This window comes from Rattus norvegicus, chromosome 9 (genome assembly GCF_021556685.1).
Source record: "Rattus norvegicus strain SHRSP/BbbUtx chromosome 9, alternate assembly SHRSP_T2T, whole genome shotgun sequence".
NCBI lineage: Eukaryota > Metazoa > Chordata > Mammalia > Rodentia > Muridae > Rattus > Rattus norvegicus.
The window spans coordinates 35,420,081-35,564,259 of record NC_141542.1 but is presented as its reverse complement, the minus strand read 5'-3'; the positions used below and the strand labels follow the sequence as shown (position 1 = coordinate 35,564,259).

At 38.4% G+C, this 144,179-nt stretch overlaps 1 long non-coding RNA gene and 1 pseudogene across 2 annotated transcripts; both read left to right on the top strand.

Moving 5' to 3' along the window:
- Nucleotides 1-30,200: 30,200 nt before the first annotated feature.
- Nucleotides 30,201-30,575, top strand: Uqcrb-ps2 (ubiquinol-cytochrome c reductase binding protein, pseudogene 2; annotated as a pseudogene).
- A 22,112-nt stretch (nucleotides 30,576-52,687) lies between these two features.
- LOC148003650 (uncharacterized) lies at nucleotides 52,688-89,128 on the top strand. 2 transcript variants are annotated; one of them, XR_015629046.1, is made up of 4 exons: nucleotides 52,688-52,798; nucleotides 60,551-60,609; nucleotides 70,580-70,650; nucleotides 86,619-89,128. It is a non-coding gene; the product is annotated as an uncharacterized LOC148003650 (long non-coding RNA). The 2 variants fall into 2 exon arrangements; XR_015629047.1 differs by lacking the exon at nucleotides 70,580-70,650.
- The last annotated feature ends 55,051 nt before the right edge of the window (nucleotides 89,129-144,179 follow it).

The following is a 144,179-nucleotide window of genomic DNA, read 5'->3' as shown; positions in this document are numbered from 1 at the left end:
ATATATTACCAATTCAATAAGAATTCAGTAGGATACTAAATTAAGAATAGTTCTACCCCCAAGGACCCTTCAGTCTCCATCTGTGCCCAGAACTGGAAATGTCCCATAGCCCTCAAACGCAGAACCTGCCCTCAGAGAGATGGTCTGCCAGTAGCACTCTCCCTTCTGAGCCCACAGGTAGAACCCCAGATTCTCTCTAATGACTATCCAAAAAGAAACCCTCTGGGAGTACACAAGACACGGGAGCTGCAGGATAGCTTAGAAAGGGACGCTTTAGGTCTCCATCTGAACCAAGAGCTGGGGCTGTCCCACAACCTGCCCCAGAAAGGGCTGGTCACCCAGGAACACTCTCATTCCTAAAAACACAGGCTCACAGGCTCACAGACTCACAATAGGCAAAAGCTCCAGAAAGAGACAGCAAGATAAATTAACATCAGAGATAACAAGATGACAAAATACAAGTCCAAGAACCTAAGCAAAAGAGTCCAAGACTACTTGGCATCATTAGAAGTAGTTCTCCCACCACACCAAATACTGGATAATCCACCACAGTTGAAAAAGCAGGATTTGGATTTAAAATCATGTCTCATGGTTATGATAGATGATTTCAAGGACATAAATAACTCCCTTAAAGAAACACAGAAGAACACAGGTAAGCAAGTAGAACCCTTAAAGAGGAAATACAAAAATCCCTTAAAGGGTTAAAGGAAAACAGAACCAAACAGGTGAAGGAATTGAACAAAACCATCTAGGATTTAAAATGGAAATTAAAAAAAGAAAGAAAGAAATCACAAAGGGAGACAACCATGGAGATAGAAAACCAAGGAAAGAGATAAGGAGTCATAGACAGAAGCATCACCAACAGAATATAAGAGATAGAAGGGAGATTCTCAGATACCATAGTTCACATTGAAACAATACTCAAAGAAAATGTAAAAAGCAAAAAGCTCATAACCCAAAACATCCAGGAAATCCAGGACACAATTGAGAAGACCAAAGGTAAAGATAATAGATATAGAAGAGAACAAAGATTTGCAACTTAAAGACCAGTAAATATCTTCAACCAAATTATAGAAGAAAATGTCCCTAACCTAAAGAAAGAGATGCCCATAAGCATACAAGAAGTTTACAGAACTCCAAACAGATAGGACCAGAAAAGAAATCCCTCCCATCACATAATACTCAAAACACCAACTACAAAAAACAGAGAAAGGATATTAAAATCTGTAGAGGAAAAAGATCAAGTAACCTATAAAGGTAGACCTATCAGAATTACACCAGACTTATCAACCGGGACTATGAAGGCTAGAGGGCCCTTGACAGATGTCATATAAACTCAAAGAGAACACAGTGCAGACCTAGATTACCATATTCATCAAAACTCTCAATTACCATAGATGGAGAAAACATTATATTCCATGACAAAATCAAATTATCATAATATCTTTCAACAAATCCAGCACTACAAAGGATAACTCCAACAAAGGAAGGAAATTATAACCTAGAAAAAGCAAGAAAGAAATCTTGCAACAGACTCAAAAGAAGGTAGCCACCCAAACATAATTCCACATTTAACAACAAAAATAACAGAAATCAATCACTATTACTTAATATCTCTTAACATCAATGGACTCAATTCCTAAATAAAAAGGTACAGACTAACAGCCTTGATACATTAACAGGGCACAACATTTTTCTGCATATAGGAAACACACCTCAGTGACAAACTACTTAAGAGTAAAAATAACTTTCCAAGAAAATAGTCCCAAGAAAGAAGCTAGAGTAGTGATTCTAATATCAAATAAAACTGACTTTCAACCAAAAGTTATTAAAAAGGTAAGGAAGTACATTTCATACTCATCAAAGGAAAAATCTACAAGATGAACTCTCAATTCTGAACATCTATGCTCCAAATGCAAGGGCACACACATTTATAAAAGAAACTTTACTAAAGCATACATTGCACCTAACACAATAATACTGGGAGACTTCAGTACACCATTCTCATCAATATACAGATCATGGAAACAAAAACTAAATAGAGGCACCATGAAACTAACAGAAGTTATGAATCAAATGGATTTAACGGCTATCTATAGAACATTTCATCCCAAAATAAAATATACCTTCTTATCAGTACCTCATGATACCTTCTCCAAAATTTACCACATAATTGATCACAGAACAGGACTCAATAGATACAAGAAGATTGAAATAATCCCATGCATACTATCAGATCACCATCTACTAAGGCTGGTCTTCAATAACAACAAAAATAAGAAAAACTCGTATACACATGGAAGCTGAACAACACTCAACTAAATGATATCTTGGTCAAGGAAATAAAGAAATGAAAGACATTTTAGAATTTATTGAAAATGAAGGCACAGCATACCCAAACCTCTGGGACACAATGAAATCAGTGCTAAGAGGAAAATTCATAGTTCTGAGAGGCTCCAAAAAGAAACTGGAGAAAGCGTACAGTAGCAGGTCGAGAGCACACCTGAAAGCTCTAGAAAAAAAAGAAACAAATTCACACAAGAAGAGTAGGTGGCAGGAAATAATCAAACTCAGAGCTGAAATCAACCAAGTAGAAACAAATCAATGAAACTAGGAGCTGGTCCTTTGAGAAAATAAGCAAGATACATAAACCCTTAACCAGACTAACCAAAAGGCATAGAGTCAGTATCCGTATTAACAAAATCAGAAATGAAAAAGGAGAAATAACAGAAACTGAAGAAATTAAAAATAAAAAAATCAGAACCTACTACAAAAGCCTATACTCAATGAAACAGAAAGTGGGGAATAGCTTTGAATACAAGGGCACTGGGGAAATTTTCCTCAACAGAACACTAATGGCTTATGCTCTAAAATAAAAAAATGGACAAATGGGAATCTCATAAAATTGCAAAGCTTCTGTAAGGCAAAGGACAATGTCAATAGGACAAAATGGCAACCAACAGATTGGGAAAAGATCTTTACCAATCCTATTTACCGACAGAGGGCTAATATCTACTATGTACAAAAACCTCAAAATGTCAGATTCCAGAGAATCGTATAATCCTATTAAAAAATGGGGTACAGAGCTAAGCAAAGAATTCTCAGCCGAGGAATACCAAATGCCTGAGAAGTACCTAAAGAAATGTTCAACGTCCTTAGTCATCAGGGAAATGCAATCAAAACAACTCTGAGATTCCACCTCACACCAGTCAGAATATCTAAGATCAAAACTCAGGTGACACTAGATGCTGGTGAGGATGTGGAGAAATAGGAAAACTCCTCCAGTGTGGGTGGGATTGCAGACTGGTACAACCACTCTGAATATCACTTTGGTTGCTCCTCAGAAAATTGGACATAGTACTACCTGAGTATCCAGATATACCACCCCTAGGCATATACTCCAACAGATAACAAGAACACATGCTCCACTATGTTCATAGCAGCCTTATTTACAACAGCCAGAAGCTAGAAAGAACCCAGATGTCCTTCAACAGAGGAATGTAAATGTGATTCATTTACACAGTGAAGTAATACTCAGCTATTGAAAACAATGAATACATGAAATTCATGGACAAATGGATAGAACTGGAAAATATCAACCTGAGTAAGTCACAAAAGAAAACCACACATGGTATGCACTCAGTGATAAGTGGATATTAGCCCAAATGCTTGTGATCCCTAAAAAATAATTCACAGATCATATGAAGCTCAAGAAGAAGGATGACCAAAATGTGGATGCTTCAGAAGGGAGAACAAAATACAGGAGAAAATATATGGACAAAGAGTGGAGCAAGGACTGAAGAAAAGGTCATCCAGAGACTGCCCCACCTGTGGATCCATCCCATATACAGCCACCAAAACCAGCTCTGCACTTTAGAATGCTTGTAAGAGGCTCAACATTGACAGTAGGAATTATAAAAAACACATATTGCTGGAGAGGTGGCTCAGAGATTAAGAGCACTGTCTGCTCTTCTAGAGTTCCTGAGTTCAATTCCCAGCAACCACATTGTGGCTAATCAGCATCTGTAATTAGATCTGTGGCCCTCTTCTGGCCTGCAGGCATACAGCCAGGCAGAAAAGTGTATGACATATACATAATTATTAAATAAATAAATATTTTTAAAATACCTATAGCCGATAATCACATGAATAATTAATATAAAACTAGAAACAAAAATAGAAAAATTAATGTTATTGAGTGATATATTACATGTGCTTTATGCTACAGTATAACAAAACCATTGACTATGTTTATTAATATTGTTGAGTTAAATGTTACAAAATAAAATAACTCCAAAGCCAGAATATGTTTGAATGGATGATCAATACTAACAAAATGAAGCATTTGTCAACATTATTATGTGTGATGAAACATGACCAAAGCAACTTGGGAAGGAAGTCATTTATTTAGCTCACAATTCAATATAACAGTTTGTTATCAAGATCAGTAAGGGAAGGAATTCAAGCATGTTTGGAACCTGAAGGCAGGAGCTGGTGCAGAGACCATAGAGGAGTACCACTTGCTCTTTCCTTCCCATGGCTTGCCCAGACTGCTTTCTCATAAAACCCAGAACCAGTGATAGTCCCACTCAAAATGGAATGTAAACTCTCCCATCAATCACTAATTAAGAAAATGTCTTCTGGGAGAAGCACTTGGTCCTGCCAAGGCTGCCCTCCCCCTAGTGTAGGGGAATGTCCGGGGGTGGAATGGGGGGTAGTTGGAGAGGGGAACACTCTTATAGATAAATGGGAGGGGGATGGGATAAGGGGCTTATGTCCAGGAAACCAGGAAGGGGAATAACATTTGAAATGTAAATTTAAAAATCCAATAAAAATAAAATAAAACAGAAAGAAAGAAAGAAAGAAAGAAAGAAAGAAAGAAAGAAAGAAAGAAAGAAAGAAAGAAAGGAAGGAAGGAAGAAAGAAAGAGGAAATGTCTACTGAATGACCAATCAATAACGGACCCAACCTGAAACCCATACCATAGACAAGCAGCAATTCCCGACACTATTAATGATACCTCCTTATGCTTGCAGATAGGAGCCTAGCATAACTCTCCTCTGAGAGGCTCTACCCAGCAGATAACTGAAATACATGCAGATATACACAAACAGTAGATGGAGGTTGGGGAGCATGTTGGAAGAGTTGGGGGAAGGATTGAAAACCCTAATGAGGATAGGAACTCCACAAGAAGATCAACAGTGTCAACTAACCTGGGTCCCTGGGGCTTTCAAAGACTGAGTCACCAAATAAAGAGCATATATGGGCTGGACCAAGGCCCACTACACATATATAACATAGAGCTGTCTTAGCTGGAGAGGACATATATAATCCTACAAAGACTTGATGTGCAGAGGTGAGGGGATACCCAGTGGCCCCCACCCTCCCCTATGCTAAGAGGAGGGTTATGGAGAAAGGACTCTATGAGGAGAGTACAGGAAGGGGACAGCATTTGAGATGTAAATAAATAAAGGGATAGATAGATAGATAGATAGATAGATAGATAGATAGATAGATAGATAGATAGATAGATAGATAGGAAATGCTTCCTAGCTTCCTTCCAACCCAGACATATGGAGGCATTTTAATAAGAGCAGATCCTTCCTTTCTGTAAATCCAGCTTGTGCCAAATTGACAAAAAAAACTAGCCAGTATAGATGAACTATCTTCTGTCTTAACATTCTAGAGTAAATTTAATACCTACCAGAAGCAAATGATATAAGAAATTTTGTATTCATGATCAACAGACTGGTGATGACCAGAGCTTGAATCCAAGAAGAGGAAGGAGGAAAAGAAGGAAGGGAAGAAGAAGAAGGAGGAGGAGGAGGAGGAGGAGGAGGAGGAGAAGGAGGAGGAGGAGGAGGAAGAGGAGGAGGAGGAAGGGGGAAGGGAGGAGGAGGAGGAGGAAGGGGGAAGGGAGGAGGAGGGAAGGAAGAAGGAAGAAGAAGCTTTTAACCGTGTAATCCTTCTCCCCTTTTACCAGTTACTAGCACATGAACAAGTTTTGTTGAGCTCCTCATAAAGCTAATCGGAAACAACATTATACACTGTGAATCCCGGTCAAGTTATAATCTCTTTCTGGCTGCACAGCAGCACTCAGCATTTAACTAGACCTGTATGAATTGAGGAAAATGCTTTCTTATATGTTATAATAATATAAATATTGAAAAACCTAGGAAATCAACATCGATGGCCTCAGAGAATTTTTATCTTATCAAAGTTATGCTCATAATCAAGGCTGCTATCCAGTCCTTTTTATTGTAACTCACAGCTTTGGTGTGGATTCATTGACAGTGCTTAACAGTTAATTTTTTCAATATTTGTCATATACCACATTGTAATTAAATATTTTCTAATGCCATGTTTGATCACTAGAAACAAATTCATCACTAGTATTTATTTTATTTTACTGCAGTATACAACTTTTCTCATTTAGTTAAACATAATTGCAGATCATAAATAAAGACAATAAGCAATAAAAATATATATCTTCTTATAAGAGTATGCCGAACAGTTTTCCATTGTATATGCAAATGACATTTTCACAATCAATTCATCTGCATAAAGACATTTAGGTTGTTTCTTTTTCTTAGATGTTGCAAATACAGTGAAAATGAATATGGCTTTGGACATAAGCCAAATCTAATGACTGACAAAAAATGCACAGAGATTCTTATTGGAGAGTATCAACAGGGATTTAAAAGCTTCTGATTCCTTCCAGAGACAATAGGAAAAAGGAAAAAAAGTAGCATTGGAGCATATAAGTACAAGGCTGTAATCAGAAAGAGAATGGTTTATAACTGATTAAAAACTCATGCTATGTAAGAGTGGATCCCATAAAGACAAATGGAACCAACAGCATAATGACATGAGCCCAACTCAAATTCTCCAAAAAATATGTGTGTATCAAAGTACTGACATGCAAAGAACTCCTGAATTCCCCCCATGCTTTTCAATTTAGTTTGTTATCATTATCTATTGAGACCCATTACTTGAATTAAAGCATATCTTCACAAACATACCTCTATTCGGAAAAGTCCTACCACTCACCTCTAATGCAGCTGATGTGTATCTTATCTCTGAAGCTTGCCTAAACCATGAGGAGGCCAGGATCAAGACTTATAGAATTGTGAATTGACTCTGCAATTGAACAACTATTCAACCAGATACCTTAATATCTTAATAAAATGCTGAGATGAACACTCTTTTGGCATTTATATCACCAATCAGATTCACAGACATTAGCCTCTTCAAACACCATGATATCTGGTAAAGCCTCTTTAACTCTCTTTTACCTATTCCGTAACCCACATACAGACACACACATATGTAAATATAGAGAATATGTGATCCGCAAACCTTGTTAGGAATGACATTTGGAATAAAAGAACTTTGTTTACCAATGGCAAACTATCAAGTGAAACTGGGACTACTTGGCAAAATGTGGCCAATGAAACTGTTAATTTATGAATTCATTGTTACTCAATAAAGCTGGCAATATATAGTTTCAGGAAAAATGTACTCAACCTAACTGCATCTGTGTTTATGTATGGGCATGCGGACATGTCTATCTATTCAGGGTGAGTCCCTGAGTAAACTCTAACTCTTTTTCCTCAGAAGCTATTAATTTACCTCATCTTGCCAGGTATAGGTGAGACGTCACAAGCAACTGATTTTTACTGACTTAGTCTATATAAAACTATATAGTTTTAGTGGCATTTTACTCACAGATAAAGATAATAAGCACAGTTTGAAGTGTTTTTTAACTATTTGTTAAGAGAATGACTACATGAGCATTTTGATTAAAAAGAAACTGAAAACTCATTAGCACAACAGACCAACCAAAGTAATAACTATACGCTTAAAGAGAAGAACACATTACAGGGTAAAATCATTGGTCCTACCTACCTACCATCTAAATACCTGGTACATACAGTAGAATACCAAGAGGCAAATAACTTACCACTATAAGAAGACTTCTACTCAGTTTGTTAACAACCACTAACATTAAATAGTAATTATGTTGCTATTTCCTCAAGCATTCCGTAATATGCACAAAGCCTAACCTCCTTTAGTATGGCTGGATGGTCCTATGCTATATTCCTTCAGTTGATGCAAAAAGGGTTCAGATTTAGCCTTTAATGTTGTGACTGGTTCTTCAGTGTAGTAGGTGAATTAACATAATACCTTATCTAAATATCACCAAGATATATTTTGGCATCTGTCTAAGATATCACACTCAATGGCGTAATCGCCTTTGAGCTTCTTGAACTCTTTAATCCTCTTGTGGCCACTGTGTAGTCTGCATATGTAACACTAGTATACATAAGAGAGAGAAAGAAGGAATTAGTATCTCATTTGTAGACTTCTATGGAAGCCAGATTAGTAATTAAAATAGTTATAAAAGATTTGTGTTTGCCTGTGGCCACCTGTCATTCTACTTGAGATTGCTATTCATTGGTATCAATGAATCAATACATTCTGATACTGTAGAAATAGAAGCATGTGTCTACCTGCTTTTCTGGAGTAATATACACATAAAAGTAGGTGTTTCTTCCTTAAAGTCTAGAAGTAAGTTCTTCCAAGGAAATCTAAAATAGATACACACAATTGTGTGCTTTACAGAAATCCTAGATGTGCTTTAGTGAATTTATAGTTCTAATTAATATTATTCATGATACAAATGGTTCTTTATAAAGAACCATAATATAAAGTTGATGATTACTGGAAAGGGGAAATAACGGAAATGTAAGATAAAGCTGAATCAAAAGATTATGGAGTAGCAATAAATAAAATAACTTCTATGGGCTGTAGAGATGGCTCAGTGGTTAAGAGCACTGGCTACTCTTCCAGAGGTCCTGAGTTCAATTCCAGCAACCACAGGGTGGCTCACAACCATCTATAATGGGATCTGATGCTCTCTTCTGGTTTGTCTGAAGAGAGTGACACTGTACCTATATGTAATAAATAAATAAAAGTAGCTTCTATGCCCATGTGTTTGAGGCTCTTCCCCCTTTCTCTTCTATTCATTTTAGTGTCAACCAGTCAGACACCCCAGAGCTCCCAGGGATTAAACCACCAACCAAAGTGTACACATGGAGCAACCCATGGCTCTAGCCACATATGTAGCAGAGGATGCCTTTGTCTATCATCAATGGGAGGAGAGGCTCTTCGTTCTGTGAAGGTTTGTTGCCCCAGTGTAAGGAAATGCCAGGGCGGGGAGGCAAGAAGGAGTGTGTGGGTGGGTGGAGGAGCACCCTCATGGAGGCAGGGTGTGTGGAGATGGGATAGGGGTTTTCTGGAGGGGAAACCAGGAAGGGGGATAACATTTGAAATGTAGATAAAGAAGATATCCAATTAAAAACGAAAAAAAAGAGTACAATATTGTAGAGAGATTTTTCCATTAAGTTTAAGTCCAGGATGGCAATCTAAATTGCCAAGTTATATCTCAAAAGTCTTGCAAATTCTAGATGCTAGTGTCCTTATAATTTCTGCTCTTTATTCAGACACATCTCACTTGACTTTTTATTCATTTTAACTGTACAAAGGATCTTATTTCAGGAATATTTGTATTTTTATTAAATAGTGCCACATACCCCAACTCTCAGAATGTTTTGTGACCTGTATATACCAAAAAATCTATAAATATTACCATACACTGAATCGTTCAGATTTGCTTTAAAATATTAAATAAAATATAAAAAATCTTTTCAGAAAAAAAACTTCTTTTAAATGTATTCTTCTCTTATAACATAAAACTGAAACATGGCCTCCCCCTTCCTCTATTCCTCCCAGTCTCTCACTCCTACCTCTCCCCTCTCCCAGATCCACTGGTCTTCTATTTCCCTTCACAAAAGGGCAGGTCTCCCAGGGAAATCAATTTAACATGACCTAACAATAAGACTAGGCACAACCCTCATATCAAGGCTGGAGAAGGCAACCCAGTAGGAAGAAAATTATCCCAAGGACAGGCAAAAGATTAGAGACATCTCCATGTCTACTGTTAAGACTCCAACAAAAACCCAAGCTAAACAGCCACAATTTATATAAAGAGGACATAGTGTCGACCAATATAGACTCTATGATTGCTGCTTCAGTCTCTATGAACCACTATGGTATTCTCAACCCCTATCTCCAGTGATCCTTCCTCTACCTCTTCCATGGCTCTGCTAAAGCTCCCCCTAATTTTTAGACATAGTTCTCTCCATCTATTCTCATCAGCTGCTGGAAGAAACCTCTCTGATGACCACTGAACTAAACACTTATTTATCAGTATCACAGAATATAATTAGAAATTATTTCATTCACTTATTTTTCCACCCTTGGCTAGTTATGTTTGATCCTACCTTAGGTCTCTGGTTTCTCTAGCTTCCCGTTCCTAGGTAACCAATAAATATTGGTCATGGGCTTGTTTTAAGAGTGTGGGCCTCAAGTGAAACTAGTCATTGGTTGGTTATTCTCACAAGCTCTGAGTCACCATTATCCCAACATATCTTGCAGACTTGTATATAAAAAGGATTTGTTGATGGATTGTTGTCCCAGTTCTACTACTGGAAGCCTTGCCTGGTTACAGAAGATGGCTGGTTCAGGCCCAGTTCCCACCAGTTTTAGAAGCCCATACTAAGGTCACCATAACAAATTCCAAGAATTGTCCAACTCCACTAGATTTGGACATCATCTCCCCATAAGCTCCCCAATTCTAGTTTTCTCTTCTGAACTCTTTCCCTCTATCTATCCTTCCCATACCTGATTCCTCCTGTTCCCATTCCCACTTGACCCTAATACACACTCAAAACCTATTCTATTTATGCTTCCAAGGAAGATCCAGGCATCATCCCTTGAGACCTTTTTGTTATTTAGGCTGTCTGAGTCTGTGTACTGTAGTATGATTATCCATTGCTTAATAGCTATTGTCTACTTATAAGTCCATACATACCATGGTTGTCTTTCCGGGTATAAGGTTGCCTCATACAGGATGATTTTTTTTCTAGTCCATCCATTTGACAGCAAATTTCATGATATCATTTTTAACATCTGAATAACATGCCACTAATTCCAAATTACAAATCTTATTACAAATAAAGTTGCTATGAACATAGTTGAGCAAGTGTCTCTGTGATATGATAGAGCATATATGCAACAGTGGTATAGCTTGGTCTTAAGGTAGATTAATTCAAAATTTTCTGAGGAAACACCATAGCTACTTCCGTAGTTGCTGTATAGGTTGATGCTCCTACCAGATATGGAGGAATGTTCCCCCTTGCCCTACTTCCTCATGAGCCTGAGCTGTCATTTCTATTTTTTGGTCTTAGCCATTATGACAGATATAGGATGGTATTTCAAAGTCATTGGCATTTGCATTTCCCTGATGGCTAAGGATGATGAAATTTCCATTAAGTATGTTTTAGTCAATTGAAATTCCTCTACTGAGAATTCTCAATTTACACCTGAACCCAATTCTTTTTTTTCCTTTGTTTCTTAAATTTATCAAATTTATATCCCAATATCAGTACCCCATCTCCTCCTAATATTCCCTCAGACAGATCCTCTCCCCATTCCCCCTCTCTTCCTCTTATGAGAAAGAAGAGATCCCCCAGGTATCATCCTACCACTACCACCCTGCACATCAAGTCCTCTCAGGACTAGGTACATCCTCTCCTACGGAGGCCAAACAACGTGGCCCAGTTTGGGGAACAGGATTCTCAGGCAGGCAACTGATTCAAGGACAGTCCCAGCTCTAGTTGTTGGGAGACCCACATGAAGATTAAGCTGCACACATGCTACACATGTGTGTGAGGCCTAAGTCTAGCCCATCTTGGATCTTTGGTTGGTGGTTCAATCTCTAGGAACCTCCAAGAGTCCAGATTATTTAACTCTGTTGGTCTTCCTGTGCAGGTTCTGTTTTCTTTGTAACCCTCAATTCTTCTGTTAACACTTTTACAAGACTCCCTGAACTACTTATCTAATGTTGGACTGTAGATCTCTGCACCTGTTTCCATGAACTGCTGGGTAGACCCTCTCAGAGGACAGTTATGCTGGGTTTCTGTCTGCAAGCATATCAGAGTAAGATTAACAGTGTAAGAATTTGGTTCTTGCCCATGAGATGGGTTTCAATTTAGGTCAGATAGTATTTGGCCCTTTCCTCCATCTCTGCTCTATATTTTTCCCTGTACATCTTGTAGGCAAGACACATTTTGGCTTGAAAGTTTTGTGGATGGGTTGCTAATCCTTTCACTGGGAGTATTGCCCATCTTCAGGAAGTGGTCACTTCAGGATTCATAACCCCTAATGGTAGTCTCAGTGAGAATCGCCCATAGACACCCTGCCCCTGATCCCAACCCCATCGCAGGTCTCTGGCAAATCCTGATGCTTCACCAGACCATGCAGGTTTCTGTTCTCTCTCCCTGTTCTTCTTACATCTGATGTCCCCCACCCTGGGCTGTTCCTCCTTCCCCATCTCACCCAGTACCTTTTCTTCATCCACCTCCAATATCTATTTTATTTCTCCTTCTGAAAAACATTCCAACATCCTCCCTCAGACCCTTGTTATTTGGATTCTTTAGATCAGTGAATTGTAGCATGGATATCTCATACTTTGTGGAGAATATCCACTTATAAGCGAGTACATTACTCTGCCTGTCCTTTTGCATATGACTTAACTCACTCAGGATTGTATTTTCTAGTTCCATACATTTGCCTCCAAAATTCATTATGTCTTTGTTTTTAATAGCTGAGTAGCATTTCATTGTGTAACTGAACCACATTTTTTTATCTTTTCTTTAGTTGAGGGACATCTTGGTTGTTTCCAGTTTCTGACCACTATGAATAAAGCTACTGTGAACAGAGTTGAGGAAGAGTCCTTCTATAATGGTGGAGCATCTTTGGGGTATGTGCCCAGTAGTGGTATACCTGGGTCTTGAGGTACAACTATTCACAATTTTCTGACAACCTACCAAATTAATTTCCAGAGGGGTTTTACAAGTTTGTACTCCCAACCAGCAATGTAAGATTGAACATTTCTTTAAATGTAGCTTAGCCATTTGATATTGATAATTTACTATTTAGATATGGGCTGATTTCTTAATGCAATTTTTGGATTCTTAATGTCTAGCTTCTTGAGTTCTTTATATAGTTTGGATATTAGCCATTTATCTGCTATGTAGCCGAGGGAAATAATTTCCCATTCTGTATGATGGGATTGTGTCTTACTGGTGCTATTCTTTGCATTGCAGCAGCTTTCCAATTTCATGAGCTCCCATTTACTAATTGCTGATCTTAGTACCTACACTTTCAGAGTATTCTTTTGGAAAACATTTTCTGTGCCAATGTATTCAAGGTTGTTCCGTGATTTCTTTTCTTTCAGCTTCAGTGTATCTGGTTTAAGGTTGAGGCCTTTGATTTACTTGGACTTCAGTTTTGTCCAAAGTGATAAACATAGGTCTATTTGCATTCTTTTACATAGAAATAGCCAATTATGCCTGTACTATTTGATGATAATTCTTTCTCTTTTAATTGTGTATTTTTAGGTTCTTTATCAAAAATTAAGTGTCTATAGGCATGTGAATTTTTGTTTGTGACTTTAATTTGACTCCTATGATCTACTTGTTGTTCATTTTTATACCAATATAATGTGGATTTTATTTGTATAGCTCTGTAGTACAGCTTGAATTCAGGGAAGGTGATATCTCTAGATGTTCTTATATTGCTGCAGATTATTTTAGCTATCCTGAGATTTTTTGTTTTTCTATATGCATTGTCATATTGCCTTTTCAAGGTCCGTGAATTTTGAGGGGATTGTATTGAAACTGTAGTCTTCTTTTGGGTGGCCATTTTTACTATATTAATTCTGTTATATAAATTCTATCAAGCTATGAGCACAAAAGATATTTAAATCTTCTGATATCTTCTTCAGTTGTTTCTTCAAAAACTTGGAGTTTCTGTCATATAAGCCATTCCCTTGTTTGGTTAAGGTTACCCTAATATATTTTGTATTATTTGAAGCCATTTTGTAAGGTTGCTTTCCATTTACACTCTCATCTCTTTTGTCATTTTTATATAGGAGGGCTCTTGATTTTTTTTAGTTAATCTTGTATCCAATCACTATGCTGAGGTGTTAATGAGCTGTAAAGATCCCAGGTAGTATTTTTGGGTTGATTTTTGGGTTGCTTTTTTATAGTCATAGCATCTGCAAACTAGGATACTTTGACTTTTTTCTTTCTAATTTGTATCCACTTTAGCTCTTTCGGTTATTTTTGGTTCTAGCAAATACTTCAAGTGCTATATATGTATATATATATATATATATATATATATATATATATATGTGTGTGTGTGTGTGTGTGTGTGTGTGTGTGCACATTATGATTACAAGTAATCATATATGATATAGAAAAATTGTTTTCTTGTTCCTCATTTTGGTGGGGTTATTTAAGTTTCTGTCCATTTAGTTTGACATTGGCCATAACCTTCCTATAAATTGCCTTTATTATATTTAAGTATTTCCCTTGTATTTTAACTTCTCCAGATCTTTTATCATGAAGGGGTGTTAGATTTTATCAAAGGCTTGCTTTTTTTGACATCTAATGAGATGAATATGTGGTTTTTTTCCCAAGCTGGTTTATATGGTAAATTACAGTAATTGACTTTTTTTTTTGTATGGTGAACCATACCCGCATCTCTGGGATGAAACCTACTTGATCATAGCAAATTATTCTTTTAATATGTTCTGCAGTTAACTTTCTGAGTTTTTTGTTGAGTGTTTTGCATCTCTGCTCATAAAGGTAATTGGCTTGTAATTTTATTTATTCATTGAATATTTGTTTGGTTAGATTATTAGAGTAACTGTGGCCATATAAGATGATTTTGGCAATGCTTCCTGTTTCCATTGTGCTTATTGCTCTACTGAAATTGATTATCAGATCTTGATTTAACTTTGTTATGTGGTATCTTTTGAGAAAAGTCTTCATTTCATTTAGATTTTCCAATTTTGTACAGCAAAGATTTTTGAAGCAAGATCTAAAGATTCTTTGGAGTTACTTGGTGCCTGTTTTTATGTTCCCCTTTGCTTTTCTGATTTTGTTACTTTTTATATTCCCTCTCTGTATTTTAGTAGTTTGGCTAAGGGTTTGTCTATTTTGTTGATTTTCTCAAAGAACAAACTTTCCATTTCACTACTTTTTGTATTGTTCTCTATTTTATAGATTTCAGCCCTGAGTTTGATTGCCTACTTCTTTTGCTTCTACAGTTTTCATGTACCCTGTTAAGTTGTTAGTCTGAGATCTTTTGAGTTTACTTATATAGGTATTCAGTAGCATGAATTTCCCTCTTCGTATTACTTTCATGGTGTCCCATAAGTTAAGGTAGGTTGTTAATTCATTTTCTTTTAATTCCACAAACTTATTCATTTCTCTTTGTACATCTGTCTTACTCCCACTGAAAAACGCAGTGGAAAGAATTGGATGCCCTCAGAGTCAAATGATTTATCTAAATCAAAGTAAGTCATTTCTCATGTCACCCGTATCCTTTCCAAAGAGAAAAAGCCCTGCGTTTTCATTGATTGAAAGCCAGACTGATTCTGCCCAAGTTGCCATGAAGACCACAGAGACCACAGGGTAGTGGTCTATTATTTTTACACAACATGACTGCTATGTTATAATCTATTTCCCAGATTTCTGACTACATTGACAGCTAAGGTAACTGTACCTTAACAACTAAAAATCAGACATCTAAACTCAGTTTCTAGCAACTTTTTCAGATGTAAGCTTTCATGGGTTTAATAGATTACTTTACCTAAACTCAGTTTTCATTGATTAAATGCTTCATATTACCTCTTCTTGCTATATCACTGTCCTAACATTAGAATTCTTATAAATTTCCCTAACTCTAATAAAACATTCTACTGTAAGATCCAACTACGTAATCACAAGTTCTTGTTCCTTCTACTCCAGAAAAAAGCTCATCTTAAAGAATGTGCATGTGGTTAGCTCATGTTATTATCTCTTTTGTGAATTTATAAGCTACAGGAAACCCACTCAAATCTACCTCTCATGGACAAAATACACCCCACCCAGATAAGTACATCTGCCTAAAGTTGCACTTACTGCCTGACCCAGAGGGTGGGTTTCAAATGTACATCTAAGAAAAATATTTTCTTTATCTGAAATGCACTTAACCTTATTCTCTACCTATAATAAATGTATATGTGTGTTTCAGCATCTTCTCAAGTCCAGAAACTTTCTACATCTAGGGCAGCTGCAAAGAAGCAACCTCCAGATGCCCCAACATTTTCTCACAGACACCTATGCTTCTATTGGACCTGCTCTGTCTGCCCTAGCCTCAGATGGTTCCAAAAACTCTGGACAGAAAGGAAGCAGCCAATTCTTAGACTGGACAAACATCATCCCCATACCTATTCTAGGTTTCCTAGAGACACGTTGACCAAAGGCTAGCAAGAAATAGCTAGAGATCATGACAACCCGATTCTTGCTTCATCATTACCTCTTTCTAATTGTTTTCCTTTTTAATTAAAACAAAACATTTTATCTAAGCTCTGCCCCACAGCTTCCTGGCAACAGCCAGGTATGCTTGACTCATAATAAAAGGGGCTGCTTGCCCCCTTTTCACTCTCTTGCTCTCTTGCCTTTGCCTTCCTGTCCCTGTTCTGTCCTCCCATTCCCCGTCCCCCTTCTCCATGTGCTCATGGCCAGCCTCTACTTCTCAAATCTCTCTCTCTCTCTCTCTCTCTCTCTCTCTCTCTCTCTCTCTCCCTTTCTCCCTCTCTCCTCTCTCTCTTTCTGCCTTTCTCTGTCTCTACCACCCTCTTGAACCCCCTCCCATGCTCTGAATAAACTCTATTCTATACTATACCGTTGTGTGGCTGGTCTCTCACAGGGAAGGGATGCCTCAACATGCTCCGGCTGAGGCACCCTCTTGCCCCATACCTGATCACACCTCCATAGAACATGTCTCCACTCTCTTCATCTTTTTATAAACACATCACCATATCATTAAGTAGACACTGGTTCAGTATCTGTGAGTTTGTAGGCTTCCTATTGTTTCTGTTGTTGAAATCCATGCTAGTCTAACAAAATACAGGAGGTTATATCAATTTCTTGTGTCTGTTGAGGTTCATCTTGGAACTGAGAATGTGATCAGCTTTGAAGAATGTTCTATGAGATTTTAAGAAAAAGGTGAATTTTTTGAGTGGCTCTGTGTGTTAGGTCAAATATTTTGTAGATATCTGTTGAGTCCCTTTGGTTCATATCTCTGTTATCTCCAGTATTTCTCTATTTAGTGTTTGTCTGGGACACCTGTCTATTAGTGATTATTCAGTATTGAAGTCTTACACATTCAATATGTAAGAGTTGATGTGCGATGTACGCTTTAATAATGTATCTTTTAAAAACATGGTGCCCTTGCGTTCAGGCTACAGATGTTGAGAACTGAGAAGTCGTCTTGGTGGGTTAGTCTTTTAATGAGTATTACTTGTCCTCCGACTCTTGACTAATTTTTGTTTGACTTCTATTTTATTGGATATTAGAATAGGTACAAAGCATGCTTCTTAGGTCCATTTGCTGGAAATCATTTTCCAAACATTTACTTTGAGGCAATGTCCCAATTTGATGTTGAAGTGTATTTATTGTATGTAGCAGAAGGCTGAATTTTGATTTTGCATCCATTCTATTAGTCTGTATCCCTTTTTTTGGAAAATGAAGTTCACTGATGTGAAAGACCTGAAAATTAATTCCTGTTATTTTGTTATGGGTGATGGTATGTGAGTATGTTAGTAGATATCTCTCTCTCTCTCTCTCTCTCTCTCTCTCTCTCTCTCTCTCTCTCTCTCTCTCTTTGTGTGTGTGTGTGTGTGTGTGTGTGTGTGTGTGTATTTGCTTCCCTTATTTTTTATGAGTATGAGATTATTTCCTCTATTTTCACGGGTATAGTTAACCTTGTTGGTTTGTAGTTTTATTTCTAGTACCTTTAGGTCTGGAAATCAGGATAGATAATTTTAAAATTTTGATTTTATTACAGAATAACTTGTTTTCTCCTTCTACAGTGATTGAAAGTTTTACTCTGTATAGTAATCTGGGCTGGCATCTGTAGTCTCTTAGAGTCTTCAGGCCATCTATCCAAGCCTTTCAATCTGAGGATTTAGAATCTCAGTTGAGAAGTCATGTGTAGTTCTAAGAGGTCTGCCTTTGTGTGTTACACATCATTTTTTTCCTTTTAATATTCTTTTCTTCTGTATGTTTAGTGTCTTGATCATTATCTTGTGAGGAGTATAGTGAGTTGTCCTGATGTTTGAATTTTGATGTTAATTCTGCTTCCTCAAGAGGAGTTGCCCCTGACAAAAAGTCAATCATATATTCACGTGATCTCATGTAAAACTTTTCCGCATTTTAACTGGTCAATAAAGGCTAGAGCCTGTCTTTAGGCAGTGGAGGGGAAAGGTGTGACAGGAAGCTTCGAGAATGAGTGGGGGCAGGTAGAGAGGAGAATGAGAAGGAAATGAAGGAGGATGGAAGAAGAGAAGGAAAAATACAAGATGGGGCAGAACCATATGGTCAGAAGAAACTACAAATAACAGAGTCTCATAGCTAGAAAATTAGTTTATATAGTGCTAGATCTGCCCAGACTAAGCATATAGCTTGTAAATATAAAACTATATTGTATATGTTTTTATATAAGCTTATTAGGGTTAGAAATTTCTGCAACAAGGAGACTTTCTTTTCTGTTCCAATCTATTTGTTGGTCTATAATCTTTTGCCTTTATAGGTGTGTCATCCCTTAGGTTTGAGAATTTTTCTTCTTGTGTGATTTTGTTGAAAATATTTTCTGGACATTTGAGCTGAGATTTTTCTTCTTCTTCTATTCCAATTATTTTTGGGCTTTGTCTTTGTAGAGTATGCCAGAATTCCTGGATATTTTATGTGAGGAATTTTTATGTTGGTATTCTATAGTATCTTCAATGCCAAAGTTTATCTTTTTCATCTCTTATAGTCTGTTACTGATATTTGTGTTTATACTTCCTATTCACATACTTAGTTCTTGTATTTCTAGGATTCTTTCAGTTTTTGTTTTTATTATTGCCACTATTTTTATTTTCAAGTTCTTAAACAGCTTTATTCATTTCCTTCAACTGATTGATTTTTTCTGAGCTTTCATAAGGGATGTAATTTATTCAATATTTTGCTTGTGTATTCATTGATTTCCTAAAGAGATTTATTCATTTTCTCTTTAACGACTTCTATCATCTTCATAAAGTGGGTTTTAAGATCATTTTTCGTATACTTCAGCTGTGTGGGCCTATTCAGCACTTGCTAATGTTGGATACCTGAATTCTGTTGGCAACATACTGCCTTGGCTATTGTTGATTTTGTTCTTACACTGGCATCTAGGCATCTGCTTTGGGGTGATTGTAGGGCTAGGTGTCAATTTCTGAGTTTGGTTTTTTGTTTGTTTGGTTGGTTGGTTGGTTGGTTGGCTGGCTGGCTGGCTGGCTAGTTTGATTCGGTTTACTTTGGTTGGGTTTTCTTTTATTTATTTATTTTTGATTCCCCTCATCCACCCAATTTTCTGTTTTTTCTCTGGTCTTTTGTCAGAGTGGCCTGTGTTTGAGCAGGGTTTATTTAATGGAGCTATTTAATGGAGTTCTTGTGGCTAGGGTGGTTCAGCAGGAGTGTATCACCCTAGTTGAGGATTTGAACATGGTGATGATGAGGAGAAGGGACATTGGGGATAGGGTACTGGAGAACGAAGGATGTGAGCATGGTCCCAGAGAATTCATTTATCTGGAGTTCGGTAGGCCAGTGTGGCAGGTGGACTGGGACATGACAATAAGGAAGGGATGCACCATTGAGGGTCCATTGGGCAGGCACTGAGAAAGCAAAGGTAGTCTTTAGATGGTCGGTATGCCTTTGGTCAAGGAGGCAACCTACACAATATTTATCTACAGGTTTCCATGACAAGAAACAGAGATATTGTTAGTGATAGGGTGAATAGAAATTGAGAGCAGGCAATCTGTTGGCAAGCAATCTACCTCAAGTTCTGGCAACAGCCTGGTCTTTAATTCAGAAGGTTACCTTTGCTGGAGTTGGAAGTTCTGGACTTCAGGGCCTCTGATCCAGCAGGCTGCCTCTGTTGGAATTGGGAGCCAATATATGGAGACGAGAAAAGGAAGGGCATTTGGGAGTATGGCGAGTGGGCACTGAGAGAGCAGGCAACCTACCTGAAGTTCTGTAGTATGTTAGTATCTTGTCCAGAAGAGTAACTACACTGTGGTTGGGAGATCAAATTTTATGAATAGTGTGAGAAGGATAGTTGTGAGAAGGTTGGGTGGATATATTCATGTAAGATGTGCTGTAGCACTATAAATTAAAAGCATAGAAGACTTATTTAGTGGAAAAATAAGATTTTCTCATTCTTGCAAAAGACTTAGACATCTAAGTAGACACTTGAACTCCCAGCGACTACAACTGATAAAGTATCATCCATGCTGCAAGATAGTTAAAATTCCAAGAGAACTGAAGAAACAAACAATATTGAAAGGTATAAAATACATACCTTAACTTATAATGCAAAGCAATCTGAATGACAGTAGATAGCTCCATAGGAACAGAAAGAGGCCGAAGCTGATTGGATGAAGCAATTAAACACAGTTGCCATAACCAGGAAGGCTACCTTTCTGAATTAAAAGAAAATGAAGACTTATTAAGCTAAAAACAAATTCAATAAAATCAGGATCAGTTATACAGCACTCAAAATAAAATTTATGGAATTCTCAGAAAAAGAGAAGATAACAACAAGCCCTAGGTCATAGAAGTAAACTAAAAGTGGGAAATACTTTGACTGGGAAACATCAAAATGGATCCAGGCACGGTAGAACACATCTATGATTTCTGTACTTGGAAGATATAGGCTAGTAAATGAAAAATTCAAAGTTTGCCTTAGCTGTGGCCGAAGTGAGTTGAAAGCTGTGTTGACTGACAAGAAATCCTGATTTATTCACTGCCTATAAGAAATACTGAAATTTTTAAATACAAACAAAAAATAAAGACGTTATAATCTAAGCAAGTGTAAAAGAAGCAGATAATCAGCATAGTAAATTCAAAGTCCATTATATATTGACAGAAAGAACAATAATGAGAAAAATGAGAGCAAATAGGTATGCAATGAAGGTTGGTGCAAATTATACCACAGAGCAAACAGTATTAGACATTAATATCACCATCCAATTATAATTAATCATATAAATACCTTATTCACACCAAAACATTAACAAATATATTACAAAATAATACATTGTAAATTAAATGGTCTTGCTGAGTAGGTATAAAGCTGATTTCACCAAGAAACAGCAGAATAAATCTATCAGAAACTCATAACGTTCTATTAAATGAAATATGTTCTAGATGGCAATCCAAATACAAAAAGGAGAAAGAATGACACTAGAAATTAAATTGTAGAATGTATAGACTATATAGAATCATGTAGAAATAAAGCTGCCTTTAAAATGATTTATAGTTCACTGAAGGCATCAAGGATCATTAGGTAAAATATATACATGCAATGGAATTCTACTCAGATGCAAAGGCTATTGAAATCATGAATTTTGCTGTAAATGGATGAAACTGGAAAATATTATAATGAGTGAGATTAATTATGGCCCAGAAAGGCAAATGTTAACATATTCCCTCATATATAGATACTACTTCCAAAACTTTAATTTTCAGTGTATAACTTGAAATAACAAGAAGTTAGGAAAGTAGAAGGGAACATAAAGACAAATAGGACAAGAAGCATAGAATGATGCAGGTACTATAAAAATGTTGGTAGAAATCTTTGGGTACTTTAACAGGAAGAGGAGAGAAGAGTAATGCAGCAGGAGAGGAAGATGGACAGACAAATAACACCCTTACTCTTTATTCTTATATTACATCCTGACAGGCTAAGTAAGACAATCTAGTGGGAGAAAATGGTCCCAGGAGCAGGCAAAAGAGTTAGAGGCACCCCCATTTCCACTGTTAAGGGTCCCATAAGAACACCAAACTACCCAACCAAGATGCAGAGGACCTAACTCAGACTCGTACATGCTCTGTGATTCTCACTTTGGTTTCTATGAGCCCTATTCAATTGATTCTGTGAACAGTGTTCTTGTGGTGTCCTCTGTACCTCTGGATCCTACAGTCCTTCCTCTTTTGCTGGGTTCCCCCAACTTCAGCTCTGCCTAATGTCTGTCTGTGTGGCTCTGCATCTGCTTTTAGCAATGCTGAATGTAGCTATGAGTATGAGTCTATGAGTATAAACAAATATAATTAGGATGTTTGCCTGACTATTTTGTTCTAATGTTCTGAACTATTATGTTCTGTTCTGTTCATTCTGCTCTGTGCTGTGCTGTGCTGTGCTGTGCTGTGCTGTGCTGTGCTGTACTGCGCTGTGCTGTTTTGCCCTTTGTTTGTTTTGCCAACTCTTGGTTGTATCTAAGATATATAGGATATACAGCTACCGGTTACTGGCCCTCCAGGCAGTGTCAGTCATAGGCTTCTCCTCATAGTGTAACTCTCAAATTTGACCAGTCAGTGTTTCCCAATCTCACAAGATCTTCACCACCATTACACCAGTGGATCTTGCATGCACAACAAACTCTAGCTCAAAGGGTTTGTGCCAGGGTCAATGTTCCAGTCCCACAACTAGAAGTCTTGCATGGTTACAGATGTTTGGTGAACATCTGTAACCCTTACTTGGAATCTTCTCATAGTCACCTCCATAAATTCCAGGATGTTTCCCTTGCACCATTTCCACACCGGACCCTTCCAAATGTTCTTCAATTCCATTGGTCTCTTCAAGTACTCTCTCCCATCATATTTCTTGCCTGATCTTGTTACCATTCTCACCTGCCCCCAGTCAACACGCAAAATCTACTCTATTTCTTCTTCCCAGGTAGATCCATGCATCCTCCCTTGAGCACTCTTTGTTATTGCCTCTCTCGATTGTGTCACGATAATCCATACACGATGCTCTATCCTACCACAAGCATCAATGTGCCTAGCAGTGGTTCATTATATTTGGAAACAAAACAATCTAGATGTCCCTTAATCAAAGAATGGATAAAGAAAATGAGGCCCATTTACACAATGGAGTACTACACAATCATTTTTTTAAAAAATAACATCATAAAATATGTATGGATGAAACTGGAAAACTATCATCCTGAGTTGAGGTAGCCCAGAAAAAAAATGGCATGTATTCACTTACAATATATATATATATTCACTACACCCTATCTTAGTGGCAAAATGCTACCATCAAGGCAACTTACACAAAAGCTGTTTATTAGGACTTGCAAACCAAAAGACACAAGAGTCCATGATGGCAAAGCAGAGGCAAGAGGCATGGAGGATGAACTTAAGCAAGTGACAGATAAAGAACACTGGAATGATACCAGTCTTTGCTACATCAAATCCTGACTCCTGTGACTTTTTTTTCTATAAATATCACATTTTTCCTCCCCAGTCAGTACTACCAACTGGGAACTAAGAGTTCATAATCCAGAGGGTGTGTAGAAAACAATTATTTAAACCACCACAGGATGTAGACAAATAATACATATAACATATATATCTATATAGTTATATATGCACAAAAAGATTTAATAGAGTTATATTTAAATGAGGTTATGGTGTGTCTAACAACAGCCATGGATTATCTAAGGAAAATGTCAATCTCAGTCATGGAAAACCTTCTCTCAGGTACTTGGAGGAATACAGTTGTCTCTCAAAACAATATAGGCTATTGTCATTGCATGGGTGACTTTCAGATATTAAAAGGGATTGGTATTTCCAAAGACATCATGTTCTTTGTACACGGAACTTGAAGGAATTGATCTGTAACTAAACCTGGTAGTCTTTGCTCTGCGTACTTTCTCTCATGGCACAGGAAAGTGTTGTGTAAGCTGCAAAATGTGGAAAACAAATGAGTTGTCCTACTCAGCTACACAGCTGATAAACCACAATAATTACTGTATAGGCAAGATATGATGCCCAATAATCCAATACTGACAATTTTATATTGGGATTAACCAACAGCTGTCTAATGGGTCATAAGGCAGCACTGATGGGGAAAATTCATATCTAGTAGTATACCCTAGACAGTGCGTCATGGTTCTAGAGGTCAGTCTCTAGAGGGAAACATTGAATTAGCATTTCCCTATGATATATATATATATATATATGTATATATATATAACTTCATGTTGAATAATTATTTTACACTCAATGATATTTTATAATACCATCCCTGATTAAAGCTACATGTTGCTGCAATGAATAATAAGACTATTACAGAGATCCAAAACTGGTCAGAATCCAGCAGGTGCCTAACCCTAATTGATGCATTTTTAATATGACCACTACATAAATGTAAGACTTCAGCAAAATTAAAGAAAGAGGAAAGAAAAGTTTTAAGAACCAGAGGACCAAAATTCTCTTCCCTTTGTATATGACAGAAGTACTCTGGCGACAAAAATCTCAGCAATCTGAATATCTGAACAGGACCCCCACAACGGTACACAGGTTGACCTGATGACACAGATTTGGAAACATGCTTGACATGTTTACACCATCAGTGCTAAATGGCCTCAGTAAGTCATATATTCATTAAAAACAGGAAAAGTTATGAATTTTGGAAGGGGGAAGTAAATACAAGGAAAGTTGAAAGGGCAGTAATGACAGATACAGTACTCATATATGAGACTCTCAAAAAGTATTTTAAAGCAACACCAGGAGACACCGTTCCAATGCATTTGACAAACACAGCAAGATTTTTCTGGTCCAGAATGTTTATAAACCAAATTCAACAACAGATCTTTCAAAAATGAACACTGTGATCCAGTTGCTTTCATTCCAAAGAAGCAAGAATGTTTCAACATGTTCAGAATTAATGGATGTAATAAAGAGCAGTGTTAATCATCAACATGACAGAATCTAGAATCACTCAGGTGATGGGCCTCTGGACATGACCATGTATAATAATTTTAGCTACATTAATTGGTGTAGGAAGACTCAGACAGATTATTAGTAGGATCATTTCATAAGCATGGGATCACAGAGTGTATAAGGTGGAGAAAGCAAACTGATCACAAACATGCATGTTTGCCTTTTTACAACCCCAGTTTCCACTTCGTAGATGTTTTTTATGCAGTATTTTGAATGCTTTTCCTCCTTAAGAAGATATGCTTTAAAATAATTTTTAAAAAATATAATCAGGGCCAGGGAGATGGCTCAGCAGTTAAGAGCACTCACTGCTCTTCCAGAGGTCCTGAGTTCAATTCCCAGCAACCACATGGTGGCTCAAAACCATCTGTAATAGAGGTCTGATGCCTCTTATGGTGTGTCTGAAGACAGTGACAGTGTAATCACATACATGAAATAAATAAATAAATCTTTAAAATCTTTACATATATATAAAAATCAGGAAACCATGTGAAATTCAATGACTCATGCTGGGACAGGCTCTTCTTGGCAAGGAAGCTTGTGCTGCAGTGGTATTGATGACTCCACTCTCAACTGAGAAGGAGAAACATTGAAGGCTTCTGCAACAATCTCTTCCTCTCACCCTGAGAAAAGAGATATAATCTCAACAGGAAGCCATTGAAACCATAGATTGTATGACAGTAGAAATAAATTCTAAGAGCATAAGGACTTTAGATGACAGTAAGTAAGGAGAGACTCATTGATTATACCAATTTTAGAGTCAGGTAAAGGATATTGATGATGACATGGGAGCATGTTTCAGTGAGTAGAAACTTATGGGGATGATTATATCATGAATTTTTATATGCAATTAAAACAGTCTAATAATAAAATATATTAAAACAGTATCAAGAAAGAACACAGGTGGAAATGCTGGGATAGACATCAAAGGTTCTCCTCTGATTTCTATACACATGACATGGGACATAGACTTTGCACCCAAACACAGGACCATGTACACACACACAGAGAGAGAGAAAGAGAGGAATTGAGAGAGAGAGAGAGACAGAGAGACAGAGAGAGAGACAGAGACAGAGAGAGACAGAGAGACAGAGAGAACAGAGAGACAGAGAGAGACGTTGTGAAAATAATAGCTCTGTACAAATATTTGAAACTATGAAAAATTAAAAGCCAAATGAAAATGTTTATCAGTAAAATGTGTCACAAAATTGTTGTCAAAAACTTAAAAACCCTTAAAATTTTTAGTCATATTTAATAAAGAATTACAGGGACTAGGTAAAATCTTACCTAAAAACTACCAAAAAGATGGCTGAAACTTGTGAATTATTATCAGGCAGAGAAGGAATACACATGAGACTACACTTGCCCTTTTGGCTTCACAAGGAAAATTTTCTATTTCATGAAGAAGAAAAGTCCAATTCAATGGACTTCCTGGGCTCCTAAGAGAGGGCATGCCAATCCAAATATTTTCTGCTCATAACAAATTAAAAATTATTCCAATTTGTCATATTCTCAGAACTCAGCTTTCACACTTTATCATATATATCGAACTCCTGAACCCCTAGTTTTGAACTCATATTGGTTTCAAGATTTCTCTGAACCACCAAGTAATCTGGAATGTTCCTTACATTGCAGGAAAAGAAATTACTCAAAAGAAAATTCAATAAGTCAATGGAAAGAGAGAGGCTGCATTTTTCATCCCTCTTCATTTAATAATATTGCACAAAGAATTATTTTAATTTATAATTTGTTTTAAGTGCATAGAAAGTAAATGAACAGTCATATTTAAAGAGATGTAAAAACAGTTCATTGCAAGGAATGCACAACCACTCCACATACTGAAACTAAGGCTGCCATCTTGTGGCTACATTTTAACTGCAACTTTAAAATCTGTTCCTTTAACTGATTAAAAAAAAAATCTAAACATCTTAAATGTATATAATTATAATGTGTAATTTAAAACTAAGTACAATTATGCAAACCATTATACATAAATATACACATAATCATATCAAATGATATTAATATACTTACAAATTTTTTTCCTAAAAATGCTTTGAATTCTGGTTTGTTTAGTATTTTTCAATTACATGGGGGGAGAGGTTTGAACACATTTATAATTCAGACTACTGTTTGTGTCCTGTTTTGGTTGGTTGGTCGGTTAGTTGGTTGGTTGGTTGGTTGGTTGGTTGGTTGGCTGGTTGGTTTGTTAGTTGGTTGTTGGTTGGTTGGTTGGTTGGTTGGTTTAGATGGAGTCCTTTTATGTAGGTCAGGGTGGTCTTGGACTCCTATTTAAGCTTACTGAGTGATAAGACTAAAGGTCTATGCTTTAATCCTTGGCTCAAAGCCCTCATTATTCTAAAGGGTCATTAATTATTTTAATTACTCCTTCTTACAATATTTAATACTTAATAGAAATCCCTTACATTGTTTCTTTCATGTTTTATGTCACACTAGTTTAGAGATTACAGTGCTGTCACCTTACTGTATTTTCGCTTCTTTCATACTAACACCCACACTGATGGTGGCTTGTTCTGTAAATTTTTTCCATTGATAAATACTATAAATCCAAGGCAGAAGTATCTTTTCCATGTATCTTCAAATTTATATAATTTTTAAAGATTCATAATTTAAAGGCATTCTGGTTGTGATCATTCTCATGGCAACTGCTTTATCTAGGCCTATGACTTCCACCAAAATAAAAATCAATACAGAACATACATACATTTAATCTTAGATACATGTAATCTTATTCCTCAACTAGATGAAAGGCAGGTCGGCAACATTAATGGATATTACCATTCATTATTTTTCTTAAAGAAGAATTATCTAGACTGTTCTCTCTCCATCCACTTGGCTAGACGATGCCCAAACTTGATACATATTTCCTTTCTAGTAATGAATACCCAGTGCAGATGATGGTTAGTTAGGGTGAATCTTCCTATCATCTTCGAATGTGCCTTTGCGCAAATGTTACAGAATAAAAATGATCTATTTTCTTGGGAAATCAAATTTCAACCACATTTATTACTATGATTGAGTCACTATCAAACTTCTACACAATTTAGACTGGGCAATTATTTACTCCTAGAGGCTGTATTGTGTTATAGAGTTCTGAGTACTACCCTTACATACTGATGCTGCATGTCTGTACCAATAAATTAATGGGATAAATAAAATCTTGATAAACACTCATGAGGGATCAATCTATCCTTGCTTGAGAACCACTAGTTCATGTAATAGTGTTGTGGCAATCACCCTACTCCATTTATAATGCTTAATAATGCACTAACAGTGTACAGTACGACCTTTCTCTAAGTATCTAGAAGATAGTAACCATAGCAACACAGAAAGATTAAAAGTTGATATCACTCATCTTCCTGATGTGGACTTACTAAAGCCTGTGGTGCTGTAATTACCCAAATCTGTTACTGAAGCAGTAAGGCAAGTGCTTAAAATAAAAACACAATTTCAATTTGTGCTGACAATTTTCAAAAACTAAGATGAGCACAGACTGGAAAATCTAAATGACTGGGCTAGGGTTATATATATTACAATGATATACTTATATATCTAATTGTGGAATCATCCTAATTCTGATGATGACCTACAATGTAATTCTCAGAGTTGAAAACAACAACTAAGGTAAAACATAGAGTGCACATTGATGAACATGTACACACATGCATACACACACACACACACACACACACACACACACACACACACCATAAGAAAGAGCTTTTTCATTTTTCTAAAAGATCTAGGGAGTGAGATACGGTGAAATTTGGAAGCCAATGGGGAAGATACTGCTCAAGATGTGGCCTTCTTATTGCTTGGCTAGCTGATTTCTATGCATATGAAGGATACATTGATATTTAGATTACCAGAGTGAGAGGTGGACAGAAGCTTCATTTCCCTCAGACATTTATTACTCATGAAACACATTTTGGTAACAGAATCTCTTTATTTTATTGTGTATATGTTACCTGGATAGAAAGAGTACATTTTTATTTAATTTTATCTATTTCTTACTTATTCACTTTACATCTACTCACTGCCCTCGTCCCTATCAACCCCTCCCAAAATTCTTTTCCCGTCCCCCACTTGCCTTCTTCTCTGAGTGGGTGGCCTTCATGGTTATCCCCCAACTCTGGTTCTTAAAGTCTAAACAGCACCTTTTCAAATTTCCCATGTTAAATAGGGACAACCTCCCTCCTGACAACAATGAAAATAATTCTGCAACCAACCTGTGTTTCACCTGCCTCCTGGCTAAGATTGATAATCTTGTAGCAAAATATGAGAGGTGTCTTCTTGGTCTTAACTATGAACTGTACAGCATCAAACTGACAGCCAAGATGTGTCCATCTGTGTAATAATAGTATACTCATCAAGGGTGTATGTACATGCTCTCTGGTAGCAATTGCTGCCCACATCTTGAGGATTAATTCATGCCTATGACTGTAAATTCAGTCAAAAAAAAACTATGCATGAGGAAGTCTTAAGCACTGGTTGGGAGCATAATGTTGCTGTATAAGTTGACATGGTCCCAGTACCTTCTAACTATTTACTTTCTTGACACAGTCAAATATGTCAGTACACGCTCTTCCCATCAGAATGCTCCCTTTGTAACAAACACAATAAGAGTTTAAGACTTATAATTGTTTAGTGCTGATCATAAATGATGGCTAAATGTGCAGCTCTAAAATAGATATTTACACTGTCTCCGCCAAGTCTCAGCCCTATAATAAATATTTGTACCATCTCCTCCAAGTGTCAGTGAGCACTGTAAAAGAGCAGAAAGGAAAAAAAGTCTTTGTAAAACCATAAATCAAAAGTACGGTAAAACATTATCTTCTGATCATGCACAGTCATTGCAATGGTGACCCAAAGCAGTTGATATCGCTTTCAATAGACCTGGACAAGAATGAGCTGGTCACTGGTCATTTTGTATCGAAGATGGGTCATAGTACCCTCTGTTCAACTTTGCTAAACTATGATTTACCAGTGTATTTTGGGGAAACCAATTATTATAAGACCCATACATGAACCAAACAGGGTTAAATGGCCAGATCCAAACCTGCAGTCACACCGACCATGTAGTTCAAAAGAGGGTGTGACAAAAGACAAAGATATGAGTGCACAAAAAGTGGTTATAGGGGAGGTGAAAAGGTGTCAAAGGGGATTAAAAAGTAAATAAACGCAGAAGGCAGCGCTCCACTCTTAGGTCAAAATGGCGGGCCGACCTGCAGTTGCAGCATCAAGCAAGTGGGTGGATGGTTTCCAGAAGCGGTATTATAACGCAGCGGCTTCAATAAACTGGGGTTAATGCGAGATGACACAATGCATGAAACTGAAGATGTAAAAGAATCCATAAGAAGACTGCCTGAGAACCTTTATAATGACAGAATGTTTCGAATTAAGAGAGCCCTAGACCTGTCTATGAGGCATCAGATCTTGCCTAAGGATCAGTGGACAAAATATGAGGAGGACAAATTCTACCTTGAACCCTGTCTGAAAGAGGTTATTCGGGAAAGAAAGGAGAGAGAAGAGTGGGCGAAGAAGTGATCTTGTAGTTAAGATCTGTGGGCGTGCCTAGTCTCACACTATTTTATGATGTTGTTTCAACCTGAATCACAACTTAAGAATCATTTGCTCTACATATGCCTCACTTTAAATAAATGTCTATTATAACCGTTAAAAAAAGTAAATAAACAAGTATAATGGGTATGAGGGTAATTAGAATGCACCACATAGGTATAGGAATTTCTCAAAGAACACATGTTATATAAATAAAGTCAAAATAAAGGAAATTGGAACAGCAGAACATTTATTATCAGAAAAAAATAGACCAAAACAGAGGGAAACTATACCAAATAATGTGCCTGAATTTTCTAATTGTGAAATAAAATAAAATTTAATAATTTAAATCAAAACCAACATATTGAAATTGTACAAGCCAAGCCAACAGAAAAATAAAAGAGCACCAAGAAAGGTAGAAGAATCAGAAACCCAATCAGTTATACATTCAGGAGTCTTGTAAGAGTGATTTACTGAGGGCTATAGTATATACACAGAGGTCCTGAGTGGAAAGATGTAGAGCCTGTGGTTGCTGCTTCAGTCTCTGAGTTCATATGAGCTTTGCTCCATTGTTGTAGAAGACTTTGTTCTCATAATGTACCCCATCCAGTCTGTCTCCCAACTCCATCTCTCTCCTCTGCTATTGGGATTCCTATATCTGAGGGGAGCGAATTAATGGAGACATCCAATGTTGAGATGTTTGTTCCATGATTTCTCTCTATGTGTAATATCTGGCTGTGGATTCTGTATTTGTTCCCATCAACCCTAAGGGTGGCTGAATCAGACATCAATCTTTGAGTGCAACATTATCAATAGATTATGTTACTTTACAATAACTACAGGGTTTTTTTATACCATAGTATGTGGATTGTCTGTATATCTCAGTGCTCTCGAGACATTGGTTCTTGATCACCCAAGCATTACCAAGTATAGATTCCAACTCGAGGAGCAGGCTTTAATAAATATCAGTTGATTACTCTAAAATTGGTGCCAACATTGCCCTAATTTCAGGTTGTAGATCTAAAATTTGATGGTTGGGTTAGTATTTACTATTATCTTTATGTAGCCTGCATAGACATATATATTTCCATGTCATAGATAGTAGAACATGAGGGTGAAGTTTCTATATAGGCCCCATGTTCCTTAAGTTGTGTGGATGTTGTCTTCCTCAAAGAACCTTGCTACACATTGCTTGTAGAGAGCTACCCATTGTCTTGTCAATACACTGAGGTGTTTGGGGATTGCTATGGGAGGATTGAGCAAACAACTGAATTGGTTAACACATAGCACGAGCACTAGAATCTTCTTTGGTGACAGCATGGCCACTTCATTAGGATTGTCTTCATTATTATAGGAAGTTTATAATTATGGTAATTTGCCACTATTTTAAATTCAAATATAGTCTCTCACATGCCTTTCAATACTAGCTGTCTCTCCCCTCATTAGCTCCCTCAATTCCATTTCCCCTATTTCTTTCCACTTCATCTCCCCATTCTAGATCCCCTTTATGGTTCCTAGTCCACAGGTCTTTGTAAATGATTATTATATTAACATAGATTCATAAAATTAGAATGGTGGTAATTAATTCTTAACCCACTATTAACCCCAATAATCACACAGAGAGAGTAAGATTTGTGAAAATTGCCTTGAACCAAATGCTGATCGACTATTACTTCATTCTAAACCTCCAAGCTAGCCGGGCTTCCTCCTAGGCAATATTGCATTTCTTCATCTTTTCATGATCCAGCTCTCTTTTCCGGATGATTTGTCAAACATATCTCATGGATTCCTCTTTCACTTCCCCACTCTCTTAAAATCGGAGTGTCATCTTATTGTCTCTAAAGCTCAGTATTGGCTCATTGGCTTTTATTGGAAAGGCAGAGAATGAGTAAGGAGCAATGTTTATACAAACTTGAGATAGAAGCATCTAAGACTAAACATAACAAAGCCATTCCCTGACTGAAGCAAGATATAGAGGACAAAGAAATAATGATTTAAATAACATAAGTATTACCTTTACATAGTGCACAAAAACATTATGCCTACAGACCTTAGCAACATATGCCTGTGTGCTAATCATGGAACTACAAAACTGATGATTTTCTATCCAGGTTTGCTCTCTCTTTGATGTGATTCCTTCATGCTATTTTATTATGTCCTCTTTTTGGAATAAGAATATTTTGTAAATGGTGTTTTATTAAAGAAGTACGTGATAATTATAGGACAATTGCAGTTTTTAAAAGGTACATTACTGTGAGCTTTCCTTGTGTCATAAAAGAGAATTGGGTTCTCTACTATTGCGGAGGAATACTTAAACTTAATGACAAATGAGTTGATTTCCAAATATGGCTAACGAGAAGGCTTCTGGTCTCATATCTCCTGTGCCTCTTACTAGGCTTCCTTTTAAGTACTACATTCTATATATTTAACCACTCAAATACAAGGAGAATGTGGTATTCAAATAAATACAATAAACTAGTCCCTCCTGCCTCCAGTTAAATATGAAAATTGGCCAGAGGGAACAAAAAATGGTTCTGACCCAGCTGTGCAAGGATTAAGCAATTAGCATCACTTTAGAACTAATAGCCTAACCTTACTTTCTTTAAATGTACATGTTATTTTAAAGCAACATTTCCAACAAATTTATCTTGGACTACTCAGTCTTCTTCACTATTGTCTGATCAAATGTGAATGGGAAAGTTTTATCCTATGAGCTATGAAACTTTGTAGTTATAAAACTATTAAGTAACATTGTTATTTCCCCCTATAATTTCTGTTTTAGAATTTCATACAAGTATATGATACATTTTGGTCTCACTCACATCTCACACTCTCGGAATTCCCTAAATTATAAGTCTTTCTCCCAAACAGTTGCTCTCTTGTTTCATGTCTTTCTGGTTTGTTGTTTAACCATAGATGCACACATGAGTATGTGTATATATCACCTCACATGATGAAGTGATCACTGGAGCAAAGGCAAATTGTCAATGGCTAAACCACTAAAGATACCAACTTCCCCTTCTTCAGCAGCTCTCCACTGCAGATGCTGCCCTAGAGATAAAGAGCCTTTGTCTCATCATTTATGGCTGGAGGTCGTGTGCAGGACCTCTTCATCCGTTTTCTCCTTATAAAAAAGAAGAAGACTGAGTAGGGTACTTATATTCAGTCAATCATTTATAATCCTACAAACCTCAGATGAGGGCTGAGAAAGCACATGTTCTTAGAAACAGGACTTTATAAATAGAAGAGCTTTCTCATTGAGATTTCAAATGGCTGCTCTTCCGCCAGGAACAACCTCTGCTGGAGCCACAGTAGAATGATGCTCCCCCTAAAACTTCACTGGGCATATATGTTAAAGAACTTGATTGTCAGCACTGAAAGTGTGAGGGTCTCCTCAGTGAATGACTCTCCTTGATGTTTTAATCACAGAAAGTCCACAAAGCATGTTTAGTATTCATAGTCTACTTCTGCTTCTCTTAAATCTTTTGATGGTTATTTGAATTTGTTATTCTTTGGATCTTGTGCCCCATTCATAGACAAAAATTGGCCATGTCACTTTGACCACTTAAATTGATTAATATTTTTTACTAGACTAAGATGAGTATTATGGATCAAGCTTGATTCTACAGGAGCATACTGTGAACTCTGATTTAATTGTCTACTTTAAATTGTAACTTCAGAGGCATTTTCAAATTCTTAACATTGATATTCAAATATTGTGTTATAACAAGAAATAAATTGGGAAAATAAAAAATTAAAGATTTTATATCTACTAACTGTAGTTTTCTTCCAATAAATTTTAAGCAATACACATTTTATTAATAAGATATTATTATATAGATCATATTTCTCATTCTAAAACATAGCTCACATTCTGTTCAGGATGCAAAAATCTCTGCCTTTATATAAACTCAGCCTCACTAGCTTCTAGAGAAATAAGAACAGGCTAATCTGAAGCACCATTTTTATTTAAACTCTGTAATTTTCCTGTCTTCTCTCACAGTATGAACTACATAAATTTTCTCCCATGAAAAGTAGGTATTATCGGCTCCACGTAGATTCTGTGTTGCTTAAACTAAATTCCATTTTTTGCTAAAATTCTGAGCCAATGCAACTATTTGTGATTGTTGGGTTATTGGTTTCCATGTTTCATTCTTTTTGATTGCTAATAAAAGACTATCTGACATATTTTATTCTCACCAGAACAAATGCCCAAAAGCAGTTTAGAGAAAAAAAATTCACCTTTATTTGAGCTCAATGTTTCAGAATCTTCAGACCAGTTGTGTTCTTCTAGCCCACATTAGTCCCTACAACTGACATGATCTAGGAGAGAGGTCAATCATGCACCACATGAAAAACTAAAAGATAGTCAGTGGCTGCTGAGGGAGAATCAGTGTCCTCCAGTGTAGAAACCCTGCAGAGGTTATTCACTTTCATGTGGTCAGCCCTGGACACATGTTCATAGAAACAAGGCTAAATGGACTAAATAAGTTATATATTCATTAATAGATGGAGAGGATATGAATATGCAAGGAAAAAGGAGGATACGGGTAATCTGAATTAGTAGGGCAGATGTAGATGCAGTGCTCATGTGTGAAGCTATCAAAATATTTTGAAGCAACGACAACAAATGAAACAGTCCAGTGCCATGACAAATAGTAGAATTTTCTCAAGCAAACTACTTGCAAACCTAATTCAAGAATGCATTTAAAATTACACAGCATGATCCAGTTAGTTTCATTCCAAAGAAGCAAGAACATTTTAACATGTCAGAAGTAACAGATGTGATAAAGCTATGGTATTCACTGTTAATTGACTACTTGACACTGTGGACACTCTGAGCATGCCTGTGTGGGATTATTTTAACATACAAATGTTAAAAGACTCATTTTGATTATAAGTAGGACTCTCCATTACCATGGAATCCTGGACTGCATGAAATGGACAAGGCACACTATACAGAATGTATACATATATATACATTGCCAAAATATACACAGAAACACACTATGCCTTTGTCCTTGTCCCTTTCCTCTGAGTGTTGTACCCTATGTTTTAAAGAGTATGTGCTACTTAAAAACACATGTTTTTAAAAAGAAATTTTAAAACTAAAACTTATCACAATAAAGATTTTAAAGAGTTGAATGATAAAATGAAATATTCAGGCTTGCATCTTTCTTGTTCTCTACATTGGGGTAAGAAAACACAAGACACCAAAAGTCACATAAACTTTTTTACCAAGACATATGAGTATACATACATAACACATACACACACACACACAGAGAGAGAGAGAGAGAGAGAGAGAGAGAGAGAGAGAGAGAGAGAGAGAGAAGGGGGAAGTTGAGAGAGAGGGAAGGAGAGGGAGGGAGAGGGAGAAACACACACACAACAGAACAACACACACACAGAACTTGCCAAAATATACACAGACACACAAACAAACAGAAACACAAATAATTGCATAAAACACAAAACATTTTAAAAGATATTTAAGGACAGGACAGCATATTCCCTAAAAACAATCTATAAATTTTAGTTCTTTTACTTACAAATAAGAGTAGTCTTCCAAAGAGTACACATGTACAGACCCATGATTCCAGCTGCATATGTAGCAGAGGATGGACTTGTTGGGCATCAATGGAGGAGAAGCCCCTGGTCTTGCCAAAGCTTGATGCCCCAGTGTAGGAGAATGTCAGGGCGGGGAGGCGGGAAGGGCTGGGTGGGTGGGTGGGGTAATACTCTCATAGAAGCAGGGGGGTTATGGATGGGGAACTGGGAAAGGGGATAACATTTGAAATGTAAATAAAATATCCAATAAAATTATAGAGTAGTCTTTATACAATATTATAAAACGTAGTCATTTTTGGATACATTTGGCAAACTTTAGGAAGACTTACCAATGTATTCTTAACATATGATCCAGAAAGCACTCCTCTTGGAAGATACCAAAGGAATTTTAATATTATATCCATTCTAAGGCCGCTATATGGATATTTGTAATATCTTGGATCATAACTGACAAAACGTAGAAGCAGTGTGGATATCTTTCAAAAGCACAATGGTTTAATTAGTTATGGTTTCTATAAGCAATTAAACGTTATTCAGTGCTACACCAAATATAGTGCTCATTTTATGAAAATGCAAAGATTATTACATGAGCATTATTAAGTGAAATATTCCAGTTTGCAGACATGACATACTACATTGCATTCTACTTTGGAAAGAATTGTGGAAATGGGGGAAAGATTTGTGCTAGTAAAATGGAAATAAAACTAAGGGAAAACTGATTGGAAAGACAATGAAAACATGTTTTCTGATACTTGACTGGTGGAAACAATTAGCACACATATCAAAAGCCATAGACCTGAAATTGAATTCTATTGTGAAAAATAAGGGCTTTAGAAGACAGGTGAATACAGACTCATTGATTACACCAACTTTAGAATTTGGTGAAAAGTACTCATGGGGAAGGAGGACCATTTATTGGTGGAAAGGAACAAATAGGAATGTTTGCATTAAAAATTTTATATGCAACTAAAATACTCATATAAAAATATAATTAATCCCAGTTTTAAAAAACAAGTAGATGGATAGAAGTTCAAAGATTGTCCTCTGATTTTCATGCATATGGAACATGGCATTGCACTCAGATAAAGGAAAAAAGGTACATGCTAACTCTCTCTCTCTCTCTCTCTCTCTCTCTCTCTCTCTCTCTCTGACATACACACACACACACACACACACACACACACACGTGCATATATGCATAAACACACACGCCAAACCATACCACATCCTACATCACCACAAACACACACACAGAAACACAGTTACCACATACATACATACATACACACATACATACATACATACATATATGCATAACACAGTATGAATAATATACACATACAGATAGACAGAGTCATTAAATATTATGGTTCTGCATGAATACTTGAAAGAATAATAAGTTAAAAACCAGATGAAGACATCGAATCACTTTAATATGCCTCAGAAAGAATACTAATCTCAAAATTGTAAATCATTTTGAATTCTCACTTGCTATTAACAAGGAATTGAAGGGAATAGATAGAATCTGTCCTAAATAAAATGAAAAGATGGCTGAATCTTGTGAATCATTATCAGACACAGAGAAAATAAGGATGAGATTACACTTGCCCTTTCAGAATCCTAGAGAAAACTTTCCAGTTCTCAGGGAAGAAGGGCAACTTCCTGGGCTCCTAGGAGAGGACATGCCAATCTAAATATTTTCTGCTCATATAAAAGTAATGAGTCCTTCCAATCTGTCATCTTTTCACATTCACCTTTCAATTTTTATCATATATTTCAGTGTTCCTGCGTTCTTGTTTTTCACATGACTTCATATTGGTTTGAGAATTTCAGCTGGGCCTCCACATTACCTTGAATATTCTTTGAGAAAATAGGAAAATACTCAAATGCAAAATTAATTCAAAGACAGAGCCTGATTTTACTTCATCTACCTTCATTTTCTAATGTCACACTAATAATTATTTAATACAGATAATTTGTTTCTAAAGTGTAGAAAAATTAACAAATATGTTCAAAAATAAATTCAAACTGTATTGGTAGATTACCGCACAAAATCATTCCATAAGGTGAAAGCAATATTTCTATCTGTGACTACATGTTAATTGTAACTCTTAAATTCTTTCCTTTAACTGAAATGTATTCAAATATAACCTGGAACCTAACAATAGTATAACTAGGAAAGATGTTGTGTATCAATTTATACATTATGTACCAGATGGCATTAATATATCACAAATATCTTTCCTAAATGAGCATTGTATTCTAGTCTGTTTCGCGTTGTTTTTTAATGCTGCGAAGTGTTTTTTAAACAGATATTATGGTTTTGTACATCTATTATGATCCAGGTTACTGACTCTTGTTTTATATTAGATGTTATCTTTTTTATGTAGCAGATGCTAAACTTGAGCTCTAAGCAATTATCCATTTTCAGCTCTTGGAGTGATAAGATTATCTGGGAATGCTCTCATACCTGGTTCAAAGCCAACATTCTTTCATCACATCATTACATATGTATTCATTTACTTCATCTAACATTTAATATTTTGTAATAGAAAACCCTGATGTTGATTTTTAAATGTTTTGTGTCAGTTTATGCTGCATATCCTGTTTATGTTACAAGTCATATTACTGTAATCTTACTTCTTTTTAGCTTCTCACCCAAGGACATGAATATAAGAAAGGTCATGGTAGGGAAAGTGGGAGAATATCCACAAGATAAGAGGAAATAGATGAGGGTGGGAAGTTTGATACTAACTAGAATGCATCATATGCATACATGAAATTCTCTAATGACACATGTAACAAAATTAAAATAAAGTAAATAAAAGAGCAGTACCATTGTAATATCAGGAAATAACACAAAATATAAAAGGAGTAAAAAATAATGGTAAAATATGATGGAACACATTTTTGAATTTTGTAATAGTTTATTAATTATTTAATAATTTAAAATATTATGTCTTTGTACTTTAACAAAGTAACATATAAGAAGATAAAAAGAGAACTATCACATTGAAGTTCAAAAATTCAATCCAACAGAATAATAAAAGAGCCATAAAGAGAAGACACAAGAATGAAAGATATAATCATTTATATATTCAGAAATATTGTAAAAGTACTTTGCAGAATGCTATAGTCTATGCAGAGGACCTGCTGCAGAGAAGTTTAGCTACTGGGACTTCTGCTTCAGTCTCTATAAGTTCATCTGAGCCTTGTGTAATTATTATAAAGGACTTTTTTTCCTGATGTTCTCTGTCCCCTGTCTCCATCACTCACTCCTTCTTTTCCTCCATGGGGTTCGCTGAGCTCCAAGGAGAGGATTTGATGGAGACATCACGTTTTGGGCTATGTCTTCCAAGGAATCTCTCACTCTGCATAATATCTAGCTATGGTCTCTGTATTTATTCCCATTTGATACAAGAGGATGCCTCTCTGGTGATGGCAAAATAAGAGTCAAATCTGAAAGGAGTAAGTTTAGTATTGGATGTATTTGTTTGTTTGGTTGGCTGGTTGGTTGGTTGGTGAGTTTTGCTTTTTTGTTTTTGTTTTTGTTTTTGTTTTTTAGACAGGAGGATGAGGTCTCTCTGCCATGTATACTCTGGTTCCAGGTTCCCCAAGCAATTCCAGTTATAGATATCATGGAGTGGTTGTCAAGTCAAATCAGGCATCAGTTACTTACTCCTATAGGTTCAGGGCCACCCTTGTGCCTGCATAATTTGCAGCCTCACAGATGTTAAAACTAGGATTTTGTCCTTAGGTTGGTAGTTACTATTTTCTTTTGGTATCCTGCGTGTGTATGTGTGTAAATATAAATATATATAATCTGCATAATCACAACCCTGGCACCCTGATTTACAATCAGTATAGATGAAAGTTATAAACAGGGAATAGCAAAAAAAAGAAAAAAGAAAAAAAGAAGAAGACATTGAATCTTTTTCCCCTACAGTCTCCTTTTGAAGACAGGGGAATAGACCCGTGCAGAAAAAAAGACTAGGAATTCTCTACTAGCCTTTGCAGGTAAACATCAGGGACATTAGTCGGTCCTTTAGCTTAGTATTCTACCAAATAGAGGCAGGATGGGCACAATGAAATGATAGCAACCTCTACTTGAATGAATTATTAATAAGATATGAGTTGATTTCCAGATATGTTTAACTGCTGGTGTCCTACCTTCCGTGCCTCTTATTGTCTCTCTTTCAAGTCCCAAGTCCTATAACCTCTGCAGTTAACCACTCAAATTAAAGGAGAGTGGAGACAGTGAATAAACACAATAAACTGTCCTCCTCCAGTTATATACTAAAAATGGCAACAGGCTTAGCAAATGAAGGATTGAGAACCAGGTGCGGAAGGAGAAGGCAGGTAGAAATTAATGTCCCTTCAAAACTAATGGCCTAATCTTTCTTTCTTCAAATGCACATATTATTTATTGGCAAGATTGACAATACATTCATCATGGGCCGCTCATACTTCCTCACTGTAGTCTGATAAATGTGAATGGAAGTGTTTTATGTTTCTAACTATGAAGCTTTGTAGTTATGAAATATTAAGTGTCATGTTTTTTACCGTGTAACTTTTTTGAGAATTTTATAGAACTATATGATATATTTTCCTGTCTCATCTCAGAATCTCCTATTTCCCTCCTTCTCTCCTGAACTATAACTCTTCCCAATAAGTCACTCTCCTATCTTGTCTTTTTTCATTATTGAGTGTAGCTTTAAATGATGAAGCCTTCCCATTTGTAAGTGCCATTGTCTCTATCTTGGATCCCATTCTTAGACAGTAATTTTCCATGATGTGTTGAAGATCAGCAGTGTTGATTAGCCTGGGCCATTGGGGACTCACAGAAACTGAACCATCAACCAACCAGGGAACACGCATGAGCTGGACCTTGGCCCTCTGCACATACAATGCTGATGTACAGCTCGGTCTTCATGCAGGTCCCCCAACAACTAGAACCAAGCTTTCCCTGACTCTGTAGGCTGCCTGTAGATCATGTTTCCCTAACTGGGCTTCTTTGTCTGACCTCAGTGGATGAGGATATGCCTAGCCTTGCAATGACTTGATGTCTCAGAGTGAATTGGTACACACTGGGAAGCTTGGTGGACAGAAAAGATTGAGACCCAGAAACTCGGTAGAGTGGGCAAACGCCTAAGAGTTAGGTGACATCCTGCTCCCTGTCAGATTCCTGGCCTAGATCATGTGCTACATTCCCCACATAACGACACATGACCTGTGCTCCTGTAGACCCAGACCAGAGTTCTCCATGCTAATAAGGTACCTAGAGGCCCTGAGGGCTTAGCCAATAAAGCTTCCCTTCCCAGATATTCCTCCCTGCAAAAGGTAGTTAGCCTCCAGTCCACACTGAGATACTGGTATAGCATGGTATGATATGCATCTATTTTCCACCATGAAGTATCTAAACAATCTAGAAGCATGGATGGTCTCTTTCATCTATCACTGACATGGGGAACATGTAGGTCTTCGCTTACAGAGGTGAAGCTTAATTCTTCTGTAGAAGGCCTCTCTGTGCTTCCAGACCCCCTCCACTAAGCTAAGGACAATCACATCTGAGCTAAGGTCTAGATCCCATTTCTCCATCCTGTAGCCCCAACTCCATTCTCTGTTCTTTCCAAACTCTTACAGATGCCTGAATGTCCAAGAGTCTGAGAACCCCAAGGCCCCAGCCTCATGACAGGCCCGGGGACTCTCTAACCATCTGTGGCTTCCCACATCTCAAACTGTCCTTTCCCACCCCGGAGCGGTGTCTCAGTGTTTCCCTACAGCCCAGCACCTGCCCACTGCCAGTGTGGGATAAACACAGTCAAACTCCCAGGTTTTGCCTCATGAGCAGCCATGTACTGAGGCGGGCAGAACAGGGACCTACAGGTATCCCCCAAAATTATAGGTTTGTAAATGCCCAGCCTGACTGAATTCTGCATTAAAACAATCTGGCTTTGGGTTTTATTTTTGGTTTTGTTGTTCTTTTGGTGTTTGGTTTTTGTTTATTTGTTTGTTTGTTTTTGTTTTGTGGGTACTTAGGGAAGACTTAGAAACTGCTCCTTTTTCCTCTGAGGTTAGAGTCCATTTTTTTATTTCTTTTTTATTTTTATATATTCTCTTATTATTGCATGCTGACCACAATTTCCCCTTCCTCCTCTTCTCCAAGTTCCTTTCCCCCTGCCACCTCCCCACTCCATATCTACTCTGTGTTTCTCTTCAGAAAACTGCAGTCTTTCCAGAGATATCAAACAAAACATGGCATAACAAGTTAATATAAAACTAGGCACATTCTCTCATATTAAAGCTGGACAAGGCAACCCAGTGGGAGGAAAGGGTCCCAGAACTCTGAATCAGAGATAGCCCCAGCTCCCATTATTAGAAGTCTTACAAGAACATCAAGCTACACCATGACAACGTACATGCAGGGGATCTAGATCAGACCTATACAAGCTCCATGATTGTGACTTTGGTCTCTGTGAGCTCCTATGAGCACGATTTCATTGATTTTATTTCACTATTTCACTGGGTAGTATTTTCGAGGTACCCTTGACCCCTCCCTCTGATATCTATAATCATTCCTCCACTCTTCCACAAGATTTCCCTAGCTTCACTGCAAATTTGGCTAGAGATTGCTGCATCTGCTCCAATCAATTGCTGGTCAAACCCTCTATGATAATAATTACTCAAGATCCACTTCTGTGAGCATCAGACATTATATTAGGAATCATTGCAGTAATGTATTTTTCTTTGAGATATTAATTTTGTTTGTTTGTTTGTTTGTTTGTTTGTTTCCAACCTTGTTTGGTTTTATGCTAGGTCTCAGAGCTATCCATCCTCTGGATGGATCCTGGACCTACAAGCAGTGTAAGACATGGGCTCCCTCTTGTGGCATAGATCTGAAGTTTGACCACTCTCACAAGTTTTGTGCCACATTTATACCAGCACATGTTGCAGGCAGGACAAATTGAAGGCCAAAGGTTTGTGGCTAGTTTAGTGTTTCAGTCCCTCCACTGGAAATTTTGCCTGATTATAGAACATGTCTACTTCAGGCTTCATGTCCCCCATTACAAGAAAACTCGACTGGGTTCACTCTCAGAGACTGCTGAGAGTTTCTATTGTACTGGGTTTCTACATTGTCCTTGATATGACCCCAAAGTACAGTCATCTATCTCTCTCAGATCTCTCTCCCTCCAAGCTCCCACCTGATCACTCATGTTCCCATCCTCATCTGACTAAAGCACACCTACAAAATCTATGCAATTTCCCCTTCCTGGGAAGAATCATGCTTCTCCTTGTGAGTTCTCGTTGTTGCTTAGACTCTCTGGGTCTGCAGATTGTAACATGTCTATCCTTTTCCTTACAACTAATATCTTCTATAAGTGAATGTATACTACGTTTCTCTTTCTAGGTCTGGGTTACATTATTTAGGATGATATTGTCTAGTTCTATCCACTTGCCTGAATTTTTCATGATGTTATTTTTTTCTACACCTGAATAGATCTCCATTATGGAATAGACCAAATATCATTACACATTCCTCAGTTGACAAACATCTAGGATGTTTCTAGTTTCTGTGTATTACTAATAAAACTGTGATCATAGTTGAACAAGTGTCCTTGTGGTATGGTGGAGCATCCTTAGAGAACAGCACAGGAGTGGTATAGTTGAATCTTGAGGTGGATGTAATCCCAATTTTCTCAAAAATGATATTAATTTCCATAATGACTACATGAGTTGACACTCCCATCAGCAAAGGAGTGTTTTCCTTGGTCCACATTTACCAACCTGAGTTGTCACCTGTGGTTTTGATCTTAGTCATTCTGACAGATATAAGAAGATATGAGATGGAATCTCAAAGTCATTTTGATTTGCATTTTCCTCATAGAAAAAGATATTGAACATTCCTTTAAGTGTTTCTCCAACATTTGAGATGCCTTTTTTTGATAATTCTGTTTTTTTTAATTGGATTATTTGGTTTGTTGGTGTCTGGTTTCTTATGTTCTTTATATATTTTAGATACTAGCCTTCTGTCAAATGTGGAGTTAGAAAAAATATTTTCCGACACCCGCGGATCCCAGCCCGCAGCAGCTCTCTCAGTTGCTCCCAAACCCCGTGGGAGAGAGACCTCACCGCCTGGTCAGGTGGGCACTCCTGAGGCTGCAGAACAGAAGAGACCACCAACACTGCCCACCCCTGCCCACCTCCCTAGCCCAAGAGGAAACTGTATAAGGCCTCTGGGTTCCCGTGGGGGAGGGCCCAGGTGCGGCAAGACCCCTGCGCCTGAGACACCGCCGGAACCTGAAGGAACAGACCGGATAAACAGTTCTCTGCACCCAAATCCCATGGGAGGGAGAGCTAAACCTACAGAGAGGCAAACACGCCTGGGAAACCAGAAGAGACTGTACTCTGCCCACATTACTGATTCCAGAGGAAAACACCAAACGCCATCTGGAACCCTGGTGCACGGAGGCTCCCGGAAAGAGTGGCGCAGATCTTCCCAGTTGCTGCCGCCTCGGAGAGGACTTAGGCAGCACCCCACGAGCAAACTTGAGCCTCGGAACCACAGGTAAGACCAACTTTTCTGCTGCAAGAAACCTGCCTGGTGAACTCAGGACACACAGAGGCAAAATTCCTCTAGGACTGGGCACTTCCTGTGTTTACCGGAAGTCCCACACCCGCGGATCCCGGCCCGCAGCATCTCTCTGCTCCCAAACCCCGTGGGAGAGAGACCTCACTGCCTGGTCAGGTGGGCACTCCTGAGGCTGCAGAGCGGAAGAGACCACCAACACTGCCCATCCCTGCCCACATCCCTGGCCCAAGAGGAAACTGTATAAGGCCTCTGGGTTCCCGTAGGGGAGGGCCCAGGAGCGGCAGGACCCCTGCGCCTGAGACACTGCCGGAATCTGGAGGGACAGACTGGATAAACAGTTCTCTGCACCCAAATCCCGTGGGAGGGAGAGCTAAACCTACAGAGAGGCAGACACGCCTGGGAAACCAGAAGAGAGTGCACTCTGCACACACATCTCAGACGCCAGAGGAAAACACCAAACGCCATCTGGAACACTGGTGCACTGAAGCTCCCGGAAATGGCGGCACAGATCTTCCTGGTTGCTGCTGCCGCGGAGAGCTCGTGGGCAGCACCCCTCGAGCAAACTTGAGCCTCGGGACCACAGGTAAGACCAACCTTTCTACTGCAAGTGACCTGCCTGGTGAACAGCAGACTTAGGCCCACAGGAACAGCTGAAGACCTGTAGATAGGAAAAACTACACGCCTGAAAGCAGAACACTCTGTCCTTATAACTGGCTGAAAGAAAACAGGAAAACAGGTCTACAGCACTCCTGACACACAGGCTTATAGGACAGTCTAGCCACTGTCAGAAATAGCAGAACAAAGTAACACTAGAGATAATCTGATGGCGAGAGGCAAGCGCAGGAATCCAAGCAACAGAAACCAAGACTACCTGGCATCATCGGAGCCCAATTCTCCCAACAAAGCAAACACGGAATATCCAAACACACCAGAAAAGCAAGATCTAGTTTCAAAATCATATTTGATCATGATGCTGGAGGACTTCAAGAAAGACGTGAAGAACACCCTTAGAGAACAAGTAGAAGCCTACAGAGAGGAATCGCAAAATTCCCTGAAAGAATTCCAGGAAATCATAATTAAACAAGTAGAAGCCCATAGAGAGGAGTCACAAAAATCCCTGAAAGAATTCCAGGAAAACACAATCAAACAGTTGAAGGAATTAAAAATGGAAATAGAAGCAATCAAGAAAGAACACATGGAAACAACCTTGGTTATAGAAAACCAAAAGAAGAGACAAGGAGCTGCAGATACGAGCTTCACCAACAGAATACAAGAGATGGAAGAGAGAATCTCAGGAGCAGAAGATTCCATAGAAATCATTGACTCAACTGTCAAAGATAATGTAAAGTGGGAAAAACTACTGGTCCAAAACATACAGGAAATCCAGGACTCAGTGAGAAGATCAAACCTAAGGATAATAGGTATAGAAGAGAGTGAAGACTCCCAGCTCAAAGGACCAGTAAATATCTTCAACAAAATCATAGAAGAAAACATCCCTAACCTAAAAAAAGAGATACCCATAAGCATACAAGAAGACTACAGAACTCCAAATAGAATGGACCAGAAAAGAAACACCTCCCGTCACAGAATAGTCAAAACACCAAACGCACAAAATAAAGAAAGAATATTAAAAGCAGTAAGGGAAAAAGGTCAAGTAACATATAAAGGCAGACCTATCAGAATCACACCAGACTTTTCGCCAGAAACTATGAAGGCCAGAAGATCCTGGACAGATGTCATACAGACCCTAAGAGAACACAAATGCCAGCCCAGGTTACTATATCCTGCAAAACTCTCATTTAACATAGATGGAGAATCCAAGATATTCCATGACAAAACCAAATTTACACAATATCTTTCTACAAATCCAGCACTACGAAGGATAATAAATGGTAAAGCCCAACATAAGGAGGCAAGCTATGCCCTGGAAGAAACAAGAAACTAATCGTCTTGGCAACAAAACAAAGAGAAGAAAAGCACACAAACATAACCTCACATCCAAATATGAATATAACAGGAAGCAATAATCACTATTCCTTAATATCTCTCAACATCAATGGCCTCAACTCCCCAATAAAAAGACATAGATTAACAAACTGGATATGCAAGGAGGACCCTGCATTCTGCTGCCTACAGGAAACACACCTCAGAGACAAAGACAGACACTACCTCAGAGTGAAAGGCTGGAAAACAACTTTCCAAGCAAATGGTCAGAAGAAGCTTCCAGGGACTAAGCCACTACCTAAAGACTATACATGGAGTGACCCTGGACTCTGACCTCATAGGTAGCAATGAATATCCTAGTAAGATCACCAGTGGAAGGGGAAGCCCTGGGTCCTGCTAAGACTGAACCCCCAGTGAACTAGATTGTTGGGGGGAGGGCGGCAAGAGGGGGAGGATGGGGAGGGGAATACCCATAAAGAAGGGGGGGAGGGGGATGCTTGCCTGGAACCCGGGAAAGGGAATAACACTCGAAATGTATATAAGAAATACTCAAGTTAATTAAAAAAAAGAAAGAAAAAATATTTTCCAACCTATAGCCTTGTGTTTCTCAAGTTTTAGTCCATTGATAGCATCCTTTGCCTTAAAGAAACTTTTCAGTTTCATAAGGTCTTATTGAATAATGGTTGATTTTAATGACTATGCTATTTGTGTTCTATTCAGAAAGTTTTCTCCTGTGCCAGTGCTTTCAAGGCCATTTTCTACTTTCTTTTCTATCAGGCTCAGGGCATCTGGCTTTGTGCTAATGTGCTTGATCAAGGTGTACTTGAGTTTTTGGAATGGTGATATATATGTGTCTATTTGCATTCTTCTACATGCTAACTTTCAGTTAAACCAGCACCATTTATTGAAGATGCTTTCATTTTTTTCCTTGTCTATTTCTGTCTTTTTTATCAAAAATCAGGTGTCTATAGGTGTATAGATTTATCTATGAGTCTTTAATTTGATTCCATTGATAAACCTGTCTCTTTTGATGAAATTCAAAGCAGGTATTATCACTATAGCTCTGTAGTAATTGCTTGATATTAGGGATAATGACAGCTCTGGAAGACCTTCTATTGCTCATGATTGTTTTAGCTCTCATTGTTGACTTGGTTCGTTTTTCCATATAAAGGTGAAAATTGTTCTTTCAACTTCTGGAGGAATTGTGTTGGCATTTTGAAGGGGAATGTTTTGAATCTGTCAATGAAGCTATGGTCACCCTGATACATAAAAACAGAAATACTCAACAAAGAAAGAGAATTTTTAAGTGAATTTTGTTTATCAACATTGACACAAAAAATATTTAATGAAATTTCCACAAACCAAATCCAGGAACACATCAAAAACATCATTCACCAAAATGAAATGTACTTCATTACTTGAATATAGGGATAGTTCAATATATGAAAACCTATTAATTTAATCCACTATGAAGACAAACAAAAAGAAAAAATCACATGATCATCTCATTAGATGATGAAAATGCCTTCCACAAAATTCAACACCCTATTCTGTTAAAACTCTTGGAGAGATCAGACATCCAAGGCACATACCTAAACATAATAAAAGCAGTACACAGGGAGCCAATTGCCAAAATCAATTTAAATAGAGAAAAACTTGAAGCAATGCAGCTAAAACCAGGGACAAGACAAGGCTGCCTACCCTCTTCAAATCTGTTAAATATGCTACTTGAAGTTCTAGCTAGAGCAATAAAACAACAAAGAGAGATCAAGAGGATACAAATTGGAAAGAAGAAAATAAGATATCACTATTCACAGATGATATGATAGTATACATAAATGATCCCCAAAATTCTGCCAAAGTATTTCTACAGCTGATAAACAAACTAGATGAAATTAAACCAAAGAAATCAGTAGCCCTCCTTTATACAAATGATTAATTGGCAGAGAATAAGATAGGGAAACAATTCCCATTCCAATAGCCACAAATAATATAAAATATCTTTGTGTTACTCTAGCCAAGCAAGTGAAAGGTCTATATGACAAGGTCTTCAATTTTCTGAAGAAAGAAGGAAGAGCTCATAAGATGGAAAGATCTTCCATGCTTACGGATCAGTGGGATAAACATACTAAAAAGAGCTGTCTTGACAAAATCTGCAATCTACAGATTCAATACAATGCTTATCAAAATTTCAACACAATTTTAACAGACCTTGAAAGAACAATTTTCAAATTCAAATCCTAGATGCCTAGAACAAATGAAACTCAAGACGGATGATCAAAATGTGAATGCTTCACTCCTTCTTTAAAAGGGGAACAAGAATACCCTTGGCAGGGAATAGAGAGGCAAAGATTAAAACAGAGACTGAAAGAACACCCCATTCAGAGCCTGCCCCACATGTGGCCCATACATATACAGCCATCCAATTAGACAAGATGGATGAAGCAAAGAAGTGCAGGCTGACAGGAGCCGGAAGTAGATCTCTCCCGAGAGACACAGCCAGAATACAGCAAACACAGAGGCGAATGCCAGCAGCAAACCACTGATTTGAGAATAGGACCCCCGTTGAAGGAATCAGAGAAAGAACTGGAAGAGCTTGAAGGGGCTCGAGACCCCATATGTACAACAATGCCAAGCAACCAGAGCTTCCAGGGACTAAGCCACTACCTAAAGACTATACATGGACTGACCCTGGACTCTGACCTCATAGGTAGCAATGAACATCCTAGTAAGATCACCAGTAGAAGGGGAAGCCCTGGGTCCTGCTAAGACTGAACCCCTGGTGAACTAGATTGTTGGGGGAGGGCGGTAATGGGGGGAGGATGGGGAGAGGAACACCCATAAAGAAGGGGAGGGGGGAGGGGATGTTTGCCCAGAAACTGGGAAAGGGAATAACACTCGAAATGTATATAAGAAATACTCAAGTTAATAAGAAAAAAAAAAAAAAAAACTACAGGAGGAATCACCATTCCCTACCTCAAGCTGTACTACAGAGCAATAGTGACAATAACTACATGGTATGCTACAGAAACAGACTAGTTGATCAATGAAATAAAATTGAAGAGCCAGAAATAAAACACACACCTGTGGATACTTGTTTTTGTTTTTGTTTTTTTTTTTTTTTACAAAGAAGGCAAAATCATGCAATGGGGATAAAATCATGTTCCATAAATGGTGCTGCTCTAAGTAGATGTCTACATGTAGATAGAAAATAGATTCATATTTATCACCCTGCATAAAACTCAAGTCCAAGTAGATCTAGGATCTCAACATAAAACCAGATATTCTCTATCTGATTTCACTTAATCTTGATTAGCATGTTTTTACCTTGTTGATTTTTCTAAAAGCACTACTTCTTTGTTTCATCAATTATTTGTGTTTTTCTCTGTGTTTCTATTCTATTGGTTTCAGCCCTCGAGCTGATTATTTGCTACTCTCTCCCATTACAGGGTATTCTTGCTTCGTTTGCTCTAGAGCTCTCAGGTGTGCTGTTAAGTTGCTAGTATACATCCCTGCAATTTCTTTATGAATTCACTTACAGCTATGAATTTCAATCTTAGCACAACTTTCATTCTGTCCAATACCTTTGGATATATTTTTAATTCATTTTCATAACACTCTAAGGAGCCTTATTTATTTATTTCTGCCTTGACCCAGTAGTCACTCAATAGAGATGTGTTCATTTTCCAATACTTTGTAGGCTTTCTATTGTTTCTGTTTTTGAAATAAAGCTTTATTTTGTAGTGGACATATAGAAAACTGGGGTTACCTTAAATTTTCTTGTACCTGTTGATACATGCTTTATGACTAAATAAGTGGTCAATTTTGCAGAAGCTGCCATGAAGTTCTGAGAAAAAGATATTTTGTTGTTGTTTTGGTAAAATGTTCTGTAAATATTTGTTAGGTCCATTTGGTTCACACTGTATGTTAGATTCAGTACTGAGTTGTTTAATTTTTTTCTAGATAACTTTCTATTGGTGAGAGTGTGATAATGAAGTCTCCCACTATCAATGTATGGGTTTTAATGAGTGATTTAAGATGTAGTAGTGTTTCTTTTACAAACAATTGTGCCCCTGTGCAGGGGAATATGGGAGGGGGCAGTAAGGAGGATATATAGGGGGAATACCCATATCAGGAGGGGGAGGGGAGGGAATGTGGGATTATGGACAGAAAACCGGGAAGGGGAGTAACATTTCAAATGTAAGTAAAGAAATATTTCTAATAAAAAATTTAAAAAAAAAAAAGAATTGAAACATCTTGTCAGTTTATCTTTCTATGAGGAGTAAAGATTTCTTTATCATCTCTTTTGATTAACTTTGGTTTAAAGAGTCCTTGGTGAGATATTAGAATATAGCTACCCTAGCTTGTTTCTAAGGTTTATTTTCTTGGAAAACCTTTTCTGTCCCTTCATTCTTTGGTGATGTCTAGCTTTGATTTTGAGGTGTGTTTCTTGTGTACTCAAGGAGGAGGGATTCTGATTTTGCACCCATTTTTCAACTTGTGTCATTTTATAAGTAAGTTGAGTCTATGATATTCTGAAATATTAATGATCAGTTATTGTTAATTCCTGTAATTTTGTTGTTCTTTGTCATAGTAGGTTTACTCTCTCTATTTCTCTGTCACTCTCTCTCTGTCTCTTTCTTTGTGTGTGTGGGGGGGGGGAGGGAGGGAGGGGCTTGTTTCCCTGTTCAGGGTTTTGATAATGTAAGATTACTTACTTGTATTTTCATGGTGTAGCTAATCTACTTGGGTTGGAGATTTCATTTTTGTATTTTCTGTAGGTCTGGATGTGTGCATAGACATTGTTTATATGTGACTGTATCATGAAATATATTGCCATTTCTGTTTATGATAATTGAAAGTTTTGCTGGGTATAGTAGTTTGGACTGACATCTATGATCACATATATTGTTCAAGATCTTTCTTGCTTATAGAATTCATTAAGAAATCAGGTCTAATACTTATAAGTCTGCCATTGTATGTTACTTAGCCTTCTTCCTTTGCATTTAATATTATTCTTTGTTCTCTATGTATAGTGTTATGATTACTATGTAACAAAGGAATTTCTTCTCTGAATCTAGTGTTCTTAACCTGGTACTTTTATAGACATATCTTTCACTGGGTTAGAGATATTTTCGTCTCTGATTTTGTTAAAAATATTTTCTGAGTGTTTGAGTTGGGATTATTTTCTGATATTCCTAAAATTCATCAGTTGGGCTTTTCATGGTATCACAGATTTCCTGTAAGTTTAGTGTTAAGGATATCTTAGATTTAACATTTTCTTTGACAGTTGTACTTATTTATTTTGTAGTTTCTTCAATACCCAAGATTCCCTCTTCTATTTCATGTACTCTGTGGGTGATATTTGAGTCTGTAGTTCCTGTTCACTTACCTAGATTTTTTTCTACTTGCAGAATTCTCACAGTTTCTGTTCTCTTTATTGTTTCTAGTTTTGTTTTTTGTGCCTTGAAAAGTTTTATTTATTTTTTTGAAGTATTTGTGTTTTCTTGGCTCTCTTGGATTTCTTTAAGAGATTTGTAGATTTCCTCTAATTTTGTTTTTTTTCTTTAATTCTTTGAAAAATTAATTCATTTCCTGCTTAAAGATTTACATCATCTTTATAAAGTCGGGTTTGAGGTCATTTTCTTGTGATTTAGTGGAGTTGGAATATTTAATGCTTAATGTAGTGGGATGGCTATGCTCTGGTGGTGATACATTATCTGGGTGTTTTTGATTGTGTTCTTATACTGGAATCTGAGTTTGGAGTAATTATAAGCCTAGGTGTTGATTTTGATGAATGGTTTTTTTCTTTCATTTCTATTTTTTCCTCTGGTCTACCAGCTGGAGAGTGTTGTGGTTGAGTGGAGGATCGTGGGCCAACCTGGGTGCTAGATGGCTGGCTTAGACTCTGGTAGAGCAGGAAGTTTCTACACAAGATAATGAATGGAGTTCTGACAAACTTCCTGGCTGCTGGTCTAACTGGAGATCTTCCAGGATTCTGGGTGCTGCTGTGACCTCTGGGTTTTCGGTGCTGGCTTGGCTCTGGAGACTTAGATGCTAGTAAGACTTCTGGGCGAGTAGAGGTGTGAGCCATGATAAAGTCCTGAAAAGAGAAGAGTGGCTGGTGAGTTAGGCTGGGAAGATTCTGGGTTACTGTTAAGAATCCATAGCAGGGGCTTACCAGGGTATCTATGTGCTAGTGTAGCATCTGTTGGAGCATGTGTCTCCAATCAGATTAGTAAACCAAAATAGCATAACCAAGAGAGGGTTAGTGGTCTATTTAAATTGTTGATCATATTTTGATTTAACTTTCCTAAGTGGTACTTATCAGCAAAATTATTCATTTCTTTTACATTTCCCCATAAATTACCAAGTACAGGTTTTCAAAATATGAACAATATTCCACATATATTTACGGTGTCTATTTTTATGTTCCCTTTTTTATCTCTAGTTTTATTAATTTATACATTCTTTCTTAATCTTTTAGTTACTTTAAATAAGTGTTTGTCTATTTTGTTGATTTTCACAGACAACTCTATTTCATTTATTCTTTGTATTTTTCTCTTTACTTCTGTTGTGTTGATTTTAGCCCTCAAATTGATTACATTCTGTAATCTCCTCTTTAGTGTGTTTGCTGCTTTATTTTTTTACAGAGACTTCAGATGTACTGCTAAGTATCTAGAATGAGATTTTTCCATTTTTTCATGAAGGCACCCAGTAAATGTTCCTCATAGCACCACTTCCATTGTGTTCTATCAGTTTGAGTATGTTGTGCATTCATTTTGTTGAAAAGTTTTAATATCTTTATTTCTTCATTTCTATCTTGATACATTATATAATTCAATAGAGATTGATTCCATTTCCATGAGATTGTAAGACTTGTGTTGTTTCTATTGTTGAAATCCAGCTTTGACCTGTGTTGATCTGATAAAATGTTGGGGGATATTTTAATTTTCATGCGCCCATTGAAACTTGCTTTGTGACAGAATACATAGTCAGTTTTGGAGAAGGTTCCATGATATGCTGAGAGAAAGGTATAATCTTTTGTGTTTGGCTAGAATGTACAATTGATATGTTTTTGATTTTAACATGCTAACTCCAATATTTTTCTATTCAGCTTTTGTCTCTACCTGTTTCCCAGTGAGAGTGGGATACTGAAATCTCCTAATATCTCTGTGTGATTTTCTATGTAATTTAAGTTTTATTAATGTTTCTTTAACAGCAGCAGGTACCCTTGCATTCCATGTATCTATGTTTAGAATTAAGAAGCCGTCATGGTAGAATTTTTTCCCTTTGGTGACTAAGAAATGTCCTAATCCTTCTCTGTCAAATAATTGTGGTTAGAAGTCTATTTTGTTAGTGAATAGAATAGGTTCATCACTTGCTTAGAAAATCATTTCCCAACTCTTTATTTAATCTGAGGTAATGCCTAACATAGGTATCAAAGTGTATTTCTTATATGTAGCAGGATATTGGAACTTGTTTTTGTAGCCATTTTGTTACTCTTTCTTTATTGGTGATTATATCCCTTGATATTGAGAGATATCAATGAAAAATTGTTAAGTGTTATAATTTTGTTGTTAGTGGTGGTAGTGATTTTGGAGGTGGTGATGGTGGTGGTAGTGTGTGTGTGTGTGTGTGTGTGTGTGTGTGTGTGTGTGTGTGTTTTCTTCCCTTTGTTGGATTTTGTTGGTATAAGATTATTTATTTCCTGTGTTTGTATTGATGTAGTTAACTTCCTTGGTTGGAATTTTCCTTCAAGTGTTGGCTATGGGGCTGGATTTGTGAATAGGTAATTTTAAAGATTGTTTCTTCATGGAATATCTTATTTTCTCTATCTATGGTGATTGAAACTTTGCTGGATATAATAGTCTGGGTTGGCCTGGGTGGAGTCTTATGGTCTGGAAGACATTTGTTCGGACCCTTCTGTCTTTTAAAGTATGGGTTGAATGACCAAGTATAATACTAATAGATCTGCCTTTATATGTTTCTCTGTCTTTTTCTCCTGAAGTATTACTATTCTTTCTCTGTTCTATATTTCAGTGTTTTTATTATTATATGGCAAGGGGACATTTTTACTGGTCCAATCAGTTTCTTCTTCAGAATATTTCTTACATTTTACATGAATTTCCTTCTTTAGCTTAGAAACTTTTTTATTGTTTTGTTAAAAATTATTTCTGGGACAATGAAATGGAATTCTTCTCATTCTTCTATTCATCTTGTTCTTGGGCTTGGGCTTTCATACTGTCCCAGATTTCATGAATGTTTATTTTCTTTTGCTTTTTGGTTCTTTCAAGGGACTTATTTATTTTCTCCAATTTTTACTTCTCTTTTCCTTGATTTCTTTGAGAGATTTATTCATTTTCTCTTTAAGTGGTCCTATCATCGTCACTAAGTAGGTTTTAAGGTCATTGTCTTGTGTTTCAGCTTTTGAAAAAATTCAGAGCTTGCTCTACTAGCATAGCTGGGCTCTAGTGGTGACTGATTCTGACTAGCTGCCTTAGACTTTGTTAACTCTGTTCTTTTTTTTAATTTTTTATTAGATATATTTCTTTACTTACATTTCAAATGTGATTCCCCTTCCAAGGTTCCTGTCCATAAGCCCCATTCCCTCCCTTCACTTTCTGCCATACGAGTATTCACCCTATACATCCTCCCATTGCCCTCCCATATTCCCCTGAGTGGGGAGTCCAACATTGGTAGGGCCAAGGGCTTCCACTTCGACTGATACCCCAACAAGGCTATTCTCTGCTACATATGTAGTTGGGAGTCCTGGGTCAGTCCATGTATAGTCTTTCGGTAGTGCTTTAGTCCCTGGAAGCTCTGATTGGTTGGCATTGTTGTTCTTATGGTGTTGCAAGCTCCTCCGCCTCTTTCAATACTTCCTCTAATTCTCCCCAAGGGGGTCCTGTTCTCAGTTCAGTGGTTTGCTGCTAACATTGACCTCTGTATTAGACATGCTCTGGATGTGTCTCTCAGGAGAGATCTATATCCGGTCCCTTTCAGCATGCATTTTTTAGCTTCATCAATCTTATCTAGTTTTGGTGGCTGTATATAGGGGCCACATGTGGGTCAGGCTCTGAATGGCCATTTCTTGAGTCGCTGTTCTAAACTTTGCATCCATATCCCCTACTATGGATACTTTTCCCCTTTTAAGAAGGAACGGGAATGGTATCTTGGGATCAAGTCTTGGGATAATTGAACGACTAGGTGCTGAATTCTGAGTTTGGTTTGGTTTGGTTTGGTTTGGTTTGGTTGCTTGTTTGTTTGCTTGTTTTGGGTTTGGGGGAAATTTTGTTCATTTATTTGTGACAGAGACCATAAACAATATGAAGAACTGGAGGATAAAAGTATTAAAGTGTGTAAAAAAAGATAATAGGAAAATGGGACAATTTAAAAGCACACCTGCTAATCCTTCCTTGTCAGTACCTCCAACTGGGGACCAAGAATTCAGAAGACAGAGCCTGTGGAGGAAACTATTATTCAAGTCACCAAATGATGTAGACAAATGATACCTATAACATATATACAGTTATGTATGTGCATATATGTTTAATAGAGTTACATTACATGAAGTTATGATGCTCCCAACAAGAGCCATGAACTATCTAAGGAAAACATCAGTGTCAGTCATGAAAAACTTTTCTTTAGTTTCTTAATTGGAGCAATACAGTTGTCTCACAAAACAATATAGGCCTTTATCATTGCATAGGTGAATTTTAGATATTGAAAATGTCTGATATTTTTGAAGACATCAGTTCTTTGTACAGAGAACTTAGAAGAAGAGATCTGACACTTCTCTGATGACTCTAGTATAGGAAAGTGTTGTGCAATTTAAAGAAAACTAATCAGTTGCACTATCCAGCTGCATAGCTGATAAACCCCAATAATAATTGGTTCAGGAAGATATACCCAACATTCCAATACTGACATTTTTATATTGAGATTAACCAGCATCATTATTTAATTATGGCTGCCTAAATGACCATAAGATACAGTCAATGGGAGTCCATTAACATCTAGTAGTGTAACTTAGCCAACCCATCATGGTTCTAGAGGTCATAGACCCTAGATGGGAACCTAGAACTACCATTATTCCTCTAACATAAAATAATTGTATTCTAAAAATTATCTTCATATTCACTGATAAGTATAGTATCACCCCTGATCAAAGCTAAAAATTGTTGCAAAAGATGGTGAGACAATTACAGAGACCCCAAACTGGTGAAAATGCAGAGAACTATCCATTAGGTGCCTAACCTTAATTGATACATTTTAAAATAGAATGTCTAATTAAATGTAAGGCTCATGCAAAATCCCAGAAAGTAGAGAGAAAGACTGTAAGAACCAGAGGACAGAACATCTCTTGCTCTGGAGATGACAGAAGAACTCTAGCCACAAAATCTCACCATATGATTGCCAGAAAAAGACTTCCACAAAGGTACCACAAAATGTCATGCTGGCACAGATTGGAGACATGGCTGTTGAGGGACAATCAATGTCCTCTAATGTGGAGAACCCACACACATTGTTGACTTTCAAGTGGTCAGCCCTGGACACATGTTCATAGCATCAATGCTAAGTGGACACAATAAGTTGCATATGCATTAAGAAAAGGAAATGTTTGGGGGGAGCGGGTGGGAACAAGGAAAGTTGGTGGTGCAGGAATGATGTAGATGCAGTGCTTATGTGTGAAGTTCCAAAAAAGATAGGGTAAAGCAACAGCAAACAAACAACTTCAATCCAATGCACTCGACAAATACAGCAGAACAAGCCCATCTAAAATGCTGAAAATTAAAATCAAGAACACATTTTAAAAATTAAACATGTGTCTATGATCCAGTTGCTTTCATTTCATAAAAGCAAGGATGTTTCAGTATGTCAGAGGTAATGGATGTAAGAAAGTTGTGATAGTTAATGTTACTTCTCAGCTTGACAGACTCTATGCTCATCCAGGTGATGGGCCTCTTGTAGGATTATATCAGCTATGTTAGTTGATGTGGGAAATACATTTTGATTATGAATGGGCAGAACTGATCCATGGGCATGGTATACTGGCCTGAATAAAGTGAAAGAAAGCTGAGCAGAAGCCTACATTTGTTGACCCATTTCCACTCAGTAGATGTATTATATCCAGTATTTTGAAATTTTACCTTAATAAGGTATGTTTTTTAAAAGAATTTTTAAAATATCGAACCAGAAAACCATATGCAATTCAATGACTCATGTTGTCATAGGCTGCTATGGCAAGGAAACTTCTGCTGAAGTGGTATCGATGACTCCAGAATGAGACACATTAAAGGCTTCTTCAGCAACCTCTTCCCCTCACCCCAAGAAAAGTAACAGTCTAGAAAAACATTGAAGAGAGCCCTTAAGAATGGCTATAAAGATGCTAAAATGTAGGTTTCACAATTGATGCCCCTTTTGGCAAGGAATTTAAAATATCTCAGTTATCTTTAAGTGGCTGACCATGAAGAGGTATGACTATGCCCTAAAATGTACCTGTAGGGATAGGACAGCACTAATGTACTGGCTACATAGTTCTTTAATTTGAGGGAGAAAAGAGACAAAAGAGTGGGGATGTGGACCAGCAAGGAAGGAAAATGAGTCCTACCAGGGTACATTGTGTTAAATTCCTGAATAAACTATAAAAACATCACATGGTTAAAAATAGAACTGGACACATTTCAGGTTTCAAAGAATTAGTGTAGTCTGATGAAACGAAATAACCAGTTTCATTATCTTCTATTTCTCTCATTGGGAAAGGAGAACTAAAACACATGATAGGAGATTGCCATGTGCTAGTCTATACTTCCAAAAAAAAAAAGTTAATAAAACCAAAGCAAAGAGCCCACAGGGAAAAGCTCAATAATGACAACTGGTACCTAAGTAAAAGAATAAAAGCCATTATTATAATGGGTAGAGTCTTCTCAACAAATGATACTGAATAAGTGAGTATCTATAAATCTAGACTTAGATGTTACATTTGTCACAAAAAATAAATTCAAAACAAATCATAAGTATATACTAAAGCAGTAGTAAAAGAACTTTGATAAGTATGTGCAGAACTCAGGAAGATCTTAATTATTTGATACACACTACAAGTACCTTCTAGGAAAAACATACTTGATCAACAGGTCTTCACCAGACAAAATCTCTCATATAAGAGACTACTTGAAAAGGATGGGAGGATACACAGTACATTATAAGAAAAAAATATGTAAAACACATTTTAATAAATGACTGATATTTTGAACACATAGCCCTTCATAACTCTGTGGAAATTAAGGCAAATAAATAGCACAGTAGGTAAAAGTGTTTGTTTATGTAACTGTGATGACCTGCTTTAAATGCCCACAACTCACATAGAGGTAGATTCAGCATCATTAGCATCTATAACCACAGTTTGTCCCTCCTGGGTGACAGGTGCAATAATATAAAGACATTCAAAGACAGGACAACATAAACCCTAACAGCAATCTTTAAACATTGGTGCTTACACCTACATATAAGAATAATCTTCACCCTTCATCAAGAATGCTTCTCTTTGTACACAGTCTACTACAAAAACCACAACCAACCAAAATGCAGTTTTGTACTCTCAGAAAATATTACACAGAGAAAATGCTATAGGGAATTAAAAATCAAAAGAATGAAATGAAATTGCATCCACGCTTGCATGTACAAATTCCAAATACTTCACCATTCAATGCATGAAAAAATTATTTCAACATTAAACCTAATTGATTAATGATGGTATTGAAAGACACATAACCATTAGGGATACCTTTTGGCAATCTCCAATAAAACCTAGAAATGTAATCTTAACATATGATACAGTAAGCACGTCCCTTTGAATATACCAAGGAATTTTATTATCATCTCCTCACAAAAGCCTCTGTATGGATATCTGTAATATCTTGGTTCATACCTGAAAAACACTTGACTTAAATTGTCAGAATAGGAATATTAATCCAACAAGTGTGAAAGTCCTTGATACTAACGAGAAATTGCAGGAACTAGGTAAAACCTTTACTAAAAAAACATGAAAAGATAGCTGAAGTGGGTGAAATATTATCAGTGAGAGAATAAAGATGAGATTACACATGAGGTTTTGGCTTCCTGGAAAAAATTTTTCCAGTTATGGGGAAGAATGGGCTACCTCACTGAACTTCCTGCGCTCCTATGAGAGTGCATGCCAGTCCAAATATCTTCTGCTCATATCAACGTAATGAGTCCTTCCAATTTGTCATTTCTGCACTGAGAAGCTTTTACTCTTTTCATGTACATTCATGTTCCTGCATCCCTAGCTTTAACATGAGCTCATATTAGTTTGAGAATTTGTAGCTGGACTACCACATTATTTGGCATATTCTTTGCAAAGATACAAAACTACTCAAAAGATAATGGAAAGACAGGGCATGCATTTAATTTTTCACACATCTTCATTGTATAATAGTGTACCAAAAAATGTATATATCGTTTTGTTTTATGTGTAGAAAATAAATAAGCAAGCAATCATACTCAAAGAGAAGTACAAGCTGTATGAATTGCTATCAGGACAAAACATAGCGAAAGTAAGGTTGCCATCTTGTGGCTACATGTTCTCTGCAACATTTACATTATTTCTTGAACTTTTTAAAATAAATACTTTAAATATATACTATTATTACATTTGGTTAAAAATTAGTATATCTATGCAAACCATTATACATAAGTCTACCCATAATCATATCAGACAATATTAACATGCTCACAAATATTTTTCTTAAACAAGTATTGAATTCTGGTTTGTTCAGTATGTCTTTAACTGTGGTGGGGGTGTACAAATATCATAATTCAAGCTACTCATTTTGTTTTGTTTGTTTTCTTTTAGATGGAGTCTTTTTATGTAGTTCAGGGTGACCTTGAACTCCTATTTCAGCTTATTGAATGGTAAGAATAAAGGTATATACTATGCCTTAGCCATTAAAGGCTAGGCTCACAACCAGAAATATTTCTTATAGAATACATTTTGGGAATAGAATCTTTATTCTATTCTGAATAAGTTATCTAGCTAGAGAAAATATATTTTCAAGCTTCCCCTGTTAAACGGGGACTATTGTTAACTGACAACCACTAAAATTAATTAAAAAATTATTCTACAACTATTGAGGTCAATATGAAATTGTGTTTCACCTGCCTCATGATTAAAGTTGGTAATCCTTTAGAAAATATGAGAGCTACCTCTTTGGTCTTCACCAGCTGGAGACTGCATACTGCCAATCTGCCAGCCAAGATGTGCCCACTTGTGTACTAATCATGTGATTGTTATGGGTGTGCTAACTGCTCTCTGATGGGGTTTGAGCCCCATACCTTGGGACATAATCCATGTCTTACTGTAAATTCAGTCAAAAACTTATGCTTGAAGAGGTCTTAAGTCCTTGTAGGGAGTATGTTGTTGTTATGTAAGTCAGATGACATGATCCCAAATGCCTTCTAAATACTCACATTCTTATTAGTCAAATGTGTGAGCATATGCTCTTTCCATCACAGAACCTTCCATTTGCAATACACACCAGAATATGATTATATTTGTTTATTGCTGATAATAAATGATGACTGATTGCATAGCCCCAAATAAGAGTTTTATACCATCTTCTCCAAGGTTCAGAGAGCACTGTGGAAGACCAAGAATGTAAAATCCAGATATTAGAAGAACTTTAAATGCTGTCTTCTGTATATGCACAGCCATTGCAATTGTGACTCAGAGCACATGAAGTTACCTTCAGTGAGCCTGTAAAAGAATGTGTGGATGATTGATTAGTCATGTATCAAAGATTGGTTCTAGTACCCTCTGTGCCACCTTGCTAAAGTATTGCCTACTGGTATATTCTGTGGGAGAAGTAGTTGTTGTGTTAAATAGATGACCTATATATAAACCCAACAGGATATGATAGACAGTTCCAAATGAGCAGTCTCACAGATGCACTAGTTAAAGCCACTGTGTGATAAAATATAAAAGCGTGAATGTAAGAAAGCTGGTTGTAGGGAAGGTGGGATCTAGATAAAGGCTTAAAATGGAAAAAAAACAAGGGTAGTAGGTATAAGACTAAGTAGAATGTATCATATACATGTATGAAGTTGTCAAAAAACATATGTAAGAAAAATAAAACTAAAGAAATGGGAATGACCAAAACTTCTAATTTCAAATATTAAGCAAAATATAAAATGGATTAAAATACAGGTAAAATATAGCACACAATATTTCTTAGTTTCTTAATTTTTTAACAAAATATAATATACAAAGTTAAAATGAAAGCCAACATATTGATGTTGGAAAAGTCAAGCCAACCAAAAAATAAAAGAGGCCCTAAAGAGGAACAAGAATCATGTCATACATTCAGTTATCTTGTAAAAAAATCTTAACTAAAAGCTATAGTATATATGTAGGCAGAAATCTTGGTGCAGACAGATGTAGGCTCTATGATTACTGCTTCATTCTCTGTGAGTTTGTATTACCCTTGGTCCTTTGTACTAGAAGACTTTGTTCTCATATACTCCATCCCCTTTCTCCTGGCCTAGCTAGGGTTTTCCTGCTGCGAAGAAACACCATGACCAAGGCAACTCTTATAAAGGACAGCATTTAATTAAGGCAAGCTTACAGGTCCAGAAAGATTCAGGCAGATATGGGGCTGGAGGAGCTGAGAGTTTTATATCTTAATCCAAAGGTAGATAAGAGAGCAGATAGAACAGGTGTCTTAAAGCCCATGGCCACAATGACTTTCTCCAACACTTCCTCCAACAAAGCCACACCTACACTAATAAGACCACACCTCCATATATTGATATTCCCTGGGCCAATGCAATTCACATAACAGTCTCCCAAACTCTTTCTCCCTCTCCTACCGAAAAATTACTATGTACTGAGTGGGGAATTTGGTGGAGACATATCATTTTGAGCCATACATTCCAAGGTTTCTATCTATGTGTAGTATCTGGCTGAGGGTGCTCTATTTGTTCCCATTCTGCAACAGGAGGAAGCCTCTCTGATGATGACTAGATAAGACATGAAACTATGAGCATACAAAATTACCAATAAAATCATTTTACAATATCTTAGATTTATCCTAGGTCCCTGTATACCTGGACTTTGGTTCTTAGTCACCCAATCAGTGTCAAATATGGATTCCAACTGATCACATGGGTCGTAAGTCACATTAGACATCAGTTAGTTACACCACCCAAATTGGAACCATCATTTCCAAGCAGAATTTTCAAGCAGGACAAATTGTAGATCTAAGTTTATGTGGTTGGGTTAATATTTACTGTTTGCTTTCAGTAGCCTGCAGAGTACATTTTCATGTCATAGACAATATAATATGATAGTGGAGAGTCCATATTGGTATCAGCTTGCCCTCTTTATGTTCAATAAGTTGTGTTGGTGTTGTCTTTCAAAAATAGCCTTGCTCTTAGTTTCTGGAGAGCTACCCATTATCCTGGTAACACACAGAGTCGTTTCAGTATTGCTATGGGATTCTTGAGTATACAACTCAACTGATTAAAACCCAGCCTCAGCACTAGAAGTTTCTTTGGTGAAAAAAATGGTCCCTAGGGATGTGAGAAAATGATTACAATTTTATCAATGTTTCACAACTGTGGAGTGTTCCTTTTGCCTTAAAAGAGACTTGGACATTTGAATAATGCTGCAACTATTGAAATCCTGGTGATTCTTGAATATGGAAAAAGTCTTATTCTTTTTCTGGGAAAATAACTTAATATGAGTTTGGTTGGCCACGAACAGAATAACATAAAAGGAGAGATGCTCACGTAATCAAAGTGAACTGGAGTTTGACACTATTCTTATGTTCCAGTCCACAGCAATGTGGACAGTGAAAAAGTGAGAACAATCTTGCTAAGTAGGGTAAGATGAAAGGTATAAATGCTGAAACATCAACAATCTATGTGCAAAGTCTGCATGCACATGTGAACCATAATCTGAAGAAGGTGAGGCATTTGAGAAGTTTAGATGAGTAGAAAATAGTAAAATCCATTGATGTATTTATTAAATAAATATTGCAAATCTGTTCTTATCCTCTGTCCTTGTTCCCTGACCACTGTGAGAGAACTGATTTGCTGTACAATGTCTCACCAAAATAACTGTTTTCCCCATTATTTTGGTAGTTATACATGGACAACATCTGTATGTCAAGTTACAGGTAATGCTTTGAAACATTTGGTTTATATATCCCTTATACTTAGCCAAGTTTTCAAGTACTTAATTCTAATCTATTCTTCCAATGCTTTTGCTTTGGCTTGTTTATACTGTGGCACTTCGAATTGGTCTCATCACTTCACTGTATGTCAGTATCGACAATACATTAACAATTAAAAAAAATGACTTGAAGCCCATATAAAAGATAGTAAAGAAACCTACATTAATTAATCTTTTGTAAATTTATTCATTATACAATTCTAGGTACTTGAGCGCCTGAGGTAATATGGTTCTAATCATGAGCTAAAACCATCAGTCATCCTCAAATTCTGGGATTTTCCTTTTAATGCTACTTAACTGCATGAGTTCTGAAAAAAGAAAAAAACATTAACTCGTGAAAAATAAAGATACTGAGAAACAATTCCAAGCAACTAGAGTTAAGATGTGACAATGAAATATAACATGGTATCTTGAATCAGATTACAGAAGGAAAAAGGTAGTTGCTAAAACTGATGAAATAAAAATGAAATGGAAAATATTTTGAGTTCTAATGTCAAGTCCTTATTAACAAACATACGAGTTAAAGTGAGATAACATAATTATGCTAATAATAAGTGAGAAGTATTTAGAATTTGGATGTAATATCTGGTAAATATCCTTTAAATCCTAGAAAACTCTAAAATAATAATAATATTTTCAAATGAAACAATACTAGTCATTATTTTTCTTAGTTCAATGAGAACATTTTACTTATTATTGGCAAAATATTTTAATTATTTATCACAGTTTTCTAAAACTCTAATTCCCTCAACTGAAATGCTGTTATATTCTCTTTTATTTTCTCATGGACTGTTTATATTATGACAATGATTTGTCAAATTTGAATCATGTGTCCATGAAGTATCCAGATTCACTACTAATGACAGAGATAAGTAATTCTTTTGTCAAGATTTATTTGTGATAAAGATGATGGTAAAATAGAGGCAAGCAATACTCTATTAAATTATTACAAATCAGAAAAGAAAAAAGGAAACAAAAAATCCAAGTAATGAAAAACATGAGCAGCATTGCACAGCAAAGGTACATTGTAGTAAGAAGCAGAATAAGAAAATCTAGGTAAAATACACACGGATTGCTTAATACAGATACAATGGGAAATGCAAATTGTGACCAGAAGTGCTAGACCAAAAGGGTGGACAACAGGAGAATTCTCTCCACAGATCGTGCTTTAAAGGGGGGTAAAGGAAAATCTCCTGGAGAAAAACACAACAAAATTAAGTAGTAGATTACTGACCCACCAAGCAGATGCTAGGAAATTACTCATATTCCATATCACTATTCCATATCACTCTTAAATATTCTGGTGAGAATGAAGCAGAACTCAAAGGAAACTCTGCATTCAAAAAGCTCTGCTGGGAACAATAGCTAATGAAGCAGAACCACTTCTGGCCTCAGAACATTACAAGCCCTGCCTCTATCCAATGAAACCAGGAGACTCTGAGAAGCTCAGAGAAAGGCATGGCAGCCTGCAGCGGGAGCAACCTGATATGAATATGTATGGGATTAGTTATTTTTTGAAAAGATTTTTTTATATTCATATAAGTATATTGTAGCTATCTTCAGACAATTCTTAGCCAAATGGATAGAAGCAGAAAATATCATCCTGAGTGAGGTAACCCAGTCACAAAAGCACAAACGAACACGAATGGTATGCACTTGCTGATGAGAGGATATTAGCCCCCCACCAAAAAAAAAAAGCTCGGGTTACCCAAGATACAATTCACAGACATATGAAGCTCAAAAGGAAGAAAGTGAATGTGTTAGTCCTTCTTAAAAGAGGGAACAGAATACTCACAGAAGGAAATACAGGGACAAAAAAGTAGAGCAGGGCCTGCCCCACCTGGGGAGTCCATTCCATATGTAAACACCAAAACCAGTCACTCTTGCTGATGAGAGAAGTGCTTGCTGAGAGCCTGACATGGATGTCTCCTGAGAGGCTCTGCCAGAGCCTTATTGATACAGATGTGGGTGCTTGCAGCAACCCTCAGACTGAACCCAGGAGCACCAATGGAGGAGTTAGAGAAAGGATTAAAGGAGATGAAGGGGTTTGCAACCCCATAAGAACAACAATACAAACCAACCAGAGCACCCAGGGACTAAACCAACATCCAAAGAGTACACATGGACAGACTCATAGCTCCAGCTATATATGTAGTAGAGGATGACCTTGTTGGGTATCAGTGGAAAGAGAATCCCTTGGTCCTGCCAAGGCTGGACACCCTAATGTAAGGGAATGCCAGGGTGGGAAGGCAGGAAGAGATGGGTTGGGGAACACCCTCATAGAAGCATGAAGAAGGGGAGATGGGAGAGAAGAGAGGGGGAAAGGGGATAACTTTTGAAATGTAAATATATAAAATATCCAATAAATTTAAAAAAAATAAAGGCCATAGACTCACTTGTTTAAAATCTAGTATCTTAGAGAACGTTTAATTTACATGATCACGATTCTCTAGTCTAAAAAACTCATTTTTTTCTTTTTTTTTTATTATTAACTTGAGTATTTCTTATATACATTTCGAGTGTTATTCCCTTTCCCAGTTTCCGGGCAAACATCCCCCTCCCCCCTCCCCTTTCTTATCGGTGTTCCCCTCCCCACCCTCCCCCCATTGTCCCCCTCCCCCCAACAGTCTAGTTCACTGGGGGTTCAGTCTTAGCAGGACCCAGGGCTTCCCCTTCCACTGGTGCTCTTACTAGGATATTCATTGCTACCTATGAGGTCAGAGTCCAGGGTCAGTCCATGTATAGTCTTTAGGTAGTGGCTTAGTCCCTGGAAGCTCTGGTTGCTTGGCATTGTTGTACATATGGGGTCTCGAGCCCCTTCAAGCTCTTCCAGCTCTTTCTCTGATTCCTTCAACGGGGGTCCTATTCTCAGTTCAGTGGTTTGCTGCTGGTATTCGCCTCTGTATTTGCTGTATTCTGGCTGTGTCTCTCAGGAGCGATCTACATCCGGCTCCTGTCGGTCTGCACTTCTTTGCTTCATCCATCTTGTCTAATTGGATGGCTGTATATGCATGGGCCACATGTGGGGCAGACTCTGAATGGGTGTTCCTTCAGGCTCTGTTTTAATCTTTGCCTCTCTCTTCCCTGCCAAGGGTATTCTTGTTCCCCTTTTAAAGAAGGAGTGAAGCATTCACATTTTGATCATCCGTCTTGAGTTTCATTTGTTCTAGGCATCTAGGGTAATTCAAGCATTTGGGCTAATAGCCACTTATCAATGAGTGCATACCATGTATGTCTTTCTGTGATTGGGTTAGCTCACTCAGGATGATATTTTCCAGTTCCAGCCATTTGCCTACGAATTTCATAAAGTCGTTGTTTTTGATAGCTGAGTAATATTCCATTGTGTAGATGTACCACATTTTCTGTATCCATTCCTCTGTTGAAGGGCATCTGGGTTCTTTCCAGCTTCTAGCTATTATAAATAAGGCTGCAATGAACATAGTGGAGCACGTGTCTTTTTTATATGTTGGGGCATCTTTTGGGTATATGCCCAAGAGAGGTATAGCTGGATCCTCAGGCAGTTCAATGTCCAATTTTCTGAGGAACCTCCAGACTGATTTCCAGAATGGTTGTACCAGTCTGCAATCCCACCAACAATGGAGGAGTGTTCCTCTTTCTCCACATCCTCGCCAGCATCTGTTGTCCCCTGAGTTTTTGATCTTAGCCATTCTCACTGGTGTGAGGTGAAATCTCAGGGTTGTTTTGATTTGCATTTCCCTTATGACTAAAGATGTTGAACATTTCTTTAGGTGTTTCTCCGCCATTCGGCATTCCTCAGCTGTGAATTCTTTGTTTAGCTCTGAGCCCCATTTTTTAATAGGGTTATTTGTTTCCCTGTGGTCTAACTTCTTGAGTTCTTTGTATATTTTGGATATAAGGCCTCTATCTGTTGTAGGATTGGTAAAGATCTTTTCCCAATCTGTTGGTTGCCGTTTTGTCCTAACCACAGTGTCCTTTGCCTTACAGAAGCTTTGCAAAAAACTCATTTTTTTAAAAAAAGAACTCTGTTTTACTGTAACTTTTATTAAATTTGTTCTTTAACAATTTGATAAGTGTATATAATGCATTCTGGTTACTCTCACTCACATATAATCTCTCTTATCCTTCTCTGTACTGCTTGGGGATTTTGTGTTTTGTTTTGTTTTTAATTTTGTTTTTGTCAATTACATAAAAGTTAGAGATATCTGAAAAGAGGTAAATATCAAGTGAGAAAATACCCCCATCACATTGCCTGTAAGCAAATATTAAGGGCCTATTCTTCATGAATGATTGAATATTGGAGGGCCCAAACCTTTGGGATAAAAAAGCAGGATTAGAACAAACTTGTGATCAGGTATAACATTAAAAAGAATGTTAGCTGTGAGACCACTATATGGCAACTAAAGGTCAAATACTGGGAATGAACAATTTATTGTACATGCAATGACAAATGTAAAAAGTTGATTAGTTTATCTATGCGAAACTTTCGAACTTATAAGACACAAAGCAGATGATTTGCCTCTTGACACAACCATGCTGACTTGTGACATAAAAATTATTGCTTTAAATGTATTATGAATAGTCTAGAAGATATTTCATACATGTTTAGACAGGAACTAGTCATTATGAAAAGATGTGTAAATATTTTTTCTGTAACTATGTCATTTTAAAACATGAACTATTGCATTGAACTGGCTATGAACTTATGGAATGTGAAGATGCTTGGGAAACCATGTGATCATTTATCCTGAGAAAGTCTAAGACCTAAGATTGTACAGGAAAAGGTAGCTATTACCTGTACTTGGAATATGTTCTACTAGCTGGGCTGCCTTGGCTGACCTTAGTGGGAGAGGAAATGACTATCCTCACAAAGACTTGATGTGCCATGATGGGGTAAGAGGGTTACCCAGGGGAGCCCCTACTTACACAGAGGAGGAAAAGGGGAGGCCAGCAAGGGAAAGGACTGTGGAAGAAGTGGCCAGGAGGTGGGCAGTATGCCAGATGTAAAGTGAATAAATTAAATACATACATATATATATATATATATATATATATATATATATATATACATATATATATATATATATTTAAGCCAAGACTATGTGGATTGTGAGAGAAAGTTTCATGATAAGATGACAGTATTTACAGTGCTAAGATTACAGTGGCCAGTGACACATCAGAGCCTTGGTACTTGAAATATACAGGGGAATTGTAAGACTCCCAAGCAAACTTGAAAATGAACTGTTCCGGTAAAGTTATATAGAGCAAAACATGAGTCTGATGACTAGAAAACGCAAATCAAATGCATTTCCTCATCTGCCTATGATTAAAAGAGTCAGGCCACATTTTAACTAAACTTTAAACTGTAGATGTCATGTAGGTAAAAAACACTATTTACAATTCCCAATTTCCTGGGCCCCCAGAACAAGAATAAAGACTGTAACTGTAAAAGGTATTGGCTGTGAATGCATGAAGGTCCAGGTGGACCTGGGTGTTTTCTAGATCTTGGGCAGTGATTCGGGACTATGAGAGAAGACCAACAAATAAGACATCACAGTCCTCTGTGGGGGTGTTTTAACTCAAATTTTGGTCATAAATTGCAATGAAATAACAGACTTGAAAGAGAACATTACATAGTACATGGGAGGACTTGAAGAGAGGAAATGGAATAGAAAAGTAAGAATATGTAAAATATACTAGATCAATTTTGATAACAGTTCTTTGTCATTGTTAAAAATATGAAGCTAGGGGTTGGGGATTTAGCTCAGTGGTAGAGCGCTTGCCTAGGAAGCGCAAGGCCCTGGGTTCAGTCCCCAGCTCCAAAAAAAAAAAAACAAAAAATGAAGCAAATTTCATATTTATAACTATTTTTAGAAATTTCTAACGTGTACACGGTATATAAAATGAGACAGCATGCCTTTACTGTACAAAGTAATTCATTTATGTGTTCCAAAATAGAGGGAGAAAATATCATTAAGTGGTCTTTAGCAGCATCTAAAGAATGTAGGATGTGGTGAGTCATTGAGAAGGGATATCGTGTGCAAATAGCAGAGGGTGTTCAAACCTTAATGAAAATAGGTAACATTCCTTCTAACAAAAGATGGGCTGAGTGAGTTAAAGAAGACTAAATACACAATTCATAAATTATGACTGTATTTTCTTATTGAAGGGAAAAAGTGAAAATAAATACAAGCATAAGGGGAAATATTGTTAAATCTTGCAACTGCACTTCACAAAATACCACTTCTAAGGTTTTCAAGTAATTATACCTGTATAAACACAACCCTGGCCCCCTGATTTACATCCAGTACAGACAGATGTCAGTGATAAACAGGAAGTAGCAAAACAATACACAGAACAAATAGAAACTGAAACTTTTTCTTTCCTACATTTCTCTTCTGAGGACGGGGAGCAGACCAGTCCAGAAACAAACTAGGAATTCTCTATGCTTTGCAGGGACATCAGTCAGGTGACTTAGCTTATTATTCCACCAATTAGAGGGAGGTGGGCACAAGGAAATTACAGCAAACTCACATATCAACTCTTCCCTTCTCTTGTTAATGAATTTGTCAACAAGAGTTGCTTTAGCATATACTCTCCCAACGTGTTAGTTACCTCTGAATTTCATACATGGCTTAATTCAAACAGGACTTTTTCTTTACTTAATTTCAGCCATGGCTCCTTTACCAGTGATGTTATTTCTCATAACTCTGCTGTTCCCATTGCTTAGCACTGAAGGAAGGGTAAGTGTTACGTGAATATTCATCTCAAATCTACATGACAGTTTCAAAGAAAATAGTACCTTACATAAGAATACAGAAATCCTGACAGTATAGTGTATTACAGTATTCTTAATTGGGCCTTGGAGCACATAACAGGGCTGTGGAGATATAGAGCAAGGACTCATTCTCTAGCATTGGCAGCTATCATACCTACTAATGGCATGTAGGAACTGGACACTTGAAGAGGGAGATGTGCTGCGAATATATGACATTTCCAGGGAATCAAAGATGCATATTATGGGCTTGAAAGGCATGTAATGAGTAAAGCAGGGAGTGGTGAGGTCATTTATTGAGCTTATCTTCACTTGCAATTATATCACTGTGAAATGTGAATCAGGAGCAGAAGAATCCAGCAGCCAATGAAGGGCTTTTTCTCAAGTAAAGATTAATATAAGGACCAACAGTCAAAATTTTTTGCTAATCAGTATAGCATGTAAAATTTGCCTAAATCTCAAGTGATAAATAACCCCTTCTTCCTCTGCAGCATGCACATGGTTTCTAATCAGACGTGATGACATGCTGTTCACTCATATTGAACTCTTTTTCATGATCCTTTTAGCTTCTACTTGATTATTTATTCATTTATTTTTTCACTGATTGTTTGGAAAAATCATGTCATGCCCTTTCATCATGTTCACCTACCAGTCTTCCCATGTTTGCCCCCTTTCCTTTGATCTTCCCCTCTTCTTCCTCCCAGAGAGGAAACAAAAGTCTATGGTATACAGTCCATATAGTCACTGGAACATGGTCAAACTCTTAGAGGCCAACCCCCAACAAAAGAATGAGTCTTCCTCTGCCTCCATCCAAGCCAGAAGCCATCAACTGAGAATATTTATGAGGTAGACTGGGGACAATGGAGTCAGCTCTCTGTCATCTATGCCCTCTATGTCCTTGCCTATACCTCAGTGCTGTAGGCTGCTGCATGGTGGGCCAGCTCTCCCATAGACAGTAACACAGCCTCAGACAACAGCCCTGATCATGGGCATCCACATGGGCTTTGGTGATAACACAGGCTGCAGACATCAACATGTTGCTTGGCCATATCAGGACCACTGACTCAATCATGGTACCCAGCACCCAGCAGGGGCCCAGACCACCAGCCTAAACCTCAGATGGTATTACAGTCTACATCACCATGTCTCACAAAGCAGCAAATTTGAGAAATCACTGAGGCATCAGGCAGCTGCACAGATGGCATACATCCACATGAATCTCAGGCTTCCTTAAGGTCTAGACCCATGGAGCATGACTCTGACATTGACTCATTGCTGTATTAACCAGGGTTTTCTAGAGTCCCAGAACTTATGAAATGTCTCTATATATTAAGGGAATTATTATAATGACTAATAGTCCATAGTCCAAATAATGTAATAATGGGTGCTGTGAATGGAAAATCTAAAATTTTAGTAGTTGCTAAGTTGAACAAGGCTAGTTGTCACAGCTGGTCTTCTGTATATACACTGAAATCCTTTAGAAGCAGGTTCCAACAGATAATGCAGGCAAGTAGCTTGTACTAAGAGTACAATGAGTAGAATGAGTTTTCCTTCTTCAGATGTCCTTCTGTAGTCCTCAAGCAGAAGGTGTGGCCCAGATTAAAGGTGTGTATTACCAGACCTGGATTTGGAAATTGCTTTATCCCAGGCTGACCTTGAACTCAGAGACTAGTTTGGCTTCATCGCTTGAGATTAAAGGCTTGTACTACCTTGCCTGGGCCTATAATATTCATGGCCATTATGCCTCAAAATTTCCATGTCAAGATTCAGATCATACATCTATGTCTTCCATTCTCATGATCTGGCTCACAGGTGTGCCCTCTATCTCAGAACTGTAGTTCATTCCAGATGTAGTTAAGTTGACAACAAGGACAAACAATCACAAGTAGCATCGTGGCCTACAGTGATTCTTCGAGGTTGTCCAATCTAGAAAGTGAACTTCTCCTCATTTCCCAGAACCAGTGGTTTCCTCTAGCTGGGAACCAGGTTCTAGGACTGAGTCTCTGTGAGCATGTACTCCAGGCTATTGTATACCATTCTGCCAATACTACTGGGCAATGACAACATCTGCATGACAGCCTTCTCTCTGTGTCCTCTTAACACCAACATGTCTCTAGTTCCACCTTTCTCCATAGTTCATATGAAAAGCTCTCAGGGAGAACTTTCCCTCGGGATGGAGACCCTCTAACTCCAAAGACCAGACCGAGACACCACAGGATGCAATCAGCAAGAGGATTTGGTTTATTGTCGGGATACACAGGCACAGGCACCTGCGGGCGCTTCAGTCACTCAGGGGACTGGCGCGCCCCACGGAACCAAGGATGGGCTTTTATAGGATTTTGGGGAGCAGAAGCAAGCATACAGAAGCAGATGCATGGTTACAGGGATATAATTGGTGGATTCTAATATGGCAAGGGTTTAGCCCGGGGGCAAGTTTCCTAGCTACCTTCCTGAAACATAAGGACTGACTCGGCCCCCCCAAGGGTTCAGCCCGGGGGAAAGTTTCTTAGCTACCTTCTTGGAACATAATGGCTGACTCGGCCCCCCACCAGGGTGTGGGACCTCTCCGGGGCTTTTCTCATTGTCAGGTGCTCAACAGCAGTCCTCCTGTTGCCAGGCCTTCAACCAAACACATCTTGTTTGGCAGCCGCTGTGTACTCAGTGTTCTAACCTTTCTCTGAACCAGTCATCTTAAATATAGCCTTGCAAAATGGCGTTACTGCTGCTAAGCTGGGGTCTTTCATTCCCCCATTTTTTTTGTTAACTTTGAGTGAAATCTTTCACTCGACTTGGTCAAGAAATTTCTGTCTGGTGGGGGCTTATTCCCTCACTGACTCTAGGCCACAAAAGGGCTAGGAGGAGCCACGTAGGAGTTTTAACTTTAAGGGGTTTGGAGTGCGCTGAACTCTCCAGGTCTGGGGTGTAGTGTTGTGATTAGTCAATTCCTCAGACCGGACTGCCTTGACGTGTGGTGCGTGGATCTAAGGAGGACGGTGTAGGGTCCTTTCCACCGTGGCTCGAGATTCTTGGTCTGGTATCTGCGCACCCACACGGTGTCTCCAATCTGGAATGGGTGTGGCACCACCGGATGCTCAAGCTTGTCCTGGTAGGCAGCGGCCAAAGGTCTCCAGACGTCTCTCTGTACAATCTGTAGGGCCTGTAAATGGGCCCTCAGAGAAGGGCTGTCAGCAAAATCAGCAATGTTTGAATCAAAGAAATGGACAAATGGGGGTGGTGCTCCATACATTATTTTAAAAGGAGTTAGACCATGGGGGCCCGGGGTATTCCGGGCCCGATATGGAACTAGGGGAAGGAGGGCCACCCAATCCTTTGAGCCAGTTGCAAGCGTAAGTTTGGATAAAGTCTCCTTAATTGTTTTATTCATGTGTTCTACCTGACCTGAACTCTGGGGTCTATAGGCACAATGTAATTTTTTTTTTTTTTTTTTTTTTTTTTTTTTTTTTTTTTTTTTTATTAACTTGAGTATTTCTTATATACATTTCGAGTGTTATTCCCTTTCCCGGTTTCCGGGCAAACATCCCCCTCCCCCCTCCCCTTCCTTATGGGTGTTCCCCTCCCAACCCTCCCCCCATTGCCGCCCTCCCCCCATAGACTAGTTCACTGGGGGTTCAGTCTTAGCAGGACCCAGGGCTTCCCCTTCCACTGGTGCTCTTACTAGGATATTCATTGCTACCTATGGGGTCAGAGTCCAGGGTCAGTCCATGTATAGTCTTTAGGTAGTGGCTTAGTCCCTGGAAGCTCTGGTTGCTTGGCATTGTTGTACTTTTGGGGTCTCGAGTCCCTTCAAGCTCTTCCAGTTCTTTCTCTGATTCCTTCAATAGGGGATCTATTCTCAGTTCAGTGGTTTGCTGCTGGCATTCGCCTCTATATTTGCTGTATTCTGGCTGTGTCTCTCAGGAGCGATCTACATCCGGCTCCTGTCGGTCTGCACTTCTTTGCTTCGTCCATCTTGTCTAATTGGGTGGCTGTATATGTATGGGCCACATGTGGGGCAGGCTCTGAATGGGTGTTCCTTCAGTCTCTGTTTTAATCTTTGCCTCTCCCTTCCCTGCCAAGGGTATTCTTTTTCCTCATTTAAAGAAGGAGTGAAGCATTCACATTTTGATCATCCGTCTTGAGTTTCGTTTGTTCTAGGGATCTAGGGTAATTCAAGCATTTGGGCTAATAGCCACTTATCAATGAGTGCATACCATGTATGTCTTTCTGTGATTGGGTTAGCTCACTCAGGATGATATTTTCCAGTTCCAACCATTTGCCTACGAATTTCATAAACTCGTTGTTTTTGATAGCTGAGTAATATTCCATTGTGTAGATGTACCACATTTTCTGTATCCATTCCTCTGTTGAAGGGCATCTGGGTTCTTTCCATTTTCTGGCTATTATAAATAAGGCTGCGATGAACATAGTGGAGCACGTGTCTCTTTTATATGTTGAGGCATCTTTTGGGTATATGCCCAAGAGAGGTATAGCTGGATCCTCAGGCAGTTCAATGTCCAATTTTCTGAGGAACCTCCAGACTGATTTCCAGAATGGTTTTACCAGTCTGCAATCCCACCAACAATGGAGGAGTGTTCCTCTTTCTCCACATCCTCGCCAGCATCTGCTGTCACCTGAGTTTTTGATCTTAGCCAATCGCACTGGTGTGAGGTGAAATCTCAGGGTTGTTTTGATTTGCATTTCCCTTATGACTAAAGATGTTGAACATTTCTTTAGGTGTTTCTCAGCCATTCGGCATTCCTCAGCTGTGAATTCTTTGTTTAGCTCTGAACCCCATTTTTTAATAGGGTTATTTGTTTCCCTGCGGTCTAACTTCTTGAGTTCTTTGTATATTTTGGATATAAGGCCTCTATCTGTTGTAGGATTGGTAAAGATCTTTTCCCAATCTGTTGGTTGCCGTTTTGTCCTAACCACAGTGTCCTTTGCCTTACAGAAGCTTTGCAGTTTTATGAGATCCCATTTGTCGATTCTTGATCTTAGAGCATAAGCCATTGGTGTTTTGTTCAGGAAATTTTTTCCAGTGCTCATGTGTTCCAGATGCTTCCCTAGTTTTTCTTCTATTAGTTTGAGTGTGTCTGGTTTGATGTGGAGGTCCTTGATCCACTTGGACTTAAGCTTTGTACAGGGTGATAAGCATGGATCGATCTGCATTCTTCTACATGTTGCCCTCCAGTTGAACCAGCACCATTTGCTGAAAATGCTATCTTTTTTCCATTGGATGGTTTTGGCTCCTTTGTCAAAAATCAAGTGACCATAGGTGTGTGGGTTCATTTCTGGGTCTTCAATTCTATTCCATTGGTCTATCTGTCTGTCTCTGTACCAATACCATGCAGTTTTTATCACTATTGCTCTGTAATACTGCTTGAGTTCAGGGATAGTGATTCCCCCTGAAGTCCTTTTATTGTTGAGGATAGCTTTAGCTATCCTGGGTTTTTTGTTATTCCAGATGAATTTGCAAATTGTTCTGTCTAACTCTTTGAAGAATTGGATTGGTATTTTGATGGGGATTGCATTGAATCTGTAGATTGCTTTTGGTAAAATGGCCATTTTTACTATATTAATCCTGCCAATCCATGAGCATGGGAGATCTTTCCATCTTCTGAGGTCTTCTTCAATTTCTTTCCTCAGTGTCTTGAAGTTCTTATTGTACAGATCTTTTACTTGCTTGGTTAAAGTCACACCGAGGTACTTTATATTATTTGGGTCTATTATGAAGGGTGTCGTTTCCCTAATTTCTTTCTCGGCTTGTTTCTCTTTTGTATAGAGGAAGGCAACTGATTTATTTGAGTTAATTTTATACCCAGCCACTTTGCTGAAGTTGTTTATCAGCTTTAGTAGTTCTCTGGTGGAACTTTTGGGATCACTTAAATATACTATCATGTCATCTGCAAATAGTGATATTTTGACCTCTTCTTTTCCGATCTGTATCCCTTTGATCTCCTTTTGTTGTCTGATTGCTCTGGCTAGAACTTCAAGAACTATATTCAATAAGTAGGGAGAGAGTGGGCAGCCTTGTCTAGTCCCTGATTTTAGTGGGATTGCTTCAAGTTTCTCTCCATTTAGTTTAATGTTAGCAACTGGTTTGCTGTATATGGCTTTTACTATGTTTAGGTATGGGCCTTGAATTCCTATTCTTTCCAGGACTTTTATCATGAAGGGGTGTTGAATTTTGTCAAATGCTTTCTCAGCATCTAATGAAATGATCATGTGGTTCTGTTCTTTCAGTTTGTTTATATAATGGATCACGTTGATGGTTTTCCGTATATTAAACCATCCCTGCATGCCTGGGATGAAGCCTACTTGATCATGGTGGATGATTGTTTTGATGTGCTCTTGAATTCGGTTTGCCAGAATTTTATTGAGTATTTTTGCGTCGATATTCATAAGGGAAATTGGTCTGAAGTTCTCTTTCTTTGTTGTGTCTTTGTGTGGTTTAGGTATAAGAGTAATTGTGGCTTCGTAGAAGGAATTCGGTAGGGCTCCATCTGTTTCAATTTTGTGGAATAGTTTGGATAATATTGGTATGAGGTCTTCTATGAAGGTTTGATAGAATTCTGCACTAAACCCGTCTGGACCTGGGCTCTTTTTGGTTGGGAGACCTTTAATGACTGCTTCTATTTCCTTAGGAGTTATGGGGTTGTTTAACTGGTTTATCTGTTCCTGATTTAACTTCGATACCTGGTATCTGTCTAGGAAATTGTCCATTTCCTGAAGATTTTCAAATTTTGTTGAATATAGGTTTTTATAGTAAGATCTGATGATTTTTTGAATTTCCTCCGAATCTGTAGTTATGTCTCCCTTTTCATTTCTGATTTTGTTAATTTGGACACACTCTCTGTGTCCTCTCGTTAGTCTGGCTAAGGGTTTATCTATCTTATTGATTTTCTCAAAGAACCAACTTTTGGTTCTGTTGATTCTTTCTATGGTCCTTTTTGTTTCTACTTGGTTGATTTCAGCTCTGAGTTTGATTATTTCCTGCCTTCTACTCCTCCTGGGTGTATTTGCTTCTTTTTGTTCTAGAGCTTTTAGGTGTGCTGTCAAGCTGCTGACATATGCTCTTTCCTGTTTCTTTCTGCAGGCACTCAGCGCTATGAGTTTTCCTCTTAGCACAGCTTTCATTGTGTCCCATAAGTTTGAGTATGTTGTATCTTCATTTTCATTAAATTCTAAAAAGTTTTTAATTTCTTTCTTTATTTCTTCCTTGACCAGGTTATCATTGAGTAGAGCATTGTTCAATTTCCACGTATATGTGGGCATTCTTCCCTTATTGTTATTGAAGACCAGTTTTAGGCCGTGGTGGTCCGATAGCACGCATGGGATTATATCTATCTTTCTGTACCTGTTGAGGCCCGTTTTTTGACCAATTATATGGTCAATTTTGGAGAAAGTACCATGAGGAGCTGAGAAGAAGGTATATCCTTTTGCTTTAGGATAGAATGTTCTATAAATATCCGTTAAGTCCATTTGTCTCATGACTTCTCTTAGTCTGTCTACATCACTGTTTAATTTCTGTTTCCATGATCTGTCCATTGATGAGAGTGGGGTGTTGAAATCTCCCACTATTATTGTGTGAGGTGCAATGTGTGTTTTGAGCTTTAGTAAGGTTTCTTTTACGTATGTAGGTGCCCTTGTATTTGGGGCATAGATATTTAGGATTGAGAGTTCATCTTGGTTGATTTTTCCTTTGATGAATATGAAGTGTCCTTCCTTATCTTTTTTGATGACTTTTAGTTGGAAATTGATTTTATTTGATATTAGAATGGCTACTCCAGCTTGCTTCTTCTGACCATTTGCTTGGAAAGTTGTTTTCCAGCCTTTCACTCTGAGGTAGTGTCTGTCTTTGTGTCTGAGGTGTGTTTCCTGTAGGCAGCAGAATGCAGGGTCCTCGTTGCGTATCCAGTTTGTTAATCTATGTCTTTTTATTGGGGAGTTGAGGCCATTGATATTGAGAGATATTAAGGAATAGTGATAATTGCTTCCCGTTATATTCATATTTGGATGTGAGGTTATGTTTGTGTGCTTTCATTCTCTTTGTTTTGTTGCCAAGACGATTAGTTTCTTGCTTCTTCTAGGGTATAGCTTGCCTCCTTATGTTGGGCTTTACCATTTATTATCCTTTGTAGTGCTGGATTTGTAGAAAGATATTGTGTAAATTTGGTTTTGTCATGGAATATCTTGGTTTCTCCATCAATGTTAATTGAGAGTTTTGCTGGATACAGTAACCTGGGCTGGCATTTGTGTTCTCTTAGGGTCTGTATGACATCAGTCCAGGATCTTCTGGCCTTCATAGTTTCTGGCGAGAAGTCTGGTGTGATTCTGATAGGTCTCCCTTTATATGTTACTTGACCTTTTTCCCTTACTGCTTTTAATATTCTTTCTTTATTTTGTGCGTTTGGTGTTTTGACAATTATGTGACGGGAGGTGTTTCTTTTCTGGTCCAATCTATTTGGAGTTCTGTAGGCTTCTTGTATGTCTATGGGTATCTCTTTTTTTAGGTTAGGGAAGTTTTCTTCTATGATTTTGTTGAAGATATTTACTGGTCCTTTGAGCTGGGAGTCTTCACTCTCTTCTATACCTATTATCCTTAGGTTTGATCTTCTCATTGAGTCCTGGATTTCCTGTATGTTTTGGACCAGTAGCTTTTTCCGCTTTACATTATCTTTGACAGTTGAGTCAATGATTTCTATGGAATCTTCTGCTCCTGAGATTCTCTCTTCCATCTCTTGTATTCTGTTGGTGAAGCTTGTATCTACAGCTCCTTGTCTCTTCTTTTGGTTTTCTATATCCAGGGTTGTTTCCATGTGTTCTTTTTTGATTGCTTCTATTTCCATTTTTAATTCCTTCAACTGTTTGATTGTGTTTTCCTGGAATTCTTTCAGGGATTTTTGCGATTCCTCTCTGTAGGCTTTTACTTGTTTATTAATGTTTTCCTGTGCTTCCCTAAGTGTGTTCATGTCTTTCTTGAAGTCCTCCAGCATCATGATCAAATATGATTTTGAAACTAGATCTTGCTTTTCTGGTGTGTTTGGATATTCCATGTTTGTTTTGGTGGGAGAATTGGGCTCCGATGATGGCATGTAGTCTTGGTTTCTGTTGCTTGGGTTCCTGCGCTTGCCTCTCGCCATCAGATTATCTCTAGTGTTACTTTGTTCTGCTGTTTCTGACAGTGGCTAGACTGTCCTATAAGCCTGTGTGTCAGGAGTGCTGTAGACCTGTTTTCCTCTCTTTCAGTCAGTTATGGGGACAGAGTGTTCTGCTTTCGGGCGTGTGGTTTTTCCTCTGTACAGGTCTTCAGCTGTTCCTGTGGGCCTGTGTCTTGAGTTCACCAGGCAGCTTTCTTGCAGCAGAAAAGTTGGTCTTACCTGTGGTCCCGAGGCTCAAGTTCGCTCGTGGCGTGCTGCCCAGGGGCTCTCTGCAGCAGCAGCAACCAGGAAGACCTGTGCCGCCCCTTCCGGGAGCTTCAGTGCACCAGGGTTCCAGATGGTCTTTGGCTTTTTCCTCTGGCGTCCGAGATGTGTGTGCAGGGAGCAGTCTCTTCTGGTTTCCCAGGCTTGTCCGCCTCTCTGAAGGTTTAGCTCTCCCTCCCACGGGATTTGGGTGCAGAGAACTGTTTATCCGGTCTGTTTCCTTCAGGGTCCTGCGGGGTCCTGCCGCTCCTGGGCCCTCCCCCACGGGAGCCCAGAGGCCTTATACAGTTTCCTCTTGGGCCAGGGATGTGGGCAGGGGTGAGCAGTGTTGGTGGTCTCTTCCGCTCTGCAGCCTCAGGAGTGCCCACCTGACCAGGCGGTTGGGTTTCTCTCTCACCGGGTCTGGGAGCAGAGAGCTGCTGCCCACAATGTAATTTCTAATCAATCCCCAGCAATTTGGCCACCAACTGACTTACTTGGGAGACGAAAGCGGGCCCGTTGTCCGACCCCAACGCTTGAGGCATGTCATACCTGGGAAAGATTTCCTCGAGGAGCTTCTTGGTGACCATTTTTGTAGTCTCGTGTTTTGTGGGGAAGGCTTTGACCCATCCTGAGAAGGTGTCTACAAACACTAGGAGATACTTGTATCCATATATATCTGGTTTAATTTTAGTAAAATCAATTTCTCAATGGATGTCGGGACGGTGTCCCCTAGGACGAACTCCTTGTCCAATCATGGTCCTTTCCGGGTTAACCTGAGCGCACGCTTTGTAACTCTCAGTCACCTTTTGTATCGCTTTGTCCCAATTCAAAACAAAACACAGATTTATGTCTTCTCGATCTAGTAAGGTTTTTATCTTCTTAAACCCCAAATGGGTTAATTTATGTAAAAAGGAGATCAATTCAAAAGTCCTTTGTAGACCCACTGTTTTAGTTGAGGGTGGTAGATGGCCCCCATTTTTTTAGGAGCTCTATGTCCTCATGGGCATAAACCCAACTGGTTTGTCCCACTGGTGGGGGCGTGGGTTGGTCTGGGCTATTTAAGGTCAAGATTTGTTTGCTCATGGCCGCTTCTCGCGCCGTGGCATCGGCCAGCCGGTTTCTTCGTGCCTCTGGGTTGTGCCCTTTTTGGTGTCCTGGACAATGTATAATACTCAGTCTTTTGGGCAAGAATAGGGCTTCTAAGAGGGCCAGAATTTCAGCCTTATTTTTAATATCTTTACCCTCAGATGTGAGCAGCTCCCGCCTCTGGTAGATCTCCCCGTGGATGTGTGCTGTGGCAAAGGCATAACGACTGTCTGTATATACATTTAGCCTCTTACCTTTTGCCATCTTGAGCGCCTGAGTCAAGGCGATGAGTTCAGCCCATTGTGCGGAGGTACCAGCAGGCAGGGCTTTCGCCCAAATCACTTTGTCCTCCGTAGTGACCGCAGCTCCAGCCTTTCGCTCTCCCTCTGCCAAGAAGCTGTTGTCATCCGTGTACCATGTGTGGTCAGCATTCTGAAGAGGCTGGTCCGATAGGTCCGGCCTGGTTCTATGTACTTCTGTGAGGATTTGTAGGCAGTCATGCTGTTCTGCCTCCTCTGGTAGAGGAAGCAAGGTGGCAGGATTGAGGGTGACTACGGGCCCAAACTGAACCCGTTCCGCATCTAGTAACAAGGCTTGGTGTGAGAATTAGAGAGCCAGCGGTCTGGGGGCTGCTTTACCAAGGCCTCCACTGCGTGGGGTGCTAGGATGGTGAGTGGCTGTCCCAAAGTCAATTTTCCAGCATCTTTGATCAGGACAGCAATAGCAGCCACCATCCTTAGGCACGGTGGCCAGCCGGAGGCCACAGGGTCCAATTTCTTAGACAGGTAGGCCACAGGGCGTTTTCAGAGTCCCAACCTTTGTGTTAGGACCCCTTTAGCATACCCCTGTTTCTCATCGATGAACAGTTACTGAGCAAATTGTAAGGGTTTGGAACAGTCAGATGAATATCTTCTATCCTCTTGTTGACCTTTCTCAAGTCTTGTATTGGCCTATAATCTCTAGTGTCGGGTTTCTTAACAGGCAGAAGAGGCGTATTCCAAGGCGACCGGCAGGGGACTAGGATGCCTTGATCCAGAAGCCTCGTAATGTGAGGCCTTATACCTTGATAAGCTTCATGTGACAGGGGGTATTGTTTTATGGAGACTGGAGTTGTAGTGGCCTTTAACTGTATAATTAAGGGGGGCTGTTGGAGCGCCAACCCCAACCCACCAGTCTCTGTCCAAGCCAGTGGAAAATTCGTGACCCAAGTGTCTATTTCTAGGGATTGTGGCTTGTCCTGTCCCAGTTCATATAGTCTATATTCATAGAACTTGAAGGGGAGTTCCGTGGGGGCCAGTTATTCGGGCCCCTCCTTTCTCAAAATGAATTTGTGCTTTTAGTTTGGTGAGCAGATCACGGCCCAGCAGAGGGTACGGGCAGTCCGGAACATGTAAGAAGGAATGGGTCACCTTACCGGTAGCCAGCTGAACCCGGCGGTCCGTAGTCCATCGGTATTGTTTCTCACCAGTAGCTCTTTGTACCCAGGCCGTCCGGTCGCTGAGTTGTCCTGAAGCTTGGGTGAGGACTGAATGCTGGGCTCCTGTGTCTACCAGGAAAGTAACCGGCTGCCCCCCAACTTTAAGCGTTACCCTGGGCTCAGGGCGGGGGGGCTCCTGGCCCTGACCTCCCTAATCTTTATCTAGAGCCAAGAGGGAGGTTCGTGGTCAAGGCTTTCGGGGTCCGCCAGGCTTCTTGGGGCACTCTCTGGCCCAGTGCCCTTTCTCTTTGTAATAGGCACATTGATCTTTATCCAGCTTCAGCCCCTTTCGAGCTCCCCCCTATCTCCCTTCCTTTCTTGGCCCTGAACTACGGCGGCCAAGATTCGACTCAATTCTCTCTCTTATTAAAAATCTTTTCAGCTTCTTTAAGTAAATCCTGTAATGTATAGCCCTGCAAATTTTCTAACCTCTGTAACTTAGTCCTGATATCTGAAGCAGCCTGCCAGATGAAGGACATAGAGACACTCGTCATTTGTCCTGGGTCATCTGGGTCATAGGGAGTGTACATACGGTAGGCCTCCTTAAGTCTCTCTAGAAAGGCGGAGGGAGTTTCCCCTGTTTCCTGTAATACCTGTTTTACCTGAGCCAAATTAGTAGGGCGTCGTATAGCCCCTCGGAGACCCGCTAGAAGCAACTGGCGATAAAGGCGTAGGTGTCCCTTACCTTCAGCTGTATTAAAATCCCAGTTTGGTCCTCAGGCAGCTGGGTGGGACGCCCATCATCTCCCAGAACATGCTTTCTGGCCTCTAGGAACACTCCTTGTTTTTTTTTTTTTTTCCTGAGGTTAAGAGGGCCTGTAAGAGCTGTTGGCAGTCATCCCAAGTAGGCTGGTGGGTAAGTAAAACAGATCCTATTAGGTCGGTGAGTGCCATTGGATCTTTGGAGAAAGAAGGGTTGTGTTGTTTCCAATTGTAAATGTCAGCTGCTGAAAACGGCCAGTATTGGGTCTGGCCACCGGTTCCCTGTCTAAGTGGGAAAGCCTGGGAGGTTGTATCTGGCACCACCTCGTGCTTATTGCGCAATCTCCCTGCGACAGGGGAGAAACCCTTATCAGACTGTGGCCCGGCAACTGATCTGGCCGGCGGCTCTGCCTCCTCCGTTTTAGCCCGGCCTGTCAGAGAGAAGATCTATGAGAGGGGAGTTTGGGTCTGCCGGGAGGACAGGTTTCTTAAGACGGCTCTGATTTCACAAAGGTAGAGAGAGGAAGATGTGGCCGGCAGACCGGGCGGGGCCGAGGGGACAGGCTGGGGGTTGAGGGGAGGCCAATTCGGGTCAACGAAGGGTTCCGCCCGGGGGGGGGGGGGTTTAAGGCGAGACTCTCTCAAGTGATAATATAAGAAACCTGGTCAGGATGTCCGTGGACGACCCGATCTTTAACATGTAAAATAATGATCTTATTAAATGTGCCATTCACTGGCCATCCCGCTCCGAAAGTGGGCCACTCGGATGTGCAGAGAGTCTGTCATTTTCCTTTTTTAACCTCGACGGACTGGTTGTGTGCCCGGTCGTGGACGTCTTTCTAATGATCAAGAGTGAGACTTAGGGGCATTGTTAGGGACTGTCCCATGTTAGTTCTAAGGAAGATTAGAACACAGAGAAAACAAACAACACCAACAGTCAAACAAACAACAGACAGGCGTGCTGCACGGCTTTGGTACCAAACTGAAAGCAAAAAGTCAGATGGAGGTGGCAAAGGTCCGGGGCCCTCTGAAAGCCAAAAATACAGACAGAGGTGCCGTTAGTCCGGATCTTTCTCCTCTCCCAGATTGGGCCCCGAAAAGTCGGGCCCCAACACCCTTGGAACGTCTTCCAGGGCTGCGGGGCGAGAAGTCCGAGCTCGTCAGCTCCTTCTTCGTCCCGCCCAAATTCCAAACAACCTGGCTGAGCGCTCACAGAACAGACCTGGCTGAGCGCTCACAGAACAGACCTGGCTGAGCGCTCACAGAACCTGGCTGAGAGCTCACAGAACAGACAGAATAAGGCAGAACGAGACAAAATCAGACAGACAGACAGACGCCGGCCGGCTTACCTCCCAGTGGGTGGTCGGTGGTCCCTGGGTGGAGGATCTCCTTTCCCGGCCAACACACCAAATGAAAAGCTCTCAGGGAGAACTTTCCCTCGGGATGGAGACCCTCTAACTCCAAAGACCAGACCGAGACACCACAGGATGCAATCAGCAAGAGGATTTGGTTTATTGTCGGGATACACAGGCACAGGCACCTGCGGGCGCTTCAGTCACTCAGGGGACTGGCGCGCCCCACGGAACCAAGGATGGGCTTTTATAGGATTTTGGGGAGCAGAAGCAAGCATACAGAAGCAGATGCATGGTTACAGGGATATAATTGGTGGATTCTAATATGGCAAGGGTTTAGCCCGGGGGCAAGTTTCCTAGCTACCTTCCTGAAACATAAGGACTGACTCGGCCCCCCCAAGGGTTCAGCCCGGGGGAAAGTTTCTTAGCTACCTTCTTGGAACATAATGGCTGACTCGGCCCCCCACCAGGGTGTGGGACCTCTCCGGGGCTTTTCTCATTGTCAGGTGCTCAACAGCAGTCCTCCTGTTGCCAGGCCTTCAACCAAACACATCTTGTTTGGCAGCCGCTGTGTACTCAGTGTTCTAACCTTTCTCTGAACCAGTCATCTTAAATATAGCCTTGCAAAATGGCGTTACTGCTGCTAAGCTGGGGTCTTTCACATACACCGCTGTTTTTCTATCCTTCCTATGTTTCCATCACAGGATTGTTTTTTATGGTGAAACTAGGCTGGCTCCAGCCTGCCCTCAAAAGGAACACTTAAGATGCTATCTTTGATACATTATCAATATTTTTAAATGTCTGCCCTACTAGTAAAAGTTCCACTAATTCTCCTTACAAACATCTCTTCAGAAAAAAAATTTTTTTAGTAGATATATTTCTTTACTTACATTTCAAATGCTATTTCCTTTCCTGGTTTCCTGATCATAAGGTCCCCATCCTCCTCCCCTTCCTCATACAGACATTAGCAGAAGAATTTTCAATGAGTAGAAAATTCCTATTATCATTTCTATCAGAAAATCATATTTGGAATTTTGAAATAAATTATCTTTATATTTATTTGAGTCAGATTGTATATGGGGATTTGAATATGTATGACAATATTGGCTTAGACAAATCATTGTGTTTCTGTATTACAAATGTCTAGCATGTGCATTATTTCTACAAGAAATTGGTAAGTGTCTTTGGTCTATTTGTTCAAGCACACACAAATGGTCTCTGTTTCTAGAAACATCAGAAAGGAGACAGAGACATATTTCCATATACTATGGTGAGGTCTATCAGTAGAGATCTAAAAAAAATTAAAAAACAAACAATCTTTAGACATTGTGGAGGGAATAACAATAACTTATCTTGAAATATCAGAGAAAATACATAATGATACTGTGATTGTTTACATGGGCTTAACATATTAATCTTACCCATAAAGCACCACACTACTGTGCAAAGTCAACCTTCCTTAGATCTTGTTCAGACAATTCATAATCATTGTCCTATCCTGAACTCGATCTCCTCATACAAATATCTACAAGATTAAGCATCAACTTGGAACAGTGCTAGTAACTCATCAGTTAATTTCTACCACTAAACTGAATAAATAAGACTTACTTTACTAGATAAATGAATTCTCCCCAAATAAGATTATATTTTTCTGCTAATAACTGAAAGTGGTGTGTTGAGTAGCCCTGGAGAACTTGTTCCAAATGTGAAAAGTAGTAGTGGTAGAGTACTTGACTCTTGCATTAGCCTAACCCACTCTAACTTCAATGACAAGAAAGTACTCTGTGTAAAATCTAGGGTAAATTGCGAGCTCCCAGCCTCTTCTTGTCTTACTGCATCTTGTGTAAATACAAATGGATAGGTCTCATGTTTCTTATTGCAAACTTGTTACAAACAATTCTCTCTCATTCAGGTACTGCCACAAACTCAAAAACAATCCACCATATCTTCAACTCATAAGACAAATGACAAGGCTGCCTTGGACAAGACTGACTGTCAAGGTGAAGGAAATATACAAGGCTGGGAGAAGGTATTCTGTGCCTCCAATCAAGAGCAAACATTATGTGGAGATGTGGCCAATGCTAATCAACACAAGTTAAACCTGTCTCAAAACATGATGTCCCAGAGGACCTGTTGTACTCAGAGCCATCAAGTGGACCCTGTATACTTCAACCACTCAGCCAATAGGATTCAAGGGACCAGAGTTAGGGACCACGAAAACAATTTTAGAAACAAAGTCATTTACGATTTGGATGAATTCTTGAAGTTATTGGCAGAGGTGCTGGTTTCCCATTAAGCGTAACAAAGGTCTCTGGTATTCTATATGCTGTGTCTCCTAGAAGTCTCTCTTTTTTAAGTCCTATTACTTCTTTTGTTAGCCACAGAGACTGTAAATAAACACAATAAACTCTCTCCTCCCTCGAGTTAGATAATGAGAATGGCCAGAGGCAGCAAAGAAAGGGTTCTAAACCAGCTATGGAAGGAGCAGGCAGTTAGGAATCAGCATCTTTTTAAACTAATACTCCCCCTAAAACTCCATATACTCATATCTATTAGAGAGCTTTAATGTCAGCTTTGAGAGTGTGAGGGTCTCCTCAGAGATTCCCTCTCCTTGATAGTCTCATCCTGGAATGTCCTCAAACCAGATACAGGATTCATAGTCTAGTGTTGACTTTTGATGGTGAAGCCTTGTTATTTGAACTTGTTATTCTCTGTATCTTGTACCCCATTCATAGCCAAAAATTGACCGTGATGGTTTGACTTTTTAAGTTGATTGAGATTTTTTATTTGACTGAGCTGAGTGTTATCTACCAAGCTTCAATACACAGGAGAAGACTGTGAACTCTGATTTAATGTCTACTTTATATTCTAAATTCCTATGCACTTTTAAATTCTTAACTTAGATATTCACATATTATCTTATGGCAGAAAATAAATATCAAACTTTTTAAATCTGCTAATATTAGCTTTCTTCAAATAAATATGAAGCAATACATATTTTACCAGTAAGATTACATTACATAGAGGATACTTCTCATTCTAAAACATAGCTCACATTCAGTTCAGAATTCAACAGTCTTTTGCCTTTTGTTTAAATACAATTTAGCCTCAAAATCTTCTAGAGAAATAACAGCAGGTTAATCTCTAGCACCATTTGTATTAAAACTCTGTAATATCTCTGTTTTCTATCAGAGCATGAACTACATATATCAATTCTCTCACATGGAAAGATAGTATTATCTGTTCCAGTGTAGATTCTCTGTTGTATAAACTAAAGCCCATTGGTTTTTTTGTTCTTGTTGTTCTGGTGGTGGTGGTGGTGGTGATGGGGGTAGGGGTGGTAGTGGTGGTGGTGGTGGTGGTGGTGGTGGTTATTGTTGTTGTTGCTGTTGGTTGTTGCTGCTCCTGCTACTGCTGCTGCTATTTTGGTAAAATTCTATGCCACTGGAATTTTCTGTGATTGTGGAGTTCTTAGATTTATGCTTATTCTTTATTGCTAATATAAGACTATCTGTCATATTTTATTCTCAGCAGAACAAATGTACAAAGGTAGATTGTAGGAAATAAATACATCTTTCTTTGGGCTCAATGTTTCAGAATCTTCAGACCAGTTGTGTTTTTCTAGCCCATATTAGTTTCTACTGCTGACATGACCTAGGAATGCTGTCAGTCATTCCTAGATGAAAAGCTAAAAGGTGATCAGTGCCTGCTGAGGGAGAGCCAGTGTCCTCTAATGTAGAGATTCTGCTGAAGTTATTCACATTCATGTGGCCAGCTCTGGACATATGTTCATAGAATCAATGCTAAAGGGACTCAGTACATTGCATATTCATTGAAAAAAGGAAGTTATGAATTTGGAAGGGGAACACTGGGGAAGTTGAAGGGGTATAAATGATGTAGACACTCATGTGGGAAGCTATCAAAACTATTTTTAGAGCAACAACAAAGGAAACAGTCCAGTGCAGTTGAGAAATAGTAGAATTTTTCTGAACAGTATACTCGTAATTCAAATTCAAAAACAAATTTCAAAAATTATACAGCATGATCCAGTTGGTTTCATTCCAAAGAAGTAAAAACATTTTAATATGTCAGAGCTAATGGATGTAATAAGCTTGGGATAATCAGTGTTAATTGTCTACTTGACACTGTGAAACCTCTGAGCATTCCTGTGTCGGAAGAATTTAAGTACATTCATGCAGGAATATTCACTTTGACTATGGGCAAGTCCATCCATGGACAAGAACCCTGGACTGCATAAAATGGAGACTAGCAACCTGAGTAGAAACCTGACTTTGTACTTGCCCCTTTCCTCTTAGTGGATGTGTTATATCCATGTTTAAACGTTTTTTAATTTAAAATGTAAAGCATTTTAAAATAATTAAAAAAATATAACTGGAAGTATTAAAGGTTTTAAAGAATTAATTCTGCCTGATAGAATGAAATGTCCACGTTTGCTCTCATCTTGTCCTGTACATTTGGGTGAGAAAACACAAGACACAAAAAGCCACATAGACATTTGTACTCAAACATGGCAATATGCACACACACACACACACACACACACACACACACACACACATGAGGGTAGACAGGGAAAAAGAGAAGAGAGGTAGAGAGAGAGAGACATATAAACATTATAAAAAAGCATCTGAGGACAGGACAGCATATTTCATAACAGCAATCTATAAACATTAGTTCTTATACCTATTAAAAAGAGCAGTCTACACCCTTCATTCAGAAAGCTTCTCTTTACACAGAATCTACTCTAGAAAAACATAAGAAACCAAAATTTATAGTGATGGAGCCCAGTCCCACATCTAAGGCTCAGACAATATTACTTGGAGAAAATGTCTTAGGTTATTTAAAATTGAAAGACTGAAATGAAGCATACATGTTTTAATGAATGAACTCCAAATACAGTCCTGCTAAATGCTGTGAAGAATACAGCGCAATGGGAGAGTTGATTAATTTATGATGATATTACAAAACACAAAGCCACCGCCAGAACCGGAGGGAAACAGACCGGATAAACAGTTCTCTGCACCCAAATCCCGTGGGAGGGAGAGCTGAACCTTCAGAGAGGCAGACAAGCCTGGGAAACCAGAAGAGACTGCTCTCTGCACACACATCTCGGACGCCAGAGGAAAAAGCCAAAGAACATCTGGAAACCTGGTGCACTGAAGCTCCCGGAAACGGCGGCACAGGTCTTCCTGGTCACTGCCGCTGCAGAGAGCCCGTGGGCAGCAACCCACGAGCGAACTTGAGCCCCGGGACCACAGGTAAGACCAACTTTTCTGCTGCAAGAAAGCTGCCTGGTGAGCTTGGGACACACGGAAGCAGAATTCCTCTAGGACCCGGCACGTTCTGTGTTTACCAGAAGTCCCACACCCGCGGATCCCAGCCTGCAGCAGCTCTCTGCCCCCAGACCCTGTGAGAGAGAGACCCAACCGCCTGGTCAGGTGGGCACTCCTGAGGCTGCAGAGCGGAAGAGACCACCAACACTGCTCACCCCTGCCCACATCCCTGGCCCAAGAGGAAACTGTATAAGGCCTCTGGGCTCCCGTGGGGGAGGGCCCAGGAGCAGCAGGACACCTGCATGAGACACCACCGGAACCAGAAGGAAACAGACTGGATAAACAGTTCTCTGCACCCAAATCCCGTGGGAGGGAGAGCTGAACCTTCAGAGAGGCAGACAAGCCTGGGAAACCAGAAGAGACTGCTCTCTGCAGACACATCTCGGACGCCAGAGGAAAAAGCCAAAGACCATGTGGAACCCTGGTGCACTGAAGCTCCCGGAAACGGCGGCACAGGTCTTCCTGGTCGCTGCCGCTGCAGAGAGCCCGTGGGCAGCGCCCCACGAGCGAACTTGAGCCTCGGGACCACAGGTAAGACCAACTTTTCTGCTGCAAGAAAGCTGCCTGGTGAACTCAAGACACAGTCCCACAGGAACAGCTGAAGACCTGTAGAGAGGAAAAACTACACGCCAGAAAGCAGAACACTCTGTCCCCATAACTGACTGAAAGAGAGGAAAACAGGTCTACAGCACTCCTGACACACAGGCTTATAGGACAGTCTAGCCACTGTCAGAAATAGCAGAACAAAGTAACACTAGAGATAATCTAATGGCGAGAGGCAAGCGCAGGAACCCAAGCAACAGAAACCAAGACTACATGGCACCATCAGAGCCCAATTCTCCCATCAAAACAAACATGGAATATCCAAACACACCAGAAAAGCAAGATCTAGTTTCAAAATCATTTTTGATCATGATGCTGGAGGACTTCAAGAAAGACGTGAAGAACTCCCTTAGAGAACAAGTAGAAGCCTACAGAGAGGAATCGCAAAAATGCCTGAAAGAATCGAAAAATCCCTGAAAGAATTCCAGGAAAACATAAATAAACAAGTAGAAGCCCATAGAGAGGAGACACAAAAATCCCTGAAAGAATTCCAGGAAAACATAAATAAACAAGTAGAAGCCCATAGAGAGGAGACACAAAAATCCCTGAAAGAATTCCAGGAAAACACAATCAAACAGTTGAAGGAATTAAAAATGGAAATAGAAGCAATCAAGAAAGAACACATGGAAACAACCCTGGATATAGAAAACCAAAAGAAGAGACAAGGAGCTGTAGATACAAGCTTCACCAACAGAATACAAGAGATGGAAGAGAGAATCTCAGGAGCAGAAGATTCCATAGAAATCATTGACTCAACTGTCAAAGATAATGTAAAGCGGAAAAAGCTACTGGTCCAAAACATACAGGAAATCCAGGACTCAATGAGAAGATCAAACCTAAGGATAATAGGTATAGAAGAGAGTGAAGACTCCCAGCTCAAAGGACCAGTAAATATCTTCAACAAAATCATAGAAGAAAACTTCCCTAACCTAAAAAAAGAGATTCCCATAGACATACAAGAAGCCTACAGAACTCCAAATAGATTGGACCAGAAAAGAAACACCTCCCGTCACATAATTGTCCAAACACCAAACGCACAAAATAAAGAAAGAATATTAAAAGCAGTAAGGGAAAAAGGTCAAGTAACATATGTAGGGAGACCTATCAGAATCACACCAGACTTCTCGCCAGAAACTATGAAGGCCAGAAGATCCTGGACTGATGTCATACAGACCCTAAGAGAACACAAATGCCAGCCCAGGTTACTGTATCCAGCAAAACTCTCAATTAACATTGATGGAGAAACCAAGATATTCCATGACAAAACCAAATTTACACAATATCTTTCTACAAATCCAGCACTACAAAGGATAATAAATGGTAAAGCCCAACATAAGGAGGCAAGCTATACCCTAGAAGAAGCAAGAAACTAATCGTCTTGGCAACAAAACAAAGAGAATGAAAGCACACAAACATAACCTCACATCCAAATATGAATATAACGGGAAGCAATAATCACTATTCCTTAATATCTCTCAATATCAATGGCCTCAACTCCCCAATAAAAAGACATAGATTAACAAACTGGATACGCAACGAGGACCCTGCATTCTGCTGCCTACAGGAAACACACCTCAGACACAAAGACAGACACTACCTCAGAGTGAAAGGCTGGAAAACAACTTTCCAAGCAAATGGTCAGAAGAAGCAAGCTGGAGTAGCCATTCTAATATCAAATAAAATCAATTTCCAACTAAAAGTCATCAAAAAAGATAAGGAAGGACACTTCATATTCATCAAAGGAAAAATCCACCAAGATGAACTCTCAATCCTAAATATCTATGCCCCAAATACAAGGGCACCTACATACGTAAAAGAAACCTTACTAAAGCTCAAAACACACATTGCACCTCCCACAATAATAGTGGGAGATTTCAACACCCCACTCTCATCAATGGACAGATCATGGAAACAGAAATTAAACAGTGATGTCGACAGACTAAGAGAAGTCATGAGACAAATGGACTTAACAGATATTTATAGAACATTCTATCCTAAAGCAAAAGGATATACCTTCTTCTCAGCTCCTCATGGTACTTTCTCCAAAACTGACCATATAATTGGTCAAAAAACGGGCCTCAACAGGTACAGAAAGATAGAAATAATCCCATGCGTGCTATCGGACCACCACGGCCTAAAACTGGTCTTCAATAACAATAAGGGAAGAATGCCCACATATACGTGGAAATTGAACAATGCTCTACTCAATGATAACCTGGTCAAGGAAGAAATAAAGAAAGAAATTAAAAACTTTTTAGAATTTAATGAAAATGAAGATACAACATACTCAAACTTATGGGACACAATGAAAGCTGTGCTAAGAGGAAAACTCATAGCGCTGAGTGCCTGCAGAAAGAAACAGGAAAGAGCATATGTCAGCAGCTTGACAGCACACCTAAAAGCTCTAGAACAAAAAGAAGCAAATACACCCAGGAGGAGTAGAAGGCAGGAAATAATCAAACTCAGAGCTGAAATCAACCAAGTAGAAACAAAAAGGACCATAGAAAGAATCAACAGGACCAAAAGTTGGTTCTTTGAGAAAATCAACAAGATAGATAAACCCTTAGCCAGACTAACGAGAGGACACAGAGAGTGCGTCCAAATTAACAAAATCAGAAATGAAAAGGGAGACGTAACTACAGATTCAGAGGAAATTCAAAAAATCATCAGATCTTACTATAAAAACCTATATTCAACAAAATTTGAAAATCTCCAGGAAATGGACAATTTCCTAGACAGATACCAGGTATCAAAGTTAAATCAGGAACAGATAAACCAGTTAAACAACCCCATAACTCCTAAGGAAATAGAAGCAGTCATTAAAGGTCTCCCAACCAAAAAGAGCCCAGGTCCAGATGGGTTTAGTGCAGAATTCTATCAAACCTTCATAGAAGACCTCATACCAATATTATCCAAACTATTCCACAAAATTGAAACAGATGGAGCCCTACCGAATTCCTTCTACGAATCTACAATTACTCTTATACCTAAACCACACAAAGACACAACAAAGAAAGAGAACTTCAGACCAATTTCCCTTATGAATATCGACGCAAAAACTCAACAAAATTCTGGCAAACCGAATTCAAGAGCACATCAAAACAATCATCCACCATGATCAAGTAGGCTTCATCCCAGGCATGCAGGGATGGTTTAATATACGGAAAACCATCAACGTGATCCATTATATAAACAAACTGAAAGAACAGAACCACATGATCATTTCATTAGATGCTGAGAAAGCATTTGACAAAATTCAACACCCCTTCATGATAAAAGTCCTGGAAAGAATAGGTATTCAAGGCCCATACCTAAACATAGTAAAAGCCATATACAGCAAACCAGTTGCTAACATTAAACTAAATGGAGAGAAACTTGAAGCAATCCCACTAAAATCAGGGACTAGACAAGGCTGCCCACTCTCTCCCTACTTATTCAATATAGTTCTTGAAGTTCTAGCCAGAGCAATCAGACAACAAAAGGAGATCAAAGGGATACAGATCGGAAAAGAAGAGGTCAAAATATCACTATTTGCAGATGATATGATAGTATATTTAAGTGATCCCAAAAGTTCCACCAGAGAACTACTAAAGCTGATAAACAACTTCAGCAAAGTGGCTGGGTATAAAATTAACTCAAATAAATCAGTTGCCTTCCTCTATACAAAAGAGAAACAAGCCGAGAAAGAAATTAGGGAAACAACACCCTTCATAATAGACCCAAATAATATAAGGTACCTCGGTGTGACTTTAACCAAGCAAGTAAAAGATCTGTACAATAAGAACTTCAAGACACTGAAGAAAGAAATTGAAGAAGACCTCAGAAGATGGAAAGATCTCCCATGCTCATGGATTGGCAGGATTAATATAGTAAAAATGGCCATTTTACCAAAAGCAATCTACAGATTCAATGCAATCCCCATCAAAATACCAATCCAATTCTTCAAAGAGTTAGACAGAACAATTTGCAAATTCATCTGGAATAACAAAAAACCCAGGATAGCTAAAGCTATCCTCAACAATAAAAGGACTTCAGGGGGAATCACTATCCCTGAACTCAAGCAGTATTACAGAGCAATAGTGATAAAAACTGCATGGTATTGGTACAGAGACAGACAGATAGACCAATGGAATAGAATTGAAGACCCAGAAATGAACCCACACACCTATGGTCACTTGATTTTTGACAAAGGAGCCAAAACCATCCAATGGAAAAAAGATAGCATTTTCAGCAAATGGTGCTGGTTCAACTGGAGGGCAACATGTAGAAGAATGCAGATCGATCCATGCTTATCACCCTGTACAAAGCTTAAGTCCAAGTGGATCAAGGACCTCCACATCAAACCAGACACACTCAAACTAATAGAAGAAAAACTAGGGAAGCATCTGGAACACATGGGCACTGGAAAAAATTTCCTGAACAAAACACCAATGGCTTATGCTCTAAGATCAAGAATTGACAAATGGGATCTCATAAAACTGCAAAGCTTCTGTAAGGCAAAGGACACTGTGGTTAGGACAAAACGGCAACCAACAGATTGGGAAAAGATCTTTACCAACCCTACAACAGATAGAGGCCTTATATCCAAAATATACAAAGAACTCAAGAAGTTCGACCCCAGGGAAACAAATAACCCTATTAAAAAATGGGGTTCAGAGCTAAACAAAGAATTCACAGCTGAGGAATGCCGAATGGCTGAGAAACACCTAAAGAAATGTTCAACATCTTTAGTCATAAGGGAAATGCAAATCAAAACAACCCTGAGATTTCACCTCACACCAGTGAGAATGGCTAAGATCAAAAACTCAGGTGACAGCAGATGCTGGCGAGGTTGTGGAGAAAGAGGAACACTCCTCCATTGTTGGTGGGATTGCAGACTGGTAAAACCATTCTGGAAATCAGTCTGGAGGTTCCTCAGAAAATTGGACATTGAACTGCCTGAGGATCCAGCTATACCTCTCTTGGGCATATACCCAAAAGATGCCTCAACATATAAAAGAGACACGTGCTCCACTATGTTCATCGCAGCCTTATTTATAATAGCCAGAAAATGGAAAGAACCCAGATGCCCTTCAACAGAGGAATGGATACAGAAAACGTGGTACATCTACACAATGGAATACTACTCAGCTATCAAAAACAACGAGTTTATGAAATTCGTAGGCAAATGGTTGGAACTGGAAAATATCATCCTGAGTGAACTAACCCAATCACAGAAAGACATACATGGTATGCACTCATTGATAAGTGGCTATTAGCCCTAATGCTTGAATTACCCTAGATCCCTAGAACAAACGAAACTCAAGTCGGATGATCAAAATGTGAATGCTTCACTCCTTCTTTAAATGAGGAAAAAGAATACCCTTGGCAGGGAAGGGAGAGGCAAAGATTAAAACAGAGACTGAAGGAACACCCATTCAGAGCCTACCCCACATTTGGCCCATACATATACAGCCACCCAATTGGACTAGATGGATGAAGCAAAGAAGTGCAGACCGACAGGAGCCGGATGTAGATCGCTCCTGAGAGACACAGCCAGAATACAGCAAATACAGAGGCGAATGCCAGCAGCAAACCACTGAACTGAGAATAGGTCCCCTATTGAAGGAATCAGAGAAAGAACTGGAAGAGCTTGAAGGGGCTCGAGACCCCAAAAGTACAACAATGCCAAGCAACCAGAGCTTCCAGGGAATAAACCACTACCTAAAGACTATACATGGACTGACCCTGGACTCTGACCCCATAGGTAGCAATGAATATCCTAGTAAGAGCACCAGTGGAAGGGGAAGCCCTGGGTCCTGCTAAGACTGAACCCCCAGTGAACTAGTCTATGGGGGGAAGGCGGCAATGGGGGGAGGGTTGGGAGGGGAACACCCATAAGGAAGGGGAGGGGGGAGGGGGATGTTTGCCCGGAAACCGGGAAAGGGAATAACACTCGAAATGTATATAAGAAATACTCAAGTTAATAAAAAAAAAAAAAAAAAAAAAAAAAAAAAAAAAAAAAAAAAAAAAAGGTCTCCCAACCAAAAAGAGCCCAGGTCCAGACGGGTTTAGTGCAGAATTCTATCAAACCTTCATAGAAGACCTCATACCAATATTATCCACACTATTCCACAAAATTGAAACAGATGGAGCACTACCGAATTCCTTCTACGAAGCCACAATTACTCTTATACCTAAACCACACAAACACACAACAAAGAAAGAGAACTTCAGACCAATTTCCCTTATGAATATCGACACAAAAATACTCAATAAAATTCTGGCAAACCGAATTCAAGAGCACATCAAAACAATCATCCACCATGATCAAGTAGGCTTCATCCCAGGCATGCAGGGATGGTTTAATATACGGAAAACCATCAACGTGATCCATTTTATAAACAAACTGAAAGAACAGAACCACATGATTATTTCATTAGATGCTGAGAAAGCATTTGACAAAATTCAACACCCCTTCATGATAAAAGTCCTGGAAAGAATAGGAATTCAAGGCCCATACCTAAACATAGTAAAAGCCATATACAGCAAACCAGTTGCTAACATTAAACTAAATGGAGAGAAACTTGAAGCAATCCCACTAAAATCAGGGACTAGACAAGGCTGCCCACTCTCTCCCTACTTATTGAATATAGTTCTTGAAGTTCTAGCCAGAGCAATCAGACAACAAAAGGAGATCAAGGGGATACAGATCGGAAAAGAAGAGGTCAAAATATCACTATTTGCAGATGACATGATAGTATATTTAAGTGATCCCAAAAGTTCCACCAGCTGATAAACAACTTCAGCAAAGTGGCTGGGTATAAAATTAACTCAAATAAATCAGTTGCCTTCCTCTATACAAAAGAGAAACAAGCCGAGAAAGAAATTAGGGAAACGACACCCTTCATAATAGACCCAAATAATATAAAATACCTCGGTGTGACTTTAACCAAGCAAGTAAAAGATCTGTACAATAAGAACTTCAAGACACTGTGGAAAGAAATTGAAGAAGACCTCAGAAGATGGAAAGATCTCCCATGCTCATGGATTGGCAGGATTAATATAGTAAAAATGGCCATTTTACCAAAAGCAATCTACAGATTCAATGCAATCCCCATCAAAATACCAATCCATTTCTTCAAAGAGTTAGACAGAACAATTTGCAAATTCATCTGGAATAACAAAAAACCCAGGATAGCTAAAGCTATCCTCAACAATAAAAGGACTTCAGGGGGAATCACTATCCCTGAACTCAAGCAGTATTACAGAGCAATAGTGATAAAAACTGCATGGTATTGGTACAGAGACAGACAGATAGACCAATGGAATAGAATTGAAGACCCAGAAATGAACCCACACACCTATGGGCACTTGATTTTTGACAAAGGAGCCAAAACCATCAAATGGAAAAAAGTAGCATTTTCAACAAATGGTGCTGGTTCAACTGGAGGGCAACATGTAGAAGAATGCAGATCGATCCATGCTTATCACCCTGTACAAAGCTTAAGTCCAAGTGGATCAAGTACCTCCACATCAAACCAGACACACTAAACTAATAGAAGAAAAACTAGGGAAGCATCTGGAACACATGAGCACTGGAAAAAATTTCCTGAACAAAACACCAATGGCTTATGCTCTAAGATCAAGAATCGACAAATGGGATCTCATAAAACTGCAAAGCTTCTGTAAGGCAAAGGACACTGTGGTTAGGACAAAACGGCAACCAACAGATTGGGAAAAGATCTTTACCAATCCTACAACAGATAGAGGCCTTATATCCAAAATATACAAAGAACTCAAGAAGTTAGACCGCAGGGAAACAAATAACCCTATTAAAAAATGGGGTTCAGAGCTAAACAAAGAATTCACAGCTGAGGAATGCCGAATGGCTGAGAAACACCTAAAGAAATGTTCAACATCTTTAGTCATAAGGGAAATGCAAATCAAAACAACCCTGAGATTTCACCTCACACCAGTGAGAATGGCTAAGATCAAAAACTCAGGTGACAGCAGATGCTGGCGAGGATGTGGAGAAAGAGGAACACTCCTCCATTGTTGGTGGGATTGCAGACTGGTACAACCATTCTGGAAATCAGTCTGGAGGTTCCTCAGAAAATTGGACATTGAACTGCCTGAGGATCCAGCTATACCTCTCTTGGGCATATACCCAAAAGATGCCTCAACATATAAAAGAGACACGTGCTCCACTATGTTCATCGCAGCCTTATTTATAATAGCCAGAAAATGGAAAGAACCCAGATGCCCTTCAACAGAGGAATGGATACAGAAAATGTGGTACATCTACACAATGGAATATTACTCAGCTATCAAAAACAACGAGTTTATGAAATTCGTAGGCAAATGGTTGGAACTGGAAAATATCATCCTGAGTGAGCTAACCCAATCACAGAAAGACATACATGGTATGCACTCATTGATAAGTGGCTATTAGCCCAAATGCTTGAATTACCCTAGATCCCTAGAACAAACGAAACTCAAGACGGATGATCAAAATGTGAATGCTTCACTCCTTCTTTAAATGAGGAAAAAGAATACCCTTGGCAGGGAAGGGAGAGGCAAAGATTAAAACAGAGACTGAAGGAACACCCATTCAGAGCCTGCCCCACATGTGGCCCATACATATACAGCCACCCAATTAGACAAGATTGATGAAGCAAAGAAGTGCAGACCGACAGGAGCCGGATGTAGATCGCTCCTGAGAGACACAGCCAGAATACAGCAAATATAGAGGCGAATGCCAGCAGCAAACCACTGAACTGAGAATAGGTCCCCTATTGAAGGAATCAGAGAAAGAACTGGAAGAGCTTGAAGGGACTCGAGACCCCAAAAGTACAACAATGCCAAGCAACCAGAGCTTCCAGGGACTAAGCCACTACCTAAAGACTATACATGGACTGACCCTGGACTCTGACCTCATAGGTAGCAATGAATATCCTAGTAAGAGCACCAGTGGAAGGGGAAGCCCTGGGTCCTGCTAAGACTGAACCCCCAGTGAACTAGTCTATGGGGGGAGGGCGGCAATGGGGGGAGGGTTGGGAGGGGAACACCCATAAGGAAGGGGAGGGGGGAGGGGGATGTTTGCCCGCAAACCGGGAAAGGGAATAACAGTTGAAATGTATATAAGAAATACTCAAGTTAATAAAAAAAAAAAAACACAAAGCCACTTGTGGATACTTTTGACAATCTCTAATAAAACCTAAAAATGTAGTCTTAACATATGATCCAGTAAGGACTTCTCTTTGAAGACACTAAGGCTTCTCTTTGGATATTTATAATATGTTGGCTCACAGTTGAGAAAATGTGGAAGCAGTCCAGATATCTTTCAAATGGCAAATAGTTCAATGAGCAGTGGTTTTTCTAAATAATTGAATGTTATTCAATGCTACACCAAATATAGTGTTCATGATAAGAAAATACAAAGAGTACTACGTAATTATGATTGAATAAAAGATTCAAGATTGTAGAAGTGACATACTACATTATATTCTACATTGAGAAAACATGTGGAAATGTGAAAAGATTTGAGGCAGTAAAATGGGGAAATGGTATAGAAGGGAAAACTTATGGGACTTTAAAGGCAATGAAAACATGTTTCCTAATACTTAACCAGGGGAAACAAATAACACAGATATAAAAAACCAAAACCCAGACTGTGTGACACTGGAAGTGAATTCTATTACAAAAGATAAGAACTTTACACAACAGTAGGTGAATATAAGCTCATTGATTACACCAACTTTTGCATTTGGTGAAGAATACTGATGATGAAATAGGACCATTTACTGATGAGAAAAAGCAAATAGGAATGATTACATTACAAAATTTTATAAGTAACTAAAATACTCATAATCAAATCTATTTAATCCCAATTCTTAAAAAGGTAAACAGGTGGAAATTCTAGGATAGACATCCAAAGATTGTCTTCTGATTTCTATACATGTGTTAAGAGAACATGTGCATTGTACCCAGATACAGAAACATGCACACACACACACACACACACACACACATATATATACATATATATATACATATATATATATATGTATATATATATATATATGTACAAACGCAGTCAAACCAAATCAGACCACATCCTACACACACATACATACAGGCAGACAGATTCATTAAATATTATGGTTTTCATCAACACTTGAAAGAATGAAAAATTAAAAACCAAATGAAAATATCTAATTATTTTAATGTGCCACTAAGGAATGTTATTTTCAAACATTTTAAATCATTATGAATTTTCACTTGAGATTAGCAAGAAATTGCAAGGACTAGGTAGAATCTGTCCTCCTAAAAACAACTGAAAGTTGACTGAAGTTTGTAAATCATTATCAGAAACAAAGAAAATAAGGATGAGACTACACTTGACCTTTCAGAATCCTAGAGAACATTTTCTAGGTCATGGGGAAGGAAGGGCAACACCATTGGACTTCTTGAGCTACTAGGAGAGGACATGCCAATCCAAATATTTCCTGCTCATATCAAAGTAATGAGTCCTTCCATTTGGTTGTCTTCTAAATATTCACCTTTCAATCTATTTCTTATATTTCCTTGTTCCTCCATCCCTGTTTTTAACATGAGCTAATATTGATTTGAGGATTTCCAGCTAGGCCACCACATTATCTAGAATATTGTTTATATAATGATAGAAAAATACTCAAACATAAACGTAATGGAAAGACAGAACACGAATTTTCAAAGTTTCCTCCATCTTCATTTTCTAATGTTACACTAATAATAATTATGATATATATCCCTATATAGTATAATGATAAGTTTGCTTCCAAGTGTAGACAAATTGAACAATTATATTTAAAAATAAACAGTAATTATATTAATAGGTACTAGAATGAAACCACTCATCAACTAAAACAATGTGGCTATCTGTGGCTACATGATAAATGCAATTTTTAAATTCCTTTAACTGTTAAAAATATTTTTAATATGTTCAAATATGACCTGTTACTTGGAGGGGGAGGGGAAAAGGAGGGCCAGTATGGGAGGAGATGGGGAGAAGTACAAAGGTTCAGGAATTTGAAAGAGGTGGGTAGCAGTGAGGGAGGGGAAACTAGGGGTAGCCACTTGAAAGTACCAGATGCCAGGGACCCAAGAGATTCCCAGAATCGAACAGGGAGAAGATTAACCAAATTAACCAATAAAGGGAAGGTAAAACATGTACAGACCATATCCAGTGGATAGGCATGAACCCCAGTTGAGGGATGGGAGCACCCAACCATCTCAAAAACATTCCAGAATTCCTCCTGTCAGAAGGAAAAGTAGGGACAACGAGAGTACAGGAAAGGCCATTCAGAGACTGCCCCACCAAGGGATCCATCCCGTTTGCAAACACTATTGCTGACAGGAGCCTGGTATAGCTGTCCCCTAAAAGGCTCTGCTAGATCCTGACCGATACATATATGGATGCACACAGCTAAACATCAGACTGAGCCCAGGGACCCCAATAGAGAAGTTAGGGCAAGAACTGTAGGAGTTGAAGGGTTTGCAACCCCATAGGAAGAACAAGATTACCAAGCAACAGTACCCCCCAAACTCCCAGGGACTAAACCAGCAACCAAATAGTACACATAGGCAGACCCATGGCCCCAGATGGATTTGTAGCATAGGATTGTCTTATCTGGTGTCACTGGGAGGGGAGCCCTTTGGTCCTGTGAAGGCTCAATGATCCAGAATAGGGAAATGCTAGGGCACAGAGGCAGGTGGAAGGATACGGGGTTTGTGGAGGGGAAACTGGGAAGGGGGATAACATTTGATATATAATTAAATAAAATAACCATGTTAAAAATATTACAATTACATAAGATGTTATGTATCAGTCTACACATAATAATATCAGTTGATATTAATATATCCACAAAGACCTTTCCTAAATGAGTAATGCAGTCTAGTTTGTTTGGTATTGTTTAGTGATATGAGGTCATTTTATTGAACAAATATTATGTTTTTGTATAAAATGATGACCCAGGTTACTGACTCTGTTTTGTTTTAGATGGAATATTTTACGGAGCTCGAGCTGATTCTCCATTTTCAGTCTCTGGAGTGCAAGGATTAAAGGTGAATGCTATCAAATCTGACACAAAGCCATCACTGTTTTATCATAACTTATTTATTTAATCCTTTTAATATTAAACAATTTGTAATGAAACCCCTGAACTTGATTTTTATATGTTTTGTGTCAGTTTGTGTTACTTGTTAGACTACTGCTATCTTACTTATTTTAGCTTCTCACATAAGAACAAACGTAAGAACATAAATGTCAGAAAGGGAGTGTTAGGAAAAGTGGAAGGATAGAGACAGGGATAAAAGGAAAGTGATGGTGGTGGGAAGTTTGAAACTACATAGAAGGCATCATACACACATATGAAATTGTCAAAGCAAATATGTAAGGAAATTATAATTAAAATAAAGGAAATAGAAATAACAGAACATTGGTAATCTCAGAAAATAAGACAAAATTTAAAAATGGGTTAAAATATAGGTAAAATATAACAACATATTTCTGAATATCTTAATTTTTAATACAATAAAATAAAGCCATCATATTGAAGTTGGACAATCAAATCCAACAGAATAATCAAGCCACAAGGGAAGGCACAACAATGAGAGGCATAATCATTTGCATATTGAGAAATGTTGTAAAAGTACAGAGGACTTAGTACAGACAGGTATAGGCCTGCATAATATCTAGCTGTGGGTCTCTATATTTATTCTCATTTGATACAGGAGGAATCCTCTCTGATGATGCGAGAATAAGACACAAAGCTGTCACTATAGCAGATTGTTATTAGGAATCATTTTAGTGTTAAGTTTCTTTGTTTGATTGTTTATTTTGTATTTAGGACAACTAGGATGAGGATTTACTGTAGGTCTCAGTGCTATCTATACTCTGGTGCTAGGTCACCCAAACAATTTCAGGTGTGGATATCATAGAGTGGTTTTTAAATAAATCAAACCTCAGTTAGTAATTACCACAGTGTTAGCAGCATCCATATTCCTGGATAATTTGCTGCCTGTACGGATAGTAAATCTAAGGTTTTGTGGTTGGGTTGGTGTTTACTATTATCTGCTGGAATCCTGCAGAATACTTTTCGATGTCATATCTGATCCTGCTTGACCCCTCCATGGTCAATGAGTTGCATGAATATTTTCTTTAGAAACAGGGTCTATAGTCAATTTCTGGAGACCTACCCATTGTCTTGGCAACCCACTATGTTGTTGTGGACATCCACAGTAGCCTTGATCTAATACCTTGATTGGATGAAACTGAGTCACTGAGCATGACACTTCCATTGCTGATAAGAGATGTCCACCAGGGGTTCAGTCTCCAACATTATTTGCAGACATCTTTAGGATTGTCTTCACATATTTGATGATGTTTCCACCACACTAGGTTTCCATTGTGCCCCTCAAATGCATTTATCCTAGCTGTCCTTTTCTCCATTATCCTTCTCAATCTTATGTCCCTCTTTCCTACCATCAGTCCTCCCATTCTTATTCCCCTTCATAGTTCCTAGGCCATAGATCTTAGCAACATATTTTGGGTGTTAATCATGGAGTTAAAAGGGGAAGAATTTCTTGCCAGCATTTGGTCTTTCTTTGGTGGGATTAGTCCTTGTTATTTATTTAGTTAGTTTTTAGTTTTTGGAACAGGAATCTTTTGTAAATGGCATTTTATTGAGAAAATATGTGACAGTTATTATAAATTTTTCAAGGGTAAAACTGTGAATTTTCCTTTTGTCCTGAAAGAAGAGACTTGTACCTTTGAATAATGTTGGAACTGTTGATATCTTGGTTATTTGTGGACATTGATAAAAGTCTTTATTCCTGCATTGTAGAATGGAGATGAGCTTTGGTTGTCCAAGAATGGACATTAAAAAAAAGGTTTTAAGACAAGAGGAGTGAACTACGGTTTGATAGTCTGCCAGGAGCCATTGAGGAGTGGCTAAAAGCTAGCAGGTGATCTTCCTGAGATGGTTTCCCTGAGGATTATAAACCATAATGAATGAGCTCTTTTCAGGAAAGGCCAAAAGGGACTACATTTTAGGAAAGATTCCTGCTATTAATATGCTTTTCTTGTTATTATTAAATATATGTAACAATCACTAGGAATTAGTACTCTGGGTAGATTTCTGCAGATCAACAAAGATGTTCTGTCCTATAGTGATGCTATATAGACAGATGATTTCTTCATTCTTAATGATGATTCTATAAGAATTCCTAAAATTATACTAGTTAATTATTATGTCCTTTTTAATAAATGCTATTTAAGCCCCCTCTGATATGAAAACTTCAATTAGAACTCAACCAGTCTTTACATGTCAGGAGTAAATTGCTTCTGAGGTACAAAACAGGTATTTACAACTTCCAGACACATTCCTGAGGCTGTAAAACAATTACTAAAAGGTCATATAAGGGAACTAGTGATTTATTGTTGGGGTAAACACAGAAGATAAAATATTGACTGAATTTATCCATACAAACTTTCAATGCTAACTTAGTCACTAAAATTATAGTATTAGATTCTCAATGAGCCTGTCGAGCTAGTGAGAGATAACAATGTGTAGTTCAATGACTAGTCTTAATAAAAACGCATGAAAACTTCTCTATTGTAAACTTCTTATTTAATTTATGATTTGAATTTGTATTTGAACCTTTACTGAAGTTTTGTTTAGAAAAAAGAATGCTTGTAAAAAAAAAAAAAAACCATGTGATCTATTCCAGAAAGGTACAAAACTATGAACTGTAACATTACAACAGAAGGAATTAGACAAGGAGTTAGAAGGAAAGAGCGAAATTAGGAGGAAGAAGAAGACAGCAGAGTAGAGTAACACTGAAGTTAAGACAGCAACTAAGAAATTAATATAGTGGATGTCAAGATGGCAGAGTGGTCTTAGGTGTCAATCTTAAAGGGGAGGGAAATAGGATAGGGGCTTATGTTGGAATCCAGAAAAGGAAATAACATTTGAAATGTAAATTTTTAAAAAATCCAAAAAAAGAAAAAAATTTAGAAAGCATATATTTTTATAGATTTTTCCCCTTTTACTTTCCCTTAGAAATAAAGATTACAATTCTTTTTTAAAATGTCTCATTTTTTTCACTTCCTGGGAGCAAATCTCCTTAGCTGAGGAGGAGTTAGATAAGGATTTAGCCTTAGGGCTGGGAAGAGAGTTCATGCAGAGAAAAGAATGAAAAAAAGCTCTTTACTTAATACACAGCTTTAAAAAAAACAAAACAAAAAACAAAAACAGAAACAACAACAACAAAAAACATGTCAATAGACCAAGGGGCCTGCAGCTTCTGGCCTCAGAGTAACTTAATCTCAAGATAGGTATCTTTGTTATTAAATAAAAGCAACTCTAATATCTCCCAAAACCAAGAAAAAAACAGAGCTCTGGAGCTGTATGCTCCAGTTTACAACCTTGTGAACAGTGAAAAAGTCAGAAAGATCTTGCTAAGTAAATAAAAGTATCAATGCTGAATTATCAGCAGTCTACATGCAAAGCTTGTGTGTACACACAGAGTGTAGCTTGAGGATGTTTTGGCATTTAAGAAGTTGAGCTACATAGAAGGAAGTGAAATGATTTGATGTATGTAATAATCTTGAACCATTGACCCTACCCTGTGTCATTGTTTCCTAATCACTATGAGGACAATAGATTTGTTCTACCCTGTTGCTCCAAAATTACCTTTCGCCCCACTGTTTTGCGTAATTCTATTTTAATACACATTTTTCTCACTCCACTGGCAATGGTGTGGAATATGTGGGTTTATCCATCCCTTACACATTGCAGGTTTGCACACACTTTATTTTAAACTGTTTATCAATCCTTTTGCACTCACTGCTTGCATACTGTGGCAATTCCATTGCATTTCACTAGTTAATTATATGTCTGGTCTACAGTACATTAACTGTTTGGAAACAGATGTGAAGTCCATGTAGGAGGTAGCATAAAATTTACTCAATCTCCAGTTCCAGGTACTTCAGAGCCTGCAGTAATGTGGGTCTAATCATGAGCTAACAACATCAGTCATCCTCAAACCGTGGGATTTTCTCTCTCTCTCTCTCTCTCTCTCTCTCTCTCTCTCTCTCTCTCCATCTTTATTAAATTGGGTATTTCTTATTTACATTTCTTTTTTCTTTATTTTATATTAATTTTTTATTAGACATATTTCTTTACTTACATTTCAAAGGTTATTTCCCTTCCTGGTTTCCTGTCCATAAGCCTCCAATCCCTACCCTCCCCTTCCCTCATATGGGTATTTCCCCTATACATGCCCCTTATTGCTCCCCCCATATACTCCTGCACTGGGGGTCCAAACTTGGCAAGACCAAGGGCTTTCCCTTCCACTGGTGCCCCAACAAGGCTCTTCTCTGCTACATATGCAGTTAGAGCCCTGGGTCAGTCCATGCATAGTCTTTCAGTAGTGGTTTAGTACCTGGAAGCTCTGGTTGGTTGGCAATGTTTTTTTTATTGAGTTGCAAGCTCCTTTACCTCTTTCAGTACTTCCTTTAATTCCCCTCAAGGGGGTCCTATTCTCAGTTTAGTGGTAGCACTGACCTCTGTCATGGACATGCTCTGGATGTGTCTCTCAGGAGAGATCTATATCCAGTCCCTTTCAGCATGCATTTTTTAGCTTCATCAATCTTATCTAGTTTTGGTGGCTGTATAGATATGGGCCACATATGGGCCATTCCTTGAGCCGCTGGTCTAAACTTTCCTTCCAAATCCCCTCCTATGGATACCCCCCCCTTTTAAGAAGGAGTAGGAGCATCTACATTTTGGTCATCCTTCTTCTTGAGCTTCCTGTGGTCTGTGGATTGCATCTTGGATAGTTCGAGCTTTTTGGCTAATATCCACTTATCAATGAGGGCATACCAAGTGTGCTTTTCTGTGGGTTACCTCACACAGGATAATATGCTCTAGTTCATTCCATTTGCCTATGAATTGCATGAAGTCATTCTTTTTGACAGCTGAGTAGTATTCCATTGTGTAGATGTACCACATTTTTTGAATCTATTCCTCTGTTGAAGGGCATCTGGGTTTCTTCTAGCTTCTGGCTATTTTAAATAAGGCTGCTATGAACATAGCAGAGCATGTGTCTTTGTTGTATGTTGGAGTGTCTTTTGGGTATATGCCCAGGAGAGGTATAGCTGGGTCCTTTGCAGAATGCAAAAGGAATTCTCCACTCAATACACTCAGGTGAGAACAGCAGCTAGTGTACCATACCACTTCTGAGCTCAAAATACTACAAATCTCACCCTCTAACCACTGAAAAGGATGAACTCATAGAAAAACAGAAGCACAGGGCCCTTCATCAGAAGCTGACCCTAATTCAAAGTCTATGGATCAGGCAATTTGAGCTAAAACTGTGAAGCATTGAAGCAAGTTCCGTGATGAGATGACAGTATTTACAAGGGTGAGATTACACTGTCACTCTAGAAGATATGGGCGCTGAGTATGTGAAGGTTCAGGTAGATCTGGGATGTTTTCTAGATCCTGGGCAGTGGTTGGTGTCTACAAGGGAAGACCAACAAGCAAGACATTATAGTCTTCTGTGGGGATGTTTTGACCCCCACGAAATAGACCAAATGGAAAAGATCAGAAAGGTATTCAATACTCTGCTAAGAAATGACAAAAATGTTGCCGGACTTCCATAAGCTGGATTTGGTTCCGATGATAATTGAGAATAATTTTCTGTTTGAAAAAGCTTCATCCACACTGACTGAGAAGACTTGCAACAATTGGGGAGCTTTCAATCTGATGTACTAAGGGGATAACACCGAGCATTGTGTCAGTATGTGTCACTTCTGAACCAAAGGACAAGCCATTGTTCCCAAAACCTGTAATTCGCAGCAGGATCCCTAGTGCTACTGCACAGTGTACACTAACATTATGCCTCAGCAAGTGCAAAACTACAACCCCCAGCAGCGGTGCTACTCTTCCAAACCTCTTGGTGCACAATAAACCAATTGCTGAATCGTTGAGCAACTGGAAAAGTAGTCTTGAGAGGCAGAAACTGAAGGTATGAAAGCTAGTGTTTTATGTGCAGAAACTAAAAAGTTGTTGAAGTAGAAACTGAGAGTGCAGACCTGTCTATTTACTCTTGGTGACAGTTCGCCTGAAGGTTCTGGTGAGTTTCTCTTGGTGTTGGATGCTCATGACACTCCTGAAATTTTTAACTGACTAGGGAGGAAGACTGGGGAAAGAAAGAAAGCACAGGTACTAGGCAAAGGGAATACAGTGTGCCCTGTGGCTCTGAGGTCTCATATTTATAAATGTTACTCAGGTTTAATGTATTTTAAAATATAGTTACCTAATTGTAAATAGGCTGTTAACCAAAAGAACTTCTCCTCCAGTTTTCTTTTATGATCATTCATGACTGCAGCTGTCTCAGGACAGTCAACTTCTCATCTCCTCCCCTCTACAGTCACTAGAGGACTTGAAAGGAAAAAGTTTAAAATTGTCCCCTAGACAAAAATTGAAGCCAAAAACGGGCCCTGGAACTGCCTGTTCCAGAAACTAGCTGATCACACAAAGAGTAATTGCACCAGCTGGTTCAGTCACTTTGTTCCAGAAACTAGCTAACCATAATAGCAGCTTACCATAAAAGCAGCTGACCATAAAAGCAGGAACTGGTTAACCATAAAATTAGATTAAAATCTTAAAGAACAATCATGAGAAACAGGAGGTTCTTCCTTGTGATTCGCTAATAATTATGAGAAACAGGAGGTTCTTCATTGTGATTCAGTATGGTTTTTCCTTTAAATACCCCTTCTTCCAACCATTCAAGATCGAGCTCCTCTACCCCTGTATGGGATATGAGTCTCGACCCCAGTGCACTGGTTTCTGCCGTCCCTATCAATAAACCTCTTGTTGATTGCATCAAGATCGGTCTCTCATGAGTTCTTTGGAGGTCGCATCATCCGGAGACTTGAGTGAGGGTTTCCTTGCTCAGAGGGTCTTTCATTTTGGGGCTCGTCCGGGGTAGGCGACCACCCTCATCTCTGGAGATCCACTTGGAGGTGAGATATTGTCTGTGTCTTTGTGTTTCTGTGCCAGCTGAACTCTGGGTCTGTATTTGCTGGCAAGTTCTGGTTTTGCAGTCACTTGCGGTCTCAAGTAGAGATGGAGACTTGCATCTCAGGAAGAGGTGAGGTGTGAGTATTGGTAGACATGCCAGGGGCACGCCGACTGTGTCACCCTGGGAAACGTCCTGGTAGGTCTGTAGGGACCCCAGGGACGCCTGGAGGTTCCTGTCTGGATTCTGGTGAGGATTCAGTGATTCTCATAGAGTTGGAGAAAAGCTGTCCGGGTGCTGGTGAAGACACAGTAGTTCTTCTTGACTGGAGAAGTGAAATGTCCTCCAGCCATCTGTTTTTCCAAGAGTGGCCTTGCTTGTCTAGGTGGAGACAGGTGTCTTCTAATCTTTGTCTGTGTGTCTTAGGTCTCTGTTTTGTGTTACTTGTGACTTTGATGATGGGACAGACTGTGACAATGGGACAGACTGTGACGACCCCTCTGAGTTTGACCCTGAACCACTGAACTGAAGTTATATCTGTTAGTTTGTCTCTTTGTTTTCTGTGTTTGTGTCTTGTGTTATTTGTGACAATGGGACAGACTGTGACAACTCTGAGTTTGACTTTAGACCATTGGACTGAAGTTAGGGCTAGAGCACACAACCTGTCAGGTAAGATTAAGAAAGGACTATGTCAGACTTTGTGCTCCTCAGAGTGGCCTGCGTTTGATGTCGGCAGGCCTCCAGAGGGCACCTTTGACTTAATCATTATTTTTGATCTGCTCCCCTTGGGAAAGAGGAGTGATATGGAATCCACTTCCCCCTTCATCTGTCTGTGGTGAGCTCATGAAAGCTCCCATCTGAATCAGTTCAGTTTTGTGATGATCTTGTGCACACTGTTTTTGTCTATTAATCTTTTGATTGTCTTTTGTGTGACTGAATGATACTTGTCCTCTTCAGAGGACCTCTATTTTTCTGGACTCTCTTCTTGTTTTCTCACCTTCCCACTTGAGATGTTTGTTAGTAGCTGTTACATGGATGGAAGGCCCTCACTTCTACCTATTGACTTCAATACACCTGAGGGTAGGGAGGGCCTGGTCTACTGCCAGGCTCCAATGGTGGGTCTCTGAGGGGCTGAAAAATGCCCCAACAATTTGGCTAAGATAAGGAAAGATATGAAGAGAAAGTTGCAGAATCTTGAAGGGTTAAGCAAAATCGCTGAGAGAGTTAGTGTAAGTTGTAGAGAAAGTGAAGTTAGAGAGTCTGAGGAAGAGAAGCAGGAAAGAGAAAAGAGAGAAAGGGAAGGGAGAGAGGATAGGCAGATCGTAAACAAGAGAGAAACTTGACTATAATACTGGCCATAGAAGTAGGAGATAGAGATAGAGAGAGGGCAGGATCTAGACAGACAGGGAACCTGGGCAATAGAAGACCAAGACCGAATGGGAGCAGAGTGATGCAGAGACATCCCTTGGAGAAAGATCAGTGAGCATATTGCAAAGAAAAAGAACATTGGGCCTGAGATTGCCCAAAGAAAAAAAGCAGGACCCCTAGGTCCTGACTCTTGAAGATGATTAGGGGAGATGGGGCTCGGATGCCCTCCCCAAGCCTAGGGTAACCCTAAATGTGGAGGGGACCCCTATAGACTTTCTGTTAGGTACAGGAGCAGAGTATTCGGTCCTAAAACAATCACTGGGAAAATTAAAAGACAAAAAGACCATAGTTGTGGGGCTAAGAATCAGCTGTGATTAACAATATACCAGAACTACTAAAGAGAACCTTTGCATTACTGGGATGATTGATGTTGGTCAGCTGGAACTAAGAAATTAGTGGTGATTAAGAGACCAGCATCACTGATGTGAAATCTTCTGGGAAGTGTTTTCTAAGAGCATAAAGAGGCTATGTTCCAGAGATAGCCAAGGTTGTACCTTGTGTTGTGGCTGGACTTGGTAATGTGTAAGTCACCCAGGTGGTACTGGTTTTGAAGGCATGAAAATCAGCTGAGGATTGGCATTGTGAGAGGCCATGGAAGGCCATGTGTTAAGGTGCAACCTCAGTTGCAATTGATGGCCCAGGACTGAAGGGGTCATGCCAAGGAGTTGAAGGCTGGCACCATGAAAAGAGCCTATGAGAGGCTATTGGTGAAGCCTAACTGCAATGGAAGAGAGCAGCATTTTGTAGATGCCAGTACCATGAAATGACCAGCAAAGGCAGCAGCAGCAGCAGCAGAGTACAGGCATCTGGAACCTAGAAGATATGGTGTGTGCTACAAAGGGCAGGGATGGAGAAGTGACCTAAGTCCTTGGAGGTGCCTAGAAGATTGAAAGTGCATCCCAGACATTGGACAACTAGAATTTGATTTTGCTTTGGGTTGTATTGTGATGATTGTGGTTTTGGTTAGCTGGACTGGTCTTCAGTCAAGGGTATATGAGTAGCTGCACTCCCCTGCTAGAACCTCCAAACAAGCTCTCAAGGTCCATTGTAGGAACGTAGGTTAGTAAAGCTTGTGGACTACCCAAAGAACTGTGGACCTTGGCATGGGCCGGGCAACCCACTAGTTCATGGTCATCCCTGACTGCCCCTATCCCTTGCCATCACTTGGATGCCCTGATGAAGCCAGAACTCTATTATTCATTGCTCAGGACATCAGGAGGGAAGAGATTCAGTGGCATGGGGCAATAATGAAGCAGATCAAGTGGCTCGAGAAATGGCTATGCAGGAGCCTATCCTGGTTGCAAGAGACAGCCCCTGGAAACTGAGATTGGACTAAGGGATGGCCTCACTTAGAATGTACAACAGAAGAAAAGGCCCAAATTGCTTAGAAGAGGAAGGACAATGGCACACTGGAGGGGAAATCTATACTCACTAGAGAATAAACAAAAGATTCAAATGGACTTATTTAGGGGGATAAGAAGCTTATCCAAGTAGTTAAGGTATATGTAATAGACATTAGGATTTTAACCAGCGAAACAGTAGCAAAGTGTAAGGTATGTCAGCAAGTGAATGCTTAGCAAGCAAACAGGACAAAGAGACCTAGGGAGTTTAGTGAGAAGTCCAAGTTAACTTCACTGAGATAAAACCAGGAGTGCTTGTAGATACCTTTTTAGGAATATACAGAAGCTTTCCCCACAAAGCAAGAGATGGCCTTGGTAGTCATCAAGAAGATACTAGAAGAAATCTTCCCTCGGTTTGGACTGCCCAATGTAATCAGGTCAAACAACGGCCGGGCTTCCATTGCCAAGGTAAGCCAGGGTGTGGCCAGGTATTTAGAGGTCGATTGGAAATTACATTACAGACCTCAAAGCTCAGGACAGGTAGAGAGAATAAATAGAACTCTAAAAGAGACCCTGACCAAATTGACCATGGAGACTGGCGCAGACTGGGTAGCACTCCTTCCCTCTTGTTTTTGTCAGAGAAAGAAATATCCCATCCAGATTCAGCCTTACCCTCTTTGAGATCTTATATGGTGCCTCAGCTCCTCTGACTGTATTAGATGATGTTACTGTACCACAATGTCATAATAATAATGATTTGTATGCCAGGCTAAAAGACCTACAGGTGATACAGAAAGAAGTCTGGTCACAGTGGCAATAGCCTATGTCCTGGGGACCCCTGAGACATCTCACCAGTTCCAGGTAGGAGACTTGGCTACATATAACAACACTGAGCCCAGACACTTGAGCCTGGAACAAAAGCAAATCAGCAGTAGCTAAGCCACTAAAGGTAATGACTCCCCCTGCTGCTGCAGCTATCAACTGTTTCTGCTTTCCCAGAGATGGCCTTTGTCTTTCGAGAACCTCTCTCATCTATGACTGAATGTTGGCAAGCTCAGTCTTGTGCAGGCCCTTTACTCATAAATGTATGTTCATATGTCCATGTTGTAAAAAAGAGAAACTCTGAGCTTGATGTCCATATTCATTTCAGATAGGTACATTTCCATCACTGAACTCAGATGAGGGGGCTGGGAAAGCAACTGTTCTTCATGACAGGCCTTTGAAAAAGAGAACAGCCTTCACTCTTACATCTCAAATGACTGCTCCTGTACCTTCACCAATTTCTCTGGAGGCCTGGTAGGGTTATACTCCTCCTAAATTTTTACAGTACATACCTTGTAAAACACTTTAAGAAAAATCTTTAGAAGTAGAAACAGAAAGGACTATACAATAAATCAACAAAACCAGGATCTGGTTCTTTGAGAAAATCAACAAGATTGATAAATCCTCATGAAGGATGATGCCTTATACAGGTGAAGGCAGGTATAGGATAAAATAAGGCAGGTCATCCGACAAGAAGGAAGGATGGGCAGGAGAAAAGTTTTAGAGAGGGGGAGGAAAGGGGAACAAAGGATGAGACTAGAGGGTGAAGTGCAGAGAGAACATGGAGGCAGATGTTAAGATTCCTTTTTGCACAGTTACAGGTTGTTATGAATATTCTTAAGGAATGGATGTGCACAGGGCTTTGTATGTCTAGGTAACAATTATACCTTAGCAATTGGATGAGAGGTTATTGCGTTGTGTGCTCTTTCATAGAGGGATTTAATTGAATTCAAGAGAGTATGTAGTAGCTAGAAACATGTGTATGTCTGCTTGGTGACATCCTGCCTTGGGACCTAGATGGGTAGAGAGACTGTTGCCAGGTTCAGAGAGAAGCCAGCCATCAGCAGTGGGGTATGGGATAGAGCAAAGCAAATGGGAGACTTTGCTGATGGAGATTAAGAAACTAGAGCTTTCTTAATGAATGCTAGACTAGAATCTAGGGCTGAAAAAAGCTAGAGATTAGGAAAAGGAGGGGAAAACTCCTTGGTATCTGCAAGAGGTGGGGGAAGGGAGGTAGCAGCAGGTGTTCTGCAGAACTGGGTCTGAGATTGGGGTATTGGGTTTGGAGAAGCAGTAGGAGACCTAACGATCTGAAGTTAGCCTACCTGTTTCCTTGGTAGTAGGGGCTTGCAGGGTCCTAGAAGTGTCTTTTTTTTTCTGGCCAGAGTTGCCCTCAGTTGGCTAATGGCTGCAGGTTTCTTTGGCCTTTATCCTACCTTTCATAGTAGGAGCATTGCATTGAACACAAGCTTTGTATCTAAATTCATCTTTTAATCTTTACTGTCTGACATGTTTCTATATTTGTCATGGATGTCCCTTTTCCCATGTTCAGACATCACTTGTTACTGCTGGGTTCCGCAGCTGCTAGTGGTGGAGACCTAGAGAGTGCAAACTTACTCTCTTAATAACATAGCCCTTTTAAGTGCTCTAAGCCCTCATGCGAATGCTGTAATCTATCACAGTTTCTGTATTCTTCTACTCTTTTTTATTGTATCATTTCACAAAATTGAAAATTAGAAATGTGATTATTCATTTTACACTTATCCTTCCTTTAGCAAGCATAGATGGCAGCTGCAGAGAGAAAGATACCATGGCTTAAATAATCAAATAAATGAAATACTCTTTCAGATATTAAAAACAAAGACATTATGAATTTATATCACCTTCTTAAATGCTATAACATCTTCCTCTTATGCCTCATGTGCGTGCAGAAACTTTGCCTATAGAATGATAAGAATTCAGAATTTATAGCATTCATTTTGCTAACCTTCATTTGTGGCATCTTTCTGACTTTTTCACCGCTCACATATTTGTAGACTGAACCACATGCAGATTATGAAATTACAGTACTTTATAATTGCCTTAATGTCTCCCTTTATATCACTCTGTGCTTGGGCAACCAAAGCTCATATGCATTTCACAAGTCCTTTTTTTCTGTATCTACAAATCCTCAAGATACCAAGTGTTTAACACCATTCAGTGGTCCAAGCCTTTTTCATGACAAATGGAATATTCACAGTTTTAAACCCTTGAAAAGTTTACTGTAAATGTAACATATTTACCCAATAATATACCATATACAAAATATACTTGTCAGAAAACAAAGAAATAAAAAAATACAAAGAAGGAATTACACCAAATAAACTCTAAAATCTGGATATAAAATCTTCTATTTTGTAGCTCTCTGGTTAGTACTCAATAGAGATAGATGTTGCTAAGATCTGTGGCCTAGGAATAATGAAAGGGAGCAAGAATGGGAGGGTCAGTAGTAAGAAAGAGGAAAAATAGGAGAGGGAAGATAGCTAGACTTAAAAGTCATTTAAGAGGAAGCATAGAAATCTAGTGTGGAAACTTTATATAATATAGGGAGTTTAGGACTGAAGGCAGTCCTATTGAAGTCTTCAAATAATGTCATTGACTGAAGCCCTAGTGACCAGCTTTTGTCTTAAAAGGAAGTTTTACATGCTGGGACACATCCAATTGATTTGTTGGCTCAAGGATCCTAAGGATGTCCTCAAACAACAGTGTGTTGACAAGACAATGGATAGGTCTCCACTTACTGACCACAAGACCCTATTAGTAAAGAAAACACTCACACAACTCATTGAACATGGAGATGTCAAGCAAGGGCTTATATACAAACTTCATGCCCATGTTATAGTGTCTATGACATGGTAACTTCCTCTGAAGGATACCAAAAGAAAATAGTAAATACCAATGAAACCACAAAACCCTAGATCTACCATCTGTGAGGTACAAGGGTGACTCTAACCATATGGGAGATGTCCGCTTTGGCTTAACGTCCACTCCATGATATCCATACTTGATATTGCTTGGGTGACCTAGACCAGAATATAGGTGGCACAGAGACCTTATCCTACTTGTCTAAAAGACGGAAGCAAAAAAAGCTAAAACAATCAATGACCCAGGGAAACAAACAGAAACACCCAACACTAAAATCACTATTAATAAAAATCTGCTACAATTACACATTTGAGACTTATTCTGCCATCACCAGAGAGGTTTCCTCCTGTATTAGATGGGAATAAATCCAGAGATACATAGCTAGATATTATGCAGTGTGAGAGATTCCTTGGAAGGCATAGCTCAAAACATGATGTTTCCATCACATACTTTCCTTGGAGCTCAGTGAACTCCTTAGAGGAAAAGAAAGAATAAGTGATGGAGAGTAGAGGGGACAGAGAACATCAGGAAAACCAAGTCGTCTATAATAACTAATCAAGGCTCAGATGAACTTATCGAGAATGAAGCAGCAAGCACAGGACGTAGGTGTAAACCTCTCTGCAGCAGGTCCTCTGCATATGCACTAGAGAATTCTGTAAAGTACCTTCACAGCATTTCTGAATACGTAAATGATGATGTCTCTCATTCTTGAGCTTTCTCTTGTGGCTCTTTTACTTTTCTGTTGGATTGGATTTTCAAACTTCAATAGGATTGTTTTCCTTTTCTCTTATTACATTTTACTTTGTTAAAATCTTAAGAAATTCAGAAATATGTTTTGTTATATTTGCCTGTATTTTAACGCATTTTATATTTTGTTATCTGCTAAGATTACAACACTTCTGATCTTTCATTTCCCTTATTTTAATTTTGTTCCTTGTGTCTTTTGAGAATTCCATGCATGAGAACAATACATTTCAGTTGATCATAAACTTCCTACCCTCATCTATTTCCTCTTATCTTGTCGCTATCCTCCCACTTTTCCTACATTCACGTACTTGTGTGAGAAGCTAAAGAGAAGTAGGATGGCAGTTATATGACATGTAATATAAACTGACAAAAAGCATATAAAAATCAACTTCATGGAATTTTATTACAAAATAATAAATGTTGTTAGATCGAGTAAGTAAATAAAAATGACATGATAAAACAAATGTTGGCTTTGAACCAGATATGATAGCATTCCCTGACAACCTTATCACTCCAGAAGCTAAAAGTGGAGAGTTGCTTGGAGCTCAGGTTTAGTCTGAGCTACATAAAAAGATTCCATCTAAAATAACCTGGAACATAATAGTTGAACAAAACATAATATTTGTTTTAAGAAATACCTCACAACCTTAAAAATATCAAACAAACAATGTTCATTTAGGAAAGATATTTGTGGATATATTAACATCACCTGGTAACAACATGTATAGGTTTATATACAATGTCTTTCATAATTATACCAATGATAAGTTTCAGATTATATTTGAATACATTTCCGTTAAAGGCAACAATTTAAGAGTTGTGATTGGCATAAATATAGGTAGCAACATTTCTTACACTATGTGGAATGGCTTTTGTCCTATTACCTATTATATAGATTATATTTATTCTTGAGTATGACTATTTATTTTCTACTCTTTTAAGGAAATTATCCATATTAAATAATTATTAGTTTAATACTAGAAAATGAAGATAGAGAAAATTTAAAAGAATAGGCTCCATCTTTCATTAAATTTATATTTGACTATTTTCCTAAATTTGTAAAGAATATACAAGATAACCTGGTGGCGCTTCTGGAAATCCTCAAGCCAATATGAGCTCCTGTTAAAAACAAGGATGCAGGAACACAGAAACATATGATAAAGATTAAATGGTGAATATGAAAATATGACCAATTGAAATGACTCATTACTTTAATATGAGCAGAAAATATTTGGATTGGCATGTCCTCCCCTAGGAGCCCAGGAAGTCCACTGAAGTTGCCCTTTCTTCCCCATGAATTGGAAACCTTTCTCTAGAATTCTGAAAGGTCAAGTGTAGACTCATCTTTATTTTCTTTGTGTTTGATGATGAATCACAAACCAGCCATCTTTTTGTTGTTTTTAATATACATTCTACCTAGTCCCTGAAATCCCTTTTTAATATCAAGTGAAAATTCAAAAGGATTTTAATTTTTGAGGTTAATACTCCTTTTATGACATATTAAAGTGATTAGATATTTTCATTTGGTTTTTAATTTGTCATTTTTTCAAATATTCATGCAGAACTCTAACATTTAATGACTGTGACTAACTGTATGTGTATGTAGGTATATTGCATTTGTGTGTGGTTTGGTGTGTGTGTGTGTATGTGTATGTGTGTGTTTGTGTATGTATGTTGTGTATTATGATAGTATATGTATGTATATCTATCCTAGAATTTCTACCTGTCTACATTTTTAAAAACTGGAGTTATATAGATTTTAATATGAACATTTTAGGTGTATATAAAATTTTCTACTATAATCATTTTATTTGCTCCTTCCCACCAATAAATGGTCCTACTTCACCTTTAGTATTCTTGACCAAATTCTAAAGTTGGTGTATTCAATGAGTCTATATTCACTGATTCACCTACTGTGGTGTAAAGCCCTTATCTTTTTTAATAGAATTCACTTTCAGGGTCAAACAGTCTAGTTTTTGATATGTGTGTTAATTATTTGCACTCGTCAAGTATCAAAAACCAAATTTTCTTTGCCTTTAAAGACCCATAAGTTCTCCCTTAGTTCTCTATTCCCTGTGTCATAGCCTCAAATATTTTCATATTTCCATAGTCTTTTTATGATGCAGAATGCAATGTAGTATAACAATAATTATGTGTTTGAACAAACAGATCCAAGAAAGTTAAGAATACCTGATAGAAAGAATGTACATGCTAGACATTTTATCTAAGACAAGGTTGCTACATGCCTACAATTTCCACTATACAATTAAGGTCGAACTAAATAGAGAAATAAAATAGTTCAAAATTCAAGAGTTTTCTGAGAGAAGATATAGTAATTTTCTACTTACATACTTTCTTGTTTTGTATATGAAAATTGTTCTAAAGACATGTGTTTTCAATTGAGTTTCTGTGGCTCTTTTATTTGCATTGCAGAAAATTTGAATCATATTTTGCCAGACACATAGCAACATAAGTATTTGAAGAATGGTTGGAAGTACCCCAAAGTCAACTACAAGTAACAAATATTTGATGGAGAGGTAGGTAAGATAGAAACACAGAGCAGGGAGTGAGATAGGGAAAAAGGTGCAACTGGAGTCTTGGAGAAAAGTGTTACAAAGACTGAGGTCCCTTCTGGTCTAGATCTGTGCCCAGAGCTGGTGCTGTTCCATAGCCCTGGATCCAAAACCTGCTGGCACAGAGCTTGTCTGACAGGAGTGCTCTCACTCTAAAGACCACAGGTTCAGAGGCTCACATGCTCATAGGCTCACAGGCCCACAGGCAGGACAAGCTCCAGTCAGAGACAGGAAGACCAACTGACATCAGAGATAACCAGAAGGCAAGAAGCAAGCACATGAGCCTAAGCAATAGAAACCATGTCTACTTGGTATCATCAGAACCCAGTTCTCCCAACACAGCAAATACTGGATATCCCAATACACCATAAAAGCAAGATATGGATTAAAATCACAGCTCATGATGATGGTAGAGTAGTTTAAGAAGGACATAAATAATGCTCTTAGAGAAATACAGGACAACAAAGGTAAACAAGTAGAAGCCCTTAAAGAGGAAACACAAAAATCATTTAAAGAATTGCAGGAAAACACAACCAAACAGGTAAAGGAATTGCACAAAAATATCCAGGATCTATAATTTGAGAGAGAAACATTAAGAAATCACAAAGGGCAACAACCCTGGAGGTAGACAATCTAGGAAAGAGATCAGGAGTCAGAGACGCAAGCATTACCAATGTAATACAAAAGATAGGAAAGAGAATCTCAGGGGCAGAAGATACCATAGAAAACATTGACACAATAGTCAAAGAAAATGCAAAAAGCTCCTAACCCAAAACCTTTAGGAATTCCAGGATACAAGGAGAAGACAAAACCTAAGAATGTTAGGTATAGAAGAGAGCAAAGCTTCCCAACTTAAAGGGCCAGTAAATATCTTCAGCAACATAATAGAAGAAAACTTCCCTAACCTAAAGAAAGAGATGCTAATAAACATACAGGTAGCCTACAGAACTCCAAATAGATTGGATCAGAAAAGAACTTCCTCCAATCACATAATAGTCAAAACACCAAAAACACAAAAGAAACAAAGAACATTAAAAACAGTAAGGGAAAAAGGTCAAGTAACATATAAAAGCAGACCTATGAGAATTAAACCAGGCTTCTCAACAGAAACTATGAAAGCAAGAAGATCCTGTGCAGATGTCATACAGACTCTAAGAGAAACTCTCAGTGACCATAGATGGAGAAACAAAGATATTCCATTAAAAAAAAACAAATTTGTACAAAATCTTTCCACAAACCCAGCCCTATGAAGAATAATAGAGGGACAACTCCAACACATACACACAAAAGCTACCGCCTAGAAAAAGCAAAAAAATAATCTGCTTGCAATGAACCCAAAAGAAGAGAGCCAAACAAACATAATTCCACCTCTAACAGCAAAAATAACAGGAAACAACAATTGCTTTTCCTTAATATGTTTTAAAATCAATGGACTTAATTCCCTAATAAAAGACATAGACAAATAGACTGGATATGTAAAGAAGACCCAGCATTTTGCTTCATACAGGAAACACACATCAGTGACAAAGACAGTCACTACCTCAGAGTAAAAGACTGGAAAAATTTTTCCAAGTAAACGGTCCCAAGAAACAACTGAGAGTAGCCATTCTAATATCAAATAAAATCAACTTCCAAACAAAATTTATCAAAAAAGATAAGGAAGGACTCTCAATATTCATCAAAGAAAAAATTTACCAAGATGAACTCCCAATTCTGAACACATATACTCCATGTGCAAGGGCACTCACGTTTAAAAAATAAACTGTACTGAACCTCAAAGCATGCATTGCATCTCAAACAATAATAGTAGCAGACATCAACAAACAACTCTTTTCAATGGACAGATCATGGATACAGAAACTAAATGGAGACATAATGAAACTAATAGAAGTTATGAGCCAAATGTATTTAATAGACATCTATAGAACATTTCATCCTAAAATAAAAGAATATGCCTGTTGGACCCTAGCTTGGTGTTTCCCTTCCCCGTCACTGAACCTTTTAGCCTGCTACAGCAAGAAGTTGTTTACAACCTTGGCAGCTGCTCTTAGCCCCTGATTTGGGGCTGGAATTTAACATGGCACCCTTCCTCATCACCGAGCCTTCCAGCTTGTTTAAGAAATTGTTTATGCCCCTGATTGGAACCAGAACTTTCCACCACATAGACTTTTCCTGTTTTCCTGGTTGGGGATTTTCATCTGCCTTGTTGTTTTCCATGGCTTTTGCCTTGGGTATACAAGGAGATCTCAGTAAAGCCTTGGTGGCACTGTCTGAAAACGGGTGACCCATGAACGTGTTTTCTTTCAATCCCACAGACCTACGCCCAATATTCACACACTGGCGGCGCCGGCACCGACATCTGGAGGTCGATATCTGGAGAGGACAAACTGACGGGATCATTCCAAAAGGCTGGCCGGCAAGGAAGTGGAATGTATTCCGGACAAGCAGCAACAATTCGGGACACGGGGCAAAACTGGAAGTAAGTAGTGCTACAAAGGTTTTGTCTTAGCCATGGGAACTACAAGTTCCTTCTTATTGGTCATAGATCAGCTTGTAAGTTTACTCAAACAACAAGGTACTGGTATTAAGATAAAGATAGCCCAAGATTTTGTTAAAACTATACAACAAGTCAGTCCTTGGTTTATAGCTAGTGGAGGTTTGAATATTCTGGATTGGAAACAGGTTAAAAGGGACAAGGTAATAATAGTAAAATGTTTTGTGTATGTGTTCTTTTAGAGTTATGCTAAAATCTAGAGAAGCAAAGTCAATTCTCATAGATGCTTTTAGTCTTTGGACCCTGACTAGAAACAGTTTACACCCTAGACAAGAGAGAAAACGGGGTTGAGAAAAATAGTCCTCCCAGACTCTCCACAGATGCTTTGGCAAAAAAAGGAAATGAGCTTAAGCTTTTTTGGAGCTCTTCTGGGGACAGAAGGAGGTGGGAGACGGAGACATTTTGCCTCCTTGCTGGCTCCTATTGGAGAAGTGCTTATTTCTGGTTCTGAATCCTTTAGGTAGGATATCTGGGTCCCTCTGGAGGGACACCATCTAGTTCTTTTCCTCTATGTGTATTATCTGTCCTTGGTGCACCAAGCTGTCCATGTATGTCAATTTATGTCTGGGTTTTGCTTCTGGTTGCTTGAATGTTGTGTTTCATGTTTAAAAGATAAAAAAAAATGGTTAAAACTTTAAATGCTGGTTGATTCACCCCTTGAGGTAGTTTTAACTCTTTTCAAGAAAGGAACAAATAAATGAAAAGTTTCAATTGGATTTTGGAGCCCTGCATCTGTAGCTAGGAGCCTAGGTACACTGGGGAAGCTCCCCAAAGGGCTGGCTAAATGTTAACACTAGCCGATCCTAAAGGCTCCAGGAGCTTCACATCTTCTACGGTAATGGAACTGATGGCTGTTTCTCTTAGAAAAATCTTTGACTGTGATTATTGGACTCAACAGGTGACAAGGTGTTTCTCTTAAAACTACAGCTAGAAAAAGTAACAATGGTGATTGATTTAAATATTAAAGAGATGTGTAACCACTTCATTTTTTCTTTCTGATTGGTTTTAAATGTATAACATGCTCTACATGTCTTGGTTATAGGTTACTGGCTTTTAAGTTATTGGGTATGGTTAAAAATTTGTAACATTGGTAACATAAACTTGGCTTAAACCTCATAATTGGGATGGAGTAATTTTAGACAACACGTGGCATGAGCCAACCCAGGGAAACAGGTCTAAATTGGAATAATATTTTAGTATAATTGTTATCCTAGAAAACAACATTTATAAAAGAATTTAGGGCCATGTCTCTTTGTTGAGGAATTAGAGCCTGCACCATCGTTCATTCATATGCAAGAATTGGCAGTTAAACTTTAAAGCATGAGGAATGAACTTGGTGTTTTGGAGAGACTGGATTTTGGAGAATAGATGGTTTGTTGGAGGATGAGTTTTGCTTTCCAAAGTTATGGTTCTGCTCTGGTGTTAAAGGGAAACTTAAAGATTGTGGTTAAAGATTTCTAGTGTTACATTGGCTATAGTTTACAGGTTGATCACAGACAGGCTCAAGATTCTAACTTGCACATATTTGTAATTAAGAAAAAATCAAACAGTTGAAGATTGTTACAGGATTTATGAAAGGTTGATGAGACTATGGAACTTATAAGAGCATTACAACCTGTTTGCTCACTCCAACTGCTATTTCAAGAAATACATATACAATTATTATAGATTTAAAAGATTGTTTTTACGCTCTTTCTTTACATCCTGGCGATTGTGAAAGATTTTCATTCAGTGAGTTTGCTTATAATTTTGGAGAGCCCATGAAGTGCTACCATTGGAAAGTTTTGCCTCGAGGAATTATTTTTGGCCCTACATTATGTAAAAATCTTTTTGTCACTGCTTCAACACGAGAAGCTAAGACTTTGAATCTTTCAGTGTATATTATTCATTATATAGACATTTTAATTTTACTACAAGTCTTTACTCTTACAACATGCTTTAAATTTTGGGGAGTAGCTGCTGCTCCAGAAAAGATTCAATATTTCTTTTCAATATTTGAGACATTGGTCAATTAAGAAGAGAAAAAAATTTCTAAAATCTGTGCCAGATGTGTTGGCACTCCCTTTCTTTTGGTTCGGAATGGGACTAAGGCAGTGTCAAGGGAGGAGATTCTCAATTTTACTTCCAGGTCCTATCCTACCGACCAGTTGCTGGGAACAGGAAGATTCTGCATGGATTGTTTGAATTCCTGGTGTGATCCCCATACCTCTGGATAAAGACTGATTCCCAGTGGAACTCTACGGGCATAAAAGAGACTTTGACATTACTGCAACAGTCATTGTTGCCATTGCCATTTCAGCCACTACTGCTGCAGTGGCCGGTGTGGTCATATCTCAAACGGCAGCTGTCATTGGGACTGTGGTACGTTGTCTGGAGAAGTTGCCATGGCATTGACTGTGCAGAATAGCATTAATATTCAGATTCAGTTGGTTATTCTTCATCTCAACCAAGAAACTGTTTTCAATTGGACTTCCTCTGAGAAACCCATGTTATATCTTGTTCTAACTGTTATCATTCTATGTGTGTAACCCCTGTTAAGGTCCTTAATAGCAGCTATTGGGGATGAATGCTTATCTTGATTGCTTGCTCTTAGCACCTGCCCTTGGGCTATTTTAAAGTACCAATGGATCCAGTCTCAGGCTGAAACCAACAGGGTTGGTTTTCATTGGCTGGGAATAATCCATTGGCCCAAATTAGGCTCAGTTTGTATGACAAGTAGTTAGCCAAAGACGGGCAACCTTCTGGGTCCATACTCGCCTAAGACAGAAATCCTGGATTTTCAGAGACAGGAAAGAGTTTTGGAACCCCAGATTGATCCCAAGACAGGCGCTACTTAAAATAAAATAAAATAATATTAAATAAATAAATAAATAAATAAATAAATAAATAAATAAGTAAAAGAGGGGAAATTGTTGGACCCTATCTTGGTGTTTCAATTCCCCCTCGCTGAGCCTTTTAGCCTGCTATAACAAGAACTTGTTTACACCCTTGGCAGCTGCTCTTAGCCCCTGATTTGAGGCTGGGATTTAATATGGCACCCTTCCTCCCCACCGAGCCTACCAGCTTGTTGTTGTTTAAGAAATTGTTTATGCCCCTGATTGGGCCCAGAACTTTCCACCACTTAGACTTTTCCTGTTTTCCTGGTTGGGGATTTTCACCTGCCTTGTTGTTTTCCATGGCTTTTGCCTTGGGTATATAAGGAGATCTCAGTAAAGCCTTAGTGGCACTCTCTGAAAATGGGTGACCCGGGTATGTGTTTGTTTTAAATCCCGCAGACCTACGCCCAGCGGCGCAGGCACTGACATATGGCTCATGGAACCTTAACAAAAATTGACCATATAGTTGATCACAAAATGGGGCTCAATAGATACAAGGAGATTGAAATAATTCGATTTATTTTCTCAGATCACCATGGACTAAGGCTGCTTTTCAATAACAGGAAAAACAAGAGAAAGTCCACATACACATGGAAGCTTAACAGTGTTCTCCGAAATGACAACTTGATCAAGGAAGAAATAAAAAAAAAAAAAAAAAGACTGTATAGAATTTTGTGAAAATGGAGGCAGAACATATCTAAACTTATGGAACACAATGAAAGCAGTGCTAAGAGGAAAATTTATAGTTCTCAGTGCCTCCAAAAAAGAAATTAATAAGAACACATACTAACTGCTTGAGACCATATCTGAAAGTCCTAGAGCAAAAAGAAACAAATTCACCTAAGAGGAGGAGCAGCAGGAAATAATCTAACTCAAACTTAAATCAAACAAGTAGAAACAAAAAGAACTATACACATATTCAACAAAACCAGCAGCTGGTTCTTTGAGAAAGTCAACAAGATAGATAAAATTTTAGCCAGACTCACTGGAAGCCAGTGAGACAGTATTTAAATTAACACAATCAGAAATGAAATGGAGATATAACAACAGAAACTGAGAAAATTAAAAATAATATCAGATCCTACTAAAAAAGTCTATACTCAACAAAACCAGATGATCTGGAGGAAAAGAACAGTTTTCTAGACAGATACCAGGAAATGAAGTTAAATCAGAATCAGGTAAACCATGTAAACAGTCCCATAACCCCTAAAGAAATAGAAGAAGTTATTAGAAGTCTTCCCCCCCCCAAAAAAAAAGCCCAGGAGCAGACAGGTTTAGTGCAGAATTCTATCAGACCTTCAAAAAAAGACCTAATACCAATACTCTTCAAAATATTCTAGAAAATATGAAACAGAAGGAACACTACCCAATTTGTTTTTTGAAGCCACAGTTAAGCTTATATGTAAACCACACAGAGACCCTAAACTTCAGACCAATTTCCCTTATGAATATCGATGGAAAAAATCCTCAATAAAATGTGCAAACCAAATGTAAGAACACATCAAAATGATCATTCACCATGATAAGGCAGGCTGCATCCCAGGGATGCAAGAATGGTTCAATATAAGGAAATCCATCAATGTAATCCACTATATAACCAAACTCAAAACCAAAAACAATCATCTCATTAAATGCTGAGAAAACATTTGACAAAACTATATACACCTTTATGATGAAAGTCTTGGAAGAATCAGAAATTCAAGCCCATACCTAAACATAGTAAATGCAATATACATCAAATTAGTAGCCAACCTCAAACTAAATGGAGAGAAACTTGAGCAATTCCACTAAAATCAGAGACTAGACAAAGTTACCCACTCTTTCCTTTTTCAGTATAGTACTTGAAGTCCTGCCAGAGCAATTAGAAAAGAAAAGGAGGTCAAAGGGATACAAATTGGAAAGCAAGAAGTTAAAATATCACTATTTGCAGATGATATGATAGTATACTTAAGTGACTCCAAAAATTCCACCAGAGAACACCTTAATGTGATAAACAACTTAAGCGAATGTCTGGATATAAAATTATCTCAAAGAACTCAGTAGCCTTCCTCTACTCAAAGGATAAATAGGCTGAGAAAGAAATTAGAGAAATGACACCCTTCACAATAGCCAAAACAAAAAATATAAAACACCTTAGTGTGATTCTAACCAAGCAAGTGAAATATCTGTATTACAAGAACTTCAAGTATCTGAAGAAAGAAATTGAAGATCTCAGAAGATAGAAAGATCTTCCATGCCCATGGATTGACAGGATTAATATAGTAAAAATGACCATGTTGCCAAAAGCAATCTACAGATTCAATGCAATTCCTATCAAAATGTCAACTCAATTGATAGAATTAGAAAGAGCAACTTACTAATTCATTCGGAAAAGCAAAAAACACAGGATAGTCAAAACTATTCTCAACAGTTAAGAACTTCTGGGGTATCACTATTCCCTGACCTCAAGCTGTATTACAGAGCAATCATGATAGAAACTAGATGGTATTCATATAGAGACAGGCAGGCAGATCAATGGAATATATTTGAAGACCCAGAAATGAGCCCACATACCTATGGTCACTTGATATTTGACAAAGGAGCTAAAACTGTCCAGTGGAAAAAAGACAAGATTTTCAACAAATGCTGCTGGTTCACCTGGAGGACAGCATGTTGAAAAATGAAAATCAGCCCTTTTTTTATCACCCTGTTCAAAGCTTAAGTCCAATGGATCAGAGACTTCCCCATTAAACCAGGCACACTGAAAATAATAGAAGAGAAAGTGAGGAAGAGCCTCAAACACATAGGCGCTGGGGAATATTTCCTGAACAGAACACCTATGGCTTATATTCTAAGATCAAGAATTGACAAATGGGACCTCATAAAATTGCAGTTTCTATAAGGCAAAGGACAATGTCAATAGGACAAAACAGCAACCAACCCACTGAAAAAGACCTTAACCAATCCTACATCTGAGAGAGGGCTAATATCTAATATATACAAAGACCTGAAGATGTTAGACTCCAGAGAATCAAAAATCCTATTAAAAATGAAGTATGGAGATAAAGAATTCTCATTTGAGGAATATTGAATGGCTGAGAAGCATCTAAAGAAATGTTTGTCATCCAAAGTCATCAGGGAAATTCAAATTAAAACAACCCTGTGATTCTACTTCACATCAGTCAGATCAAAATCTCAGATGACAGCAGATGCTGCCAAGGATGTGGAGAAAGGGGAATACTCCTCCATTGTTGATGGGATTGCAAACTGGTACAACCTCTCTGGAAATCAGTCTGGAGGTTCCTCAGAAAATTGGACATAGTACTACCTAAGGACCCAGCTCTACCACTCCTGGGCATTTATGCAAAAGATGCTCGAACATATGCAAGAATACATGCGCCACTATGTTCATAGCAGTCTTATTTATAATATCCAGAAGCTGGAAAGAAACTAGATGTCCTTCCACAAAGAATGGATACAGAAAATGTGGTACAGTTACATAATGGATTACAACTTGGCTATTAAAAAATGACTACATGAAATTCTTAGGCAAATGGATGGGAATAGGAAATATCATCCTGAGTGAGGTATCCCAGTCACAAATGAACCACATGGTTTGCACTCACTTATAAGTGTCTATTAACCCACAAGCTTGGAATAACTAAGAAAAAATTCACAGATCATATGACGCCCAAAAAGAAAGAAGACCATTATGTGGATTCTTCATTCCTTCTTAGAAGGGAGAAGAAAATACTCACAGGAGGAAATGCAAAGAGTGAATCAGGGACTTAAAAAAGGCCATCCAAAGACTGCCCCACCTGGCCATCCATCCCATTTGCAGCCACTAAAACCAGTCACTATTGCTGATGTCAAGAAGTACTAACTGACAGGAGTCAGATATGGTGTTTCGTGAGAGTCTCTGACAGAGCCCCACTGATACAGATGAGTATGGTGGCAGCTCACCATTGGACTCAACAAGGCAACTGCTATAGAGGAGTTAGAGAAAAGACTGAAGGAGCTGAAGGACTTTGCAACAACATAGGAAAAACAACAATATCAACCAACCAGACCCCACCAGAGACTAAACCAACCAATGAGTACACATGAAGGGACCCAAGACTCCAGGCACATATGTGGCAGAGGATGGCATTGTCCAGCATCAATAGTATGGAAAGCCCTTTGTCCTGTGAAGGTTTGTTTCCCCAAAGTAGAGGAATGCTAGGGTGTTGAGATGGGAGTATGTTGGTAGGAGTTGGAGCATCCTCATAGAAGCAAGAGGAGGCAGTATGGAAGAGAGGGGAACAGGGTTAACATGTGAAATGTAAATACATAAAATATCCAAAAAAAATTGTTTTAAAAATGTGCTGGGGTAAATGTGGCACATCAGTTGTGAAAGTAGCCAGTTTGTAACTAGTCACCCTTGAAACCCATGCCAGAAGAAGAAGCCCATGCTTCTCCGTCCCCAGTAGAAAAGGATGAGCCTAGTCCTGCAGTGACTTTATGTCTCTGGGTGGGTTGGTTTGAGTAGGGTGGGTGCCTCCCCTTACTCAGAGGAGCAGGGGAGAGGGAGTTGTGGGAGGAGATATATGAGGGGATATATATATATATATATATATATATATATATATATATATATATACTGGGAGGGGGAATCTGTGGTCAGGATGTAATTTGAATAAATTATAAATAAATCATAAAAGCTATAAAGCAATTTTTAAAAACTGTAACACACTGTATTAAGAATAAAAAGATCTTTCTCTTTTACCTAAAAACAACACAGCCTCGCAACCTTCCAATTCAATAATAGCAGACTAATATATAGCACTGTTTTTATTGAAACTCTATTTCCCTGTCTTCTCTGGACACATGAACTACAACTATTTTCTCACATGAAAATATCTCATTATCTGTTCCAGTATAGAATCCATGTTACTGAAACTAGAGTCTATTTCTTGTAAAGTTGTAAACCACTGGGTTTGTTTGTCATTGTTGGGGTTTTAGTTTTTATGTTTTATGCTGTTTGGTGACAAAAGAGGATTAGTCATACTTTAATCTCACCAGAACAAATGTCCACAAGCAGTTTAGAAGAAATAAATACATTTATCTCTACTCGGACTCAATGTTTTAGAAACTTCAGGACAGCTGTATTCCTCTAGCTCGCCTTAGGTTCCAGGGCTCGCATGACTTAGTAAAGGCAGATGTCAATCATCCCCTTCCCTGTGGCTCCTCTAGATCTGATCATGTTCCTACCTATAAATGAACAATATGTCATCAAACTTGATTAGGAACCATGTACATGCTTAGAGGAAGAAGGGCTTATTTATCTCTTGAGATTGAGGTCAACTTCCCATGCTGTAACAGATAATTGGCTGTCGGTCCTCATATTCAATTTTATCTGAGACAAGGTCCTTTCTTTGTTGTTTCATTCTTCTGGCCCTGCTTCCTTTTACATAGTAGAAGCATTGAGATTAAAGATAAGCTGTGGGATGTAAAACCATGCCAGGAAGTTTGGTAAGGTAGAGCAAACCCGGGGACTCCGTGGGCACACACCTGAGGCTTAGGTGACTCAGTTCCCTGCCAGACTCCTAACTTGAAGCACGTACCATGCTTCTCATATAAAAAAGACATGACCCAAAAAAAAATAAAAAAAAAAAAAACAAAAAAAAAAAAAAAAAAAAAAAAAAAAAAAAAAAAAAAAAAGACATGACCTGTGGTCATGTAGGCTCAAGACAGACTTCTCCATGTTAATCAAGTACCTAAAGGCCAGGAGGACATAGCCAATAAAACTTCCTTCCCAGAAATTCCTCCCTACAAAAGCTATTTAATCTCAAGCCTATCCTGTGAAGTGGGATATGGTTTTATGCATGCATTTCTTTTCTTTCTTTCTCTCTCTCTCTCTCTCTCTCTCTCTCTCTCTCTCTCTCTCTCTCTTTCTTTCTCTCTTTCTTTCTCTTTCTTTCTCTTTCTTTCTTTCTTTCTTTCTCTCTCTCTTTCTCTCTCTCTCTCTCTCTCTCTCTCTCTCTCTCTCTCTCTCTCTCTCTCTCTCTCTCTTTCTTTCTTTCTTTTTTTGCCTTGACAATAAACTGTTTAGAATCATGGACTGCCTCTTTTCATTGACATCTGTAGAGGGGAACCATGAAGAAGGCCTTTGCCTACGGAACTGAAATCTAGTCTGGAGTAGAAGGCCTCTCTCTGCACTCCCAGCCAAAACTGCCACCAAGCTCGCTGCCCATCAAACCAAGTATCCTCCCCTCCCCCAACTGCGTCAAGCTGGAGCTCCCTTCCCCCTCCTCCCAGCCCCAGCCTATATACTGTCCCCAGACCCCAGACCCCAAGTTCAGTTCTCTGTTCTGTGACTCCCAATGGCCTGAGAAGCTCACTGCCCTGGCCTTATACAGAAGCAGCCATGCCTGTTGAGGAGCAGTTAAGGGCCCACAACCAAACAATAAGCTTTATATGTGAACTCAATTTTTGATGATTTACTCACTGACACATATCTCAATCCCCTTAACGTCCCTCTTTGGTGTCTAGTAAGTGTCATATATTTGTTGCACATCTCCCCTTTTCAAGTGTCTAGTTCCCAGCTGTCACTAGTGGGTACTATAACAGTCTGTTGTGGGGGGTACAACCTTACCCTCTATCTTCATAGCATTGGTAAGTGCTACCACAAACCAAAAAGAATGCTGTAACCTAACATATCACCAAATTTTCTGTATTCTTATTTAATTTTACAAAATATCAGGTATATCTGAGATAATTATCCATGTAAAATCTACCCTTCCTTCTGAGCACATGGATCACAGAATTATGAAAAACAACATCGTTGGGAAAGAAGCCATGGCTGACACTCAACAAAGGAAAAGTCCTTGTTCAGTTAAGCAGTGCCTGGGACATAGAAGTAAGGAATACATTTGTAGACGAAATACCAAAGCAACTATGACTGTCTAATTAATTTACAAAATAAAGGGATACAATGTGACATGTCAGGTTGCCGTCACATCATTGTGTCCACTTTAACTTCAATTGGTAGAATAATAAGTTAAAGGACTTATATCCCTTTGACTGATGTCCCTGATGAGTGCCTACAAAGGCTAGCTTGCCCTGCACAGGTTTATTCCCCGGTCTTCACAAGAAAGCTGGGAAGAAAACTTCAGTTTTTCTTTTCTGAAAACTTGTTTTTCTTGCACACTGTCCTGAATTTTACTACTTCCTCTTTATACCACTCATCTATACTATTCGTAAATCAGAGTGCCAGGGCTTTGATTACGCAGATATAAATATAGAAACACCCCAGAAGTGGCATTTTGTAAAGAGCAATTGCAAGTTATGTAACTTTTTTCCTTATACTTGGATATATTTTCACATTTTCCTTTCAGTAAGAAAATATAATCACAATTAATGAATTGCATATTTAAGCTCACTCATCTTTCATTAGATGGGTTGTTTCCTATGTTTGTTAAGGTTTAAATACCCTCTGCGAATTGCACACAAAATCCCCTGTGAAACCAAGTCCTACATTCTTGAGGTGTGTCTGAAGACCACTTAGTATGGAATGCACTCTCCTTCCTTCCGATACAAATATAAAAGAGTTACTTTGTAAATTACAGGTGTGTTGTCTGATTTTGTATAATGTGTATACATTTCAAATCCTCAAAATCTTTTTTTAACCATAAAATTTGCTTCAAATCTTTAACTGTCTGAATGACAATGGAGAACCATTATCAACAAGGATCTGGTATATTTTTACATTGACCATTCCCTTCCTTTTCCCCCTTCAAGCTCTCCCATGAACTCTGTAATGTTCACTTTCCAATTCACTGCCTGCCTTTTCACTGCAATCTATGTCCAAAATTTGAGTCTAAAATGTCCCCACAGAGTTTTCTAATACCTTTTTTCCTTGGTCTTCCCTCATTGCCACCAGTCACTGCCCGGGATCTGGAAAAAATTCCAGGTCCACCTGGCTCCTCATACACTCAATGCCCATTTGACCTTCCAAATTGACAGCCTTATTCTTGTTCATGGTGGGCTAGTAAAAATAGGAATTGTAAGTGATGTGTCTCATCTCTATGCCACTTACGTTAGAGGCTAACATTTAGGCAAAATGTGGCCTCACTCAATCATGGGCAGATGAGGAAATACATTCCATTTGAATTTTCTAATCAGAGCTATGTGTTGCTCTTTATTACATCTCTCCTGACATATTTCATTTTCCAATGTGCATGGGCAAGGCTCTGAAGTTTCACTAGTCATTGTAATCTAGCATGTAAATGTCGTTATCTTACCATTGAACTTGCTCTCACAATTCAGTCTTGGCTTGAATACCTTTTTATCTTTTTTTTCCGTTTTTTACTTATTCACTTTATGTATGGCTTCCTGCCCCCCTCCTGGTCACCCCCTCCTACAATCCTTTCCCTCTCTCCCCTCCCCTTCTCCTCCTGTGGGCAGGTAGGGGGCCCCCTGGGTACACCCCTCCCCTCACCCTGGCACATTATGTATCTGGGAGGCTGGGCATTTTCTCTTCCACCAAGGTCAGACAAGGCAGCCCAGCTAGCAGAACATATCCCAAGTACAGGCAATAGCTACTTTTCCCCATGGCTTTCATATCAGGCCACTCCTGTTGCAGGTTGCTGTGCCTTTCTCTGTGTTTCTCAGACTCTGTGTGTTTCTCTGTGTTTCTAAGCGTTCATTGCTTAGAGGGCAGGGCTTGTAATGTTTTGAGGCCAGAATTGGTTCTGCTTCATTGGCTATTGTTCCCAGCCGAGCTGGGATCATAAAAGAAAACTGGAGGAGAAGTTCTTTTGGTTAACAGCCTATTTACAATTAGGTAACTATATTTTAAAATACATTAAACCTGAGTAACATTTATAAATATGAGACCTCAGAGCCACAGGGCACACTGTATTCCCTTTGCCTAGTTCCTATGCTTTCTTTCTTTCCCCAGTCTTCCTCACTAGTCAGTTAAAATTTTCAGGAGTGTCATGAGCATGTGACACCAAGAGAAACGCACCCAACCCTTCAGGTGCACTGTCACCAAGAGTAAATAGAACTAGGTCTGTACTCTCAGTTTCTACTTCAACAACTCTCTAGTTTCTACACATAAAGCATTGGCTCTCATACCTTCAGATTCTGCCTCTCAAGACTACATTTCCAGTTGCTCAAAGATTCAACAATAGGCTTATTGTACAACAAGAGGCTTGCAAGATCGACACCACTGCTGGGGGGCGTGGTTTTATGCTTGCAGAAGCAGTCGCACTAGGGACCCTGGTTCTCATCCCAGGTTTTGGGATCAATGGCTTGTCCTTTGGTCCAGAAGTGACACATACTGACACAGTGCTTGGTGATATCCTCTTAGTATGTCAGTTTTAAAGCTCCCCACTTGTTGCAACTCTTCTCAGTCAGTGTGGATGAAGCTTTCCCAAACAGAAAATCATTGTCAATTATCATCAGAACCAAATCCAGCTTCTGGAAGTCCTGGAGTCCGGCCACACTTTTGTCCTTTCTTAGCAGAGAATTGAGTAACTTTCTGATCTTTTCCCTTTGGTCTGTTTTGTGGGGGTCAAAACATCCTCACAGAAGACTGTCATGTCTTGCTTGTTGGCCTTCCCTTGTAGACAACAACCACTGCCCAGGATCTAGAAAACATCCCAGATCTACCTGAACCTTCACATACACAGCGCCCATATCTTCTAGAGTGACAGTGTAATCTCACCCTTGTGAATACTGTCATCTCATCACGGAACTTGCTTCAATGCTTCACAGTCTTACCTCAAGTTGCCTGATCCATGGACTTTGAATTAGGGTCAGCTCCTGATGCTTCTGCTTTTCTTGAGCTCATCCTTTTCAGTGGTTAGAGGGTGAGATTTGTAGTATTCTGAGCTCAGAAGTGGTATGGTGCACTAGCGGCTGTTCCCACCTGAGTGTATTGAGTGCAGAGTTCCTTTTTCCACTCTGCTTCTTGCTCCTCAGAATATTTAAGAGAGTGTCATGGGACAGCAGCCTTGATTAACTAATTTTACACATCCATTTGGTGTGTCATTAACCCACTATTTTATTTTGGTTGTCTTTTCTCCAGGGTATTTTCCTTTGCCCCCTTTAAAGCTAGGTATGTGGAGCAGAGATTTGCCCCCTTCTCCACTCTTTTCACTTTAGAGCACATTGTGTTTTTCTGATTTGTAGCGGTATTAATCAATCAATACTTGTATACTTTATCTAGTCTTTCCTATTCTGCTTTTTATTTCAATGGTCCCTTGCTTTCCAATGCTTCTTGTAGTTTTGATAGTTTGTGGGACTTTTTGTCAGACTTTGAGGATTTAGCAGAATATTTTTTGTTATCTTTGTTAGCAAATATATACTGAAAGGAAGAATTGTGTTTCTTGATATTATTAGTGATTCTTGATACTTTATAGACTCATGATTCAAATTTAAGAGTTCATTGTGATAATATGGAAGGTTCATGGGCAAATACAACAAAATAAAATAGAAAGTCAATGACATGAGTTGGAGCTTATAGAAAAATTCTGACAGATAATTAGAAAATTTATTGGAGAAATAAAGAAAACATTCCCATCAACCTACGAAAAATGTTCTTATAGTTGGTACATTCTAAAATAACATTATCATTTTAGAATTTTCCTGGTTTTGAAGAAAATTTGCCACATATTATATTGAAATCCCAAATATTTTTCATTCACCTACATCTTATTTGGTTACATGATCTTACTTTAGCTTAGTGTTTGTTATGATTAAGGTTTAAGCATCAGAATTCAAAACAGTTTTCATTTCATTTATATTTTATTAGTTTTTCCACATCATCTTTCTCCTTCCATAACTTAATTCAAGATCCCATGTTACATTCAAATGTCACATCTTAATCTTAGTCTCTAGTTGCCTGCAATTCAGTTGTTTCTCAGATTTCTTTATTTTACATGCATTCCTTTTATTTATTTACTTTTTTAGAACCCACACATTCCAGTTATGTTTTAAGAAGAATCCCACAGTTTGAGGATGACTGATGTTGTTAGCTCATGATTAGACCCACATTACCGCAAGCTCTGAAGTACCTGGAATTAGAGACTGTGTAAATTTTTATGCTACCTCCTACATGGACTTCACATCTGTTTTCAAATTGTTAATGTACTGTAGAACAGTCATATAATTAACTACTGAAATGCAATGGAATTGCCACAGCATGCAAGCAGTGAGTGCAAAAGCATTGATAAACAGTTTAATATAAAGTGTTTGCAAACCTGCATTGTGTAAGGGATGGATAAACCCACATATTCCACACCATTACCAGTGGAGTGATAAAAATGTGTATTAAAATAGAATTACACAAAACAGTGGGGCGAAAGGTAATTTTGGAGCAACAGGGTAGAACAAATCTATTGTCCTCATAGTGATTAGGAAACAATGACACAGGGTAAGGTCAATAGTTCAAGATTAATACATACATCAAATCATTTCTCTTCCTTCTATATAGCTCAACTTCTTAAATGCCAAAACATCTTTAAGCTACACTCTATGTGTACACACAAGCTTTGTATGTAGACTGCTGATAATTCGGCATTGATACTTTTATTTACTTAGCAAGGTCTTTCTGACTTTTTCATTGTTCACATGGTTTTTTTAACAAGTATTCTTTTTTTTCTAAACAAAACTTCAATAAAAGTTCAAATATAGATTCAAATCATAGATTAAATAAGTTTACAATCGAGATGTTTACATGCGATTTCATTAAGACTAGTCATCTAACTAGACATTATTATCTCTCACTAGCTCCACAGGTTCATTGAGAACCTAATACTATAATTTTAGTGACTAAGTTAGCATTGAAAGTCTGTATAGACAAATTCAGTCAATATTTTATCTTCTGTGCTTACCGCTACAATAAATCACTAGTTCCTTTATATGACCTTTGGTTAATTGTTTTACAGCCTCAGGAATGTGTCTGGAAGTTGTAAATACCTGCTTTGTACCTCAGAAGCAATTTACTCCTGACATGCCTGACATGTAAAGACTGGTTGAGTTCTAATTGAAGTTTTCATATCATAGGGAGCTTAAATAGCAGTTTTATTAAAAAGGACGTAATAATTGCTAGTATGATTTTAGGAATTCTTATAGGATCATCATTAAGAATTAAGAAATCATCTGTCTATATAGCATCACTATAGGACAGAACATCTTTGTTGATCTGCAGAAATCTACCCAGAGTACTAATTCCTAGCGATTGTTACATATATTTAATAATAACAGGAAAAGCATATTAATAGCAGGAATCTTTCCTAAAATGTAGTCCCTTTTGGCCTTGCCTGAAAAGGGCGCATTCATTATGGTTTACAATCCTCAGGGAAACCATCTCAGGAAGATCACCTGTTAGCTTTCAGACACTCCTCAATGGCTCCTGGCAGACGATCAAACTGTAGTTCACTCCTCTTATCTTAAAATCTTTTTTTTTATGTCCATTCTTGGACAACCAAAGCTCATCTCCATTCTACAATGCAGGAATAAAGACTTTTATCAATGTCCACAAATAACCAAGATATCAGCAGTTCCAACATTATTCAAAGGTACAAGTCTCTTCTTTTAGGACAAAAGGAAAATTCACAGTTTTAAACCCTTGAAAAATTTATAATAACTGTCATATATTTTCTCAATAAAATGCCATTTACAAAAGATTCCTGCTCCAAAAAATAAAAACTAAATAAATAAAAAATAACAAGGAGGAATCTCACCAAAGAAAGACCAAATGCTGGCAAGAAATTCTTCCTTTTTTGACTCCATAATTAGCACCCAAAGTATGTTGCTAAGATCTGTGGCCTAGGAACTATGAAGGGGAATAAGAATGGGAGGACTGATGGTAGGAAAGAGGGACATAAGATTGAGAAGGATAATGGAGAAAAGGACAGCTAGGATAAATGCATTTGAGGGGCACAATGGAAACCTAGTGTGGTGGAAACATCATCAAATATGTGAAGACAATCCTAAAGATGCCTGCAAATAATGTTGGAGACTGAAACCCTGGTGGACATCTCTTATCAGCAAAGGAAATGTCATGCTCAGTGATTCAGTTTCATCCAATCGAGGTCTTGGATCAAGGGTCCTGTGCATGTCCCCAACAACATAGAGTGTTGCCAAGACAATGGATAGGTTTCCAGAAATTGACTATACACCCTGTTTCTGAATACTCATGCAACTCATTGAACGTGGAAAGGTCAAGCTGGATCAGATATGACATCGAAAAGTATTCTGCAGGATTCTAAAAGATAATAGTAAACACCAACCCAACCACAAAACCTTAGATTTACTATCTGTACAGCCAGCAAATTATCCAGGAATATTCATGGTCCTAACACTGTGGTAATTACTAACCAATGTTTGATTTATTTAAAAACCACTCTATGATATCCATATCTGAAATTGTTTGGGTGACCTAGCACCAGAGTATAGATAACATTGAGACCTACAGTAAATCCTCATCCTAGTTGTCCTAAATACAAAATAAACAAACAAACAAAGAACCTTAACACTAAAATGATTCCTAATAACAATCTGCTATAGTGACAGCTTTGTGTCTTATTCTGGCATCATCAGAAAGGATTCCTCCCCTATAAAATGAGAATAAATATAGACACCCACAGCTAGATATTATGCAGGCCTATACCTGTCTGCACCAGGTCCTCTGTACTTTTACAACTTTTCTAAATATGCAAATGATTATGCCTCTCATTGTTGTGCCTTCTCTTGCGGCTTGATTATTTTGTTGGATTGTATTGTCCAACTTCAATATGATGGTTTTATTTTATTTTGTTAAAAATTAAGAAATTCAGAACTATGGTATTCTATTTTACCTTTATTTTAACCCATTTTTAATTTTGTCTTATTTTCTGAGATTACAACTGTTTTGTTATTTCTATTTCCTTTATTTTAATTATAATTTTCTTACATATTTCCTTTGACAATTTCATGTGTGTGTATGATGCCTTCTATGTAGTCTCAAACTTCCCACCATCATCACTTTCCTCTTTTCCCTGTCTCTATCCTCCCACTTTTCCTAACACTCCCTTTCTGACATTTATGTTCTTACGTTTGTTCTTATGTGAGAAGCTAAAATAAGTAAGATAGCAGTAGTCTAACAAGTAACACAAACTGACACAAAACATATAAAAATCAAGTTCAGGGGTTTCATTACAAATTGTTTAATATTAAAAGGATTAAATAAATAAGTTATGATAAAACAGTGATGGCTTTGTGTCAGATTTGATAGCATTCACCTTTAATCCTTGCACTCCAGAGACTGAAAATGGAGAATCAGCTCGAGCTCCGTAAAATATACAATGCAGGAATAAAGACTTTTACATGTTTTCCCTTTGTTGGCTATTTTGGTTAATGTTCTCCCTGTTGGGCTCTGGGAACCTCTTGGGTCTCTGGCATCTGGTACTTTGAAGTGGCTACCTCTAGTTCCCCCTCCCCAACTGCTATACACCTCCTTTCAAATTCCTGACCCTCTGTACTTCTCTCCCATCTCCTCCCATATCTAAACCCTAAACTGGCCCACCTTTTCCCCTCCCCCTCCAAGTAACAGGTTATATTTGAATATATTAGAAATAATTTTTTAACTGTTAAAGGAAAGAATTTAAAAATTGCATTTATCATGTAGCCACAGATAGCTGCATTGTTTTACTTGTGGAGTGGTTTCATTCTAGTACCTATTAATATAATTACTATTTATTTTTAAATGTAATTGTTCAATTTGTCTACACTTGGAAGCAAACTTATCATTATACTATATAGGGATATATATCATAATTATTATTAGTGTAACATTAGAAAATGAAAATGGAGGAAACTTTAAAAATTCATGTTCAGTCTTTCCATAAAGTTTATGTTTGAATATTTTTCAATCATTATATAAACAATATTCTAGATAATGTGGTGGCCTAGCTGGAAATCCTCAAACCAATATTAGCTCATGTTAAAAACAGGGATGGAGGAACAAGGAAATATAAGAAATAGATTGAAAGGTGAATATTTAAAGACAACCAAATGGAAGGACTCATTACTTTCATACGAGCAGGAAATATTTGGTTTGGCATGTCCTTGCCTAGGAGCTCAGGAAGTCCAATGGTGTTGGCCTTTCTTCCCCATGAACTAGAAAATGTTCTCTAGGATTCTGAAAGGTCAAGTGTAGTCTCATCCTTATCTTCTTTGTTTCTGATAATGATTTACAAACTTTAGTCAACTTTCAGTTGTTTTTAGGACAGATTCTACCTAGTCCTTGCAATTTCTTTCTAATCTCAAGTGAAAATTCATAATGATTTAAAATGTTTGAGAATAATATTCCTTCTGTGGAACATTAAAATGATTAGATATTTTCATTTGGTTTTTAATTTGTCATTCTTTCAAGTGTTGATGAAAATCATAATATTTAATGAGTCTGTCTGCCTGTATATATGTGTGTGTAGGATGTGGTCTGAATTGGTTTGAGTGCGTTTTTAAGTATATATATACATATATATGTGTATATATATGTGTGTGTGTGTTTATGTGGTGTGTGTGTGTGTGCGTGTGTGGGGGGGGGCTTGTTTCTGTTTCTGGGTACAATGCAGATGTTCCATTAACACATGTATAGAAATCAGAAGAAAATCTTTGGATGTCTATCCTAGAATTTCCTCCTGGTACCTTTCTAAGAATTGGGATTAAATAGATTTGATTATGAGTATTTTAGTTACATATAAAATTTTGTAATGTAATCACTCCTATTTGCTTTTTCTCACCAATAAATAGTCCTATTTCATCATCAGTATTCTTCCCCAAATTCAAAAGTTGGTGTAATCAATGAGCCTATATTCACCTACTTTTGTCTAAAGCCCTTATCTTTTGTAATAGAATTCACTTCCAGTGTCATACAGTCTGGGTTTTGGTTTTTGATATCTGTGTTATTTGTTTCCACTGGTTAAGTATCAGGAAACATGTTTTCATTGCCTTTAAAGTCCCATAAGTTTTTCCTTCTATTCCATTTTTCACTGCCTCAAATCTTTTCACATTTCCACAGGTTCTCTCAATGCAGAATATATTGTAGTATGTCACTTCTACAATCTGGAAACTTTTACTCAATCATATTTATGTAGTACTCTTTGTATTTTCTTAGCACAAGCACTATATTTGGTGCAGCATTCCATAACATTTAATTATTTAGAAAAACCACTGCTTATTGAACCATTTGCCATTTGAAAGATATCTTGACTGCTTCCACATTTTCTCAACTGTGAGCCAACATATTATAAATATCCAAAGAGAGGCCTTATTATCTTCAAAGAGACGTACTTACTGGATCATATGTTAAGACTACATTTTTAGGTTTTATTAGAGATTGTCAAAAGTATCCACAAATGGCTTTGTGTTTTGCAATATTATCATAGATCAATTAACTTATTATCATAGATCAATTAACTTTCCAATTGCACTGTATTCTTCACAGAATTTAGCATGGTAGTATTTGGATTTCATTCATCAAAACATGTATGCTTCATTTCCGTCTTTTAATTTTAAATTCCCTAAGACATTTTCTCCAAGTAATGTTGTCTGAGCCTTAGGTGTGGGACTGGGCTCCATCACTATGTATTTTGGTTTCTTGTGTTTTTCTATAGTATATTCTGTGCAAAGAGAAGCTTCCTGAATGAAGAGTGTAGACTGCTCTTTTTAGTAGGTATAAGAACCAATGTTTATAGATTATTGTTATGGAATATGCTGTCCTGTCCTTGGATGCCTTTTTATAATGTTTATAATATATGTTTCTCTCTTTCCCTCTCTTCTCTCTTTCCCTCTCTACCCCGTGTGTGTGTGTGTGTGTGTGCGTGCGTGCGTGTGTGTGTGTGTGTGTGTGTGTGTGCATATTGCCATATTTACATACAAATGTCTATGAGGCTTTTTGTGTCTTGTGTTTTCTTACCCAAATGTACAGGACAAAATGATAGCAAACGTGGATATTTCATTCTATCAGGTAGAATTAATTCTTAAAACCTTTAATACTTCCAGTTGTATTTTTTAAATTATTTTAAAATACTTTACTTTTTAAGTTAAAAAAAAACCTTTAAACATGGATATAACATATCCACTAAGAGGAAAGGCGCAAGTACAAAGTCAGGTTTCTACTCAGGTTGTTTTCTCCATTTTATGCTGTCCAGGGTCCTGGTCCATGGATGGACTTGCCCATAGTCAAAGTGAATATTCCAGCATAAATGTAGTTAAATTCTTCCCACACAGGAATGCCAAGAGGTTTCACAGTGTCAAGTAGATAATTAACACTGATTATCCCAGGTTTATTACATCCATTAGCTCTGACATGTTAAAATGTTTCTACTCCTTTGGAATGAAATCAACTGGATCATGGTGTATAATTTTTAAAGTGGGTTTTTGAATTTGGATTAAAGTATACTGTTCAGAAAAATCCTATTTCTCAACTGCACTGGGCTGTTTCCTTTGTTGTTGCTCTAATACAGTTTTGATAGCTTCCCACAAGAGTTTCTACATCATTTATGCTCCTTCAACTTCCCTAGTGTTCCCCTTCCAAATTCATAACTTCCTTTTTTCAATGAATATGCAATGTACTGAGTCCCTTTAGCATTGATTCTATGAACATATGTCCAGAGCTGGCCACATGAATGTGAATAACTTCAGCAGAATCTCTACATTAGAGGACACTGGCTCTCCCTCAGCAGGCACTGATCACCTTTTAGCTTTTCATCTAGGACATGATTGACAGCATTCCTAGGTCATGTCAGCAGTAGAGACTAACATGGGCTAGAAGAACACAACTGGTCTGAAGGTTCTGAAACATTGAGTCCAAAGAAAGATGTATTTATTTCCTACAATCTACCTTTGTACATTGTTCTGCTGAGAATAAAATATGACAGATAATCTTATATTAGCAATAAAAAATAAACATAAAAACTAAGAACCCCACAATCACAAAAAAAATCCAGTGGCATAGAATTTTACCAAAATAGCAGCAGCAGCAGCAACAACAACAGTAACCACCACCACCACCACCAGCACAACAACAACAACAAAACCAATGGGTTTTAGTTTACACAGCAGAGAATCTACACTGGAACAGATAATGCTATCTTTCCATGTGAGAGAACTGATGTATGTAGTTCATGCTCTGAGAGAAGACAGAGATATCACAGAGTTTTAATAAAATGGTGCTAGAGATTAACCTGCTGTTATTTTTCTAGAAGATTTTGAGGCTAAATTGTATTTAGATAAAAGGCAAAACATTGTTGCATTCTGAACAGAATGTGAGCTATGTTTTAGAATGGGAAGTATCTTCTATGTAATATAATCTTACTGGTAAAATATATATTGCTTCATATTTATTTGAAGAAAGGTACTATTAGCAGATTTTAAAAGTTTGACATTTATTTTCTGCCATAACATAATATGTGAATATCTAAGTTAAGAATTTAAAAATGCATATGAATTTAGAATATAAAGTAGACATTAAATTAGAGTTCACAGTCTTCTCCTGTGTACTGAACCTTGGTAGATAATACTCAGCTCAGTCAAATAAGAAAATCTCAATCAACTTAAATAATCAAAACATCATGGTCAATTTTTGTCAATGAATGTGGTACAAGATACAGAAAATAACAAGTTCAAATAACAAGGCTTCACCATCAAAAGTCAACACTAGACTATGAATCCTGTATCTGATTTGAGGATATTCCAGGATGAGAATATCAAGGAGAGGGAATCTCTGAGGAGACCCTCACACTCTCAAAGCTGACATTAAAGCTCTCTAATAGATATAAGTATATGGAGTTTTAGGAGGAGTATTAGTTTACCAGGACTCCAGAAGAGGTTGTGGTTGGTAAAGGAGCAGCCATTTGAAATCTAAACATGAAGGCTGTTGTATTACAAAGGCTTGTGTAACTAATTTTTTCATCTTTATTAACTTGAGTATTTCTTATTTACATTTCTTTTTTTAGTTATTCAATGAAAAAATATAACAGTATCATTATGATTAGAATTTTTTTAAACTTTAACTATAAAAATGAAAACATTTATAAAATATGTAAAGCATAGATCTAGTAAAATTTACCGTGGAATGATGCTTTTATGTCTGGGAAACAGATACCAGGGTAACTGTTATGCTTGTATGTACACATATGTGTATGTTAAAATTATCTGTATTGAGTAAGTAAAATAAATAAGCAGCCTTTTTGAATATGAGAAG